The following is a 117731-nucleotide window of genomic DNA, read 5'->3' on the forward strand; positions in this document are numbered from 1 at the left end:
TGTTGTATTGGAGAACCATCTGTCTTCTTAAACCCTCGGTTCTTCCATACAGCTCCAAACAAGTGGCACACATTATGCGCATACGCGGAATCAGTATATATTGTCACTCGCTTGCCTTCGGCTAGCAGACATGCTTCAGTCAGCCCCACAAGTTCAGCAAGCTGAGCAGATGCAGGCTGTGGTATAACTTCAGCCTTTTCTACTACAAACCCTGCTCCTTGTGCTCTTACCACTGCGTAGCCAGCACTCAATTTATCTCCCACCCGATAGCAGGACCCATCAGTCCAGTACTCCAAATCTGACTCACGCAGCGGGAGGGCTTGCAGATCTGATCTAAGCCTGGAATATTTTTCTGCTTCTTGTACACAGTTATGGGGTTCGCCATCTTCTAGAGTTGGCAAAGTTTCAGCTGGGTTCACTGTAGCACATCTCACTAGAGTAACATCTTCCTGCTCTAGGAGTCTATAGTAATCTCTGAGTCTAGGCATAGTTAATGTGTATTTACCATAATTCAAGAGATTTCTAAGGCTATGATGGGTAAGGATTGTTACTGGGTAACCCATAGTGACAGATGAAGCTTTATCGTACATCAAATAGACCCCTACCATTGTACGATAACACCACGGTAGCCCTAGCTCTACTTCTGAATATGCGGTGGAATAATAAGAAATGGGTTGGGGGCTTGTCCCAATACCTGTTGGCTGACAAAGAACTGCACATGCATATTTACCTCCGGTTGAAGTAGATACATACAACAAAAAATTATTTGTGTAGTCAGGAAGTGCTAACGCTGGAGCCTCCTGCAGTCTCTGTTTAATCGTTTCAAATGACAAAAGGCCATCCTGCGTCCAGGTAAGATTACAATGAAGCTGAGCATTGCCAGTGTCTTTAATCATAGCTCTCAAAGGCCCTGTTAAACTAGCATAATCTTCTACCCATGCTGAGGAATAACCAGCAATACCAAGAAATGTCATCAACTCTCTGACAGTCCTAGGCTTTGGGGCCTTACGGATGGCTTCTACCTGGTTGCTGGAGATGCTTCTGTGTCCCTGCATTATTGTCTGACCCAAATAAACTACCTTCTCTTGACAATACTGTAGCTTTTTCTGAGAGGCCTTATGTCCCTTCTCAGCCAGTATCTGTAGCAATTTAATTGAGTCCTTGTGACACGTTTCCTCATCTGGTGAACAAATAATAATATCATCCACGTATTGAACAACAGTACTTTTCAATACCTGATCTATCCCTGTCAAATCATCCTTCAATACTTTGTTGAAAATATGAGGACTATGTTTAAACCCTTGTGGCAATCTTCTGTATTCATAACTCTGACCATTGTACGTAAACCCAAACAATCCCTGACTTTCAGCACTGAGTGGGACACTGAAAAATGCACCACACAAATCTAAAACTGTAAAATGTGTTGCATCAGGCGGAATTTGAGCTAATAAAGTATGTGGATCCGGTACGTCTGCCGGAAAATCCGCTGCTATGTCATTTACTGCTCTTAAATCATGCACCAAACGATAAGAATTATCAGGTTTCCGCAAAGGTAGCAACGGTGTATTACTCTGTGGATTTTGAGTTATTTTCAAAACATCGGCTTTTAAAAGTCCCTCAATTTGTGATCCAATCCCTCTTATTGCCTCTTCTTTCAGTGGATATTGATTTCTCCACGGGGGTTTAACTCCTGGTCTAAGTTCCACTTTCACTGGTTGTGCTGACTTCACAAGTCCTATATCCGTGCTATGTTGAGACCACAGACTTTCTGGGACTTGCTTCAACATCTCCTCTCTCATGGGGTCTGAGTCTATTTTGACATTACAAATTGACTCATGTGTCAGCCGCACGGTTTGTGGCTGTCCCAAACCTTGAGCAGAGATCATGATCTTAATAAATCGTTGATCTTCACTCTTCCATATGGTTAAATTCTCTGTTAACGGCACAAAAACGGCTTTCCCTGCTTCTGCCATCATCTCTCCTACATGCTTCTGATCATACTCCTCAGCTACCAACAAAGTCACATGTGGAACACTGTTCTTAATATCAAATTCCTTTTCCAAATAATCATCCACGTGCACCTTCATAGCTGCTCCTTGTGGTCCTAAAATGATACAGCTCGAACTGAGTTGAACTTGGTATGGCTGACTCCTCAACCATTCATCTGGGCTTGTTTGAGCAGTATTCTTAAAATACTTAAGCGTGCAATGTAGTGGATACTCGGGAGTTTGCACATTGGGCATATTTGCCATAATAAATTTTTCCCACAATTTAGCAGGCTCCAAAAATTCAGCACTAAGACTTCCAACCCAGAATACAGAGGAAGCTTCAGTTTCCTTAGTCATCAACAATTCGCAAGCAGTGTCATTTGGCACTTCCACCCGACAGCCGTCAGGTGTGCATTTTATAGTACAATTCAATCTACACAAAGCATCTCTTCCCAAAAGTGCAATAGGTGTATGTTCTGACACTAATATAGGTATTGTAGTTTTCAGATTTTTATAGCAGAGCTCGATTGGTTCCGTGAGAGGAATCAGCTGTTTTATTCCCTCAAACCCGATTGTCCGAATCAATTGACCAGACATGGGGAGATGTGTAGCATCTTCAGGCCGAATACAGGTGAAAGCAGCTCCGCTATCTGCCATTACTTCTAATGGTTTATTGTTTACTTTCACCACTATTGTTGGATCTATCTCCGGCCCCGATGCTACCAGCTGACATCCCCCGCTCGGATCCTCTGGGCACCCCTAAAAACCTGGTTCTGGGCCCCTAAACGGGTTCACCAGTCGTCCAGATGGCCTAAACTGGCCCCTGAAATTTCCTCTGAAATTTCCTCTGGAATTTTCTCCTTGTCTATTGCACTCACGGGCGAAATGACCAATCTGTCCACAATTGTAACATGCTTCCTGTGGCTGTTGGAAGTTTGAATTAAATCTTCCTCCTCTACCTCTCCCAAAAGTTCCGCGACCTCGACCTCTCCAGGTCTGAAATTGACCTGGAGCCGGCTGTGGATAAGAAATCGCTGGACCTGCTGATGGTGGCTGCGGTAATTGATACTGAAACTGATATGGCTGAGATTGTGCCTGATCCACCGGGGGCGGAGCCTGCACAATCACAGCCTGCTTTTTCTCTTTCTTTTTACTATCCACCAACTGTATCTGATTAAGCTTCCTAAGGGTCTCTAGGTCCTGCTGTTTCTGATCAAATTCTTTTTTACGATATAATTCCACCTGATGAGCTATGTTATCTATATATGTCCCCTTTACAGCATTCCTAAGACCGACCACTTCGGCTAACTTACTCCTTACTGGTTGGGGCAGTCCCTTCTCTATTTTAGCTCTTAAAATAGACTGCTCCATCTGGTTCAAATCTGGATCATTTCCTGTGATGCTTCTCCACACCTGATGAGCTCTTGACACATAGGCCCTCGGATTCTCTTCCTGACCTAGCGGCTCAATAAAAATGTTATCGGGATGTACATTCGTTGGAAATATATCCCTCAAAGCTCTCCACACACGACCTCTGTTTGCAGAAAACAATTCTGAATCATTAACAGCGGTTCCCACATAACGATTAAGTCCTGCCCTCTGTAGGACTTCCTCCATGCCTTGAACCCCAAGAAGACTGGCTAATAATCTCTTAATGTCTCCTATAGCCATTTGTGTCCCCACCATAATCTCTTCCAGCTTTGAAATCCAAGGGTATGCTCCACTCTGTAGAGTAGGCAACTTTTCAAGTATGTCAGACATATCTGTATTCTGCCAAGGCTTATATTCTAGATTTTGTCCTCTTATTAGTACTGGGCACAGTGCATCACAATCCTTTACTTTAGAGCGTAAAGAGTAATGCTTCTCTGTTTTCCGAGACTCTCTCTCCTGTGACCCTTTCTGCTTTGAATATGACCTCTCCAACTCCCTAGGGGTGAACAGATGCGAAAGCCGTCGACTCATGCTTCCTTCCATCTCTGTTGAGGCACTATCTTGGCGCTCCTCTAATCCCGGGCTAAATTTCTTAGAATAAAATTCTCTCAAACCACTCTTATTCTCCAAATCCTCATCACTATCTCCTTCCTCACTATCTGTAGAGCTATCGTTCCTTACCAACTCTCTATCCCTCATTCTATCTCCTTGTTTTTCTGCCTTGGATAATATACGCCTGACAGCAGGATGATATCCACCTAATGCTCCGCCTTCACTCTGATCACCATCATCCATAACCTTTGTCCTTCTAACCCTCAGATTCCCCTTGTTTCCCAAACGTGTTGCTTTTCCCTTACTTTTGGTACTTGGATACATTTCTATAGTCATATCTGCCTGCCCTGTTTCTATTATCCGATCATTATCGTCTCTGATAGTGTAACCACCTTCCTGGTTAATTACTGGGAGCTGAGGATAAATGTCCTCAAACTTTACCTGTTTCTCATATGGTGGGGGATCCTTTGCTAAATCCACATGAGAGAAAGGTGCGTTAATCTTTGCCATCAACTTTTCTGTCTCTTTCCCACTTTTTGCTATGGTCTCCACACCCTTATTTCTCTCATCATTAACAGCCTTTGACCGCTTCTGTCCCTCATTTTCAAATAACTTAAGAATACCCAGCTCTATCTGTCTTTTATCATTTCGCTTTTTCCCTCTCTTACCGGTTTTCTGCTCCGCTTTATACGTTGATATAAGCACATGCATTGTCTGGATCACCTCGGGGTTAAAGGTCCCCTCTTTGGGCCATGGTCGTTCAATATCAGGCCATCGCTTATGCCATTTCTCCATCATCTTTACGATGCCCTTAATTAAAGGATTATACTTCTGTACCACATCTACAGGAGTAATTATTTTCGACATTATTACAACTTTCTGTACTTTTGTACGCATAAATTGATACCAACTGCCAAATTAAATACTACTTAAATTTAACTTCAACGAAAAACCCACAGATAAATTGTAAAACTTACGACAACAACGCTTGACCGAGTACAAATCAAATAATTCACTAGTTAAATACCACGACTGGTCAGTCCGTTGCCAAGTCTCCTTTTTCTTTCTCAAGTAGAGAGATCAAACGGCACAGTAAAAATTTATATTTTTTAATACGCTTACATATGTTCACATACACATCCAAATACTTAAAATTTTGTGGATAAAACAGCACTAGCCTCAGTCAAACAGGAGCCATGCGTTGATCATGTTGCTCCGGTCGTGGGCCTCTATTCATGTGTCGTTCTGGACAGCAGTTCCACGTACCACAAATCACACAGAGAAAACAGACAGGGCCTTAGTACCACATGCTCCACACACACACACACACAACATTCATTAACAGCCAGGATTTTATACTCTACAGATTGCTTATCTCCTTTTAACCTCTAAACATCATTATTGCTTAAACTTTGATTTATTTTACTTTAATAATCACCCCAACTTTTCATCAATCAGTATTACTCACAAACAATACATATACATATACAATAATCACTTTTATTATAATAGTTGCTCATACACGCACACACACACACACCCTCATTAATTTCTCTACTTGAAAATGTCCTTTTTGGGAATTATATTATTCATTCAGGACAGGGGAGTGTTTTGTCTCACTGTAGGGATATCTTTATTCATTCAGTATTAAGGGGCTTTGACTTCGTATTTAGGTCCTCTTTAGAGGCTCATAAAGTTATTTAGCCATAAAATATTTTCCCAAAAAGGCTCATTGTTTTTATCTTGTCTTTTGTTATTTAACAGAAAAAGGTCTTCCGAAGGAAGCTCATAAGTTTTAACAGATTCAGTCCTCTCATGTAATGAGGCTCATTGTTTTATTCTTAATAGAAGATAAATATTATCCTTATAGTTACTAGAAACTAACCCTTGTTTTCCACCTTAACTCTCCTATGTATTTATTCATATATATATATCACACATCTCAGCACATATTGCAATCAGTCACGCACACACACATTTTCCAGAGAGTGAGAGAGAGAGAGAAAGAGAGAGAAAAGGGAGGGGGTCCCGCCGGCCCGCAGCGGAGCGCAGACCCTCACACGCAGAGAGACAAAAAAGCAGAGGAAGAGGGGGGGGTTTCGCCCACAGCGGAGGAAGAGGGACTTCACTCGTAGCTGAGCGCACACACGCAAACACAAACACACACTTAGTTCCGCGCGCACAGAAAGGGAGAGACACCCCTTATCTTCTCTTATTATTATTTATTTATTTTATTTATTATTATTATTTTTTTTTTTTCAAAGCGCACACACGTTTTCCTCAACACACACACACAAATTCCACATACACTATAGTCGACTCAGTCATACAAACTTATAGCATGCTATTTTGCCGCACCTTTATTCTTTTTTCTCTTTATTTCCTTCCTTTATTAAATTTATGCTACCTCTTTGATATGCAGAAATTCAAATGACAGTTGCATCATCACCTAGCTCGTCAGCTAATTAGTCAGAGTGGGAACTTCAATTGAATTTTAATTCTGCATCATCCAGTTCCCAGAACTGACCTGAAATCCACCTAGTGAATGTCCAGGTTTTGTGGCCTGACTTAAATGTCACCTCCCTGAGGGTTTTTGTCCAAATCTTGCGGCTTCCTCTTTAAACCTTATTCTTACTTTTCCCTTTTTATTTCAACCTTTATATTCCTGTTTTCCTTTATTTCCTCAACTTTTTACCATATTTAACACTTTCTCAGAGTCATTCACCTTTTACTTTTTACTTTAGCTTCAACTCTTATTTTCTTCACTTCTCTCTTTATTCCTGTTCCTTTTTTTTTTTCCTCTTGAACTTTTTACTTCACTTCTTTTCTATTGTAATTCAACGTTTAATTTTCCTTAAAGCATTATTACAGTCAAATCCCCCCTTTTGCGCTGCCCAGCAGTGCAAAAATTTTTAGAACGGAGAGCCACCCAAACCGACAATCACAACACAACACTCAACAACCCAATAACCCACACACACAGGCCTTTAACGGTGCGACCCAACAGCAGATAAACGGAACCCCAAACGCTCACCGTTTCAGCCGGCCGGACAGATCAGGGAGCAGTCGTCGGAGCGGATCCGCGAAGCTGAGGAGGCCGCAAACCGCCCAGGATTCGTGACGCCAGGAAATGTTGTGTATTTCGTCGTCTTGATGGAGTGTAGCTGTCGGTTGGAAGGAATCTCCGTAGACGCAGTTATTTCGTGTAAACAATGATTTTTATTCAGCACAGAAATATAGCATCTTTACAGGCCTTCCGGTCAAGCCTGGAGTCAGCACGCTCTGATTCAAAGTCTGACTCCCGATCCATGGCTGCACACTCATTATATATTCTGATCATTCTCTGGGTCCGCCTCTTGATGCATAACAGATGTATATGAGCCTACTGTGCAATAATGTTTATCTTAAAGAGAAACCTGTCTTTGTCCAGATTTAATATATCTCAAATGTACCAGCGCTAACTTTCCCAGACCATTCATCTTAACATACAGTGAGAACGGGTCAGAGGTCTTTTCCCAAGAGGATGTGCATCCTGGATCATATTCTATACTTCGGCTTATGCTGATTTAAAGACGACCATCCGTTTCATTTTCCCAGTCACGGCTCATAAGATAAGCACTATGGGCCTTTCATACATTTGGCTTAAAGGAAAACATCTGGCCAGATGGTTCAGTAATTAACTTTGGCCGTTTCAGGACACCATTTGTAGAATTGTATGAGTTAAGGCTTTTAGATATTACACATTTAAGATACTATACGTTTAAGACACTACAATTGCTATCAAATGCGGTGATTGTTCCAATCATTGACATATTAGTTTTATTTTATTTTTGCTCGTTTGCAGTTTGTCTTTACACTTTAATTAGCTTCACTTTCTTTTATGTGACTCACGTTGTCTTTTCACGATCCTTCTTTTCCTGTTTCATGTCCAATAAAGTCTTGTTGTAGTTACAGATCCAGACCTCGTCGCCAATTTTGTTGTGTATGCTGACAGAAGAATAATACGCAGCAGAACGGTTGAGTCGTATTAACTCACATGGTCTTTACTCAGAACTGCCATTACTAATACAGCGCTACATAAGTCACCACTAGAGGGCAGGCTTATCACAGAATGCTGATACCTATAGTACATATATTACAAACATATTTTCACTTTGAGAAACTCGTCTTGCTCTTGCCTCGACTCGCCATTACTGCCGCACAGACCTGAATAAACAGAGACACAGTTCCCCTTTTGAGTCTGGTTCCTCTCAAGTTTTCTTCCTCATGACATCTAAGGGAGTTTTTCCTTGCCACAGTCGCCATGGGTGCTCATCAAGGGTAAATACCCACCATTTACCTTAACTGTTAAATTCTGTAAAGCTGCTTTGAGACAATGTCTGTTGTGAAAAGCGCTATAGAAATAAACTTGACTTGACAAATAAAAATGAATTGAATTTAACTGAAATACTGTATGTCCTCATGTCTTGCTTTGTTACAAACTGTCAAATATCAACGGTGTCAAATATGCATGGTTTGACAGGGCAATTACTAAGATTTGTCAAAGAATTTTATGCCAAATCATAAATCCTTTGTTAGAAAGCCTTAAAAAAAAAGAATCATGATTTGTCGTTGAGCAGCTCGATAATTGGGAGCAGTTTTAAGCTGTGAGGTATACTCTCATGGGTTAAATTAAACAAAAAGTATTAGAGTTCTTTACAGTTCTTTACAGTGTTTTCTGCATATCAGACATTCAACCATGTAAAAACTCAATTCAGGGCAATAGTATTCCACTAAACAGCAATTTACCACTTCCAGTTTCACTGAATTAGCCATAAAAAAATTTTTTTAATTTTTTACACATACAATATATATTAAATAATCAACACAAACTTTGACATGCTAGTGAGCTGGGACACACTAAACATTAACCATAAGAAGCTTAGAGGGAGCCCAGCTGTTTTTGAGAATTTCCACTTTGATAATATAGCTTCTGGTTAGTTGAACATATTGAACGAGCCCTTTCAGAGGGTGGTGCGTTCAGCTGACCAGAGCCAGGAAGATTGTGAAGGACCTCAGCCATCCCAACAATGGACTCTTCTCTTTATTGCGTTCAGGGAAACGCTTCCGCTCCCTTAAAGCAAACACAGAGAGAATGATGAGGAGCTTCTTCCCGCAGGCCATTCGGTGTTTAAACCAGGAAACACCCAGGATCTAAAAGCTGGTCCACTCTCTCCATCATCACACATCTTCTCTGTACATACCTCACCTCTCGCACCAGGTCACTTTAAACTCAGGTCTTGCACAGCAAAGTGCACTTTATATTTATTTATTTTATACCACACCGTTCTGCACACGGACACTTTATGGTCACTCTATACCGCACATGGACACTTACGGACCCTTACACCACACCATACCGCACACGGACACTTTATGGACACTTTACACCACACCATACTGCACACGGACACTTGATGGACAACCCACCACTAAAATTGTCTATTGGTTACACTTTGGTACACATTGTTTACTGTTTCACTGTCTACTGCCATAAGGATTTTCTTTGTATATACATTTTTCTCTTTGCTTACATACATATCTTTATATATCCTTTATACCTTATATTTTATTTCATATAGTTTTTATACTTTATTTATCTGCTTTTTTTCTTTCTCCCCACCCTATTCCCCTCTTGCCGGACCGTCGTATAAAGCATTTCACTGCATGTCGTACCCTGTATGTATGTGATGAATAAAATTTGATTTGATTTGATTTGATTTTGATTTGAATTATATCTAATACACTGTGGATATTTTGTTTTGCTTTCGTTGGGTTTTGAAAGTTTGCTTGAAATAACACCTCCTTGTAATTTTTATTATAGGATGTACACACACACACACACACACACACACACACACACACACACACACACACACACACACACACACACACACACACACAAACACAGGTGTCAGTAAATTAGAATGTCATGAAAAAGTTTATTTATTTTAGTAATTCAAAAGACTGAAACTCGTATATTATATAGATTCATCACACACAGATTGATATATTTTAAGTGTTTATTTCTTTTAATTTTGATCATTATGGCTTACAGCTAATCTTCTTCTTCGTCTTCTTCTTCTTGTTCTTCTTCTTCTTTCGGCTGCTCCCATTAGGGGTCACCACAGCGGATCATCCGCCTCCATACCCACCTCTACATCTGCCCAACCCAACCACCTGCATGTGTTTTCCTCACCACATCCATAAACCTCCTCCTTGGTCATCCACTTTTCCTCCCTCCTGGTGGCTCCCTCCTCAGCATTCTCCTACCGATATACCCCATGTCCCTCCTCTGCACATGTCCAAACCATTTTAATCGCACCCCCCTCACCTTGTCTCCAAATGTCCTACATGCGCTGTCCCTTTAATGAACTAATTTCTGATCTTGTCCATCCTCGTCACTCCCAACGAAAACCTTCAGCTCTGCTACCTCCAGCTCCACCTCCTGTCTTTTAGTCAATGCCACTGTCTCTAAACCATACAACATTGCAGGTCTCACCACAGTCCTATACACTTCCCCTTTCACTCTTGCAAATAACCGTTTATCACAAATCACTCCTGCCACTCTTATCCACCCACTCCCCCCTGCCTGCACTCTCTTCTTCACTTCTCTAACACACTCTCCAGTACCTAAACTGCTCCACCTTCATCACCTCTTCTCCCGGCAACCACACCACTCCACTGCCCTCCCTTCCATTCACACATATGTACTCTGTTTTCATTCCCCTTCTCTTAAACACGTACCTCCTCCTCTCCAGGTTCTTATCATCATTATCCGGTATGAATTTCTGACTTGTGATCTGCATATTTGATTTGGCACATTTTATGCTGGATGCTCTTCTTAAGCAACCCTCCCCATTTATCCAGGCTTGGGACCGGCACTAAAATTGCACTGGCTTGTGCAACCCTATGAAAACTCAAAATTCAGTATTTAAAAAAATTTGAATATTGTGAAAAGTTTCAATATTGGAGACTTGTGGTGTCACACTAATTAAATCCAAACACCTGCAAAGGTTTCCTGAGCCTTTAAATGGTGTCTCAGTCTGGTTCAGGCTACACAATCATGGGGGAAGACTGCTGACTTGACAGTTGTCCAGAAGACCATCATTGACACCCTGCACATGGAGGGTAAAACACAAAAGGTTATTGCTGAAGAAGCTGGCTGTTCACAGAATGCTGTATCCAAGCCAATTAATGAAAAGTTGAATGCAAGGAAAAAATGTGGTAGAAAAAGGAGAAATAAAGCCCATTTTAGATTTTGGGGGAGATTCACAAAGAGTGGACTGCAGCTGTTGTCAGTGCTTCAAAAGTCACCCCGCACCACTGTCACAATTCTTGTGTCAAGCCACTCTTGAACCAGTGACAACGTCAGAGGTGTCTTACCTGGAAAAAGGGCAAAAAATACTGGACTGTTGCCAAAGTCATCTTTTAGATAAATAAAAAAAAACAACATTTGCATTTCATTTGGAAATCAAGGTCCCAGAGTTTGGAGGAAGAGAGGAGAGGCACAGAATCCAAGTTGCTTGAGGTCCAGTGTAAAGTTTGCACAGTTAGTGCTGTCATGTCTTCCCTCACCACATCCATGAACCTCCTTCTTGGCCTTCCTCTTTTCCTCCTTCCTGGTGGTTCCATCCTTAGCATTCTCCTACCAATATAACTCATGTCCCTTCTCTGCACATGTCCAACCATCTCAATCTCGCCTCCCTCACCTTGTCTCCAAAACGTCCAACATGCGCTGTCCCTCTAATAAACTAATTTCTAATCTTGTCCATCCTCGTCACTCCCAACGAAAACCTTAACATCTTCAGCTCTGCTACCTCCAGCTCCACCTCCTGTCTTTTACTCAATGCCACTGTCTCTAATCCATACAACATTGCAGGTCTCACCACAGTCCTATAACTTTCCCTTTCATTCTTGCAGATACCCTTCTATCACAAATCACTCCTGTCACTCTTCTCCACCCACCCAACCCTGCCTGGACTCTTTTCTTTACTTCCCTAACACACTCTCCATTACTTTGCACTGTTGACCCTAGGTACCTTAACTCCACCACCTTCTCAACCTCTTCTCCCTGCAACCGCACCATTCCACTGCCCTCCCTCTCATTTACGCACATGTACTCTGTCTTACTCCTACTGACTTTCATTCGCCTTCTCTCCAACGTGTACCTCCACCTCTCTAGGCTCTTCTCAACCTGCTCACTACTTTCACCACAAATCACAATATCATCCGCAAACATCATAGTCCATGAAGACTCCTGTCTGACCTCGTCCTTCAACCTATCCATCACCACTGCAAACAGGAAAGGGCTCAGGGCCGATCCTTGATGCAATCCAACCTTCACCTTGAACCAGTCTGTCGTTCCTACTGCACACTTTACTGCTGTCACACTGTCCTCATACATGTCCTGCACCACCCTCACATACTTCTCTGACACACCTGACTTCCTCATACAATACCACAACCCCTCTCTTGGCACCCTGTCGTACGCGTTCTCTAAATCCACAAATACACAATGCAATTCCTTCTGTCCTTCTCTATACTTCTCTATCAACATTCTCAAAGCAAATAAGGCATCTGTGGTGCTCTTCCTCGGCATAAAACCATACTGTTGATCCCAGATGGTCACCTCTTCTCTCAGCCTGGCTTCCACTACTCTTTCCCATAACTTCATGGTGTGACTGATCAACTTAATTTCCCTGTAGTTACTGCAGGTCTGTACATCTCCCTTATGCTTAAAGGTTGGTACCAGCACACTCCTTCTCCATTTCTCAGGCATCCTCTCACCTTCCAGAATCTTGTTAAACAATCTGGTTAAAAACTCCACTGCCATCTCTCCTAAACATCTCCATGCTTCTACCAGTGTGTCATCTGGTTCAACCGACTTTCCACTCTTCATCCTCTGAATTGCTGCTCTCACTTCCTCCTTACTAATCCTATCCACTTCCTGCTTTACTAACTCCACATCATCCAACCTTCTCTCTCTCATTTTCCTCGTTCATCAGCTGTTCAAAATACTCTCTCCACCTTCTCAACACACATACACATTGTCTGGCCAATCGGTACAAATCCTATTCTCCTTCCTTAGTGTTCAACTTCTCATACAGCTCCTCATATGCCTTTTCCTTGGCTTTCGCCACATCCCTCTTCACCTGCTGCCGCATCTCCTTGTACCTCTGCCTACTTTTCTCATCACCCTGTCGATCCCACTTCTGTTTTGTTAACCTCTTTCCCCTTATGCTCTCCTGCACTTCCTCATTTCACCACCATGTCTCCTTGTCTTCCTTTCTATTTCCTGATGTCACACCATGTACTTTTCTAGCTGCCTCCCTCATCACTCCTGCAGTAGTTTTCCAATCATCCAGCATCTCTTCACCACCAGTGAGCCCCTGTCTGAGCTCTTCCCTGAATCTCACACTACAGTCTTACTCGATTAGTTTCCACCATTTTATTCTTCTGTCAGTCCTCACACTCCTCCTCTTCTTCTTTGCCTCCGAAACCATCCTACAGACCACCATCCGATGCTGTCTAGCTACACTATCCCCTGCCAACACCTTACAGTCTCCAATCGCCTTCAGGTTGCATCTCCTACATAGAACATAATCCACCTGTGTGCACCTTCCTCCACTCTTAAACGTCACCCTGTGATCCTCCTTCTTTTTAAAATAAGTATTCACTACTGCCATTTCAATTCTTTTAGCAAAATCTACCACCATCTGCCCTTCCACATTCCTCTCCTTAAAACCATACCTACCCATCACCTCCTCATCACCGCTGTTCCCTTCACCTACATGCCCATTAAAGTCTGCCCCAATCACCAATCGTTCATTTCTAGGTACACCATCTACCACTTAATCTAATTCACTCCAGAATTTTTCCTTCTCCTCTATCTCACAGCCGACTTGTGGAGCATAGGCACTGATGACATTTATCATCATCCCTTTAACTTCCAGCTTCACGTTCATCACCCTATCAGAAACTCTCTTCACCTTCACTACACTCTTACTGTACTCTTCCTTCAGAATTAGCCCTACACCATTTCTCTTTCCATCCACACCATAATAGAACAGCTTAAACCCACCTCCAATGTTCCTGGCCTTATAAGGAGACCTTTCCACTTGGTCTCCTGAACACACAACATATCTACCTTTCTCCTCTCCATCATATCAGCTACCTCTCTCCCTTTACCAGTCATAGTGCCAACATTTAAAGTACCAACCCTAACCTATACTCTCCTACACTTTTCCTTTCCCTGCCGTCTCTGTAGGTGTCTTCCTCTCCTTCTCCTCCTTCAGCCAACAGTAGCCCAATTTCCACCGGTACCGTTGGCTAACGATACCCATGGTGGTCCTTGTTAACCCAGGCCTCGACCGATCCGGTATGAAATTCTCAATCATGACCTGTATATATGATTTGGCACGTTTTACGCTGGATGCCCTTCCTAACGCAACCCTCCCTATTTATCCGGGCTTGGGACCGGCACTAAGAGTGCACTGGCTTGTGCCTCCCTAATGGCTGGGTTCCTGTCAGAACTTCAGCCTGAGCGATGTTTATCCTTACCACTAGAGGATGCTGTTGCCACATGTTCCTTTCAAGTTACTGTAGAAATACCTGCAAAAGTCTACATAGCATAAAGTGGGTGAAAAAGAGTATACTACATAGAGTTTTGTGTATACATAGAGAAGTGAAAATTTTATTGACTCCACAGAATTCCAGCCATATGTCAATTTGATCAAGAGTGCAAAAAACCTCTCCTGTCTAAATCAGGGGTGGGCAAACTTTTTGGCTCAGGGGCCACACTGGGTTTTATAATTTGACAAACAGGACAGGCCAGGCCAGTAGCAGATATAAATCACATGTGAAACCATTACCTCAAAAGTAAAAAAAAAACCTTTTACTTCAGTGAAAACATTTTTAGTTGTCCACTTTTATTTTCTTTGCTCCAGTCCTTGTTAAATTAAAGTAAGGTTAAATCTAATGGCAAATATGAATAATGAATATCTGTGTGTAGAGACTATAGACTCTACTTTAGCAAAGGTTGGTAGTGTTTGGAATGAGCTTTCGAGTGAAATGAACTGAAGCACTAGTCTTCCACCCGATGAAAAGTTGAAATTGGATTCTTTGCCATAAGGATGCATTTCCTTTATTAAATACCTCTTGTATTATTCAAAGTTATGTACTTTTACATGTCCATTTATCACAGATAAACGATGTTGAGGTGTGCAGTGATGGTGATCAAATGCAAACTGTAATCCTGAGTCAGTGTAGCAGACTGTTTACATTAACTACAGTCCAAAGCTAAATAAAATACAGCCCATCACACCACTGTCAACAAATCCAAGACCACTAAGGTCGAGCAAAACAAATAAAGAGACAAAACCCTGATCAGAGGCCAATAACAGGTAATTTACCACTGTGTCTGTGCTATGATGAGGCCTAAATCCTGAGTGATACATTTCAGAAATGTTATTCCTGAGTAGGTGTGAGCATAACTTCTGTGCTACAACCTTTAATATTGACCTATAGTTATATGTTCTTTATTTTCTTTTTTATATATTTTTTAAAAAAATCAGATTTTTAGCAATGTAAAGGTCATTAAAAACACAAGTAAAAACATAATTTCAAGATTCAGTAGTAAAGATAATCTTTTATTGTGATAATTTAAAGCCATAAAACTTCAGGATTTGTTTTGCACTTTAAAAACCTGTTTTTTTAAGTGTACAATTCATATATAAATGTCTTCACTGAACATTTGCAATTCCCCCAATTTCCTCAGTAATTTAGATTAACAATTTTCAGTGCTAAATATGTACTTTTACATCACCACACTATATGCAAAAAATGTGAGATTTCGTTCACAAAACAAATTTTGTGACAATACAGTGCATCCGGAAAGTATTCACAGCGCTTACATTTTTCCACATTTTGTTATGTCACAGCCTTATTCCAAAATGGATTAAATTAATTATTTTCCTTAAAGTTCTACAAACAATATCACATTATGACAACATAAAAGAAGTTTGTAATCTTTGTGATTTATTAAAAATAAAAAAACAAAAAAACAAATCACCTACATTAGTATTCACAGCCGTTGCCATAAAGAATTGAACTATAACCTGATTAGAATCCCTCGTGGTAAATTCAGTTGATTGGACATAATTTGGAAAGGCACACACCTGTCTTTATACTGTAAGGTCCCACAGTTAACAGTGCATGTCAGAGCACAAACCAAGCTATGAAGTCCAAAGAATTGTCTGTAGACCCCCGAGACAGGATTGTATTGACATTGCCATGACAGACACAGATAATCATCAGCTATGCATGGAGAGGGCACCTGTGACTTATTGGGGCCAATTCAATTATATCTGTCTTTTTTCTGCTTGCCAAACAGTCTAGCTGAGTAATTAAAACACAGAGTGCCAGTTATGTTGTTTATTAAAGTATGCTGAAAAGTATGTATTTAATATGTTTTTAAAATATTAAATACATTTTCAATTGATTTTTTTCAGTGCACATTGTGCAAAATGTTTTTTAGTCATTACACATTAGCAAAATATATTTTGAATTCATTTTGTTCATTTTAATACGTTGTTGTAACTTTGTTTCTTTTACAGGGAGGTGGCCATAAATCAATGTTGGTTGACAATCCCAAGCTGTTCACACGCTACTATGAAGACATAAAAACCTTGTATGAGGCATTCCAGAGGGGCCTGCACATAACTGGTGTGCATTTGTATTCAACGATTACATTTGTAGACCATAATACATCAAAAAATGGTAGTTAAACTGAATTTACAATTAAACTCTTAACAGGGAACAAAGTATAGACAAGATAAGTGTTCTTGTTATTTATATATATATATATATATATATATATATATATATATATATATATATATATATATATATATATATATATATATATATATATATATCCTTAGTTGATGGACCATGCTTAGGTTCTCGGCTCCCAAATCAACCTTATCGAGAGGTGAGTGTGGAAATAGCTAATTATATTTCACTTAAGTGTGGCCTTTTCTAATTGTAGCTTATATAAGTTGTATCTTTTTTATTAAATAATAAAATAGAAAAGATATTTGGTAGACAAAAGAATGGAAAAAAAATCTTACAAAGACTTGGTTACACAAATGTGCACAACCCATAATTGATACTTAAATCTGATGCATTTCTCATATTTTGTGATTTTTTTTCATTTATTTAATTTTGTGACTTTATTTGATTTTGTGAATCAATTGTAGCATCACATTTTAAAACCAACCTCTCTGGTGAAAAAAAATATTTTCTATTTTTCAAATATATGAACAAAAATAAATATTCCAAAGCCATGTAAGCCATTAATCTATATCTGTATTTGTATCTGTATTCGAATCATCTTAAAAATGCCTCAGAAGACAGCTGAAGTTCAACTGCTATAAATTGTCATGCCAGTTTTGATGCATCTGCATCAATAGGCCCCATAAGCCATGCATTTGCAACAAATATTGTTTTCTTGTTTTCTCGGGATCACAGCTTAATTGTCTTGTGATCTTAACATAACAAGAGTTGTTTTCCCATGATCTAGACACAGTGGTGGGCGGTCAAGGTCAGCAAAGCCTTCTCTGCTGGCCTAAACACTATCAGAAAGACTGACCTACATTTACAACTTAAATTCTAATATTTGTTCCATGAGTGCACTGACTGGGACATGTTTAGAGAGGCTGCAACCTACGGCGATTCTATCAACTTGGAGAAGTACACATCATCAGTGACCAGCTACATCAGCAAGTGCGTTGATGATGTGACCATCTCCAAGACCATCACTACACGCTCCAACCAGAAACCGTGGATGACTGCAAATGTGCGTTCGCTGCTGAAACAAAGAGACTCTGCCTTCAGATCAGGGGACAAGGCGGCCTTAAAAACAGCAAGGGCCAAACTGTCTCGTGCCATCAGAGAGGCGAAGCGCGCACACGCAAAGAAAATCCACAACCACTTCCAGGACAGTGGAGACACCCGGCGCATGTGGCAGGGCATCCAGGCGATCACGAATTACAAGACCACATCACCTGCTTGTGACCGTGACCCCTCCCTCCCAGATGTGCTGAACGACTACTACGCCCGGTTCGAGGTGCAGAACAACGTGGTGGTGAGGAAGACCATCCCTCCTTCCACTGACCAGGTGCTCTGTCTAACCACAGCTGAAGTGAGGAAAACTCTATGCAGAGTTAACCCACGGAGGTCTGCTGGACCAGACAACATTCCTGGCAGAGTGCTCAGGGAATGCGCAGCTAGCAGATGTCCTCACTGACATCTTCAACATCTCCCTGAGCAGCAACGTTGTTCCCACGTGCCTCAAGACAACAACCATTGTTCCCGCGCCGAAGAAGTCTTCTGTCTCCTGCCTCAATGACTATCGTCCCGTCGCGCTCACACTCCATCGTGATGAAGTGCTTCGAGAGGCTCTTCATGAGGCACATTAAGACACAGCTTCCACCCTCCCTGGACCCCATGCAGTTTGCGTATCGTCCAAACCGTTCCACGGACGATGCTATCTCCACAACCCTCCATCTGGCCCTCACCCACCTGGATAACAAGGACTCGTATGTACGAATGCTGTTCATTGACTTCAGCTCAGCATTCAACACAATCATTCCTCAGCACCTGATCGAGAAGTTGAACCTTCTGGGCCTGAACACCTCCCTCTGTAACTGGATCCTGGACTTCCTGACTGGGAGACCTCAGTCAGTCAGGATCGAGAACAGCATCTCCAGCACCACCACACTGAGCACTGGGGCCCCCAGGGCTGTGTGCTCAGCCCACTGCTGTTCACTCTGCTGACTCACGACTGTGTAGCAATGCACAGCTCGAACCACATCATCAAGTTCGCTGATGACACGACCGTGGTGGGTCTAATCAGCAAGAACGACGAGTCAGCATACAGAGAGGAGGTACAACGGTTAACTGCCTGGTGTGGAGCAAACAACCTGTCTCTGAACGTGGACAAAACAAAAGAGATGGTTGTGGACTTCAGGAGAGCACAGAGCGACCAATCTCCACTGATTATTGATAAATGCTCAGTGGAGATCGTCAAAAGCACCAAATTCCTTGGTGTTCATCTGGCAGACAACCTCACCTGGTCACTCAACACCAGCTCAATCACCAAGAAAGCCCAGCAGCGTCTCTACTTTCTGAGAAGGCTGAGGAAAACCCACCTCCCTCCCCCCATCCTGTGCATGTTCTACAGAGGGACCATTGAGAGCATCCTGAGCAGCTGCATCACTGCCTGGTTTGGGAACTGCACCGTCTCGGACCGCAAGTCCCTACAGAGGATAGTGAGGACAGCTGAAAAGATCATCGGAATCTCTCTCCCCTCTATCATGGACATTTAGACTACACGCTGCATCCGCAAAGCACACAGCATTGTGGACGATCACACACACAGTTTCTTTCCACAAGCCATCAGGCTACTTAACACACAGAAATGAACGGAACTCTCACACACACACACACACACACTCAAATGTGTGTAACAAACTGTAAAATTTTTCCTGGACTTAACACTTAACACACACTCATCACTCATCTCAATTCATTTCACCACAATTCATTTATTTATTATTCTCAACTGTACCACACTCTCAACTGCTGTTTTTTACACATTTATCATTTATCACTGTATTATACTGTTTACATGCTGTTTTTTTGCACCTTCGACTGCTGCTGTATTTTTGCACTACATTGTTATGTTTATACTCACTTCTGGGATATAGTTTTTAGTTTGTATAGTTTTTACAGTCTTCTTGTACAGTACTGTATAATCAAGTATACAGTAGGTTTACTGGTCGGCGCTATATTGGGTTTTGTGTCTTGTCTTGTGTCGTCTGTCTGCACTGTTTGCACTAGGTTGCACTCGATGCACTTTATGTAACTTGTGTTGTAGCTCTATGTTGTTTTGTTTGTTGTTGTTTAGTGTAGCACCAGGGTTCTGGAGGAACGTTGTTTAGTTTTTACTGTGTACTGTGTACCACTGTGTATAGTAGAAATGACAATAAAAGCCACTTGACTTGACTTGACTTGAAATTGTATTAATTTATTCCCAACAGTGTGTTCTATTCATTTCGTAGCGTTTCTCTTGGCTGCACTGCTTTCAGTACGTGTATGTAGTTAGATTTTTGGCCAATCAGATTTCAGCCTTTATGTGCTGCCATGTCAATCTAATCTGCCCAGGGCTTTCAACGTCTGTACTGCTGGCCTTTTTACCATATATAATATTAGCAGTGGGTCTGTTTCTTTAACCAATCAGATGTCAAATTTAAGTTAATCTTAATCGCACATTTTTATCTATTCTGAATGTAACTGAAATTAATACTTTTTTATACTCTAATCAACATGGGCATGGACAAATATAGAAACCAATTCTTTTTTTTTAATTATGGTGTTTTAAATTAGGTAAATCATCAAGACACCAAACAGAACATGTTTCCACATGGACAGTTTTGATTGCCTGTTTGTGTGCATCATGGTGGTTTTTGAGACTTGGTGCATCAGTAAAACAAATGTTTAGTTATGACAAATAATTTTCTGGTGGAGTTTATAAATCTCATATCTGAGTAAAGAACCAGTGGTGAACAGTAACAAAGTAAATGTAACTCATGTATCTGTACTTCACTCAAGTATTTCCATTTGGGGAGACTTTTATTTTCACTTCACTACATTTTAAATATCTTACTTTTTACTGAACTACATTTCGTGAAATCAGTCGTTCCTTTTTATTAATGAGCGGATAAAAACGTAATTGTTCAATCACACAGCAAGCCAGCAATCAGGTTAAAGCTCTGTTTTACAACTGTTTTGATTGGCTCTTAGCAGTGGTGGATTTACGCGACATGGGTAACCGACCAGAGCGTCACGGGGCGTCCCAAAATATCTATCATCATTTTTATATATTTCTTTTTTTTTTTTACCGTTCATTTGCACGGCCATGTCAATTATTGTATCATGTCATGGTCAATAAACCTGGCCGGGACTCTCACAGAGTAGAAGTTCCTTCACGCATACACATATAAAGGAGAATTGGGGTAGGGTGACGTCACGTCAGTGTCACGCGGGGATCAAGAGACGGAAACCAGAGTAACACTTAAGACAGGGATGGGCAAACTTTTTGACTCACAGGCCACAATGGATTCTAAAATTTGAGAGGGGCCGGGTCATTCATACATATATATATACACATATACATACATATATATACACATATACATACATATATATACACATATACATACATATATATACACATATACATACATATAGGATTGTGTGTGTGTATATATATATGTATATATATATATATATATATATATATATATATATATATATATATATATATATATATATATACATATATATATACATATATATATATGTTGGTAATACACTAAGACGTCATGGTTTGAAATCATGCATGGCACGGAAGGTTCCCCTGCTTAAACCAGCACATGTCCAGGCACGTCTTTTATACACAATCCTGGAGTTTGCCAAAAGGCACCTAAAGGACTAGCAGACCATGAGGAACAAAGATTGAACTCTTTGGCCTGAATGCCAAGCATCATGTCTGGAGGAAACCCTGCACCGTTCATCACCTGGCCAATACTAAGCCTACAGTGAAGCATGGTGGTGGCAGCATCATGCCGTGGGAAGGTTTTTCAGCGGCAGGAACTGAAAGACTAGTCAGGAAAGAGGGAAGGATGAATGCAGCAATTTACAGAGACATGCTTGATGAAAACCTGCTTCATAGTGATCTGGACCTCAGACTGGGGTGACCGTTCTTCTTCAACAGGACAACGACCCTAAGCACACAGCCAAGATAACAAAGAAGTGGCTACGGGTCGACTCTCTGAATGTACTTGAGAGACCGATTGAACATCTCTGGAGAGATCTACAAATAGCTGTGCACAGATGCTCCGCATCCAACCTGATGGAGCTTTAGAGGTTCGCAAAGAAGAATGGGAAAATCTGCAAAAACAAACAAACAAAAAACAAACAAAAAAATAGGTGAGTCAAGCTTGTAGCATCTTAATCAAAAAGACTTGAGGCTATAACTGGTGCCAAATGCTTTTTTCCCCCAAGTATTTGTTTTTAATAAATTTGCAAAGATTTCAGAGTAATTTCTTTCACATTGTCGTTATAGGGTATAGTTTGTAGAATTTTTGTGGAAAATAATGAATTTTATCCTATTTGGAATAACTGCAAAATAACAAAATGTAGAAAAGGTGTAGCGCTGTGCATACTTTCCAGAAGCACTGTAAACACAAAGCAAGTTAGACACAACCAGACTTACACTCCACAGGTTTGCAATGATTACAGCTAAATAATATAGTGGGGAGCTTAAGCCTCATAGTATTTATCTGGATAAAGCAGTTATCAGAGCCTTTTCTGATATTTTTCAATTTTGGTCTGATCAAAGTGTAATAAATAACTCACGTCAGAGGTGTGCCATAAGTAAAGAGGTTTATTCAACTATAAACAATAGGAATGTAAAGCAAATTTGTTGAAAAAAGAAAATTTCCTTCCCAGTTGTAACCGATTAAAAGGCATTAATTAAGTGTGCTGCGAAATCTTTATTTAAAAAGAAAATTATAACTTAATATATTACATATAGATATTATATGGCTGGTTATCTAATAAATAATTATAATTATTTTGAAATTATTACGACAAATTCAAAAACTGAGTTACTCAAGTCTGATTTCTAAAAAAAAAAAGTAAGATAAAACGAGTTTCATTACGATAACGCATAAAAATGTTAAACATTAACTTACCTCCGGCGTTATTAATCTTGTTAAAACCTTTGTTTGTGTGTATCTCTAAAACGCTGAACATGAAACGTGGGTATTTTTTTTACTTGTTGATACCTTCAAAGAAAAATAAAGTGTTTAATAATATGTTACACCGATGTAAATGGCGAAGAATATATACGCAGCCTGTTAGTCAGCCGAATACACCGAAAAAAATTTATCACGCGACTCGCGCGTAATTTCAAACCAGGCGCTTGGTAAATGAAGTCCGCTAGTTTTGTGGTTTACTTCCCAGCGATTCTCCGATAGGCCTTCAAACAACTACATCTCCCAGAATTCCTGTTTGCACTCAGTAGTGATTGTCGCGTGTGTGTGAGGGGGTCGTGTACTCTGTCTAACGGGGCTGTCAAATGGATATTGTTGCTTCGCAACTTAATTCCTCACCGCATTGACTAAGCCAGAAAAAGAAATGAGAATGGGGTCTCGGATCAAGTAAGCGAACTGACATTTAATGTTATCTGTCTGAAATGACTGAGGGTTACACAATGCAGATCTAGACCCTCGCAGGCCTGAATTTACTTGTTCCGAAAGGGTGCAATTGTTATTGTTATTTTTGCCAGGTTTACGTGTTTTAATTATTCCAATATGTGTGATATGTATGGGCATTGTCCCTGTTTGTGTCTCAAACGACTCGAACACAGTAATCTTGTGTGTATAATATTGTTCACGCCCTTGTGATCGTATCCACCTTGGTCATGTTGGATCTATATTGGACAGTAACTGCATATTCGAGATATTCGAGATTCATCCTTTCCTACAAAACTTTTTTTTTTATCACGTGTATTACTAGTCTATTATATTTGGGAGTGGACAGGCAACCCGTTCCTTATATACCGCGATTACGCAATGTTTTCAGAAACACTGGACACCAGATCTTTATATTAAATGTCAGTTAGGAACAGTCTAAAAAGTGCATGACTGGCCACTGTTTAAGATCTGTATCTGGGCGAGAAGTGTCAAACGTTTATTAGGCTGTCACATAACATGTCACATAAAAATTGGACAAATAAATCAATCAGCAGCCTCTCTTAAATGCTTTTAGATAAGAGGGAAACAGTTTGTTGTCAAAAAACAAAAACAAAAATGTACCTATGAAAGTAACTTAGTTGCTATGGGGTGGGCTGGTGGATGGGGTGAGCATGTTTCCCCCTATTCAACATGGTCCTTTCTTACCACTTGGACACTGCTTTTTCAGCATACGTGGTTAATGCTTGGTTTTGTACTTACATTTTTCAAGTACCTTGAGGAGGGAACCTGGTCAAAAATTAAGATCAGTTGTGTGCAGTTAAAATTCATTAATCAGTTGGGTCTTAAATTAAGTCATTAGTTTACTCAAAATCTTTAGTACAAACTGCTGCTATTAAACTCTTTTCAACATTATATACAGCCATCATGCTCACATTACACTGTCTTTATAACAATTGTGTGGAAAAAACCCTTTAAAGTGCGTGTGCATGTGTGTGTGTGTCTATACAGTACTGTCCAAATGTTTTAGGCAGGTGTGAAAAATGTAAAGTAAGAATGCTTTAAAATAGAAGTGTTAAAATAAAAAATAAAAAAAAAGCTTTTAATCATTAAAAAAAAAAAGTAAAATAAATGAACAGAAAAGAAATCCAATTCAAATTAATATTTGTTGTGGCCACCCTTTGCCTCCAAAACAGCATCAATTCTACTAGGTACACTTCTAGGTAAAATATTTGAAGGAATTCGGCAGGAAGTTTGTTCCAAACATCTTAGAGATCTAACCACAGATCATCTATGGATGTACAGTGGGGGAAATAATTATTTGTTCCCTTGCCGATTTGTTGAGTTTACCCCCTAACAAAGAAATTAACAATCTAGAATTTTTATGGTAGGTTTATTTTAACAGAGAGAGACAGAATAAAAAAAAATCTACCAAAAAAGCTGCAAAGAAAGGTTATAAATTAATTTGCATTTGATTGAGTGAAATAAGTATTTGATCCTGTACCAACCAGCAAGAATTTTGACTCCCACAGACCCAGGCATGAGCACTTTAAGCTGTTATTAGTCTGTGTCCTGAATGAACTATAAACAAACTTATTTACTTCCCCCCATTTAGAAATAAGTTTGAAACTTTTTAATTAATTTACCAGTGCAGCAATAACTTAGATGTAGTATATGTGTTCATGTTTTTTTGGTTGCCGATTTATCTGGGACGTTGGTTCTGTAGCAGTACAGCCTGTGATTAACGACTTTCTAACTATTGGAGAAAAGAGAGAAAGTGAGAACACGTTGTGATATTGAAGAATTTCTTGCCAAAAAGTCTCCTTGAGGATATTTTAAATAATAATAATATAATAATAAAAATAATAATAATAATAATAATGATTAGGGCTGCAACTAACGAGAATTTTGAAATTGATTAATTGGATGATTGTGTTTCTCTCTCTCTCTCTCTCTCTCTCTCTCTCTTTTTGATTACTTGATTAATCAAATAAATATATTTTTAATTAGATGTTTTGCTTATTATAACTATATAAAGTTCTTATTCCGGGTATTTATGTATAAAAGTGTACTTAAAGTCACATAGTGAGTTTAACTATCATTAATTGAGACATTTAAAAGCTTATAGTGGCTGCTTGTTGAGGAGTGCATGGGGGATTTCTCATTTGAACAAATTCCCCCATGCAATTATTTATTTTTTGTATAAAAAAAAAAATAAATAAAAATTCAATATAAAAGGTGATTTGTGTAATTCAACATTTGTATTGTATTTTGCAGATGGCAAGTTGACAACCATGCTAAAAGAAAATCTATATAAAATATAATACAACATTGTTTTTGACAATTTGTGTTTAAACAAATATACAGATATTTTGTTCATTTGTGAAGATATACAAATATGGAATATATAATAAATGTAATTTTGTATAATAATTAAATGATATATAGATAAAAAAAAAAACCATTAAAAACAAGCTTTGAACGTAGTAAAACCGCAGTAAATCACGTCTGAAAACAGATCAATGAACTGCGGTAGTAGACAATTGCTATAAAAGAAGAATGGAACGGAGAAACGCAGCAAACTAACAGAAAACAACAACAGTGACAAAAAATGTAATCGTTTACTGCTGCTGTTATTTGCTGCATTTAGATTTAGTGTTTGTTCATACTGCTTTAATTGAATCCATCACTATGTCATGAGCGAGCTGATTGTGCAACTTGATGCTCGCTATTCATCGCAGAACAGATCCAGTGCGACTGTCCCGAAGTTAGCAAACAATAGCATTCAATAAACTACACCATATACACATGACGAGGATTATACAGTTTTTGCTTACTGTGCTGATGTTTCGCCTTCATCCATGACACCAGTTTGTTTTTTTCTCTTGTGCTCGTGCATTTCTGTGCACACAATTCCATACCACACAAGCTCTGCTTTTCATGACTTTCAGGTAAAGTTTCCTTTATTGCGTTTAATATAAAATGCTGCCATGCCTTGGATGATTGGGATTGCACATTTTTTCCTGCTGTCGGTTTACTCTGTACTCAAGTGATTTTTTCAAGCGGCTGTGTTATATTACCATCATACTAACCCATAAGTTGAGCAGCCCAACTAATCAATAACAGCTAGAGGAAACTTCTGGGTGGATATAAGATTTCAAAGGCATATATCCTTTTCTAGCTGAGCTACCACTAAAATTGTTGGATCCAATCATTAAGGTCTTTGGATGTACACCCATCAGTTCTCCTAATCTTTGTCCCTTTTTTATGGCAGAGGAAACCTGAAATAAAAGGTGATTCAGTCCTTGAATAAAGAGGTTACAGTGCCATCTTCTGAGTTATGCTCATGGATTAACCTGTTGGAGAATGGCTGAGTTCTGTGAAATACCAGAACACAGAGAACATAGGTCAAAAGTTTCTTGTTGTTTCCCTGGGCTCCTAAGAATATATATATATATATATATATATATATATATATATATATATATATATATATATATATATATATATATATATATATATATATGTATATATATATAATGGCGATCAAAATTAGAGATTAATTTATAAACAATTGAACAATTCTGAAATAATGTTATCTTCACTGCTCAACAGTTGAAGGAGTTTTTGTCCTGTCTATACCATGCTACCAGAACACCTTTTCCACAAAATGACTAAGGCATTAAAAAAAAAAAACTTTTAATTTGCAGAAAAAACACTGATCAAAATTAGAGAACACTTTCAGATACCTCCCAGTTATTGGTGTTAATCTGGCACCTGGTGCTAATTTCCTTGAATATCTGTCAACCCCTATTTAACTGGCAGCCTAACTTCCAGTTTCACCGACTCTGCAAGATGGTGGGCCGTTCTAAAGTGACTGAAAGCCTCCGGCAGCAGGTTGTCCAGATGAAGGCCAAAGGGATGACCCTATCAGCCATAGCAAGACAAGTTGGTCGTTCCAAATCTTTATTATATTGAATCTTTACAACATCACAAACTCATTCAAGTCCGCCAAGAAGGCTGGTCGCCCACGGAAGACAAATACACGGAAGACACGGAGGACAGGATACTGCGGAGGATCTCAATGAGCAATCGTTTCCACACTGCAGCTGGAATCAGCCTGCAGTGTTCATGCAGGACAATGCTCTATGACACACAGCAAAACGGGTAAAGCAGTTCCTTGAAACTGAAAACATTGAAATAATGACATGGCCTGCCCAGAGTCCTGATCTCAACAAAATAGAGAACCTCTGGAAAATCCTTGGCAACAAAGTTATGGCCAAGAAACCCACTACAGTCACCGAACTGTGGAGGAGACTGGAAGAAGAGTGGACCAAAATCACACCAGAGCAGTGTGAGAGACTAGTTCTGTTCTGTGGCCGCAGATGTGCTGAAGTCATTCAGAGCAGAGGCCTGTACACTTCCTACTAATTGCTGACTGTTGTAACCGTCAGAAAATTTTGTTGTAATCTTTTTCCATGCTACAGTCATTGTTGTTCTTTAATTTTGATCAGTGTGTTTTCTGCAATATAATGTTTTTTTTTTAAATGCCTTAGTTAATTTGTGAAAAAGGTGTTCTGGTAGCATGGTATAGACAGGGCAAAAACTCCTTCAACTGTTAAGCAGTGAAGACATTATTTCAGAATTGTTCAATTGTTTATAAATTGTTCTCTAATTTTGATCGCCTGTATATATATATATATATATATATATATATATATATATATATATATATATATATATATATATATATATATATATATATATATATATACAGTGAGGAAAATAAGTATTTGAACACCCTGCTATTTTGCAAGTTCTCCCACTTAGAAAGCATGGAGGGGTCTGAAATTGTCATCGTAGGTGCATGTCCACTGTGAAAGACATAATCTAAAAAAATAAATCCCGAAATCACAATATATGATTTTTAAACGATTTATTTGTATGATACAGCTGCAAATAAGTATTTGAACACCTGAGAACGTCAATGTTAATATTTGGTACACTAGCCTTTGTTTGCAATTACAGAGGTCAAACGTTTCCTGTAGTTTTTCACCAGGTTTGCACACACTGCAGGGGGGATTTTGGCCCACTCCTCCACACAGATCTTCTCTAGATCAGTCAGGTTTCTGGCCTGTCGCTGAGAAACACGGAGTTTGAGCTCCCTCCAAAGATTCTCTATTGGGTTTAGGTCTGGAGACTGGATAGACCACGCCAGAACCTTGATATGCTTCTTACAGAGCCACTCCTTGGTTATCCTGGCTGTGTGCTTCGGGTCATTGTCATGTTGGAAGACCCAGCCTCGACCCATCTTCAATGCTCTAACTGAGGGAAGGAGGTTCTCCTTAATACAGTGCAGTCGCCCTGTCCCATGTGCAAAAAAACACCCCCAAAGCATGATGCTACCACCCCCATGCTTCACAGTAGGGATGGTGTTCTTGAGAAGGTACTCATCATTCTTCTTCCTTCAAACACGTTTAGTGGAATTCTGACCCAAAGTTCTATTTTGGTCTCATCTGACCACATGACTTTCTCCCATGACTCCTCTGGATCATCCAAATGGTCATTGGCAAACTTAAGACGTGCCTGGACATGTGCTGGTTTAAGCAGGGGAACCTTTCGTGCCATGCATGATTTCAAACCATGACGTCTTAGTGTATTACCAACAGTAACCTTGGAAACGGTGGTCTCAGCTCTTTTCAGGTCATTGACCAGCTCCTCCCGTGTAGTTCTGGCTTGAGACCCCACGAGGTGAGATCTTGCATGGAGCCCCAGTCCGAGGGAGATTGACAGTCATGTTTAGCTTCTTCCATTTTCTAATGATTGCTTCAACAGTGGACCTTTTTTCACCAAGCTGCTTGGCAATTTCCCCGTAGCCCTTTCCAGCCTTGTGGAGATGTACAATTTTGTCTCTAGTGTCTTTGGACAGCTCTTTGGTCTTGGCCATGTTAGTAGTTGGATTCTTACTGATTGTATGGGATGGACAGGTGTCTTTATGCAGCTAACGACCTCAAACAGGTGCATCTAAACTAGGATAATAAAAGTAGTGGAGGTGGACATTTTAAAGGCAGACTAACAGGTCTTTGAGGTTCAGAATTCTAGCTGATAGACAGGTGTTCAAATACTTATTTGCAGCTTTATCATACAAATAAATAGTTTAAAAATCATATATTGTGATTTCATATATTGTGATTCACCTACGATGACAATTTCGGACCCCTCCATGATTTCTAAATGGGAGAACTTGCAAAATAGCAGGGTGTTCAAATACTTATTTTCCTGTTAGTCTGCCTTTTAAAAAGTCCACTTATTTTTCTCACTCTGTGTGTGTGTGTGTGTGTGTGTGTGTGTGTGTGTGTGTGTGTGTGTGTGTGTGTGTGTGTGTGTGTGTGTATGTATATGTATGTATGTGTGTGTGTGTGTGTGTGTGTGTGTATATATATATATATATATATACACACACACACACACACACACACACACACACACACACACACATACATACATATACATATACATATACAAAAGGTGTTTTTTTTTATGTGGAGTTATTAGCAGACTCTCAGCGCTGCCAAAAGATTGGTGCTTGACTGGATCTGCACAACTGTGATTGGTTACTTTTTGAGGCAGCAGTTGCCCTGACCGTATAGCACCGCGACTGTGCGACTAGACACATGGCAAACATCAGAGATTCTGATTCTGACATACATCAGTGATTGTAACGTAACGCATGTTATTGTTGGAATTTAGAATAATTATTTCAGATGTTAAATATAGGTTCCCTGGTGGTCCAGTGGTTAGGATGCGGCGCGCACACCTCTGCGGCCCGGGTTCGATTCCCGGTTCAGGGAACCAACCCCAGCCATTCTTGTGCACTAAGAGTGCACAAGCCAGTGCACTCTTAGTGCCGGTCCCAAGCCCGGATAAAAGGGGAGGGTTGCATTAGGAAGGGCATCCAGTGTAAAAACATGTGCAAAATCAAACATGCGGATCATGAATACGGATGATCTGCTGTGGCAACCCCTAATGGGAGAAGCTGAAAGAAAGTGTATTTCAGATGTTAAATATGGTCTCAAAAATCTTTAGGGAAGTCTGCATATTTGAGTCTGGAAAAATATGGAATTCTGACATTAAAAATGTGTAGTAACCCTGAATAATTTGCTATCTATGTTTAGAAACCTTGTTAATATCCTACTTTTTATGTTAACCTTTGACACTTGTGTATTTCAGGGACAAGCCTAAGAAGATCTTTGAGGCTTACCTAGAGGTCAAATATTCTGAGAGAAAAGGTAAATTCTACCTTTCCAACATCACCTCATACAAATACTCAATTTAGTTATATTCAATGCAGTTTGATTTGTATAATGCTTTTAACAATTAGCAATTAGGTTTAAAACCTTTAACAAGGATTGTTAAATTTTGTCATCATAATTTTTGTTATGACCTGGTTGTCATTTATTGCCACAGATTATCTTCTAGTACACTACCATAGTTTGTGACAACTGTGTTTTCAGTAGGTCTTGATATTTCACTGGTTTGTTGTTATATTTTTCAAACCTACTTTGCTTCTATCATAGAGGATAGATGCAATCTCTGAATACTGCCAAAGATTGGAGCCCAATTTGAGTGTTTAAACTTTCTAGAACTTCACATATCAAAAACATGCACATAGTCTTTCATGAACATGTAGGATTACATATCTTATGCAGTCTAAACACAAACTAATCCAAAACTCCTGCAGCACTCTAACAAATTGTATATAAAACAGAAGTCAGCAAATAAACAAGCAGTAAAGGAAGACAGCAACATGAACTTTCCAAAAAGTAACGCATGTAAAGCGCACTGTTAACAGTTGCAACATAGCCCTCCCTATAGTCTGTTAGAATTAAAAAGTAATTATTATATTAAACTTGTAACTAAAATTTAGCCAGGCATATATTCAGCCGATTCACTGTTAAATATGGTCCTCTCTACTAGTGATTCCACGGGTTGTCCTCACAGCCTAATGTTTACATTCCCACACCCTATACTAGCTCTGACCATGCATAACAGCAATTATGGTTCCAGTTGCTGCTCCCTAGGCAGATTCACAACAGAAAGTTGTGGTATCCCTGGCCAGGTTACCTACCTTTTGGCTCTTGGAACAGTGAGCAGACTAATGACTGTTTTAACAGTTCAGGAAGTGCCTAAACACTGAAACCCTTGATGAAGACTAGATGGTTCCAGGGTGAAGCAGCTCAAATGTATGAAAGTGAAGATTCATGTATCTCAGGTATATGAACAATGACTCTTTTACATCATGGCCTGCACCTCTGGGCAAAAAGGGCATCTGTGAGGTGATATTCCACAAGGGGTATTTCTTCTTCATAGGCACTGCACTGGCTTCCAGGCAAAGTAGATAATGACTTTCTTGGGGAAAGTGTGGTAATTGATTGTTCTAAATGAGACTCAGAAAGTGATGTCAAGGCCATGCTTAGAAACAGCTGAGTTCAGGTTCATCTCATTCCACTGTTACCTTTTGATGGTCTCTTTGAAGCAACATCTGCAAGTAAACATTTTTTTTTTGTTATTTACATTTGGGTCTTTTAAAGGATTGAGCTTTTTATTAGTCTGCATTTATTAGAAAGGCACAGCACATTGGACAAAATCTTTTGAGAGTAGTTCATATAGCATTCATTTATATTATTATATTATTATTACAAATTATACTGTTTACCTGAGATGACAAAATTCCAAAATTATGCATTCAGCAGCTTTAAAATCAAAAGATCTAGTTTTCGTATAGCTCCAATGCCAAGTTAAATTTTGTATTTAATTTTTTTTACATGAATGACAATTATGAAAAATGGCAAAAATTATTTGTTTAAAAAAAAGTTAAATGTGAACATTATTTAGAGATGTGGGAGGTGCACCTATATGCCATATTTGAAGTGTATATAACAGTCTGTTTCCAGTCAACAGTCATCATTGAAATATAATAACTTTAGTGATAATGTGTTAGTATTCTTTTCACTTATTATTATTAATATTGTTAGGGGTTCAAGCATGAAATTCTGAAACCCTATTGTTATTGTAGAGATTTACTATTATTATTATTATTATTGGTGGTGGTCTAGTGTTCGATTTGGCCCGTTTTTACGTTAGATGGCCCTTCCTAACGCAACCCCTTCCCATTTATCCGGGCTTGGGACCAGCACTAAGTGCACTGGCTTGTCTAGTGGTTAGGATTCGATTTCACTGCCGCGGCCCGAGTTCGATTCCCAGTCAGGAAACCGAACTCGGGCCGCGGCAGTGAAATCGAATCCTAACCACTAGACCACCAGGGAACCCAATTATAATTATTATTATTAACTAAACCGTAAGGCCTAGAAAGTTGAAACTTGGCCAGATTGTAGAGCTCAATTTGGGGAGAGGGTGACAGTCAGATGCTTGGAATTGTTGGGTATTTGTTCTATCAAGTTGTCTTTTTCCGTAAAATTAATTAATGTTAAAAACATACTTTTGCGAACTAGTCCTAGGTTTTTCGTGCCATCGGAACAAAACCAGCAATGTTCAGTGGACCGGGATTGTTAATAATTATCAAAAGATTTCGAACTTTCAACTCCGCATTGCAAAGGCTCCCTAAAATGTTCAAAGTAGGTGGATCACTTTGACATAAATGGCTATAACTCATGAATAGAATGAGATATCTTTATCAAACTTGGTGGACATGTCTATGAGCTCAATCCTTGGTCAAATAAAGAAATTACATAGCTTTGCCACTTAGTGGTGCTAAACAAAAAACAAAATTACTATAACTATGCAAACGTCTATCCGATCGACTTGATAGTTGGCATGCAGTGTCTCTGTCCAATGTGCCATGAGGTTTTATAAGGATATTCATATACAGAAACGCCATCTGCCAGTAACATGTGAGCGCCTGTTAGACAATGTTATCAGAGGCGTATTACAATGAAACTCGGTGGGAATGTGCCTAATGTCTTTTTCATTTTGACCTTCAGTACCTCAGTTGCTATATTGATTATTATTATTATTATTATTATTATTATTATTATTATTATTATTATTATTATTATTATTATTATTATTATTATGTTGTTTAGGGCCAGAGGTGTGTTGGTTTTTTCCTTTGGACTATACTGACCAGGTCTGTATATTATCATTATGCTTTACTCTCCTCTTGTGTGTGCTTTATATATATATATATATATATATATATATATATATATATATATATATATATATATATATATATATATATATATATATGTATATATATGTGTGTGTGTGTATGTGGGTATATATATACATACATGCATACATACATATACACACAGTGTGGCATAAAAGTATTTAGTCAGCCACCAATTGTGCAAGTTCTCTCATTTAAAAAGATGAGAGAGGCCTGTAATTTTCATCATAGGTACACTTCAACTATGAGAGACAAAATTATCCAGAAAATCACATTGTCTGATTTTTAAATAATTTATTTGCAAATTATGGTGGAAAATAAGTATTTGGTCACCTACAAAAAACCACCATGGCTATTTTGCAAGTTCTCCCACTTAGAAATCATGGAGGGGTCTGAAATTGTCATCGTAGGTACATGTTCACTGTGAGAGACATAATCTAAAAAAAAAAATCCAGAAATCACAATGTATGATTTTTAAACTATTTATTTGTATGATACAGCTGCAAATAAGTATTTGAACACCTGTCTATCAGCTAGAATTCTGACCCTCAAAGACCTGTTAGTCTGCCTTTAAAATGTCCACCTCCACTACATTTGTTATCCTGAATTAGATGCACCTGTTTGAGGTCGTTAGCTGCATAAAGACACCTGTCCACCCCATACAATCAGTAAGAATCCAACTACTAACATGGCCAAGACCAAAGAGCTGTCCAAAGACACTAGAGACAAAATTGTAAACCTCCACAAGGCTGGAAAGGGCTACGGGGAAATTGCCAAGCAGCTTGGTGAAAAAAGGTCCACTGTTGGAGCAATCATTAGAAAATGGAAGAAGCTAAACATGACTGTCAATCTCCCTCAGACTGGGGCTCCATGCAAGATCTCACCTCGTGGGGTCTCAATGATCCTAAGGAATGTGAGAAATCAGCCCAAAACTACACAGAAGGAGCTCGTCAATGACCTGAAAAGAGCTGGGACCACTGTTTCCAAGGTTATTGTTGGTAATACACGACGTCATGGTTTGAAATCATGCATGGCACGGAAGGTTCCCCTGTTTTAACAAGCACATGTCCAGGCACGTCTTAAGTTTGCCAATGACCATTTGGATGATCCAGAGGAGTCATGGGAGAAAGTCATGTGGTCAGATGAGACCAAAATAGAACTTTTGGGTCATAATTCCACTAAAGGTGTTTGGAGGAAGAAGAATGATGGGTACCATCCCAAGAACACCATCCCTACTGTGAAGCATGGGGGTGGTAGCATCATGCTTTGGGGGTGTTTTTCTGCACATGGGACAGGGCGACTGCACTGTATTAAGGAGAGGATGACCGGGGCCATGTATTGCGAGATTTTGGGGAACAACCGCCTTCCCTCAGTTAGAGCATTGAAGATGGGTCGAGGCTGGGTCTTCCAACATGACAATGACCCGAAGCACACAGCCATGATAACCAAGGAGTGGCTCTGTAAGAAGCATATCAAGGTTCTGGCGTGGCCTAGCCAGTCTCCAGACCTAAACCCAATAGAGAATCTTTGGAGGGAGCTCAAACTCCGTGTTTCTCAGCGACAGGCCAGAAACCTGAATGATCTAGAGAAGATCTGTATGGAGGAGTGGGCCAAAATCCCTCCTGCAGTGTGTGCAAACCTGGTGAAAAACTACAGGAAACGTTTGACCTCTGTAATTGCAAACAAAGGCTACTGTACCAAATATTAACATTGACTTTCTCAGGTGTTCAAATACTTATTTGCAGCTGTATCATACAAATAAATAGTTACAAAATCATACATTGTAATTTCTAGATTTTTTTTTTAGATTATGTCTCTCAGAGTGGACATGCACCTACGATGACAATTTCAGACCCCTCCATGATTTCTAAGTGGGAGAACTTGCAAAATAGCAGGGTGTTCAAATACTTATTTTCCTCACTGTATGTATATATATATATATATATATATATATATATATATATATATATATATATATATATATATATATATATATATATATATATATATATATATATACAGTACAGACCAAAAGTTTGGACACACCTTCTTATTCAAAGAGTTTTCTTTATTTTCATGACTATGAAAATTGTAGATTCACATTGAAGGCATCAAAACTATGAATTAACACATGTGGAATTATATATGGAATTATATACATAAAAAAAAAGTGTGAAACAACTGAAAAATGTCATATTTTAGGTTCTTCAAAGTAGCTACCTTTTGCTTTGATTACTCTTTGCACACTCTTGGCATTCTCTTGATGAGCTTCAAGAGGTAGTCACCTGAAATGGTCTTCCAACAGTCTTGAAGGAGTTCCCCGAGAGATGCTTGGCACTTGTTGGCCTTTTTGCCTTCACTCTGCGGTCCAGCTCACCCCTAAACCATCTCGATTGGGTTCAGGTCCGGTGACTGTGGAGGCCAGGTCATCTGGCGCAGCACCCCATCACTCTCCTTCTTGGTCAAATAGCCCTTGATGCCTTCAGTGTGACTCTACAATTTTCATAGTCATGAAAATAAAGAAAACTCTTTGAATGAGAAGGTGTGTCCAAACTTTTGGTCTGTACTGTGTATATATATATATATATATATATATATATATATATATATATATATATATATATATATATATATATATATATATATATATATATATATATATATATTTATACATACATACAGCCAGATAATATAGCAGTGTATTATTTTATAAATATGTGTATATGTTTTTATGTACTGTAATTTCCGGACTATTAAGCGCACCCAAATATAAGCCGCACCCACTGAATTTTACAAAGATTTTTATTTTGAACATAAATACGCCGCACCTGTCTATAAGCCCTTGGTGCCTACATTGAAACTAATGAACTTTACACAGGCTTTAATGAAAGACAGTGTCTGCTACATGGTTTGTATATAAACAGTAGCCTACCAAGAAAGTCATTGTTCACTGTCTTCCTCCATTCTTTCACAACAATTTCTCTCTGGAGTTTTTCTTTTGGCATCGTCATGCATTTAAAAATCACCATCGGTGGAAGCTTTACTCCCGATGCCGTGCAGCTCAGAACACAGGTGAAGTGCCTTTTTTTATGCCCGGTTGTTTTCAGCGTGATGAATGATTCGCATTTCCTGTTGACAGTCCGAGTGAGCGGCAGGTCAAACGTCAGAGGAACCGCATCCATATTTATAATGTGGTGCGGCCCGATTCTGTGGAAGCGCATCTGATTTAATATAAAGAGTTTCATTGGTTCACCTGAACCCGTTCGGTAATTTTATTGGTCTAATGTTATGGGGCTCAGTTTTTTGGCTTGAAGATTGTGAAACCGGGAAAACCCCAAGAAAAATCCATAAATTAACCGCTTCATTGTTTAAACCGCGGGGTTCAAAGAGTGGGAAAAAAATATGTGGCTTATAGTCCGGGAAATACGGTATATGATTTGAAGGATTCAGTGTACATGCAATTGTATAAAGTTGCTGCTAATATTTAAGTAGTAGTAAATTTTTGTAATGTATCTGGCAACAATTTTTACTTAATACTGGAAAGTAGAAAATTATTTTTTCCTTTCTTTTCCCCTCAGGAAACATTGCAGACAGTGCCTAAGTTTTGTTTCCCTTTTAGTATGGACAGGTATACAACCACATGCATTCAGGCACACATGCATACTTTTTTCTCAAGTCTGTCTTTAGATACAGATATTCAGACCCATTCTCTCTCAGTCTGGCAGTGAAACAAGTGGGGCAAAACTTCACATTTGTCTTGACTGATATTGAAAGTAAGCAGCGTTTTGGTTTCTGCCAGCTATCAGATGTATCTCTGAGTTGCTACTGCTTCCTCAGGTGAGACTCAGTTATCTATTGTGATTTTGGTATGTTTAAGCAATGTTGCAAATGTTTGTATGTGTTGATTTCTGCATACAGTTATCTGCCATGGTTTGAAGTGTTCTACAAATTGCTGGATATGCTGGCTAACTACAGTAATAAAGGACAAGTAAGTAAAATCACTGTGGTGTGGGTGTTTGGGGGTGTGGTGTAACCATTTATCTTAGTTTATAGTCACTTTTAACCTGACATTTTAATAAAATAAAATGGATAATGTATCCAGCAAAAGATTTCTAACACAAACATCTGTGTATAAATTGGGTGGCATTGTGCCTATAGCTTTTTGGAGAAATGGTTGTTGATCCTGAAAAAATGCAATCACTATGTTATAAGATGAAAAAAATTTAATTACCCCAGTGCACAAGTTTGATCAATTGTCATTTATGGTATTCGGTGTAATACCATAAATGACTGCTGTGTAAACACAGAATGCACTGATTTGCAAAATCTCATAAACCAATATTTCACAATATAATATTCACAATAGAACACAATGGTATTTACAATAGAACATAAGGAAATGTACAGTTTTAAGGAAGAAATCTGGTCATTTTCAATTTTATGGCTATAACATGTCTCAAAAGGTTAGAACAAGGGCATGTTCAACACTGTTGTAGCATTTTCTCTTCTTTTAACAAGTGTCCGTGTACATCTGGGAACTGAGCAAAATGTTTTTAAATGGTGGAAGGTCTAGCCTGCAGGCAGCACATGGACTCTTATACTATGAAGCCATGCTGTTGTTTTGGATTCAGTATGTGGTGCCTGAAAAGAATGTTGTCTGGGTGAAAGCATATGGGATCTGATTTCTTGGTGCCTTTCCCGTTGTGCAAGCTACCCTTTCCATAAGCATTAATGCATTCCTCCATACTATCAGAAATGCAGGCTTTTATAATTAAATGCTAATAACAAACCAGTGTGTCCCTTTCTTTTTTTTTTTTTTTTGCCTGAAGAATGTGGTGTTCATGGTTTACAATAAGGATTTACACATTTTTATTTGTCTGACCACAGAATAGTTTTTCACTTTGCCTCAGTCAATTTTAAATGAGGTTTGGCGCAGAAAAGACAGCAGCATTTCTGGATCATGTTCGCATATGGCTTCTTTTTGGCATGATAGTGCTGTAACCTGTATTTGTGGATGCCAAGGCAAGCTATGTTTACAGACAGTGGTTTCTGGATGTGTTTCTGAACCTCTGAAGTGATTTCCATTGAAGAGTCATATCTGTTTTTAATGCAGTGCTGCCTGAGGGCCTGAAGATTACTAGCATCCAATATTTCTTTTTGCCTTTGTCCTTTTTGCACAGATATTTTTCCAGATTCTTGGAATCTAAAGAAATTTTCACAATTTCATGTTGAGGAACATGATTCTTAGATTGTTCTACAAATTTGTTTTGCAGATTGGTGAACCTCTGTCCGTCTTTACTTATGAGAAACTCTGCCCTTCTAAGATACACTTTTTATACTCAATCATGTTACTGACCTGTTGCCAATTAACCTAATTATTTGCAACCTGTTCCTTCAGCTGTTTCTTTCTAGTAACACTTCCATTTTTATTTGCCCTGTCCCAATTTTTTTGAGGCATGTTGCAGCCATCAAATACAAAATTACTTTGGTTTTTTTTTTATGTTATGTTTCCTCGCTTTAAACATTTGATATGTTTTCCATGTTATGTTATGTCTGTCCATAAATCCATGAATATGGATTTATAAGATTTGCAAATTATTGCATTTTGTTTTTATTTAAATTTGACCCAGCATCCCAACTTTTTGGAAATTGCGGTTATAAAGTAATTGGGAGAAGCTCCTGCAACAGATATCACATTTACAAAGTAATTTTTTATCCTTTGACCAAGACAAAACAGGCTTTTCTCTAGGAATGGATACAATTGTTATCACTATTATGTTTGTGTACTTTGCATCTGTATTTTCTTTTTACCTGATACAGGAGAATTTAAAGAAGGAGATGTTGGAATCGCTACATGCCTGTACTATTCCTGAACCTGGAATGCCTGTATACCTGAATATGGTAATAATTAAAATGTATTAAACATGCAGACAAAAGATATACTTAATTGAATAGTCTCTCACAAAACAAATATTGACATCAATCTAAAGCCACCTTCACACATTTATGGATACTCTTTAAACATATCTTTTGCTGTTTTGTCCCTTCTTTCTACATGAAAAAAAATAAACGTTTAAAATTAAGTTTTAAAATCTGTCTGTTTTTGCTACAGCACGAACTTGCACAAATGGGTGTGTTATGAAAGTAATAGGACTCTGATAATTATAAATGCTGATTAAACTGGTACTTTGTACTGTAAAATGCATCTTTGTTTTTCAAAACAATTGGTTTTAGATCCTCATACAAAATGTAATATAAGACAAGGAGTCTTATACACACAAATATAGTACCACCACCATTTGACTGTTATGTGGAATGCTGAACATTGCCTACAGGAAATCATCATACACCTTTGAAATAGTTACTTTATTCTTCATACAGCCTGAATTTACCTCCTGGATGAGTCTGCAGTTGTGCTCTTGGAAGGCAGATGTATCTTCTAAGAATTTTCACTATTCCAAGTTTTCTCCATTTGTAGCAAAGGTTCACAGGTCTACCAGAGTTTTTAAACACTTAAGACAAAAATTTAAAAATAAAAGAAATCACTGTCCCATGTTCATATTCCACTGCAAATATCATATAATTAATGGCAAATATCATACTGATGGTGCAGTGATAACGTTTGGAAAATGAATAGATCTGCAAATGTCTTGTAGAGCACAGCGAATGTAGAGGACTAAAATAATACCAACTCCCAACGAATAATATGCTTGATTTCTCATCCTTCTTTAGTAAAGAAACTATGTGTGGTTTGAATAATCGAAAAAGGGAGAGAATGCATCACTCTCATTAAACCCCTGATACGTATCTCTTGATGATTCTGTCTTCTGCTTCTCATACTGAGGCTGATACAAAAACACCGGGTCTCTCTCCACTGCCCCAAGCACACACTCTGCTGTATCTGCAAAATAAATAAGACATAATATCTCCACATCATCTACTTCCAACTGATTCATCTACAGAACATTGTCACAAAAGGCTTTATCTGTCATTATGTAGACAGCATTGAAAAATAAAGCCATAGTATTTTAATTCTTCAAAATATTCACTTAAATACATTTTAAGTTATCCTTTTGGACCACAGAATAGTCAATAAAAATATTTTAAAGTACGACGAAGCAGACATGCTAATGTAGCTTATGAGTTTGCTAAAAAAATTATATACATCCTTTTCTGTTTTCTCTCAATCCTTAGAATGCCTGTTTCACTGTGCCTGATTTGAGAGAGTTGCCAACCATCCCTGAAAATGTGAGTTACTTTGAACACTATTTTTACAATGTTACTGGACAGTTGTATGTTTTCTAAAGATTGCAATGCCTCTCGGTTGTAATTACAATCCTGCACAATTTTTACTTGTGTGTTAAGTTTAGCACGTTACCATTTTCTTTTCAGTAACTGCAACTGATTTTTTTATTTATTTCAGATAAACCTGACAGAGTATTTTGTATCAGTCGATGTAAACAACATGCTCCATTTGTATGCAAGCATGCTGTATGAACGAAGAGTCCTAATCAGCTCTAGCAATCTGAGCACTGTGAGTGTAACTTTTCCCTTCATTGTGTTATGTTTGTATTTAATCTACACTGAAACACGTTAGCACCTAAAAAAAATTATAACTGCAAATTAACCCAAAATTACAGGATAAAAGTTAAATATGCTGTTCCAAAATATATTTCTAATTTTGATGCTGATAATGTTATTATGTTGGTATTCTTTTGATAAGATAACACAAATACTGGGAGAATAAAAAGAAAAAATTATATTTAGCAAAAAATGTAGAGTCATCTTTGATTAGAAGCAATAGAAGTGTAGTCACAGACAAACTTTGTGAGTTTGTGGGCATTCCACAGTGTGGGTGCCATGGCATTGATGAAAGCCCAGTGTGGGGCACCGTAAACTGTAAGGGTCTGGGGGTGTAAGCATAGAGAGGCTCTGAAAAAAAGAATAAATAGTAAATGATAGTAAAGGGATTATTTACTGTTGTCTACTTTGGAGTTCTGGATAACGAGTTAATGACTGTATACACATGAATGTTTTTGATTCTACACTGTGTTTTATGATTGTACTGTGCTGTACCTTATTTTTCTGAATTGTCAAAACATAAAAGAAAAAAAATTTGAAATCTGTCATAATTAAAAAATTACTTAGCCAATTTGAATGAAAAAGAGCCTTGTTTTTTTTTTTTTTTTTGTCTCTTAGTTAACAGCATGTGTTCATGGTGCGGCTGCCATGTTGTATCCAATGTACTGGCAGCATGTTTACATCCCAGTGCTGCCACAGCATCTCCTAGACTACTGCTGGTAAGAACATGTGTATGGACACAGATACCACAATGCCATAATATACATTGATTAGAATGATTCTTTACAGCTGATGGGATACAAAACAGAGCAATCCAGTGACCGATACTTGTTAGAAAGATGGCATATGTACTTGTAATCACGCTTCATTTGTAAAAACAAATTTAATTATTAAAAACAATTTGGATTTTAATAAGGACACTTTGTTTAGGCTAAAAACATATTGGAACAATGTTAACGTTATTTGTGTAATATTTGAATTTGTAATCCTTCATTTGTAGGTATGAGAGAAATGCTTAATAACTGCTTTGCATCATTTTGAGTTGTTCCACTTTATCCTGTTTTGTCGCTGTATGTCTCATGCTACTTGGAAAAAAAAAACTGCACTTTATATGACATTTCAATTGGATAAAAAATTACAAATTAGATTAGTGGTTAATATTAGATAATTAGATATTCGATTGTATCACTTTAAACCATAAAAATATAATCAAAAGCCAATACATTGCTAAACAATAAATTTGTGTTTTTTTAAATATATAATAAAGATAAATATGATATGATAATATGAAATAATAATACAAATATTATATATATACACAGAAAAATAAGTATTTAAACACCCTGCTATTTTGCAAGTTCTCCCACTTAGAAATCATGGAGGGGTCTGAAATTGTCATCGTAGGTGCATGTCCACTGTGAGAGACATAATCTAAAAAAAAAATATCCAGAAATCACAATGTATGATTTTGTAACTATTTATTTGTAGGATACAGCTGCAAATAAGTATTTGAACACCTGAGAAAGTCAATGTTAATATTTGGTACACTAGCCTTTGTTTGCAATTACAGAGGTCAAACGTTTCCTGTAGTTTTTCACCAGGTTTGCACACACTGCAGGAGGGATTTTGGCCCACTCCTCCACACAGATCTTCTCTAGATCAGTCAGGTTTCTGGCCTGTCGCTGAGAAACACGGAGTTTGAGCTCCCTCCAAAGATTCTCTATTGGGTTTAGGTCTGGAGACTGGCTAGGCCACGCCAGAACCTTGATATGCTTCTTACAGAGCCACTCCTTGGTTATCCTGGCTGTGTGCTTTGGGTCATTGTCATGTTGGAAGACCCAGCCTCGACCCATCTTCAATGCTCTAACTGAGGGAAGGCGGTTGTTCCCCAAAATCTCGCAATACATGGCCCCGGTCATCCTCTCCTTAATACAGTGCAGTCGCCCCGTCCCATGTGCAGAAAAACACCCCCAAAGCATGATGCTACCACCCCCATGCTTCACAGGGATGGTGTTCTTGGGATGGTACTCATCATTCTTCTTCCTCCAAACACGTTTAGTGGAATTATGACCCAAAAGTTCTATTTTGGTCTCATCTGACCACATGACTTTCTCCCATGACTCCTCTGGATCATCCAAATGGTCATTGGCAAACTTAAGACGTGCCTGGACATGTGCTGGTTTAAACAGGGAAACCTTCCGTGCCATGCATGATTTCAAACCATGACGTCTTAGTGTATTACCAACAGTAACCTTGGAAACGGTGGTCCCAGCTCTTTTCAGGTCATTGACGAGCTCCTCCCGTGTAGTTCTGGGCTGATTTCTCACCTTCCTTAGAATCATTGAGACCCCACGAGGTGAGATCTTGCATGGAGCCCCAGTCCGAGGGAGATTGACAGTCATGTTTAGCTTCTTCCATTTTCTAATGATTGCTCCAACAGTGGACCTTTTTTCACCAAGCTGCTTGTCAATTTCCCCGTAGCCCTTTCCAGCCTTGTGGAGGTGTACAATTTTGTCTCTAGTGCCTTTGACAGCTCTTTGGTCTTGGCCATGTTAGTAGTTGGATTCTTACTGATTGTATGGGGTGGACAGGTGTCTTTATGCAACTAACAACCTCAAACAGGTGCATCTAATTTAGGATAATAAATGTAGTGGAGGTGGACATTTTAAAGGCAGACTAAACGGTCTTTGAGGGTCAGAATTGTAGCTGATAGACAGGTGTTCAAATACTTATTTGCAGCTGTATCATACAAATAAATAGTTTAAAAATCATACATTGTGATTTCTGGATTTTTTTTTTTAGATTATGTCTCTCACAGTGGACATGCACCTACGATGACAATTTCAGACCCCTCCATGATTTCTAAGTGGGAGAACTTGCAAAATAGCAGGGTGTTCAAATATTTATTTTTCTCACTGTATATATATATATATATATATATATATATATATATATATATATATATATATATAATAAAAATAAAAATGTGTTGGCAATTTGTTGGCAGGCTACCCATTTTTGGTGAACAAAAGCAGTGGAATGGCTAGTCTTAAATTTTCTTAAATTAACCTAAATGTTTAGTTGCATGTCAAATTATACCATTTGGCAGACACCCTTGTCCAGAGAAACTTACAATTGTCTTATAAATAAAACTTTAGGTTACTTTTGTAACCCTGGTTCTATGATAACAGGAGTGAGGTATCTTACTGGGGGAATAAATTCGGGCGTGACCAATCCTGGAAGCACCAATTACACCACGTCTGTTGGTTGACGGACCAATCACGACAGTGAGGTGGTATTCCAGCCTCACTCATGTGTGATAACAATAACACAGGCTCTCCACTATTTACAGTATAGAGCAGATATATGTGAAAAATACTCTCTCTGTACAATATTAATTTTTCTTTTTACACACTTGGGACAGAATGAGCCAATGAAGGCTCTGTAGCATCCAGCCAATAAAATATGTCAAAAGTGTGTGCCAAAACCCAGCTCCCAGCACAAATGTCTTGAATTGAACCACCCTTAAACAACGGCCACAAGGTGGCCAACCCTCAGGTACTATGAGCCCTCTGACCCTCTGGAGGACTAAAACCCCATTATAATAACTTCCACTAACCGGTGGGACAGGTGCTGACAGGAAACAGGTTTACCCTAATAAGAATTAGCCCATGAAACAAATAGTTGATTACGCCTTCTCAATCCCTTTGTCCTGTTCACATAGTGATGCAGCACATGGACAGGGCACAAACAATTAAGCCACTCTTCTAACGATGAGCAAAAGGGCAGCGGATGAAAAGCCAGTAAATCTACCTGTCTACAGGTGAAAGCTGACTTGCTTATTTTAGGCATAAATGCTAAATTAGTCTTTAGAGTTACTCACGAGAAATCCATAGCAAAGCGCATACAAGAGTTATGAAGTAACAAAGCATGCAGTTTGTAAGTGGAGGATTGCTTTTTTCACACGTTTGTGCCCTCGGCTCACTGCCTGGATGCACTGGGAAATGCTTTTGGCAAAAAGTGTAAACTTACGTCCTCTCTCTTGTATAACCCCATGGGTGAAGAGGGGAAAAACATGTGGGGCACTGGGTGAACTGATGCCCAGAGTCCAACAGGAAAACCTCCTTCCTTCCATTTTTCTTGAATCACACCTGATGCTTCTTTGCTGGATGGGATAAGACTCCTGTGCTGTGTAGAGGAGTTCTACAGAGACTCCACAAGTGCTGTAGCCCCTCATTGATGACCCAAAACCAGACCACAGGTTAGGTGATGCTTAGCTGCTGTTGCTGCAAATGATACCTTGCCTATGGGCTAGGGATGTTTTTGGTGAACCTCCGCCTGCATTGACTGCTGAGGTGGGGTGTGTGTGTGTGTGTGTGTGTGTGTGTGTGTGTGTGTGTGTGTGTGTGTGTGTGTGTGTGTGTGTGTGTGTGTGTGTGTGTGTTTTTGTCCCCTTACTGTCCCCCCTGAAAGCAGAGGCAAAGCCTGGACACACAGGTTTGGGGGGGCTTGAGCAATATGCATCCTGGGAAGGCAGGTTTCAAAAGCTTTCCCATCCTTCTTGCGCAAGTTGAACAGCTGAAGCATATTTGTTATTCAGTGCTGAAAAGAGCCTTTGGCTCCACTGGAGCATCAAGAATCTCTGCCTCTCTGATAAGCCTGTCAGACCCAACCACAGGGCTCTCTCACCCACCACAGCCAGGCCAATGCTGGACTGCTGCTCTCGACGAGTGCAGGTGGAGATCTGCAATGACACACCCCTCTTCCCACAATGCTGAGTCGGGTGACCCAGCATCAGTCTGCCTCCTCATCTCCTCCATTAATTTATCTTGGTACGCTGAGAAGTGTGGCATTTAGTGGTCTGACATCTCAACCTTGTCCATCTCTGCGGGTGGCGCAGAAAGACTTGAGTCTTCTTTACTTGCGGCCTCTCATTCAGCACTTCAAAACCCTTAACGGGAACTGAGAGCAGTGCGGGCAGCAATTAGCGATTAGCTAGATTAGGGTTAGCTCCCAAACACGCTATGTACACGGGGTGAGAGTCTTTAGAAGATATCATAAACCCGCACGCACATGGACGAGAGTGATCTTTCCCCTTCGCCGTGCCACTGGATGGGAATAGCAGTCGCCATAGCAGAGATGCGCACACCGGGAGATTAATGAAATCACCACAATGTGCCGCCACTCGATATCAGGTCTTACAGAAATTATTCTTTTTTACCCCTCTTATTGAGTGTGAATAATTGAGATAAAGAAGCTGTAACTGCTTGAGAAATGTAAAGACAGCAGAAGGAAACTATACACATTAACAGTGAATATTTAAAAAAGCAGTTGTGCTCGGCAGCATACCCTAAAAATCAACTCGTCCATAAACAGTTTAGTGGCCACTCATTTATCTGCTGAGAATAGCTTCCAATAGGATCTTAACGTGGAAAGTGAACGAGGTAGGGAAAATCAGCAGTGATGTATATGAGGGAGTCGAGACTCTCGCATCACTGTTGTGATAGGTCTGTCAACTGAGAGACGTTGTCAGGGATTCACCCTGCCACGCCCCCCTCTGTAGCTGTCAGGGATTCACCCTGCCACGCCCCCGTCTGTAGCTGTCAGAGATTCACCCTGCCACGCCCCCCTCGATAGCAGTCACGCTGCTTCCCAAGATTACCGACAGCTGTGGCTCATGAAAGATCAGACTACATAAACTCACGTTCTTGAGTCACAGGCTGTCGGTCGTTATATTTTCAAGCTGGACAATTGCGTGGCTGCTCGACCGCCGGCTGTATATGCAAATTCCACTTCCGACTTGGATTACTCATTGCCGAAGGCTTTATGGATTATGCTTGGGACATTCGAACTCATAGCGGACAACGCGTATCGAGCGGATGTCTTTGTTTGTTGTTTTCAACGGCTTATGAGTGTTTTTGTGTTGTACGGTTGTTGAAATAAAAGGACAATGATCGGACTATATCGGCTTGCGCGTCTGCAGCCTGACAGAACGACCGACCTATACCGAACGCGGATTCGCCATTCCGCGATTCCGACCGCAACGGATCGGCAGCTGAACCCGGCTTCGGATTTCCTCCGGAAGCTCAGTGCCGCTTCTCGCGGTTCAGATCCACAGAAGCCGGATCATGAGAGGGCGGCTGCGCCACGCCCCTCAGAGAGCGCGAGGGGATTACCGGCTCGTTACTCGGGGGAAAAAGACGAATTGGGCGGATTTCTGCAAGGCATCGGCGAGTATGTGGCTGTTAACATTTCCCGGTTTCCTTCCGAACGAGCCAAGATTGCCCTCTGTATTTCCCTCCTGTCTGGAGAAGTTCTTGCCAAAGCCAGCTCACTATTGAGCGCCAAAGGGGGCAAATTCGGCTCACTCGCCGAATTCAGCGGGCTGCTTCTGGGGAAGTTGGGGATAGAGGTGGTGGATCTCCACTACAGTCCCCTTGAGGAGGAAGGTGCTCCATTCCAAGGTTCTCAAGAGCACGCGGCTCCGTGCCGGATCTCCCATGAGCCTGCAGCTCAGCCCCAATGTTTTGATGAGAGGGCTGCTTCATCTCAGGGTCTCTACCAGCGTGCTGCTGTGTTCCGGGGTTCTCGTGGACGCACCACACCATCTCCGAGCGTCGGCGAGCACACCATGCCGTCACAGAGCTTTTACAGGCGTGCCGCTCTGTTCCGAGGTTCCCGTGGGCGTGCCACGCCGCCACAGTGTCTCCAGGAGCGTGCTTTCCCGCCACAGAGTCTTCACGAGAGCGCCGCGCCGCCACGGAGTCTTCACGAGAGCGCCGCGCCGCCACGGAGTCTTCACGAGAGCGCCGTGCCGCCACGGAGTCTTCACGAGAGCGCCGCGCCGCCACGGAGTCTCCAGGAGCATGCTTTCCCGCCACAGAGTCGTCACGAGAGCGCCGCGCCGCCACAGAGTCTCCAGGAGCATGCTTTCCCGCCACAGAGTCGTCACGAGAGCGCCGCGCCGACACCTCCGGTCACAGAAGGCGAAGTGACTCCTCCGAGTCCCTCTCCAGACGACGCCCCATCCCAGAGCCCCTTCCAAGGCGACATCTCACCCACGGAAAGCTCGGCTCCGCCCCAGGACCTCCATGAGAGCTCCGCCCAGCCCCAAGGCCCCTCCAGAGAGCTCCGCCCAGCTCCAGGTCCCTCCAGAGAGCTCCGCCCAGCTCCAGGCTCCTCCCGAGAGCTCCGCCCAGCTCCAGGCTCCTCCCGAGAGCTCCGCCCAGCTCCAGGCTCCTCCCGAGAGCTCGTCTCCGCTCCAGGCTCCTCCCGAGAGCTCGTCTCCGCTCCAGGCTCCTCCCGAGAGCTCGTCTCCGCCTCCGAGCGACCCCACGAGCTCGTCTTCGCTTCAGTGTCCCAAAGAGAGCTCCACTGATGTCGTGGACCTCCAGGCGAGCCCTTCTCCGCTCGTGGATCTCCAGGCAGGCTTCACCTCATTTCCAGGCTGCTCAGTAGGCTCGGATCTGCTCCTAAGGGTCCCAAGGAGCGCCCCTATGCCCAGGGGTTTCCCTGTGCACTCACCCCGGCTCCAGGACTGCGAAAGGGAGGTTGAACCGCTGCCCCCGGGTTCCACCGACGGCGACGGCTCACCCCACAGTCCCGCAGAAGGCGACGGCTCGTCTCCAGCGCCCGCAGAAGGCGACGGCTCGTCTCCAGCGCCCGCAGAAGGCGACGGCTCGTCTCCAGCGCCCGCAGAAGGCGACGTTTCGCCCCCGGGCTCGACAGAAGGCAACGTCTCGCCCCCGGGCTCGACAGAAGGCGACGTCTCGCCCCCGGGCTCCACAGAAGGCGACGTCTCGCCCCCGGGTCCTCTTCAGGGCGAAGGATCGCATCCAGGCTCCACGCAGGGCGAAGGATCGCATCCAAGCTCCACGCAGGGCGAAGGATCGCATCCAAGCTCCACAGAGGGCGACGTCTCGCCCCCAGGTCCTCTTCAGGACGACGGATCGCCCACAGGATCCCCGCATGACGACGTCGGTCCTCCAGGTCCCTCTGACGGCGACGTCGGTCCTCCAGGTCCCTCTGACGGCGACGGCGGTCCTCCAGGTCCCTCTGACGGCGACGGCGGTCCTCCAGGTCCCTCTGACGGCGACGGCGGTCCTCCAGGTCCCTCTGACGGCGACGTCGGTCCTCCAGGTCCCTCAGAGGGTGGTACGACGTTCCTAGTCTCCGCCCGGGACGTCCTCCACTCCCCGGTCATTGTCATGGTTGGCGTCCAGTTCCGGTTCCCCGCCATGGAGATCGCTCCGGCTCCAATCCCCGCCAGGAGCTTTACTCAGCCTCCCATCAGCACCGAGGGCGTGGCTCCGTTCCGGATCCTCCTGCAAGGTGTTGTTCCATTCCGGCTCTCCGCAGAGAATGCTCACCAGGCCTCCGTTGCTCCCAGGCGTCTAAGGAGGCCTTCCTCGGAGTGCCCTGGCCCGCCTGGCATAGGTGGGTTTTGGGGCGTCAGGTGTCGCCCCTGGAGGGGGGGGTACTGTCAGGGATTCACCCTGCCACGCCCCCCTCTGTAGCTGTCAGGGATTCACCCTGCCACGCCCCCGTCTGTAGCTGTCAGAGATTCACCCTGCCACGCCCCCCTCGATAGCAGTCACGCTGCTTCCCAAGATTACCGACAGCTGTGGCTCATGAAAGATCAGACTACATAAACTCACGTTCTTGAGTCACAGGCTGTCGGTCGTTATATTGTCAAGCTGGACAATTGCGTGGCTGCTCGACCGCCGGCTGTATATGCAAATTCCACTTCCGACTTGGATTACTCATTGCCGAAGGCTTTATGGATTATGCTTGGGACATTCGAACTCATAGCGGACAACGCGTATCGAGCGGATGTCTTTGTTTGTTGTTTTCAACGGCTTATGAGTGTTTTTGTGTTGTACGGTTGTTGAAATAAAAGGACAATGATCGGACTATATCGGCTTCCGCGTCTGCAGCCTGACAGACGTGGTGTAATTGGTGCTTCCAGGATTGGTCACACCTGAGGCGATTTCTATAGTGAGATACCAAAACGAGTAGTTGAGGGTTAGGGGGCTTTGCACAAGGGCCCCATGAGCTACCACTTCCCACAATAACTGCAGAAAGCAACTGATCAAATTAAATAAGCTTTTTAAAGCTTGTACCACAGTTAGTTTTTTTTCCAGTTGAAAAGGTCTCATAGGGCACCATTTAGCAACAATAAAAACCTGTTCTATGTTTATATATTTATATTAATACATAAAAATATTGATATAGTCGAACCCACTTATCTCAACCTCGGTTAACTCGCCAACCCTATTAAGTCGACGTTTTTGAAGTGGAACCGCCAAATTCTCGCTTTGTCTTAGCATTTTCTCATCGGTTATGTCGATTCTTTTATGTCGCCGAACCCTAATATCTCGAGCACGGGGGGGGGGGGGGGGAATTTGCCACTTAACGTTGTTTATCTCGATCGGTGCTGTGCAGCCGCAGAAAAGCTCGCGGAAGTGGCGGAGAAATCAAGCCTTACAGATGCTACAGGTGTAGGTTACGTTTCAGAGCTGTGTGTCAGAGTGAAATTACTCGAGAATTCAATTTGGACACTGGTTAGCTTGTTGTAAAAACGAACTACAAAACGAACTACACCCCGCACGTTTTTAGTGATTTTGTGAGCAATCTGTGTGTTTGCAATGTTGGAGAATATAATAAAGGTTTGTATCGCGAATAGACGGTGGTTTGTATTGTATACTGGTAAATCTCTGCTGTTAGTTGGTGCACATATGCCTTTTGTTGTTAAATGTTATGCGATGAACAGGAGGCGAAAGCCGAAGTGAAAGCAAAACAGTTTATTGCAACACAGGGCAAAGCCAAACACAAACATTAGTGTTTGGCTTTGCCCTGAAAGTAAGGTATTCCGGTGGTCCACTAAGTCCCAAACTGAAAAGAGGCAGTCTGTGTATATAATCCATGGGTGCGCTTGGTAGAAGCGCGGCGCTGAACTGCACACGGCAGAGCGTGGGATGAGCAGCAAAGGCATAGAATTACCAACTGCAGAATCGGGGGAATCCTGGATGCGATTTGGGATGAAAAGCGCAGCCGTTGAGAGAGTGTGGAGTCCGAGTGGGAAGGCACGTACCAGGATACGCATGAGCGATAACAAAGACCGCCGTAAACCAACATATACCAACAATAACGGACAGTGAGAGTGTGGAAGTGAGGGGTTTAAATAGGAGCTGGTGATGAGTGCTAAACGAGTCCCAGGTGTGCGCGATTGAAGCCGGGAGCTGCAGAGAAAGCGGAGGTTTAACAGCCTCCGAAGGGGGCGTGGCAGGTGGTTTCCTGACAGTTAACAAACATGTATGTAAATTTTTATAGCATGCCTTCATTAAACAAATTGCAGCAACGCTGTTGTGTAAAAAAAATTAAAAAAACACGTGCATGTACATTCTCATTTATTAACGCACATCATGTACATAAAGAAATTTCAAGCACGTTAATATATTGTTTATCTCGATCATCGGTTATCTCGACGCTTTTTGGCGTCCCCTAGGCAGGCGACATAACCGGGTTCAACTGTATATTAAAATGTTTTTTTTTTTTTTTCAATATTAGATGTAAATATCAGCCAATTAAAGCTGTAAATATGGTCTTATAACTTCATACTCGTATTTTGATAATTTGATCACAAATGCAAAAAACAATAAAGAGACTTGTCCTTGCCATTTATTTACTTTTAAATGGTACTGTATGTCTGCAATTAATCAGTTAATTGACCAAAAACAAACACAAAAGATTTTTCTTTGACTTTTTAGACTATTTTAAAAATAATTTATAGCTGCAGCCTTACTGTCAACCTAAACATTGGTTAATCTAGAGAAAGATAAGGTATGTGCTTTTTTTTATTTTTTTATTTTTATATATATATATATATATTAAGCTATGTAACTATTATTGAGAATTAAAAAAATGTTGTTTACTTAGACTGTAGTAGTTTTGCAGGGATCTTCTGTACAGCCAGCGTACTTTGAATGCATGCAAGCATAAGGATAAAGGTTTACTTTTTCTCTCTTTACGCTAGTGCTCCTATGCCATACCTGATAGGAGTCCACTCCAGTCTGATGGAGGTAAGAAAATCCTTAAAACAACCATCTGCTAGTTTTAAATCCTTAAACCCTACATATAGTATAATCTGAGAACTAACAGTGCTTGGGGCTGGTAATGGAGCTCAGTAAGATGCTATATAAATGAAATGTACACCTTTAAACATCACAGCTAACAATTTATAACTGCATTTCCTGCAATAAATACACTGTGCTTAATGCCACAGATGAGAATAATCAGGAGTTACCTGAATATTTAATCCACCTCTTCACCATCCACAGTTGACACTTTTTTGGTATTTTCATGCTTTCCATAATTTAAAAAATTCATAAAACTTGGCACGCATATCAGAAATGCTGGTAAATAAGACCTTGCAAGGCTTGGGGCAAGTTGTTGGTCTGGTGCTCTGTAGCACCCCTATTTGACACTTTGTTTTCATTATAAGAATCCAGATTCATTTACATGCATAAAATTTGGTTTTGGCTTCTTAAGACATTAATTTTACACTTACATTGATTAACTCATCCTAGCAAATAGACAGTCATTTTGTTTTTGGTAGCTTCCAAAATTGTAAAACCCATGCAACTGCCAACTCGAAGGGAGGATTTTAAAACAAAACTTTCCTGTATTGGCAATCAATTGAACTATTACATTGAACAAAGATAGTGTGATAGATTTTTGTTATACATATACATTGTGGCAGGATTTTAAATGTATGCTCAGTGGCAGGGAATTAATAGTGTGAATTTTTAATTCTTCAACTCTCAAAGGAACTTATTAAAAACACTTCTTTGCTACTCTTATTGAATGCTTCCGGATATTGCATCACATAGTCTACAAGAATTAATACAAATTGATAGCATCATGCTGACCCATGAGATCTTCTGAAGAATAGGGGCCTGCTATCTCAGTATTTACTCCCTGTCCTGTTCACACAGCATTACCTAGAAGCATATCACCTGCCAAACCAATTAAAATCTTTCAATGAGCTAACTACTAGGGTCCACCCAGTCTTAAATCTAGTACTAATTACCACGTTTATCCTATACTTTTGTCCCATATATGTGATTGTAAAAGGTGTACAGAGTCATGAATACAGTACACTGTAGGTTCACCTCCCAACACCTCTCCAAAGCCTTTTTTAAATAAGGCTTTAGTGGATTAAAGTCTGCTCACTTCCTAAATGAACCAAGATGAGATCTGTATCCCATTAAGAATCTGTCACTCCAAACTTTAGTCAACAAACAAGTCATTCATTGTCATTCCAACCTATATACAGTACAATACACAGTGAAGCAAAACAATGTTCCCCAGGACCAAGGTGCTACATAAAACAACATAAAATAAGAGTAATTTAAAACAAAGAAATTCTGTGACACTGCAGCACTGACCAGTTTCCAGACTTTTGCTAATCAACTGTGCATATAATAATAAAAAATACTGTACATGGAAGCACTGAATTCAAATGTTTTAGCACAAATAATTTAGCAGTCTGGATGTGCTTTGGAACCTTTTCCCAGATGGCAAGAGAGTGAAGAGTGGGTTGTTAGCGGTGTGTGAGATCACCCACAATGCTGGTGTCTTTGCAGATGCAGCGTGTTGTGTAAAGGTCCATGAAGGGTAATAAAGGGTAGAGCGACACCGATGGTTTTCTCATCGGTCCTTACTATCCACTGTAGGTACTTGTGATCTGAAAAAGTGAAATTCCCAAATCAGGCTGTGATGCAGCTGTTCAGTATGCTCTCGATGGTCCCCAGTAGAACGTTGTGAGGATGTGTGGTGGGAGCTGGGACTTCCTCAACTTTTTAAGAAGTAAAGATGCTATTGGGCTTTCTTTGTTATAGAGCTGGTGTTAAAGGTCCAGGTGAGGTTCTTCACCAGGTAAACACCAAGGAATTTGGTGTTCTTGATAATCTCCATGAAGGAGATTTGATCTTCAGCAGGGAGTGATTACTACGTGTCCTCCTGAAGTCAACAACCATCTCTTTCAGAGACAAGCTGTTGGCTTTGCACTAGTTATATAATTATATATAGAGGCAATAGCCTCTGAACTTCATCTCTATACGCTGACTCCTCATTCTTGCTTATGAGACCAACCATGGTCATGCCTTCAGAAAACCTGATGATGTGATTCAAGGTGTGCATTGCTGCACATTCATGAGGCATCAGTGTGAACAGCAGGGGATTAACCACACACAGCCCAGGGAGAGTCTCAGTGCTCAGTGTGATTGTGCTGAAGGTGCTGCTCTCGATCTGGACTGGCTGAGGTCTTTCAGACAAAAAGTCAACAAACCAGTTGCAGGGGGAGGTGTTCAGGCCCAACAAGCTCAGCGTTCTAGTCGGATGCTAAGGAATGCCAGTGTCAACATTCAAATATGAAAAAGCTGGGGAAAATTTGCTATATTAGGCAAAAGCAGTCCCAAACATTGCACAAAGCTGGTGGGAACCCTAAAAGAGTTAGGCAGAAATAGTGGTTATACCAAGTATTAGTCAGAAAAGCGTGAGTGCTTATGAAAGCAAAATTTTTTGCATTTTTTTTTTTTAAAGATCTACTGACAAAGATCAGACATTTGTTAAATCTTTTTAAATGATAGGATTTAACCACCTGCTAAAAACAATATAACAAAAGCTCCATATTATGTTGGACAAAATAGAGTGCAAGCATGATAATAAAATCCCAAGGCAATTTTATTTTAACCAATTTTAATTGGTGAATAACCTACCCCAATCTAAGTATAAGGTAAACAGAACTAAGAGTTTAAAATGTAAACTAAGCCGGCAGTTTAGCTAACTCTTACCTTTACTCGTACTTGAGGTCATTAAAAAAATGTAAAACTGCATATTTGATGTGTTAAACTTATTTTATATATATGTGCTCATATTGGTGTTTGCAGAAGGTGAGAGTAATGGCTCTGGATGATGTTGTAATTATAAATGTGGATACCAACACACTAGAGAGTCCATTTGATGATCTACAGAACCTCCCTAATGATGTGGTAAGAGCATATGTGCACAGTTTCTTTTCAGGAACTTCTAATAATTTTAATTAAAATCTGTTGCATAAACTGTGCACTGATTTTGTGCATGTGTTCTGTAGGTGTCTGCTCTAAAGAATCGTCTAAAAAAAGGTTCCTCTACAACCGGTGATGGGGCAGCGCGAGCTTTTTTAAAATCACAGGCAGCTTTATTTGGCAGCTACAGAAGCGCTCTACGTATAGAACCGGTGAAACACACACAGCAACATCTATGCTGTCACTTATCTTAGAGCTGTTGTGAAAAGACTTTGACAATGTTAATTTTTAGTCACGCTGATCAAATAGAGATTGTGCATGCTTGTTCACTCTTGGACAAAAAATGGACCAAGCCCCAAATATAAAAATGTTAAATAAATGGCCTTGACAACAAATCATTAGAAAGAAATTTATCAAGAATTAAACATGTAAAATAAAAAAGGGACAATATGTTATTTTTCAATATAAACTATTTGTCAATCGCTCAACTATTTAAAGCCATTAGCAGTGAATTGATTAAGGACTTCTATTGTTTAAAGAGCAGTCCAAGACTAACCCCAAGGTTAACATGTAACATGTAAGAAGTTTATGTATCTACTGTATATGTTTGTGTCTGTATACTTTAAGTTTGTGTCTTACTATCAAGTTTCCATGCATGTGACTTTATTTATTTCTGCTTTCAGGATGAACCAATTACATTCAATGAAGATGCATTTATAACACACAGATCCAATACAATGAGACAGTTTCTCCAAAATGCAACACAGCTTCAACTGTTCAAACAAGTATGCAGATATATTATATACAGTTCAATATACTATGCATATTTTTTATGTAAAATTATATCTATTGACATAAATGCTTAGTTTATAGATGGACGTTTGGAACTGCTGAACTCTGGTGAAGGCTTCAATGATGTGTTTGAGGAGGAAATTAATATGGGAGAATATGCTGGTGAGGATATTTAAAAATATACATTTTGTGTCTGTGTAACAGCCCACAAGGTCCATAATTCATATATTTTCCATGTTTTGTGCAAAATACTGTTTATTCTTAAAAGAATAACCATGTAAATCCTACCTCGTGCCTAGGGCTAGCAATGCTTTTTTGTGTTATTGTGGTATTTTTCTTAATATTCATATCTGTATGTGTATTTAGATCATGCACAACCCATAGTGAGCATGGCCTGAAACAGATTTTTAGCATTATTATTATTGCTTTGTTGTTATTGTTGTTGTTGTTATTATTATTATTATTATTATAAATGAATCCATGCACAGGAAAACATTTGAGAAAATGACCCCAATTATGTGTGTCCACCTAAATCACCTATGTGTAAAGGTTGCTTGCAGTGACGGATCTAAGAGTTGTCTAGGGAGATCTCAAGATTTAACTTGGGGGACATGTTTCCGGGGATGGACAGCTTACCTTTGCTAGAATTAATTTTCAGCCTGTGATGGTTAGAATCTCAGCTGTCTTGAAAGCAGTTATTACATGGAGTCATGTAATTTCTGGTGGCTAATTAATGCACAAGAAAAGAGGAACAAGGAAAAATATTCTGTATTTTATCATGAAACGGATTGCAGCAAGCAGGGAGCAGAGTAACATGACTTTTTTTTATTGTTAAACTGGTGTTCTCAGTATCTAACTAATTCTGTGAATTTAAGTCTGGTAATGAACCTGTATGTTCAAAATTCAGTATTTACTCTATTTAATATGTCCACGCATACTAATATATACAGTGCCTTGCGAAAGTATTCGGCCCCCTTGAACTTTGCGACCTTTTGCCACATTTCAGGCTTCAAACATTAAGATATGAAACTGTAATATTTTGTGAAGAATAAACAACAAGTGCGACACAATCATGAAGTGGACGAAATTTATTGAATATTTCAAACTTTTTTAACAAATAAAAAAACAAAAAAATTGGGCGTGCAAAATTATTCAGCCCCTTTACTTTCAGTGCAGCAAACTCTCTCCAGAAGTTCAGTAAGGATCTTTGAATGATCCAATGTTGACCTAAATGACTAATGATGATAAATAGAATCCACCTGTGTTTAATCAAGTCTCCGTATAAATGCACCTGCACTGTGATAGTCTCAGAGGTCCGTTTAAAGCGCAGAGAGCATCATGAAGAACAAGGAACACACCAGGCAGGTCCGAGATACTGTTGTGGAGAAGTTTAAAGCCGGATTTGGATACAAAAAGATTTCCCAAGCTTTAAACATCCCAAGGAGCACTGTGCAAGCGATAATATTGAAATGGAAGGAGTATCAGACCACTGCAAATCTACCAAGATCTGGCCGTCCCTCTAAACTTTCAGCTCATACAAGGAGAAGACTGATCAGAGATGCAGCCAAGAGGCCCATGATCACTCTGGATGAACTGAAGAGATCTACAGCTGTGGTGGGAGACTCTGTCCATAGGACAACAATCAGTTGTATACTGCACAAATCTGGCCTTTATAGAAGAGTGGCAAGAAGAAAGCCATTTCTTAAAGATATCCATAAAAAGTGTCGTTTAAAGTTTGCCACAAGCCACCTGGGAGACACACCAAACATGTGGAAGAAGGTGCTCAACAATGCAAAATGTTATGTTTGGCGTAAAAGCAACACAGCTCATCACCCTGAACACACCATCCCCACTGTCAAACATGGTGGTGGCAGCATCATGGTTTGGGCCTGCTTTTCTTCAGCAGGGACAGGGAAGATGGTTAAAATTGATGGGAAGATGGATGGAGCCAAATACAGGACCATTCTGGAAGAAAACCTGATGAAGTCTGCAAAAGACCTGAGACTGGGACGGAGATTTGTCTTCCAACAAGACAATGATCCAAAACATAAAGCAAAATCTACAATGAAATGGTTTACAAATAAACATATCCAGGTGTTAGAATGGCCAAGTCAAAGTCCAGACCTGAATCCAATCGAGAATCTGTGGAAAGAACTGAAAACTGCTGTTCACAAATGCTCTCCATCCAACCTCACTGAGCTCGAGCAAAATTTCAGTCTCTCGATGTGCAAAACTGATAGAGACACACCCCAAGCGACTTACAGCTGTAATCGCAGCAAAAGGTGGCGCTACAAAGTATTAACTTAAGGCGGCTGAATAATTTTGCACGCCCAATTTTTCAGTTTTTTTATTTGTTGAAAAAGTTTGAAATATCCAATAAATTTCGTTCCACTTCATGATTGTGTCCCACTTGTTGTTGATTCTTCACAAAAATTACAGTTTTATATCTTTATGTTTGAAGCCTGAAATGTGGCAAAAGGTCGCAAAGTTCAAGGGGGCGAATACTTTCACAAGGCTATATATATATATATATATATATATATATATATATATATATATATATATATATATATATATATATATATATATATATATTAGTTGTTTTTTTCTTCTTGTTTTACACAGGTAGTGATAAAGTATACCATCAGTGGCTTCTGACATTTAAGGTGGGTTTTCAGGTTCTTGCATGTCTGTTTTCTGTATGAGCATGATGATAATCTTTCTATTTTCCTTCACAGAAAGGTGGCGGGGCCATCTTTAACACTGTGAAGACAAAAGCAAATCCTGCTATGAAAACTGTCTACAAGTTTGTAAGTTTTGTATTTTATAGAATTTCATTTCTTACAATACTATTTAATTTCACAATTTAATATAATGTCAATAAACTATACGAATATTAAACAAAAAGATCTTGTCCATGATTTTCATTTTTAAATATTTGGGTGTTTGTATCAGCAATTTTATTTTAATCTATCAAACAACTGAAGGACACAGTAATATTTCAGTAGTGAAATGAGGTTTATGCACCTGTCTAATTTTGTTTTGATGCATATTGCGCATTTTCTGTTAATCCAATAAACCTCATTTCACTACTGAAATATTACTGTGTCCTTCAGTTATTTGATAGATCAAAATAAAATTGCTGATCCAAACACGTAAATATTTATTAATGAAAATCATGGACATTGTCAGGGGTTCCTAAACTTTTGCATACAACTGTATCTATAGGCCTGAAAAAGTATTTAGAATCATAATGATTTAATTATATGTTTATGTAATGTGTATAATCTTTGGTTGCTGGAAAAGTTCTGCATAGTTCTGCATCTATGGACAGAATATTACCTCCGCTCAGTTATAAGTCTCAGTTCAGGTTATGTTATAGCAAGTTTTGCCAGATCTCTAGTTTATCTAGAGATCTGGCAAAAGATAGCCCCATGCTATTGTGTTTTAAAGATAGCCCCATACTATTGTGTTTTATATTCAGACTGCTAGCAGTGGTACAGTAATTCAACCTTAGCAACTCAATCCTATTGATCAAATTGTTCATTCAGATTTCAGATTCACATTTTGTGACTTTCTGAATTTCATCAGTGTAGGCTAGCTTTGGGAAAATGGTTACGAATTAGGATACAATTGTATTTTTTTATTTATGTATGTCTATGAAGTAGTTTTCAACAGCATAATAATAAAGCCCTTATTAAGTTGTACACATTCGTGTATAGAGGATTATGCTATGTGTAAAAATGCTATACATGAAGAGCACCTAATTCTTGTTTTAGTCTAGTTCTAGGCTTTTTCCCTCTCTCTTCTTGCTGAAATTGCAGCAGCTGAACGAACCACATGTATAGATCATCCAAGCTGACATAAATGATTCAGCAGATCATTTATTCACGCAGTTTGGTCTTTTCATTTATTTAGTTCATTCCAAACAATTACCTGTTACTGATTAATTACAAACCTACACTGAAAGATCCGACTTGAAATTTGTTGTTTAATAAATATTATTGAACAAATGACAAATACAGCTATTGTATTATATATCTGCTAATTTTGAAACATAAGCACAACTTACAATAAATGTCAGTGCTTAGTTGGTTTTGATCCATATTTCTGTGGCTTACTGTCTTTTGCAGGCAAAGGACCATGCCAAAATGGGCATCAAAGAAGTGAGGAGTCGTCTTAAGCAAAAGGTAAACTTACATGTTTTGACATACTATGGTGTCTGAAATGTTGGGAACCATTAGAATTTTCTAAATATTTTTTGGCATAAATAAGATAAAAAAAAATTATACTTGGTAATTTATTTATTGAGAAAATATGGTCAATATTGCATATCTGCAAGTGGCAAACATTTCTTTCAGTATTTCATTCAATTGAAGACAGGACTTTGGCCATTCTAAAGCATTCTAAAACTTTGTACCTCTTTAACCGTTCATTCGTAAAAATTGTGCGCTTGGGGTGGATGTCTTGCCGCATGACCCATTTCCTTTTTAGATTTAGTTCATGGATAGATGTCCTGACATTTTTCTTCAGAATTTGCGGGTATAATTCTAACTTCGTTGTTCCATCAATAATGGCAAGCCATCCTGGCCCGTATGCAGCAAAACAGCCTCGAACTATGATACTACCACCACCATGTTACACAGATGGGACAGGCTTCTTATAGTGGAGTGCAGTGTTTAAATTTTCAGAACTGTGTCTATCTCTTTTTTTTTTTTTTTATCTCCTTTGTTTGTGCCATGATGCACGATTACAAACATGTCTTACAGACTTTAATAGACCCTTGTAAAACAAGGGACTCTCTGACACCTGATTGTCATTTGATTGAAAATATATGGACTTTAATTTAATTTAATCATCTTCTGCTAATCCTAGTGGTTCACATATTTTTGCCACTTGATTTGTCTCAATAAATAAAAGACCAAGTATGAAATTTTTATCTCATTTGTTTGGTTAGGTTCACTTTGTCTACTTTTGGCAGTTTGATTATAAAATCTGATGCTTTGACTTTCAAGCCAAACTGTACACATACATACCAAAATATCTTAGCCTGGTATGACCTTTTTCAGGAGATGACTGAGAACAGCCAGTCCACCAGCAGAGATAAATCTACCTCCACCCATTCAGTGTCTACACAGAGAAAGGATGCACATGTCTGGGAACAGAGACAACCAGTTACAGTGCACTTTGGACAGGTATGCAGGACATTCTGTTGACAACAATTGAGTGTGTTACCTTTTAGTTATTTTTTAATTGGAATCTGGTGTGTAAGGGTGAGGAGGATGACTCGGGCAGAAAAGAGAATTTTAGCAGATCTCCAGGCTATTAACATTAACATGAACAAGGAACTCTACAGAACAAAGAACCTCAACTGAAACGATATTTTATTAAAAAAAATTATAATAAATAAATAAATAAAAACAGGCTAAGGTTTTGTTGTTTTGTATGTTCCTTTCTTTTATAATGAAGTTAATATCTGTAGCCTTCCTGTGGGCTCACCACCTGCAGGAGGGACCGTGAGGGACGGTGCTGTGAGGATTGGGCAGCAGTCGAAGGCGGGGGTCTGCTTAGACTGCTGCCCCCGCGACCCGAATTACGGATAAGCGGGAGAGAATGAATGAATGAATGAATATCTGTAGCACTCAATGATTCTCCTCTGTCTTGCACTTTAGAAATTTTGCCTCGGTGTGCTCTAATAGTCTACCACACATGAACCACGCGAGAGTTCGTGTCCGACCTTGTGCCTGTAAATCATTATTTTATTTGCCATTGTTGCTTTTGTGCAGTAGATAAATAACATAGTATTTGTTTGTATTTATTTATTTTTAAAAATATATACTTTTAAGACCATTTTGCATGAGTCCAGCAAATGAATTTTTTTTTTTTAAGGCAAACATGAACAATTAGTGTATGAACTATTGGGTAATTATAATAAAAAGTTTCTATCAATGTCTTTGTTTAACAACTATTTGAAACCAGCTAAGGTGATAAACAGAATTAGCCATTTGAGATGATAAATATTTTTGTGTTTAAAAGCTACTATCCATATACTTATACTATGAGCACAGAGATTTCCGAATGAGGACCGGTGAAGTAGCTGCTGGAGTTTACTTGCAAAAAAAAGTTGATCATGATTTGGTGTTTTTTTCTTTCTCTATTATAATTTAGTTAATGGATAATAAATGTATTTTATTATTTTATAAAAATATGGAACTATAATTTGACAGTAGAACGTGGCATAATTAATTAAACATGCATTGATTTTCTTTTTAAAAAATTTAGGAAGGCTAAAAATTTTAACCAAATATTGTGTGTAATTAAAACTAAATATTTGGACAAAAATGGAGTCCTAAAAATTGCACGACACAACCAAAAGTTTTAGACACCTGACCAGCATACTTATATATGGCACCAACAAAACTGTTGTCCACTTTTTTTCACAGCATTCTTTGGACTTTCAAAGATGTTTCTTGTTTCTGAAATTCACAAACCACCATATCTAGTGCCAACAACCTCAGCACTTACAACCAATTCACAAACTTCACACGTTGTCCCCATTCTGATGTTTGATTTTAACTGGATTTTTGACCTGTATCTGTATGATTTTATGCACTGTGTTGCCGCCACATTTTGGCTGATTAGATAAAAAAAATATATATTAAAATGCAGGTTTACAGATGAAAAAACATCTTGAGAGTCCAAGGGCAATATGAAAATTTGCAGTATCTTCACAGAAATGTAATTCAGGTAGCAATTTTCAGTTATTAAGCTGCAGAGGAAAATTGCCTCAAATCGTAAAGATTTACTCACATGTTTTTGGATTTAGCCACAGGCTAGAAGCTTTAGATAGGATTAAAATTAAGTATACAGCTAACTTCTACCACTGGGTTTAATCTTAAGTTTCAGATTACAATTTAGTAATAATCAAAGTGCTATAGGAGCAAATAAAGGACTACATCAGTCATGCCATGCATGAGCATAATTTGTCAAATTACCGTATTTTTCGGACTATAAGCCGCTACTTTTTTCTCACGTTTTGAACCCCGTGGCTTAAACAACGAAGCGGATAATTTATGAATTTTTCCTGGGTTTTTCCCGGTTTCAGAAACTTCAAGTTAAAAAACTGAACCCCATAACATTAGACCAATGAAATTTCTGAACGGAAAAGAAAAAACTGCTGCACCGCTTCGGGAGAAAAAAACTTCCATCAGGTGATTTTTAAACACACGACGATGCCAAAAGATAAACTCCTGAGAGAAATTGTTGTGAAAGGAAGGAGGAAGACAGTGAACAATGACTTTCTTGGTCGGCTACTGTTAAGATACAAGCCGTTGTAACGCGTTGAATCTGGGTCATGGGAGAGCTTGCTAACTCCAGTTGCAACAGAAATCATATAAGCACAGACAGGTTTCCAAAACTGGTGTTTTTTTATTTTTCTTGGCAACAGCCTTACGGGTTAGACAAAGAAACTTAGAAATGAGCATCAGACAACAATAAGGACATAATCCTCAGTCTTACACACACGCAGTAATATCGGTAGAATGCAGTGCCAGGCTATTCCCAAAATAGAAAAGGAAGCGCAACATATTTCACCCGTTACACCGTGTGTAACGTGTCTTTCGTTAATGCCTGTGTAAAGTATATAAGTGAAGACGGCTTATAGACAGGTGCGGCTTATTTATGTTCGAAATAAAAATATTTGAAAAATTCAGTGGGTGCGGATTATATATGGGTGCACTTTATAGTCAGGAAATTACGGTAATCACAATTCATACAATTATCTTTTCAATCCAGGAGGTTAGATTTTTTTAAAAGCAATAGTGCTGCTGGCTTCTCTACTTCAATATTTTATTCATGTGTTTGATTTCCATTATGTATGTTTGTCAGAGAAAACCATCAAAGGTATAAATATACTATCATAGTGGTATAATCACAACACCTTACCAATCCTTCTCTATGATATTTTCATTTAGAGATCTTTTTAAACTGAATGTAGGCTTTTTAATTTTAGCTTGAAGGTAGTACTTTTAAAGATTTAGACAAGTTTATGGAAGCAATCACCTATTTTTGTGCCTGTGGCACATATAGGTCTTACTTCTGCAGGTCTGGCTTATTCTGTTGGACAGATGTTATTTACCATCATGTTATTAATTTATTACTACCATATGAAGTTAAAATGATCCTGTACTATGTTCGATACCCTGACTGTGTGTGTGTGTGTGTGTGTGTGTGTGTGTGTGTGTGTGTGTGTGTGTGTGTGTGTGTGTGTGTGTGTGTGTGTGTGTGTGTGTGTACGCATGGGGGTGTAGTCTTTCCATCCATGGCCGCTAGCAGTAAAGAGACCACACAGCAACCTGGAACTCGAAGGCAGTCATGAACAGTAAGACAATGACATACATTTACATTACACGTAAAAGTGTAACATACTGTTAGACTCACCTTTGTGCATATTGCCCCTTTCAGCCAAAAATCAATGAACAATTTTGTGACACTTGTAATATTTTAAACCAGTGACACACAGGACACAGACGGTGGGGGAGGGTATACAATGGAGATCTCTCTCTTTATGACTTTATGGACATTATGGCTGTTGACAGTAACAAGATACATCAAGATAGTTATGTCAATTGGTTAGCTGGTATTTTCTAAATGTTTTATTCTTGTGTATTCTTATTTGTTCATTGAGGACCTGTTCTCTGCACTTATGGTATGCATGGAATTATTGTTAATACTACCACTTTCCACAAGAAATTTCTGTGCCTTGTGAATGGGACCAGTGTTGCATGGACATCTTCAGTATCACTTTCAAAAATGTAATAATTGCCAAGATTTAAGTGGATTTTATTTATGCATTAAATGCTAATTCAAACAGTGCTGTACTCAACAGCAGGGGTTCTGAAACCTTTTACGGGCCTCCTTTAACTGTTTAAGAAACAATCAAACAAATAAATAAAAAAAATGAGCAGGGTTTTACTGTATAAACACATACACAACATTTCAATAATTTGATTATAGTATTTAGGCTAGGTATTGGGGCTTGTTTATCCTTAGATTTCTTTTTGAAAATTAAAATGGTCATTAGAATCCAGTTGACCTTAATTATATGTATCTGATAATGGTGGGTTGTTGTAAGTTGTCAGTCACTGACAGGCAAAAAGCTATTTATTTAAAGCTAGATATTTGTTTATACATGATGCTGCAGTTGTGCTAAGCTTTTGCTGTCTCCAGAACAATAATAACATTATGTTGAGTGCACAAAAAAAAAGGATCATCGAAAAAACTTACGTCGAAATCACAAAAATGGGTATTGTGATCACATGAAAATGAGAAAGGACGAATAGTAAAAATAATAAATGATGGCTTCTGTACTACAATTGCATGAATTATTTGTTCAGTTTAGTATATGAACCAATATAAGGTAATATAAGGTGCAGAGAACAAAAATCTGTGGCAATAAGGAAGGGAGTAAAATCAACTGTCTCGCATCCCACAGTGTATTTTATTTTGAAAATTGGTGATTAAAATGTTAAATATGTCAATGTGAAATAACTATAAATGGAAAGCATATATGTTTTATTGCACAGTAATTAATCTGGCACAATATTTTGTCATTAAATTAATCTCTTTTACATTCTCTTTACATTTTTTCTTGGATAGGTGTGTTATAGTACACTTCGATGTTTTCACAGCTAACACCTTTTTTTTCTTTTTTTGTGTGCCTGTACACTGTCTTTCCTTCTGTCTGTCTGTCTTCTCAATGACTAGCTTTATGCGCCCTTCACGTCACTACACTGTGTTTCTATGTGAGGACTCCTCTGGTGATGAACTGTCACAGGACGATGACTTCATCTCTGCTTTTCCTGATCACTTCCTTGTCTCCACACCCTTTGAATGGTCTATTGTTTAATCTGCCTTTGAACCATTCACAACCTGACCACTATTCTCTACCAGTAATTAACCTAATAAAATTTAGAATTGATCATAATGATATGTTAATTTCAAATGTGTATGTGAATCTTGGGAAAAAATACTAGACACTGATTAATACAAAACAATCTACACCATCAGTTTTAATTAGATAGGTCTTTCAAAATATATTCTGGAGTTTGTGGAAAAACATAAATATTAAATGACTATGTAATATAACAGTTAGGACGACCATAAATGTCTGAGATTGGTCAGTTGCATGGCTAATGTAGTTATTACATGTTGTTGTTGTTTGTTTGTTTGTCTGTGTGTCAGGTCTCAATCTTATCAATCTCTGAAGGACACAGAACTTGAGGAAAAGAAGGAGGAAGTTGGGAGTGTGTGTTTCCAGAATAACACAGCCATGCATGGGCCAATACATACTAAGTTATCCGAGCTGAGTCTTTTAGATGACTCCTTCAGCAGCCAGCAGGAGAAGCCAACATATGCCTTACATACTATAAACAGCACACACACAGTGTTTGACTCAGGACAGAGCCTAGAGGAGCTAAGTTCGGGCTGCAAGCCAATTGAACAGCATGGCAACTTTCGCTATCAGGTGCCTTTTACATTGTAATATTCAATTAATTCACTTAACATGTGCTTCTCTTTTCTACATGTTTTATTAAATGCGTTTATATATTGCATGTTAATGTTCATACACTGAGTTTTTGGTGTTTGTGTGTCTGTAGCAAATGGAGCTACCTGATGATGAAAATATTCAGGCTTTTCTGGACCTGAAGCACACCAGTCACAACAACCATTGGAGCCAGACGTTACCAGACAGTGTAGCCTTTTCCAGCCAAGACTTGTCTTCCTTTAATATGCCATTGTCTGTATTACCACGGGAACCCTCCACTCCCAGAAAGGAAAAAGCTTTCCCTGGAACAGACATGATTGGGGAAAGGAGTATAACAATTCCTCGCCCACAAGCACAGAAAAAAATACCAGAACCAGGAGCTGTGCTTTCTCCAACAGTAACTTTGCTGCAAGGCTTGAGACAGCATGAAAAAGAGCTGGCAGAAAGTGTAAAAGGGCAGGTGCTTCACCTGACAGACAGTACATCCCCCCTAACACAGTCTCAGCCACCCAGCAAAGTTTCAGGGTCTGACCTGCTTCACTTGCTAGATCCTCTAAATAGAAGCGAACAGCCCTCTGAACCATCACTACCCCCACGGTCTTCTTTGACTCCATTTCAAGGGCAGCCCCCTTTTAATCCCTTCACACAGGTCCCTCAATACATTTTCCAAAAATACTATAACCCCATGCCTCAGGGCCACCATGACAATGCCTTTAGCACTGCCTACTTGTCACCACAAACTACTGCCTATTTCCATACCTCACCTGTCTTGATGTTTAGTCAGGCTTCCTCTATGAGTGGAGCCAAAATTAATGGGGTATTTCCAACTGACAGAGCCTCACCAGCCTCCAGCAGTAGCACCTCTCTTTATAGTCTGATTGACTCTCCAACCCCATCCTGTCTATCCCAGGCTCTACCACCCACCCACCTGGCAGACAGACCTACTGACCCCTTCAGTGACCTTCTCACCATGGAATCATCCTCCACGGTTTTAACCACACAAACAAAAAGGAAAATGGAAGACTTGCATAGAAAATGGGAGACTTTTGACTAATCTACCTGACATGTGTCCTAGCTACTAGATCTATGGTATTTAAACAGACAATGTATATCTCAGCCTGGTTATACTTACAGTAGAGGTTAAGCTAGCACAGTTAGGCAGGAACCAGGTGTTTGACTTTATCAGCCACATCTTCCAGCCAGTATTCCAATGATGTTACTTGTTAATGTTTGGGTTATTTTGTTTGTTTATTTGGCTTCTGAACAATGCCACAAACGTTTATAAATCCACACTAGTTTTGAATGATTGCATGAATAGTTATTTGAAACAAGTGATTACACACTATAGATTAAACAGCTAAAACACAAAACATGACTCCAATATGTTTACCCCTAAACACTGTTTATTAATGATTTTCTGTTCAAAATGTTCATTTCAATCTTCCTATTTGACATTCACTATTTTTATATCCCTGCTTTTCTTATGCACAAAGCTATATAATGCTCTAATATCTCTCCCCTAAACCTAATGCATTGCTGTTAATTTATTGGAGATCATCTGAATGCAAGTGCAAATGTTCAAGAGAGCAGAGTGCAAATTAGACCAGATTAGACTTAGTTAGTCATTATAGTCCCTGTCACATATAATAATAAATATTACAGGGCCATATTCAGACTTAGTAACTTGAATCAGCTGATGTCAATATTTATGGACATGATTACATGCTTGTGTGCAGGATGTAGGTTATTTTGCTAGTCTATTTTGTGTTGTTGATTAATAAAATATTACCAATAATTTTGTTATAACAATGCTGCAGATGCTGTTTTAAATCCGTACTAAGTGTATGTAACTTAATTATATTAAGTCGCTAGGTTATGTCGGTGACTTTAATAGTATGATGCAACTAAAAAGGCTGCCAGTCAGTGCCGGACAATCACATTAGACTATGGTGTTGCTGTTTACCGTGTATTAATTATTTTTTAACTTAATTTAAATAATCTCAAAATATAGAGTGAGATCTTTACTGTAAAATGAATTAATGCAGGGTATAGGGCAACACCATATGCTAATTTCATTATGTTGCTTATAGCCACATTCATTTGTTAAACATTAGAGAAATACTCACGCAGTGGATTTTGATTGGGGTCACTGACATGGCTGGGGTGGTCATTTTCCGACACAGTGAAATCGCCTAGGTAATGCTAGTCATGTATTTTAACAGTACCCTTTTCCCTTACTGTTTATTTCCTCACTGAATGGATTCAGCTAGTGAAGGCACAAAATTGCACTTTTAGAAACCAGAACAACGCAAATTAAAATCTAATGTTTAATGATAGTTAAGAAGTCCTCAGACTTAACTGTGGACTTCACTATCATGTAGATGAGTAGCAGAGAGAATTAATTTAAATGATTTTCTTTGCCCTATATAGTAGGAGTGTAACGGTACACAAAATTCACAAATTAAAGTCACAAATTTAAATACATGATTAGCGGCTAATGCTAGCATTTTGGATACGTGTACCGTTACACCCCTACAATATAGGCTCAATTGTGGACGAGAAATGTTGATTTCTGATACATTGCTTATCTTAGGACCAAATTTTTATGGATAATATTAATGTAATGTGTGTATATATATATATATATATATATATATATATATATATATATATATATATATATATATATATATATATATATATATACATACATATATATACATACATATATACAGTGAGGAAAATAAGTATTTGAACACCCTGCTATTTTGCAAGTTCTCCCACTTAGAAATCATGGAGGGGTCTGAAATTGTCATCGTAGGTGCATGTCCACTGTGAGAGACATAATCTAAAAAAAAAAATCCAGAAATCACAATATATGATTTTTAAACTATTTATTTGTATGATACAGCTGCAAAAAAGTATTTGAACACCTGTCTATCAGCTAGAATTCTGACCCTCAAAGACCTGTTAGTCTGCCTTTAAAATGTCCACCCCCACTACATTTATTATCCTAAATTAGATGCACCTGTTTGAGGTCGTTAGCTGCATAAAGACACCTGTCCACCCCATACAATCAGTAAGAATCCAACTACTAACATGGCCAAGACCAAAGAGCTGTCCAAAGACACTAAAGACAGAATTGTACACCTCCACAAGGCTGGAAAGGGCTACGGGGAAATTGCCAAGCAGCTTGGTGAAAAAAGGTCCACTGTTGGAGCAATCATTCGAAAATGGAAGAAGCTAAACATGACTGTCAATCTCCCTCGGACTGGGGCTCCATGCAAGATCTCACCTCGTGGGGTCTCAATGATCCTAAGGAAGGTGAGAAATCAGCCCAGAACTACATGGGAGGAGCTGGTCGATGACCTAAAAAGAGCTGGGACCACCGTTTCCAAAGTTACTGTTGGTAATACACTAAGACGTCATGGTTTGAAATCATGCATGGCAAGGAAGGTTCCCCTGCTTAAACCAGCACATGTCCAGGCACGTCTTAAGTTTGCCAGTGACCATTTGGATGATCCAGAGGAGTCATAAGAGAAAGTCATGTGGTCAGATAAGACCAAATTATAACTTTTGGGTCATAATTTCACTAAACGTGTTTGGAGGAAGAAGAATGATGAGTACCATCCCAAGAACACCATCCCTACTGTGAAGCATGGGGGTGGTAGCATCATGCTTTGGGGGTGTTTTTCTGCACATGGGACAGGGCGACTGCACTGTATTAAGGAGAGGATGACCGGGGCCATGTATTGCGAGATTTTGAGGAACAACCTCCTTCCCTCAGTTAGAGCATTGAAGATGGGTCGAGGCTGGGTCTTCCAACATGACAATGACCCAAAGCACACAGCCAGGATAACCAAGGAGTGGCTCTGTAAGAAGCATCTCAAGGTCCTGGCGTGGCCTAGCCAGTCTCCAGACCTAAACCCAATAGAGAATCTTTGGAGGGAGCTCAAACTCCTTGTTTCTTAGTGACAGGCCAGAAACCTGACTGATCTAGAGAAGATCTGTGTGGAGGAGTGGGCCAAAATCCCTCCTGCAGTGTGTGCAAACCTGGTGAAAAACTACAGGAAACGTTTGACCTCTGTAATTGCAAACAAAGGCTGCTGTTCCAAATATTAACATTGACTTTCTCAGGTGTTCAAATACTTATTTGCAGCTGTATCATACAAATAAATAGTTAAAAAATCATACATTTTGATTTCTGGATTTTTTTTTTTAGATTATGTCTCTCACAGTGGACATGCACCTACGATGACAATTTCAGACCCCTCCATGATTTCTAAGTGGGAGAACTTGCAAAATAGCAGGGTGTTCGAATACTTATTTTCCTCACTGTATATATATATATATATATATATATATATATATATATATATATATATATATATATATATATATACATACATATATATACATACATATATATACACACATACATATATATACACACATACATATATATACACACATACATATATATATATATATATATATATATATATATATATATATATATATATATATATATATATATATATATATATATATATATATATATATACATACACACACACATTTTATATATATATATATATATATATATATATATATATATATATATATATATATATATATATATACACACATACATATATATATATATACACATACATATATATATATACACATACATACAGTGCAGGAAGTATTCACAACGCTTTCCATTTATTTAATGCTGCAGCCTTATTCTAAAATGGATTAAATTCATTATTTTCTTTTAATTCCTACAAACAATGCACCATAATGATAATGTAAGTGTGTTTGAAATCTCTGCAAATGTATTGAAAATAAAAAACCAAAAAAAATATTAAATAATAATAATTAATTCATTAACTATAGAAATGAAACTTGGATATATTTAAGAGTAGTTTATGTGCAGCTTGTATAGCAGTATAGATTTTCTATCCTCTGAAAATAACTCCTCATACAGCAATTATTGTCTAAATAACAAAATTGTGTACACTCTAAGTAAATGTGTCCAAAGTGTCAATATTTTCTGCGAGGACCATTGTTATTAATATATGAAACGATTCCTTAAGTATTTTTAATACAAAAAAATCATCAAAGCAAATAATTTGCTTTGTATATTTCCATTTAACTATACATGGAGCATTGTGTTTCCCCACAGACCATTAATACTGATGCACCACCCGCAAAACACTGGAGGGTGCTGGACAGGTAAAAACGGTCCAGAATGAAAAATAGAGGAACAGGGATAAAACGGTGAGGTGTGACAAGTTTCAGGCCAAAGAAAATGACTATGTTTCCATATTTTGGGATCATTTCAAACTAAAACGAAGAAAACACTGTACAGTGCATTTACCTTTTTACAGTAATTTGGAATTGATTTTTTTTATATTTTTATGTTTTGATGTAATATGGCAATTAAATGCATTAAAAGGGTTTAGTTTTCACAGATATTCTTGTATGCAATTTCAGCAATAAACATTTTATATTTTCTGAAAAGGAAACAAATTACTTGAAGTACTTATCCACTTACTTGAATAATCGATGGTATAATCATCAGAACTCAATTACTAGTGTAATCGATAGCTGTGTGTGTTTACAAGACTGTATATTTAAACAGTCTGGAAATTCCAGTGATAACTTTGAGAGCCTTCTTTTTGGCTAGTCAAAATTAGAAGTTAATTGACAATTTATAGCCAGTTCTGTTTTTGCACTTTATACCATGGAAAAATGCTAACAAAAAAAGGACTTCCTCAACTAATTAGGAGCAATTTCAAAACAACAGAAGATACCACAAGGATCTGTACCAGCAATTGTATTAAATGCAAATTCTTTGAAATAACAACAAAGGAACAGGTGAAGGATTGGGACATCAATTAACAATTATGTCCTACATTGCCATAGCCTGAAAAGCTTTATTGCAAATAAGAACCCCCCTACTCCAATTATGTAGGGAAAAGGACAGAATCATTAAGAGGGAAGATTTTGTAGATATACTCAAACAAACCTCAAGACATTGTCGAAACGGGGTCTTCCAACAGTTTAATGATCCTAACCATACCAATAAAGATAGAGGTTTAAAGACAACATATTGAAAGTGTTGGTCTCTACTCCACTGGTAGCATGAATCTTTATCCTAGGTGCATGTGTAATTTCAGCTTCAACTATATCAGCTGTTAAGGATTGCTTCAAACCTTTGACCAAAGTTTTGTTAAAGGGTTAAACTGCTGTGTAACTCAGGTATTTAAGGGTATGAAGGAAGACAGTAGAAGACAGGAATTTTATCTAAACATGTGTATGTGTAATACTACCATCATGATGTAGCGCTTTGAGCATCTAGTCAAGAGGCACATTCACTCTGCTCTGCCCACCTCACTGGACCCACTCCAATTTGCATACTGTTCTAATCGCTCCACCGATGACGATCTCCTACACCCTGCACTCTCTCCTCTCACATCTGTACACAAAGGACACATATGTCAGAATGCTGTTCATTGACTTCAGCTCAGCATTCAATACAATCATCCCTCAGCAACTGGTGGGTAAAATTGAACACTCCACTCTGCTACTACTCTGCAGCAGAACATCAGGCACCATGACATTAAACACAGGTGCCCCCCCAAGGCTGTGTGCTAAGCCCACTGCAGTTCACATTGCTCATCCAAAAGTCAGAATCCAACCCCATCGTCAAGTTTGCTGACGACACGACAGTAGTGGGCCTCATCAGCAATAACACACCATACACAGTGGAGGTGGAACACCTGGTGAACTGGTGTCACAACAACAACATATCCCTTAATGTAGACAAAACAAAGGTTGACTTCAGGAAAGCGTCAGGTGTCCACCCTCCCCTGCTCATAAAAGGCTCAGTCAGTAGGAGAGAGTCAGTAGTACCAGGTTTCTAGGTATACACATCTCTGATGACCTCACCGGGACTACCAACACCAACTCCACTGTGATGAAGGCACAACATCATCTTCACTTCCTGAGGAGATTGAAGAGAGCCAGCCTCCAACCACCCATACTTACCAACATCTACAGAGGAACTGTAGAGAGCATACTGGCCAGCTAAATCACTGTGTGGTTCGGAAACACCCTGATGCTACCCATGACCTTGCTCCCTCCTCCTTAACTGTGCTCTATGGGTATGACTGGACATATCATGAACATTAACGCACACTCGCATTCAGCCACTTTACTGTGCACTAAAATGCTCATTGGACACTGTAGCACATCTGCAGACATCTGCACTCAGGGACTTTTTACTAAAGACATCCACCCATTCTGTTAAACATTACATGCTGGATATTGCACACACTTGAACATTGTGTACACTTGTACATTCTGGACATTACACACTAGACATTTCACACAGTTGCACGCGGTCACTTTGACTGCGCATTCGCACGTTACTGAACTCTGTTATTGCACTACCTACATTCCAACCTCATATCTAGCACATCTACAGTACCTCATATGTATCACACATTAACTCTGCTATGTCCTAAATTTACTCTTTATTTATTTATGTTTAATGTTACCCTTGCTGTTTCACTTTGTCATCTTGGTCCGTAGTAACGGCATTTCGTTTTTTTGTATACTGTGTAGGTGGAAGAATGACAATAAAACTTTAGTTGAGTTTATTTTTTAATGTTGTAACTGAGCTCTAAGTGAGACAAGCAATGCACCATTATGCTACCTCACATATCCTTAGTCCATGGCAGATCTGTGAATGTAATCTAAAGAAGTGATAAAGATAAAAAAAAAAATAAAAAAAAAAAGAAGAAACTGCAACTTGCAACTTACTTTTGCAAAAAACACTTTATCTCAATAATTACTCCAGATATACTGCAATTCCAGTCATAGTACTAAACAATTTAGCATCTTATTTGCAGGTTTTTTTTTTTTTTTTTTGCTGCCCAACAGAGTTTACTGAAGTTGAAAAACAATGGAAAAAACAAAACAAACAAAATTGTAATATTAATGGTATATAAATCAATTTACTGGTTTAGCGGGAAACTGAAATTTGTAGGTTAGCTTCAGTCTTTGGAAAAAAGCTTCCTTCTCACATTCACCAGTGAAGTCAAAAAATCTGGCTGTCTCTGAAGAAGGCACTTTGGCATTTCTTCTCAAGTCATTATTACTGACCTTAATCATTGGTATGGACTGCATGCTGATGACATCACTGAAGGTCACCTTTCTGCATTTTATGGGCTTGTGTTTTCCTGTAAGAGGCTAAGAAAAAGTATTGCACTTGTTAAAAAAGACTACATATAATCTCATCAAAATAAAGTAAGTAATTGCTTAATTTATTGCTGTGAACTGGATTAAAGTGTGGGATAGAGAAAACAAACTTCTGGTACTAATGCTAACTGTTGGACCTTTTTAGCTACAAGCATTTGTTACCATTATCTTATTCCTTTTTTTTTTTAGGTTTGTACTGGTGCCAGAGCATTTAATTGCAGTGTATACAATTTTAGATATGGTTGTACAGCTGGAGTGCATCCTATGCTGTTCACACAATTTTGATTTAAATACCGTTAAATTAAGGAATGTGCGGCAAGACATTCTTTTACCCTTTTGTTGAATATGTAGTAGATTGTTTAAATACTCAAGGTGCTTTCTCTATTGCACACTTTTGCTCCATAACTTGCACTAAAGAGTGTGCATGGAAGAAAAATAAATGTAAACCTATATAACAGTATCAGAGATAACAGGACTGATATTCCAGTTTTAGTCTTTTTGTCTTAACATCCCTATAGCCAAGGGTAAAAATGTTTAGTATAATGATTTTTCCAGAATTTAATTAACTTTTATTCTGGTTAAATTTTTAATTCATTCATTCATTCATCATTCATTTTCTCCCGCTTATCCGTAATTCGGGTCGCGGGGGCAGCAGTCTAAGCAGGCCCCTGCCTTCGACTACTGCCCAATCCTCAAAGCACCGTCCCTCTCAAAGCACCGTCCCGTTAAATTTTTAATAATAAATAAAAACAGGCTAAGGTTTTGTTGTTTTGTATGTTCCTTTCTTTTATAATAAAGTTAATATCTGTAGCACTCAATGATTCTCCTCTGTCTTGCACTTTAGAAATTTTGCCTCGGTGTGCTCTAATAGTCTACCACACATGAACCACGCGAGAGTTCGTGTCCGACCTTGTGCCTGTAAATCATTATTTTATTTGCCATTGTTGCTTTTGTGCAGTAGATAAATAACATATTATTTGTTTGTATTCATTTATTTATGTATCCATACCACAGACAGGTTTCCAAAACTCGTGTTTTTTTATTTTTCTTGGCAACAGCCTTACGGGTTAGACAAAGAAACTTAGAAATGAGCATCAGACAACAATAAGGACATAATCCTCAGTCTTACACACACGCAGTAATATCGGTAGAATGCAGTGCCAGGCTATTCCCAAAATAGAAAAGGAAGCGCAACATATTTCACCCGTTACACCGTGTGTAACGTGTCTTTCGTTAAAGCCTGTGTAAAGTATATAAGTGAAGACGGCTTATAGACAGGTGCGGCTTATTTATGTTCGAAATAAAAATATTTGTAAAATTCAGTGGGTGCGGCTTATATATGGGTGCACTTTATAGTCAGGAAATTACGGTAATCACAATTCATACGTCCCGGCTGGCCTGGGAACGCCTTGGTGTCCCCCCGGAAGAGCTGGAAGAAGTGTCTAGGGAGAGGGAAGTCTGGGCATCTTTGCTTAGACCGCTGCCCCCGCGACCCGGCATCGGATAAGCGGGAGAAGATGGATGGATGGACAATTCATACAATTATCTTTTCAATCCAGGAGGTTAGATTTTTTTAAAAGCAATAGTGCTGCTGGCTTCTCTACTTCAATATTTTATTCATGTGTTTGATTTCCATTATGTATGTTTGTCAGAGAAAACCATCAAAGGTATAAATATACTATCATAGTGGTATAATCACAACACCTTACCAATCCTTCTCTATGATATTTTCATTTAGAGATCTTTTTAAACTGAATGTAGGCTTTTTAATTTTAGCTTGAAGGTAGTACTTTTAAAGATTTAGACAAGTTTATGGAAGCAATCACCTATTTTTGTGCCTGTGGCACATATAGGTCTTACTTCTGCAGGTCTGGTTTATTCTGTTGGACAGATGTTATTTACCATCATGTTATTAATTTATTAATACCATATGAAGTTAAAATGATCTTGTACTATGTTTGATACCCTGACTGTGTGTGTGTGTGTGTGTGTGTGTGTGTGTGTGTGTGTGTGTGTGTGTGTGTGTGTGTGTGTGTGTGTACGCATTGGGGTGTAGTCTTTCCATCCATGGCCGCTAGCAGTAAAGAGACCACACAGCAACCTGGAACTCGAAGGCAGTCATGAACAGTAAGACAATGACATACATTTACATTACACGTAAAAGTGTAACATACTGTTAGACTCACCTTTGTGCATATTGCCCCTTTCAGCCAAAAATCAATGAACAATTTTGTGACACTTGTAATATTTTAAACCAGTGACACACAGGACACAGACGGTGGGGGAGGGTATACAATGGAGATCTCTCTCTTTATGACTTTATGGACATTATGGCTGTTGACAGTAACAAGATACATCAAGATAGTTATGTCAATTGGTTAGCTGGTATTTTCTAAATGTTTTATTCTTGTGTATTCTTATTTGTTCATTGAGGACCTGTTCTCTGCACTTATGGTATGCATGGAATTATTGTTAATACTACCACTTTCCACAAGAAATTTCTGTGCCTTGTGAATGGGACCAGTGTTGCATGGACATCTTCAGTATCACTTTCAAAAATGTAATAATTGCCAAGATTTAAGTGGATTTTATTTATGCATTAAATGCTAATTCAAACAGTGCTGTACTCAACAGCAGGGGTTCTGAAACCTTTTACGGGCCTCCTTTAACTGTTTAAGAAACAATCAAACAAATAAATAAAAAAAATGAGCAGGGTTTTACTGTATAAACACATACACAACATTTCAATAATTTGATTATAGTATTTAGGCTAGGTATTGGGGCTTGTTTATCCTTAGATTTCTTTTTGAAAATTAAAATGGTCATTAGAATCCAGTTGACCTTAATTATATGTATCTGATAATGGTGGGTTGTTGTAAGTTGTCAGTCACTGACAGGCAAAAAGCTATTTATTTAAAGCTAGATATTTGTTTATACATGATGCTGCAGTTGTGCTAAGCTTTTGCTGTCTCCAGAACAATAATAACATTATGTTGAGTGCACAAAAAAAAAGGATCATCGAAAAAACTTACGTCGAAATCACAAAAATGGGTATTGTGATCACATGAAAATGAGAAAGGACGAATAGTAAAAATAATAAATGATGGCTTCTGTACTACAATTGCATGAATTATTTGTTCAGTTTAGTATATGAACCAATATAAGGTAATATAAGGTGCAGAGAACAAAAATCTGTGGCAATAAGGAAGGGAGTAAAATCAACTGTCTCGCATCCCACAGTGTATTTTATTTTGAAAATTGGTGATTAAAATGTTAAATATGTCAATGTGAAATAACTATAAATGGAAAGCATATATGTTTTATTGCACAGTAATTAATCTGGCACAATATTTTGTCATTAAATTAATCTCTTTTACATTCTCTTTACATTTTTTCTTGGATAGGTGTGTTATAGTACACTTCGATGTTTTCACAGCTAACACCTTTTTTTTCTTTTTTTGTGTGCCTGTACACTGTCTTTCCTTCTGTCTGTCTGTCTTCTCAATGACTAGCTTTATGCGCCCTTCACGTCACTACACTGTGTTTCTATGTGAGGACTCCTCTGGTGATGAACTGTCACAGGACGATGACTTCATCTCTGCTTTTCCTGATCACTTCCTTGTCTCCACACCCTTTGAATGGTCTATTGTTTAATCTGCCTTTGAACCATTCACAACCTGACCACTATTCTCTACCAGTAATTAACCTAATAAAATTTAGAATTGATCATAATGATATGTTAATTTCAAATGTGTATGTGAATCTTGGGAAAAAATACTAGACACTGATTAATACAAAACAATCTACACCATCAGTTTTAATTAGATAGGTCTTTCAAAATATATTCTGGAGTTTGTGGAAAAACATAAATATTAAATGACTATGTAATATAACAGTTAGGACGACCATAAATGTCTGAGATTGGTCAGTTGCATGGCTAATGTAGTTATTACATGTTGTTGTTGTTTGTTTGTTTGTCTGTGTGTCAGGTCTCAATCTTATCAATCTCTGAAGGACACAGAACTTGAGGAAAAGAAGGAGGAAGTTGGGAGTGTGTGTTTCCAGAATAACACAGCCATGCATGGGCCAATACATACTAAGTTATCCGAGCTGAGTCTTTTAGATGACTCCTTCAGCAGCCAGCAGGAGAAGCCAACATATGCCTTACATACTATAAACAGCACACACACAGTGTTTGACTCAGGACAGAGCCTAGAGGAGCTAAGTTCGGGCTGCAAGCCAATTGAACAGCATGGCAACTTTCGCTATCAGGTGCCTTTTACATTGTAATATTCAATTAATTCACTTAACATGTGCTTCTCTTTTCTACATGTTTTATTAAATGCGTTTATATATTGCATGTTAATGTTCATACACTGAGTTTTTGGTGTTTGTGTGTCTGTAGCAAATGGAGCTACCTGATGATGAAAATATTCAGGCTTTTCTGGACCTGAAGCACACCAGTCACAACAACCATTGGAGCCAGACGTTACCAGACAGTGTAGCCTTTTCCAGCCAAGACTTGTCTTCCTTTAATATGCCATTGTCTGTATTACCACGGGAACCCTCCACTCCCAGAAAGGAAAAAGCTTTCCCTGGAACAGACATGATTGGGGAAAGGAGTATAACAATTCCTCGCCCACAAGCACAGAAAAAAATACCAGAACCAGGAGCTGTGCTTTCTCCAACAGTAACTTTGCTGCAAGGCTTGAGACAGCATGAAAAAGAGCTGGCAGAAAGTGTAAAAGGGCAGGTGCTTCACCTGACAGACAGTACATCCCCCCTAACACAGTCTCAGCCACCCAGCAAAGTTTCAGGGTCTGACCTGCTTCACTTGCTAGATCCTCTAAATAGAAGCGAACAGCCCTCTGAACCATCACTACCCCCACGGTCTTCTTTGACTCCATTTCAAGGGCAGCCCCCTTTTAATCCCTTCACACAGGTCCCTCAATACATTTTCCAAAAATACTATAACCCCATGCCTCAGGGCCACCATGACAATGCCTTTAGCACTGCCTACTTGTCACCACAAACTACTGCCTATTTCCATACCTCACCTGTCTTGATGTTTAGTCAGGCTTCCTCTATGAGTGGAGCCAAAATTAATGGGGTATTTCCAACTGACAGAGCCTCACCAGCCTCCAGCAGTAGCACCTCTCTTTATAGTCTGATTGACTCTCCAACCCCATCCTGTCTATCCCAGGCTCTACCACCCACCCACCTGGCAGACAGACCTACTGACCCCTTCAGTGACCTTCTCACCATGGAATCATCCTCCACGGTTTTAACCACACAAACAAAAAGGAAAATGGAAGACTTGCATAGAAAATGGGAGACTTTTGACTAATCTACCTGACATGTGTCCTAGCTACTAGATCTATGGTATTTAAACAGACAATGTATATCTCAGCCTGGTTATACTTACAGTAGAGGTTAAGCTAGCACAGTTAGGCAGGAACCAGGTGTTTGACTTTATCAGCCACATCTTCCAGCCAGTATTCCAATGATGTTACTTGTTAATGTTTGGGTTATTTTGTTTGTTTATTTGGCTTCTGAACAATGCCACAAACGTTTATAAATCCACACTAGTTTTGAATGATTGCATGAATAGTTATATATACACACACACACACACACACACACACTATATATATATATATATATATATATATATATATATATATATATATATATATGTATATATATATATATATATATATATATATATATATATATATATATATATATACATATACAGTGGGTACGGAAAGTATTCAGACCCCCTTAAATTTTTCACTCTTTTTTATTTTGCAGCCATTTGCTAAAATCATTTAAGTTCATTTCTTTTCCTCATTAATGTACACATAGCACCCTATATTGACAGAAAAACACAGAATTGTTGACACTGTTGCAGATTTATTAAAAAAGAAAAACTAAAATATCACATGGTCCTAAGTATTCAGACCCTTTGCTCAGTATTTGGTAGAAAGCACCCTTTTGATCTAATACAGCCAGGAGTCTTTTTGGGAAAGATGCAACAAATTTTTCACACCTGGATTCAGGGATCCTCTGCCATTCCTCCTTGCAGGTCCTCTCCAGTTCTGTCAGGTTGGACGGTAAACGTTGGTGGACAGCTATTTTTAGTTCTCTCCAGAGATGCTCAATTGGGTTTAAGTCAGGGCTCTGGCTGGGCCATTCAAGAACAGTCACAGAGTTGTTGTGAAGCCACTCCATCATTATTTTAGCTGTGTGCTTAGGTTCATTGTCTTGTTGGAAGGTAAACCTTCAGCCCAGTCTGAGGTCCAAAGCACTCTGGAGAAGGTTTTCGTCCAGGATATCCCTGTGCTTGGCCGCATTCATCTTTCCCTTGATTGCAACCAGTCGTCCTGTCCCTGCAGCTGAAAAACACCCCCACAGCATGATGCTGCCACCACCATGCTTTGTTGTTGAGACTGTACTGGACAGGTGATGAGCAGTGCCTGGTTTTCTCCACACATACCGCTTAGAATTAAGGCCAAAAAGTTCTATCTTGGTCTCATCAGACCAGAGAATCTTATTTCTCACCATCTTGGAGAACTCCATGCGGGTTTTCATGTGTCCTGCACTGAGGAGAGGCTTCTGTCAGGCCACTCTGCTATAAAGCCCCACTGGTGAAGGGCTGCAGTAATGGTTGACTTTTTACAACTTTCTCCCATCTCCCGACTGCATCTCTGGAGCTCAGCCACAGTGATCTTTGGGTTCTTCTTTACCTCTCTCACCAAGGCTCTTCTCCCCCGATAGCTCAGTTTGGCCGGTCGGCCAGCTCTAGGAATGGTTCTCGTCGTCCCAAACGTCTTCCATTTGAGAATTATGGGGGCCACTGTGCTCTTAGGAACCTTAAGTGCAGCAGAAATTTTTTTGGAACCTTGGCCAGATCTGTGCCTTGCCACAAATCTGTCTCTGAGCTCTTCAGGCAGTTCCTTTGACCTTAATGATTCTCATTTGCTCTGACATGCATTGTGATCTGTAAGGTCTTATATAAACAGGTGTGTGGCTTTCCTAATCAAGTCCAATCAGTATAATAAAAAATTTCTGGACTCAAATGAAGGTGTAGAACCATCTCAAGGATGATCAGAAGAAATGGAGAGCACCTGAGTTAAATATATGAGTGTCACAGCAAAGGGTCTGAATACTTAGGACCATGTGATATTTCAGTTTTTCTTTTTTAATAAATCTGCAAAAAGGTCAACAATTCTGTGTTTTTCTGTCAGTATGGGGTGCTATGTGTACATTCATGAGGAAAAGAAATGAACTTAAATGATTTTAGCAAATGGCTGCAATATAACAAAAAGTGAAAAATTTAAGGGGGTCTGAATACTTTCCGTACCCACTGTATATACACATACATATATATATACACATACATATATATATACACATACATACAGTGCAGGAAGTATTCACAACGCTTTCCATTTATTTAATGCTGCAGCCTTATTCTAAAATGGATTAAATTCATTATTTTCTTTAAATTCCTACAAACAATGCACCATAATGATAATGTAAGTGTGTTTGAAATCTTTGCAAATGTATTGAAAATAAAAAACCAAAAAAAATATTAAATAATAATAATTAATTCATTAACTATAGAAATTAAACTTGGATATATTTAAGAGTAGTTGATGTGCAGCTTGTATAGCAGTATAGATTTTCTATCCTCTGAAAATAACTCCTCATACAGCAATTATTGTCCAAATAACAAAATTGTGTACACTCTAAGTAAATGTGTCCAAAGTGTCAATATTTTCTGCGAGGACCATTGTTATTAATATATGAAACAATTCCTTAAGTATTTTTAATACAAAAAAATCATCAAAGCAAATTATTTGCTTTGTATATTTCCATTTAACTATACATGGAGCATTGTGTTTCCCCACAGACCATTAATACTGATGCACCACCCGCAAAACACTGGAGGGTGCTGGACAGGTAAAAACGGTCCAGAATGAAAAATAGAGGAACAGGGATAAAACGGTGAGGTGTGACAAGTTTCAGGCCAAAGAAAATGACTATGTTTCCATATTTTGGGATCATTTCAAACTAAAACGAAGAAAACACTGTACAGTGCATTTACCTTTTTACAGTAATTTGGAATTGATTTTTTTTATATTTTTATGTTTTGATGTAATATGGCAATTAAATGCATTAAAAGGGTTTAGTTTTCACAGATATTCTTGTATGCAATTTCAGCAATAAACATTTTATATTTTCTGAAAAGGAAACAAATTACTTGAAGTACTTATCCACTTACTTGAATAATCGATGGTATAATCATCAGAACTCAATTACTAGTGTAATCGATAGCTGTGTGTGTTTACAAGACTGTATATTTAAACAGTCTGGAAATTCCAGTGATAACTTTGAGAGCCTTCTTTTTGGCTAGTCAAAATTAGGAGTTAATTGACAATTTATAGCCAGTTCTGTTTTTGCACTTTATACCATGGAAAAATGCTAACAAAAAAAGGACTTCCTCAACTAATTAGGAGCAATTTCAAAACAACAGAAGATACCACAAGGATCTGTACCAGCAATTGTATTAAATGCAAATTCTTTGAAATAACAACAAAGGAACAGGTGAAGGATTGGGGCATCAATTAACAATTATGTCCTACATTGCCATAGCCTGAAAAGCTTTATTGCAAATAAGAACCCCCCTACTCCAATTATGTAGGGAAAAGGACAGAATCATTAAGAGGGAAGATTTTGTAGATATACTCAAACAAACCTCAAGACATTGTCGAAACGGGGTCTTCCAACAGTTTAATGATCCTAACCATACCAATAAAGATAGAGGTTTAAAGACAACATATTGAAAGTGTTGGTCTCTACTCCACTGGTAGCATGAATCTTTATCCTAGGTGCATGTGTAATTTCAGCTTCAACTATATCAGCTGTTAAGGATTGCTTCAAACCTTTGACCAAAGTTTTGTTAAAGGGTTAAACTGCTGTGTAACTCAGGTATTTAAGGGTATGAAGGAAGACAGTAGAAGACAGGAATTTTATCTAAACATGTGTATGTACATATAAAACTTACAGACTGACTGACTGACAGACTGACAGACAGACAGACAGACAGACAGACAGACAGACTGACTGACTGACTGACTGACTGACTGACTGACTGACTGACTGACTGACAGACAGACAGACAGACAGACAGACAGACAGACAGACAGACAGACAGACAGACAGACAGACAGACAGACAGACAGACAGACAGATAGATAGATAGATAGATAGATAGATAGATAGATAGATAGATAGATAGATCGAATCTCAACTCAAATATCAACTTTGCCACAAGTGGAGACAGCATACTGGACTTCTTTTACACAAACACTGTAATAACCAGAAGCCAAGTTGGGGGTAGAAGGATCTCTAAGTTTAGCAAGGGCTCCGCTTTCCAAAGCAATCAAGAAAGCAAAACACCAGCTTTCCAAATCCATCAAGAAAGCAAAACACCAGTATGCACAGAATATTAACAATCACTTTTGGGATACTAATACCCCAGACAAATGTGGCAGGGCATTCAGGCCCTAACTGACTACAAAACCACATCACATGCTAACCACAGTGACCCTCATTTCCCTGACATGTTAAACGGCTTTTACGCAGGGTTTGAAACTCTGAACATCACACGAGTATGTCCACACCCACCCCTGAGGAGCAGGTGCTCTGCCTGGCCACAGCTGACGTGAGAACACTATCTAGAGTCAACCCACGGAAAGCTGCAGGTCCAGATAACATACCAGGAAGAGTGCACAGGGACAATGCTGACCAGCTAGAAGGTGTCCTCACAGACATCTTCAACATCTCCCTGAGCCAGGCTGTGGTCCCTGCAAGATGCAAAAAGACCGGTATCGTTCTGGTACCGAAGAAGTCAACAGTGAGGTGTCTTAATGATTACCATCCAGTAACACTGACTTCCATCATGATGTAGCGCTTTGAGCATCTAGTCAAGAGGCACATTCACTCTGCTCTGCCCACCTCACTGGACCCACTCCAATTTGCATACTGTTCTAATCGCTCCACCGATGACGATCTCCTACACCCTGCACTCTCTCCTCTCACATCTGTACACAAAGGACACATATGTCAGAATGCTGTTCATTGACTTCAGCTCAGCATTCAATACAATCATCCCTCAGCAACTGGTGGGTAAAATTGAACACTCCACTCTGCTACTACTCTGCAGCAGAACATCAGGCACCATGACATTGAACACAGGTGCCCCCCCAAGGCTGTGTGCTAAGCCCACTGCAGTTCACATTGCTCATCCAAAAGACAGAATCCAACCCCATCGTCAAGTTTGCTGACGACACGACAGTAGTGGGCCTCATCAGCAATAACACACCATACACAGAGGAGGTGGAACACCTGGTGAACTGGTGTCACAACAACAACCTATCCCTTAATGTAGACAAAACAAAGGTTGACTTCAGGAAAGCGTCAGGTGTCCACCCTCCCCTGCTCATAAAAGGCTCAGTCAGTAGGAGAGAGTCAGTAGTACCAGGTTTCTAGGTATACACATCTCTGATGACCTCACCGGGACTACCAACACCAACTTCACTGTGATGAAGGCACAACATCATCTTCACTTCCTGAGGAGATTGAAGAGAGCCAGCCTCCAACCACCCATACTTACCAACATCTACAGAGGAACTGTAGAGAGCATACTGGCCAGCTAAATCACTGTGTGGTTCGGAAACACCCTGATGCTACCCATGACCTTGCTCCCTCCTCCTTAACTGTGCTCTATGGGTATGACTGGACATATCATGAACATTAACGCATACTCTCATTCAGCCACTTTACTCTGCACTAAAATGCTCATTGGACACTGTAGCACATCTGCAGACATCTGCACTCAGGGACTTTTTACTAAAGACATCCACCCATTCTGTTAAACATTACATGCTGGATATTGCACACACTTGAACATTGTGTACACTTGTACATTCTGGACATTACACACTAGACATTGCACACAGTTGCACGCGGTCACTTTGACTGCGCATTCGCACGTTACTGAACTCTGTTATTGCACTACCTACATTCCAACCTCATATCTAGCACATCTACAGTACCTCATATGTATCACACATTAACTCTGCTATGTCCTAAATTTACTCTTTATTTATTTATGTTTAATGTTACCCTTGCTGTTTCACTTTGTCATCTTGGTCCGTAGTAACGGCATTTCATTTTTTTGTATACTGTGTAGGTGGAAGAATGACAATAAAACTTTAGTTGAGTTTATTATTTAATGTTGTAACTGAGCTCTAAGTGAGACAAGCAATGCACCATTATGCTACCTCACATATCCTTAGTCCATGGCAGATCTGTGAATGTAATCTAAAGAAGTGATAAAGATAAAAAAATAAATAAAAAAAAAGAAGAAACTGCAACTTGCAACTTACTTTTGCAAAAAACACTTTATCTCAATAATTACTCCAGATATACTGCAATTCCAGTCATAGTACTAAACAATTTAGCATCTTATTTGCAGGTTTTTTTTTTTTTTTTTTTGCTGCCCAACAGAGTTTACTGAAGTTGAAAAACAATGGAAAAAACAAAACAAACAAAATTGTAATATTAATGGTATATAAATCAATTTACTGGTTTAGCGGGAAACTGAAATTTGTAGGTTAGCTTCAGTCTTTGGAAAAAAGCTTCCTTCTCACATTCACCAGTGAAGTCAAAAAATCTGGCTGTCTCTGAAGAAGGCACTTTGGCATTTCTTCTCAAGTCATTATTACTGACCTTAATCATTGATATGGACTGCATGCTGATTACATCACTGAAGGTCACCTTTCTGCATTTTATGGGCTTGTGTTTTCCTGTAAGAGGCTAAGAAAAAGTATTGCACTTGTTAAAAAAGACTACATATAATCTCATCAAAATAAAGTAAGTAATTGCTTAATTTATTGCTGTGAACTGGATTAAAGTGTGGGATAGAGAAAACAAACTTCTGGTACTAATGCTAACTGTTGGACCTTTTTAGCTACAAGCATTTGTTACCATTATCTTATTCCTTTTTTTTTTTAGGTTTGTACTGGTGCCAGAGCATTTAATTGCAGTGTATACAATTTTAGATATGGTTGTACAGCTGGAGTGCATCCTATGCTGTTCACACAATTTTGATTTAAATACCTTTAAATTAAGGAATGTGCGGCAAGACATTCTTTTACCCTTTTGTTGAATATGTAGTAGATTGTTTAAATACTCAAGGTGCTTTCTCTATTGCACACTTTTGCTCCATCACTTGCACTAAAGAGTGTGCATGGAAGAAAAATAAATGTAAACCTATATAACAGTATCAGAGATAACAGGACTGATATTCCAGTTTTAGTCTTTTTGTCTTAACATCCCTATAGCCAAGGGTAAAAATGTTTAGTATAATGATTTTTCCAGAATTAAAAAAAAACTTTCTTTTCGGCTTCTCCCGTTAGGGGTCGCCACAGCGGATCCTCCGCACGTTTGATTTGGCACATGTTTTACGCTGGATGCCCTTCCTAATGCAACCCTCCCCAATTTATCCGGGCTTGGGACCGGCACTAAGAGTGGCTGGGGTTGGTTCCCTGACCGGGAATCGAACCCGGGTCGCAGCGGTGGGAGCGCTGCATCTTAACCACTAGACCACCAGGGGGATTTTTCCAGAATTTAATTTACTTTTATTCTGGTTAAATTTTTACTTTACTCACTTTTAAATCCCTATACTTAATATGTTGCCTTGAAGTTGAAATACACAATTTTCTAGAATTTCTTTGTAGAGTATGCTGCAGCATTAAAATCGATGCAAAGAGGTTTACCTCCAGAGTCCCTGCAAGATGTGTTTTATCAAAGTAGGTGTAGAAGAACTGAAATGGCTGCATGGAATATTAGACTTAATCCCAGTGAACTACCTTTGGGATAAATTAAAATGCTGACTGTGTCATGCCTTCTTGCCAGACATTAGTGTCCAACCTCTTGTGCTCGGAGGCTGCTACAGCAGCACAGGAGAAACAATTTAATATTAAATGATGAAGATTTTGGAATATTTGGGATTAAATAGAGAATTTTTGGGACCGTCGAGAATTTTTTAGTGTGGTCTACACAGTTGCCATCTGGGCCAGATCAGATTTACTGACTTACGTTTTAATATATTTTTTGTTTATGATTATGTATTATATTTCTTCCAATAGTAATAAAATCTTCATTTTATAGCATTTCTCTGGAGTAAACTGCTCTTCATTTCTCCAGGAAAACCAGAAAAAAATGCACAAAATGCACAGAAAACCCAGGTTCAATGTGGGGTTAATATAGATGCTTCTGCTAGAGATGATGTATGTGGGCAGTGACGCTCTGGCTGCAGTAAAAGGAGACTTGGTCAATTGTGTTCACTGGGTTTCTTGCTTTAGTAATGGCATTCATTCTTGCTGCATGAAATACCTGCCTGAGATGCAGCACTCTGTTTTACTGTGTTTCTGTATAATATTGATTGTTTCTATATCCATGATTTCACAATGATAGTATTAAGAGGTGGATTAATTCAGGTAGGACACCACTGAAGGCATATGCATTTGCATGACCTTCAACTGGGACTACCTGTTTCTTGAACAGTAAGGATTAAAATAAAAAGCATTTTATTACCTTTTTTTTTACAACAGAAGAAACTGCCACAACTCTCTTAGTTACAGGAGTACATTCTTCAATTGCTGTGGTTTTGCTTTTACTTTCTGCAAGCAGTAAAAGTTCAGAATGAATGTGGATTTACTGCAATATAAGCAATTTTGCTTCATTGTGAAATTTATATATATATATAAAAAAAAATAATAATCGAACCTAAGGTATTCTTTAGAGATGTTGAATATTCACATGGCCTAACCAAAGGTGAGGAACTACAAACAAATTAAACACAATTTTTTTTAAAGGTTAGGTCATACAACATGGAGCTTGTTACTTTTTTAAGTAGCTATGTAGCAAGGACTGAGAGAAATGTGTTGGCATTACGTTTTTGTATATATATATATATATATATATATATATATATATATATATATATATATATATATATATATATATATATATATAAAGTTTAATGACATTTTTTATTTTCCAGTTGGGACAAAGATTTACATATATGTACATATACAGTGGGTACGGAAAGTATTCAGACCCCCTTAAATTTTTCACTTTTTGTTATATTGCAGCCATTTGCTAAAATCATTTAAGTTCATTTCTTTGCCTCATGAATGTAGACATAGCACCCCATACTGACAGAAAAACACAGAATTGTTGACCTTTTTGCAGATTTATTAAAAAAGAAAAACTGAAATATCACTTGGTCCTAAGTATTCAGACCCTTTGCTGTGACACTCATATATTTAACTCAGGTGCTCTCCATTTCTTCTGATCATCCTTGAGATGGTTCTACACCTTCATTTGAGTCCAGAAATTTTTGATTATACTGATTGGACTTGATTAGGAAAGCCACACACCTGTTTATATAAGACCTTTCAGATCACAATGCATGTCAGAGCAAATGAGAATCATTAAGGTCAAAGGAACTGCCTGAAGAGCTCAGAGACAGAATTGTGGCAAGGCACAGATCTGGCCAAGCTTCCAAAAAAATTTTTGCTGCACTTAAGGTTCCTAAGAGCACAGTGGCCTCCATAATCCTCAAATGGAAGACGTTTGGGACGACCAGAACCATTCCTAGAGCTGGCCGACCGGCCAAACTGAGCTATCGGGGGAGAAGAGCCTTGGTGAGAGAGGTAAAGAAGAACCCAAAGATCACTGTGGCTGAGCTCCAGAGATGCAGTCGGGAGATGGGAGAAAGTTGTAGAAAGTCAACCATCACTGCAGCCCTTCACCAGTGGGGCTTTATAGCAGAGTGGCCCGACGGAAGCCTCTCCTCAGTGCAGGACACATGAAAACCCGCATGGAGTTCTCCAAGATGGTGAGAAATAAGATTCTCTGGTCTGATGAGACCAAGATAGAACTTTTTGGCCTTAATTCTAAGCGGTATGTGTGGAGAAAACCAGGCACTGCTCATCACCTGTCCAGTACAGTCTCAACAATGAAGCATGGTGGTGGCAGCATCATGCTGTGGGGGTGTTTTTCAGCTGCAGGGACAGGACGACTGGTTGCAATCAAGGAAAAGATGAATGCGGCCAAGCACAGGGATATCCTGGACGAAAACCTTCTCAAGAGTGCTTTGGACCTCAGACTGGGCTGAAGGTTTACCTTCCAACAAGACAATGACCCTAAGCACACAGCTAAAATAACGATGGAGTGGCTTCACAACAACTCTGTGACTGTTCTTGAATGGCCCAGCCAGAGCAATGACTTAAACCCAATTGAGCATCTCTGGGGAGACCTAAAAATAGCTGTCCACCAACGTTTACCGTCCAACCTGACAGAACTGGAGAGGATCTGCAAGGAGGAATGGCAGAGGATCCCTGAATCCAGGTGTGAAAAACTTGTTGCATCCTTCCCAAAAAGACTCCTGGTTGTATTAGATCAAAAGGGGGCTTCTACTAAATACTGAGCAAAGGGTCTGAATACTTAGGACCATGTGATATTTCAGTTTTTCTTTTTTAATAAATCTGCAACAGTGTCAACAATTCTGTGTTTTTCTGTCAATATAGGGTGCTATGTGTACATTAATGAGGAAAAGAAATGAACTTAAATGATTTTAGCAAATGGCTGCAAAATAAAAAAGAGTGAAAAATTTAAGGGGGTCTGAATACTTTCCGTACCCACTGTATGTATTCACTATTGTATGTAGTCACTATATGTATTTACACATTTCATAATAATCCTCAGACAACTTTGTGAAGCGAGCTAAAAGATTGTTAAGCCTACTAAAGCTTTAGAAATTTACTAAGCAGTGAGGCTGATTAGTAATTAGTGCATCTGGGTAAGAAGAAAAACAGAAGAACCAATGCACTCATCACACATAGTGCCTACCCGTACAGTTGGTCAGGTCTAGATTCCGAATATAATGAATTAATATAATAAATATATTTTTTTCCGTCAACGAAAAAACACTTACCTTGTTGTTTGTTTGTAGTCAAACCATTTGTTATTTAATTAATTTGATTGAATTGAATTTTATGATCACATAAAATAATCAGATTACAACTGTGTTACTGTAACAAGTGAAAATGTTGATCTAGCCATATCTTGTGAATAAGCTTTGCTGATATGTATGCAAAATACCTTACCTAAGAGGTGACACAGCTTGAGGTGGGGACAGAAAAAAAGGTTCTTTTGCAGGTTGTCCATCAATTACAGGTGACAGCTCTAGGACAACATCAAATAAAGTTTTCTCTATTAAAATTACAATTATATTTCCTATATATATTCCTACTCTATTATCTATATATTCAGTTAGATGTAAGGTCAAATGTGCAAGTCATGTTGGTCAAATTTGCTCAAATCTGTCACATTTTATGCAACCCTCAGTTCTCATCTTCCTATACATGAGGAATGCAACCAAATATGAAGATGCACTGCCTGGTCAAACAAAAACCATTGACCAAAAACACTAACTGTCCAATGCATTATTAAAACTGTAAACATAGTGGTTAGCCATTATTTTCCAAGAACAAATGTGGTCAGGGAAAAATTTTAATGAACATTACACATTTGGCGAAATCAAATAATAAAAAAACAACTCATAGCTATATTTAAATAGTGAAATTAAGAGCATTTCCACACACACAAGGTGAATAGAAGTCCAGATTTACCCTTGTAAAAGAAAAAGGCACATCAAAAGAAATCATAACTATTGCCTACCATTCAAGCCTGTGAGGGGCAGTGTAATGATCTGGGGTTGAATCTTTGGGATATAATGGAGTTTAGACTTTAGGCAGCTAATCAAATCATATCAAATCAAATTTTATTTGTCACATACACATACATACAGGGTACGACATGCAGTGAAATGCTTTTTACGACAGTCCGGCAAGAGGGAATAGGAAGGGGAGAAAAATAATAAAAGGAAAAAGAGGGCATATAAATAAAGTATAAAAAACTATATAAAAATATAAGAATAAATATGGGAAAAAAGGTGTATATACAAAATATGTTTGTGGCAGTAAACAATTTAAGGTTGTTTATGTAATTGTCCTTATAGTGTCCGTGTGCATTATGGTATGGTATAAAACATAAAGTGCACTGTGCTGCACCTTGTCCACAGTTTAAAGTGTTGTAGTGCGAAAAGAAAAGAAAAAAATGTGCAGAGAAAAAAAAACCTATCTGACCGTCCCATTATAAATAAAGGATATTGACGAGGAAGTAATGCAACTCTGTGTGGAAATAAATGTTCTGAATTTTTATACGCTTTTTTTTAATCATGCTATGGCAAAATACGGGCAGTAAGCAAAAGGGTTATTAGTTTGTGTAAAGCTGCTTTGAGACAATGACAGTCGCTACATAACTTTGTTCACCAAAACTGCCAGACACAGGACCAGTTTCTTTCCTCAAGCAATCAGCCTCATTAACAACTCACCATAAATATATTCCCTGATTCATATCATATCTATAAGTACTGCACTATCAGAACTGTCAGTCATCACATTATCTGTATATGTTACACACTATGGCTGCTGTCTATTGTACAAAGTTCTAAAGTAACTCTTTATCGTACCTGTCGCACAAAACGGTCATTTACACTACTGTGCACTCTCACACGTTATATCCCTATTTAATGCTTGTACTTTCTATATTGTCTCACATTATCTTTATTGTCTAGTATTGTCTGTTTTTGTCTTGTCTTGTCTGTTTTGTCTTGTATAGTCCAAGCTGAATGTATAGTTTTATTTATTTATGTACTTTGAGAGTCACTAACAGCTGGAACCAAATTCCTTGTGTGTGTGTGTCAACACATTTGGCCAATAAACCTGATTCTGATGTTCGTTGTTAAAAGCGCTATACAAATAAAAATTTATTGAATTGAAAATGCAGTCCAACAAAATATTAGAGGCCAGTGTGTGTATTATTCTAATTAAACAAGTAATGTATTCTAAACCAAACACAAACTGAGATATGAAACTGCATGGAATTCAACAGAAAATATAGAATAGAAAAGCAGCTGCAGAATTGGCTGGGAGAAAAAAGACTTGACAGTAGCTTGAAAGTAAAATCATACAGGCTCTGGACAAGGAAGATGCATTTTTCATTATTCTTCATGTGGTAGGGATAAGCTATAAATAGGGCTGCAACTAATGATTATTTTGATAAATTGATTAATCAGACGAATATTTTTTTTCGATTAATCGGTTAAAAACAAATTTATATATATATATATATATATATATATATATATATATATATATATATATATATATATATATAAAAATATAAATATAAATATAAAAAGCTGTTTTGCTTATTATAACTATATAGGATTTATGTACTGTATAAAGGTGTACTTTAAAAAAAAAATACAAAAGCCAGATACTGAGTTAAACTGTCTTTAATTTTAACATTTTAAAGCTTATAGTGGCTGCTTGTTGAGGAGTGCATCCTTTCTCCTTTAAACAAATTCACTCATGCTGGGTTGTTTCTTTCTGTAAAAAAAAAGATTTTTAAAAAATTTAAATAAAAAAAAATAAAACAAAAAGCATTTAAGTATGCAAGGTGTAAATTGTGTAAATCAACATTTGTATTGGTTTTAATGATAATTGCAGATGGCAAATTGATAACCATGCTTTAAAAATACAGTCATTTTGTTCACTTGTAAAGATATACGCATCTAGAATACAGTATAACTAATTTAATTGTGTATAATAATTAAACAATATATGCATAAATTATATATACAAACACTGAAAACAAGCAGTTGAAAGTAGTGAAGCCGCAGATCACATTTGAAAACATAAGTAACTGTTGTAGTAGACAAATTCCATAAATAGAGAATGAATGGAGAGCCGCTTAATTACAAAATAATTTTTTTTTTAAATGTAAAGAAAAATTTAATCGTTTACTTGTTATTTGCTGCTTTTAGAATTACTTTTTGTTCGCACCGTTTTAATTGAATCCATCACTCTGTCGTGAGCGAGCTGATTGCACAACCTGATGTTCTCGAGTCACAACAGAACAGATCCAGTGCGACTGTCCCGAAGTTACAAACAAACAGTTTACAAAATAGCACTTTATTTAAAACTACGCCATTTTCACATGATGATGATTATACAGTTTCTGCTCACCGTGATGATGTTTGACCTTCATCCGTGACACCAGTGTGTTTTCTTTTCCTGCTGCCGGCTGACCCTGTGCTCTTCACCATTTTCAGCGGCTGTGTTGTCTTACAATCATGATAAACCGTAACTTGAGCAGCCCAACTAACCGATAACGGCATTCGTTGACAACGAATTTCATTATCGATTATTATCGATTTTATTGATTAGTTGTCGCAACCCTACTATAAATAAATCCGACATGTGTGCAATTATACTGGCATTATAAAAAATATATATTTCTTAAAGGACCCAATTTTGACAATCACTGCAGATTCAGAATAGATTCTGGTTCTTCTGGAATGCAACAAGCCAAAAAATGTCAATCTGGTGTTAGATAGCTATTGTTAACAGCTTTAAATTAAATGTTTTAAATGATCTCCCAAAACAGAACACTTCCAATTTTAAATCTATATATTGCACAAAATAATAGTTATAATAAACATAACAGTTAGTGACATTGCATTACAGTAAGAGCAAAACATAATGGTTTTAAAAAATCTGAGAGCCTGCAATAAACATTGAAATCTACATATTTAAATTTAAGTAATTCCACACTGTATTAATATATACTTTTAATCTACATATAATACCTAGAATTGAGGAGAGGTTTGGAGGGTGCTGCATGTCAATATTTACAGCATCACTAAAACTGAGAAGTGTTGAATTCTTGTTATAGCAGTGCAGCATTTCCTCTTCACTGACCAAACCTGTTCCCTCATCTGAGTCAGACAGAAAGGCAGACATGCATTGCATTTTATTAAGTTCGAACTGTAGTTGAAAATAAACATAAAAATATATGGTTACTATACAATTCATATAACTGGAAATATACCATCAGTAATCAATACATAAGAACACTTACCATAAGTATCAGCTTTGCACAAAGTCTCAATGGAAGGTAGTAGGTCCCCTGCCTCCATGTCTGAATCCATACAATCCAGAAAGAAACTGGAAACACCAGAAGGCATGATCATGCCTAAATTGTAACAAGACTTTCATTATAGTAAGTGCTAGGCTCAGCAGCAAATAGTTATTCTTTAAAAAATATCTCAAAACCCTACTTGTGCAGTCTTGGCTGAGTTCTCTGGCACTGTGGGTCACTATGCCCTAAAAAACACAGGTATTACAAAAAGGAATACAACATATTTACTATTACACAAACATGCCTCCAAAGGTGATGTGGCTAAATTATTAGTACATGGCATATTTTTCTTAGAATAACAAATTCTGCTTTTACATACTGTGAATATACTATAAAATGTTACATTACAATTAACATAATGAATACCTCTATTACAAATTTCTTGAATTAAGAAATAGGATTTTAATTTGATCCCATGCTCCAGAGACTGTATTATATGACCAAATCATATAATATCTCATACACATAAAATCTTGGTTTTGACCAGAAAATGCCATACATCCAAATGCACACAAAACCAGTTGCTGAAACATTATATTTTGCAATTACTTTATGGATTTTGCAATGACTAAAATCATCAATCAAAATTTTAAATTAAACTGAATTTGTTCTGAATTTAACTAAACTGAACACAGAATGAGGTTCTAAGTGGCCTGAGAGATATTTCCAGAGTTTACAATCTATGATTAGTGTTTAGGCTAGAGAAACATTCATAGTAAACTATATAATCGGCAGTTTAACATCTATAAAAAAAAAATATATCTTTGGTAGCTAGCACACTACAAGTCAGCATGAGGGTATTAAAAACAAGACAGACAGAACTCTCCTGTAAGAGACAATTTACCCCATCCAGGATCCAAAGTGTCACTAAAAGATATCCAAAGCAAAGCAAACCAAAGCATTGTGAAGAAGACAACTCCAGCTGCAGCCTGGCAAGCAACACCTGACCTTACACTGATCCTGGGGACTCCTCCCTGTTATACCTCCATATAAAACCTCCTCTCCCCCGCAGGTAACAGTAACAGTGATTACTCAGTAATCTGAATTTTCAAATGAGCTGGAATTCATGAAGAAAGTAATTTCTCTGTGCTGTTATATATTTGTAACAAATAAGGGCTTCTTCTAACTGTATAATGGCTAGCCTGTTTTAACGCCCCTCGCTATTATCCCCCTGTTGTTGCTCAAATCGTTTTGAGTGTTTACACACCAATTAACATAAACTGTACCAATATTTACTCCATCCTGTTACTGTGAAAGTAAAAGTAACTTTAAGAGTTTTGTTTTGTTTATACAAAGCAAACAAAAGACAAAATTGTATTGTTTGTTTTTAAATTGTTTAGGATTTTTTTTTTTAAGGGTTGACTATAACCTTCATCAAATTATGTTTTAAAATATATGAAGCAACTACCAAGCATTTTTTTGTAGCCAGTTCTTTTTCTTTTCTACATCAACCGAGTGAATTAGCACCAACGATCTAAGTTAGGAAATAATTAGATTTCGAATAGAAAATCCCGAGTTCCCAGTTGTCACGAACGCCACATTATGCGCCGACTTGATTTTCAAGTTTTGGTTAGTCAGGCAATTTTTAGCTCGTCAGTAAACGAGGTAAAGACACTTACATTTACAGAAAGAGGTAAATTCACTGACATGGCAGAAGAATGATCAACAATACACCGTTACTGCAGCACAGTAAACATCCGCGTCTTTGCGCTGCAATTGTTGCACATGCGCACATTTTATTAAGCTTTAAAACGGTTACAAGGTTTCTCCTGCAGCGCACGTGTGCAATGTTCACAAGCGCTGTTAGTAGTAAGAATTGGCAATATCACTTAGTTTGCAGCATCATAAATAGTTAATGGGCAGGACATCTTTTCTGTTATATATATATATATATATATATATATATATATATATATATATATATATATATATATATATATATATATATGGTTAATCAAACAAAGCTAACAAAATGTACACGTCATGTACATCATATTTAAAATATTTATATCTGTCACACAGTAATTGCATTCCCTCTTCTTTAAAGGATTTTTTTGTATGAATGTTGACATTTCTTCTTTTTCAATTTTGTGAATTGTACCCTTCATCAACTGTTTCCAATTAGAGACTTGGAATGAAGAGTCTTGACAAATGCAGGAAAAAAAATCCTTCTACAGCTTCTTCTTCTTCTTCTTCTTCTTCTTCTTCTTCTTCTTCTTCTACTACATCTTTCTATATACTACTCTTTTATATATATATATATATATATATATATATATATATATATATATATATATATATATATATATATATATATATATATATATATATATATATATATAACTAGGAAACTAGGAAACATAACTTTATGGCCACTGTTACTTTGACAGCAGACTAAAACCACCCTGCAACAGCTGCAGTTTGGAGATTCTGTTTTCCTGCTTCTAACACATGAACTTTGAGGACAAAATGTTCACTTGCTGTTGCCTAATACAAACCCGATTCCAAAAAAGTTGGGACACTGTACAAATTGTGAATAAAAAAAAGGAATGCGATAATTTACAAATCTCATAAACTTATATTTTATTCACAATAGAATATAGATAACATATCAAATGTTGAAAGTGAGACATTTTGAAATGTCATGCCAAATATTGGCTCATTTTGGATTTCATGAGAGCTACACATTCCAAAAAAGTTGGGACAGATAGCAATAAGAGGCCAAAAAAGTTAAATGTACATATAAGGAACAGCTGGAGGACCAATTTTCAACTTATTAGGTCAATTGGCAACATGATTGGATATAAAAAGAGCCTCTCAGAGTGGCAGTGTCTCTCAGAAGTCAAGATGGTCAGAGGATTACCAATTCCCCCAATGCTGTGGCGAAAAATAGTGGAGCAATATCAAAAAGGAGTTTCTCAGAGAACAATTGCAAAGAGATTGAAGTTATCATCATCTACAGTGCATAATACCCAGATGTGGATGGGTTCCCTCTTGAGTCTGTTTCCTCTCAAGGTTTCTTCCTTATGCCATCTCGGGGAGTTTTTCCTTGCCACAGTCGCCACCGGCTTGCTCATCAGGGACAAACTTACTTATAAAGAACATATTCACTTTTAATCACCATATTATCTGTCTAAAGCTGCTTTGAGACAATGTTTATTGTTAAGCGCTATACAAATAAAAATGAATTGAATTGAATAATTACATCCAAAGATTCAGAGAATCTGGAACACTCTCTGAACAACGCGTAAGGGTCAAGGCCGGAAAACCATACTGGATGCCTGTGATCTTTGAGCCCTTAGACGGCACTGCATCACATACTGGAATGCTACTGGAATGAAAATCACAACATGGGCTCAGGAATACTTCCAGAAAACATTGTCGGTGAACACAATCCACCGTGCAATTCACGGTTGCTGGCTAAAACTCTAAAAAGAAGGTAAAAAAAATAAGCCATATCTAAACATGATCCAAAAGTCCAGGCGTTTTCTCTGGGCCAAGGCTCATTTAAAATGGACTGTTGGAAAGGTGGAAAATTGTTCTGTGGTCAGACGAATCTAAATTTTAAGTTATTTTTGGAAAACTGGGCTGCCATGTCATCAGGTCTAAAGAGGATAAGGACAACCCAAGTTGTTATCAGCGCTCAGTTCACAATTTGTACAGTGTCCCAATTTTTTTGGAATCAGGTTTGTATATCCCACCCACTAACAGGTGCCATGAAAAACAGATTATCACTGTTACTGTTATTCACCTAAAGAAGGTGACAGTTTGCATACCGAGCAAACAGATGCAGTCAACATGGGGCTGAACTACATTCTGCAACACCTTGACTGCCCAGGAACATATGCCCGGATTCTGTTTGTTGACTTCAGTTCAGCTTTCAATACAATAATTCCAGGAATTCTCCACTCCAAACTCCTAATCCTCACTATACCCCCTGCCATCTGTCAGTGGATCACCAGGCAGGAAACAACAGGTGAGACTGGAAGGTGTTACCTCCGGTATTCAGACAGTCAGCACTGGTGCTCCTCGGGGATGTGTCCTCACCCCACTACAATTCTCCCTCTATACGAACGACTACACATTAAGTGACCCAACTGTTAAACAACTGAAATTTGCAGATGATACCACGCTCATCGGACTCATCCAAGATGGCGATGAGTCTGCATATGAGCAGGAGGTGAAGCTGGTGCTATGGTGCAGTCAGAACAACCTAGAGCTAAACATACACAAAACTTTGGAGATGATAGTGGACTTTAGGAAACACCCTTCAACACTACTCCCCCTCACAATATCCAACATCCCTGTGTCATCTGTGGAGAACTTCAAGTTTCTGGGTACTACCATTTCCATAGACCTAAAATGGGATTCCAACATAAACTCAGCAGAGGATGTACTTTCTACTTCAAATAAGGAAGTACAATCTGCCACAGGAGCTGTTGATACAGTTCTAAACTGCAGTCTTTGAATCTGTCCTGTGCTCATCAATCACCATCTGGTTTGGAGCAGCAACAAAACAGGACAGAAACAGACTGCAGAAAACAGTTAAAACAGCAGAAAAAATAATTGGTGCTCCCCTGCCCACTCTCCAGGACCTGTACCATACAAGAACCAGAAAACGTATATGTTACACACACTATGGCTGCTATATATTGTACAAAGTTCTATAGTAAACTCTTTATCATACCATACTGTCATTTGCACTACCATGCACTCACACTTCATGTACATTACTGATCTGTCATAAATCTGTATCCCTATTTAATACTCATACTGTCTATATTGTTTCACATTGTCTGTATTGTCTTGTCTTGTCTTGAATAGTCCAAGCGGAATGTATAGTTTTTATTTATGTCTGTACTTTGAGAGTAACTAACAGCTGAAACCAAATTCCTTGTGTCAACACACTTGGCCAATAAACCTGATTCTAATTCTGATTCACCTGTAATAATTCACAATGTTAAAATGTCATTTTATATATATATATATATATATATATATATACACTAACATGGCCAAGACCACATGGCCAAGACCAAAGAGCTGTCCAAAGACACTAGAGACAAAATTGTACACCTCCACAAGGCTGGAAAGGGCTACGGGGAAATTGCCAAGCAGCTTGGTGAAAAAAGGTCCACTGTTGGAGCAATCATTAGAAAATGGAAGAAGCTAAACATGACTGTCAATCTCCCTCAGACTGGGGCTCCATGCAAGATCTCACCTCGTGGAGTATCAATGATCCTAAGGAAGGTGAGAAATCAGCCCAGAACTACACGGGAGGAGCTGGTCAATGACCTGAAAAGAGCTGGAACCACCGTTTCCAAGGTTACTGTTGGTAATACACTAAGACGTCATGGTTTGAAATCATGCATGGCACGGAAGGTTCCCCTGCTTAAACCAGCACATGTCTAGGCGACAGGCCAGAAACCTGACTGATCTAGAGAAGATCTGTGTGGAGGAGTGGGCCAAAATCCCTCCTATATATATATATATACAGTAAAACCCTGTTGTACTAGCATAGTTCGTTCTTGAAAATTGCTCGTAGGTCCATTTGCTCGTACGTTCGAACTGATTTTCCTCATAAGAATGAGTGTAAAAGTGATTTAATCCGTTCCGAGATCTCATTCGATCGCTTATTTCTGCACTTAAAAAGTATTTGTAGCCTATTTTAACAAACAAATACACCGCAAATTACCGTAATGTAAACATAATTTAACATTTATTCATGCGGTAGTGGTTGATTGCGAGTGTGAGACGCACCACGCTCAACTAATTACGTTACTTAGTTACTTTTTAAGGAAAGTAATGCGTTATATTACTTTTGCGTTACTTGTATCTCTTTCACGCCTTACAGGTGTAACAGGTGTAATATAAACAATTGCCATTAAGAAATCAGTTATATTAGGGCAATAGACATGTCTAAAACATTTAAAATGCTTAATAACTTCTGAGAACAATAAGATGATCGACTAAATTTTGACCACAAGGCTGAACACTTTCCAGTCGCACTTCTGTACACTGCTTTGCAATCTGCCTTCGCCGTCAGAAATGTAACTATCGTTCGTGTATATAAGGTTAAGGGTGTGGGCTGCACACCGGTTATGTGGAGGGAGAACATACCTTTCGCTGTCATCTCGTAAAACATCGTGCAATTCCGTAAATAAGACCTCGTCCTCGTCTACATCATTCTCTGCTTCATCATCAGCTTGAAACATTCTGAACGCGTTTACAAAGTTCGCGCTATTATCAGTGACCGTGGCAGTTTATCTTCCCACAAAGAGCAAACGAGCTGTTAATTTGCTTTATCTCCGCTGCGATGGCATCATGTGTCTCCCACGGAAAACTTTTATTCTGAGCAGTCAACAGATCTGCAGTGGTGGAAAGTCGGCAAAAGTTTTCTATATTTCTGTCTCCATTTCCATCTATATATATAAAGCTCAAATACCACTGACTGACTCACTCACTCATCACGAAATCTCAAAAACCACTGAACGGATTGCAATGAAATTTGGAACATACCTTCCTCTTGGGTCTTAGGTGCTCACTAAGAAAGGGTTTTGAAAAATTCGCCCTGGATCGCGCCTAACTCGCGAAAAACGCGATTTCTCACGCATTGTACATTCTTCGAAATAACATTACGGATCCTACTGAAACTTAGTACATTGTTTCTTATTAGATGTTAAATGCACGATACAAATTATTTGCAAAGTAGTTTGCCCTGTATCGGTACTACAAAGGGGTAGTACGTTATTTGTTGACGTTACGTTCTGATCTCTGATCATCCAGTCCTGCTCAGTGCTTACTGCTTATTGCCATATTGCTTGGCGTTCTGCCTTCCGTAGCGAAGCACGGGTACTTTCAGCTAGTATATGCATATATTCAACATTATATACACACACACACACACACACACACACACACACACACACCTGTAGTGCTGTGCCTTTTTTTTTTTTAAGTGGTATTTTTTGCAGTTGACAAGAGCTTTTCACCAACACATAATCTACACTTAACCATTATTCCTTTCTCCTTTTCCTTGACTATTTCAAAATAATAAGAATACTTCCATCACAGTAATGTAATTCTCTGGTTTGCCATCTCCGCTTCTGACCAGCTTCTGTTCCCGCGGCTCGCACGTATGAGTGCGCGATTCTACGTGACTACGTACATTTTAATTCAGTATTTATTTTTTATGCAAAATAATTTAACTGAAAAGTAACTCGCATTACTTTTTTTTTAAAGTAACTCAGATATTAATGTGTAAATGTATAAAGTAACGCGCTACTTTACTCGTTTACTCCAGAAAAGTAATATTATTACGTAACGCACGTTACTTGTTACCCCCAACACTGTATATGTATGTATGTGTGTATATATATATGTATGTATGTGTATGTGTGTATATATATATATATATATATATATATATATATATATATATATATATATATATATATATATATATATATATATATATATATATATATGTGTGTGTGTGGGGGGGGGTGTAATCACTCTCAGTAAGTAAATGTTTGGGGAATGATGGGAGTATGAAAAAAGCAGCATTTGAAGCTTTCGGTAGGCTGCTGCTGTGGATGCTCAGAGCATGTGTATCGAATATATCATAGTTAGCCCTACTATTTACTATATCAAACACTCCCCCTGGCAATTTACACCACCACAAGTTGACTTGGAGTTGCAGAAAAAAGTTGAATAAAGGAAAGGTCACTTCAAAATAATTAGTTGCTAAACAACACCTTGAACAAATATATCCATTATTACAAGGTTTCAAATGTTTCCAAGAATCCAATAACAGGATAATAGCAGCAGCAGTATATACTCCTAACATTTATTTCAGCTAAAGGAAAAGGATAACAAATACTATTTTATACCACAACTAATTGCCATTCCTGCAGTGGGTGGAGAATGCATAGCCAGAACGTGATAATATGCACAGACTCTCACTCAGCTTTACCAAGTTTCTCCAGTGGACAGTATACAGCAAGTAAAGATATAATATATGATATATTAGAATGTTTACTCAGAATCCACAAAACCCAGCCATTATGGATGCACAAGCCAGTGTACTCTTAGTGCCGGTCCCAAGCCCGGGTAAATGGGGAGGGTTGCGTTAGGAAGGGCATCCAGCGTAAAACATGTGCCAAATCAAATATGCGGATCACAAATGAGAATTTCATACCGGATCGGTTGAGGCCCGGGTTAACAACGACCGCCACAGGTATCGTTAGCCGACAGGGTACCGGTGGAAATTGGGCTACTGTTGGCCGAAGGAGGAGAAGGAGAGGAGGAAGACGTCTACAGAGACGGCAGGAAAAGGAGCAGTGTAGGAGACTGGAGGTTCAGGTTGGTACTTTAAATGTTGGTACTATGACGGGTAAAGGGAGAGAGGTAGCTGATATGATGGAGAGGAGAAAGGTAGATATGCTGTGTGTTCAGGAGACCAAGTGGAAAGGGAGTAAGGCCAGGAACATTGGAGGTGGGTTTAAACTGTTTTATCATGGTGTGGATGGAAAGAGAAATGGTGTAGGGGTGATTCTGAAGGAAGAGTACAGTAAGAGTGTAGTGGAGGTGAAGAGAGTTTCTGATAGGGTGATGATCGTGAAGGTGGAGGTTGAAGGGATGATGATAAATGTCATCAGTGCCTATGCTCCACAAGTTGGCTGTGAGATGGAGGAGAAGGAAAGATTCTGGAGTGAATTAGATGAAGTGGTAGATGGTGTACCTAGGAAAGAACGATTGGTGATTGGGGCAGACTTTAATGGGCATGTAGGTGAAGGGAACAGAGGTGATGAGGAGGTGATGGGTAGGTATGGTTTTAAGGAGAGGAATGTGAAAGGGCAGATGGTGGTAGATTTTGCTAAAAGGATGGAAATGGCAGTGGTGAACACGTATTTTAAGAAGAAGGAGGATCATAGGGTGACGTATAAGAGTGGAGGAAGGTGCACACAGGTGGATTATGTTCTGTGTAGGAGATGCAACCTGAAGGAGATTGGAGACTGTAAGGTGTTGGCGGGGGACAGTGTAGCTAGACAGCATCGGATGGTGGTCTGTAGGATGGTTTTGGAGGCGAAGAAGAAGAGGAGGAAAGTAAGGATTGAAAGAAGAATAAGATGGTGGAAACTGAAGGAGGAAGAGTGTAGTGTGAGGTTCAGGGAAGAGGTCAGACAGGGGCTTGGTGGTGGTGAAGAGGTGCCGGATGATTGGGCAACTACTGCAGGAGTGATGAGGGAGGCAGCTAGAAAAGTACTTGGAGTGACATCTGGAAATAGAAAGCAAGACAAGGAGACGTGGTGGTGGAATAAGGAAGTGCAGGAGAGCATTAGGGGAAAGAAGTTGGCAAAACAGAAGTGGGATCGACAGAGTGATGAGAAAAGTAGGCAGGAGTACAAGGAGATGCGGCAGCAGGTAAAAAGGGATGTGGCGAAAGCCAAGGAAAAGGCATATGAGGAGCTGTATAAGAGGTTGGACACTAAGGAAGGAGAAAAGGATTTATACCGATTGGCCAGGCAAAGGCACCGAGCTGGGAAGGATGTACTGCAAGTTAGAGCAATAAAGGATGGAGAGGGAAATGTGTTGACTAATGAGGAGAGTGTGTTGAGAAGATGGAGGGAGTATTTTGAGCAGCTGATAAATGAGGAAAATCAGAGAGAGAGAAGGTTGGAGGATGTGGAGTTGGTGAAGCAGGATGTAGATAGGATTAGTAAGGAGGAAGTGAGAGCAGCAATTAAGAGGATGAAGAATGGAAAGTCGGTTGGACCAGATGACATACCGGTAGAAGCGTGGAGATGTTTAGGAGAGATGGCAGTGGAGTTTTTAACCAGATTGTTTAACAGGATTCTGGAAGGTGAGAAGATGCCTGAGGAATGGAGAAGGAGTGTGCTGGTACCGATCTTTAAACATAAGGGAGATGTGCAGACCTGCAGTAACTACAGGGGAATTAAGTTGATCAGTCACACCATGAAGTTATGGGAAAGAGTAGTGGAAGCCAGGCTGAGAGAAGAGGTGACTATCTGTGAGCAACAGTATGGTTTCATGCCAAGGAAGAGCACCACAGATGCCTTATTTGCTTTGAGGATGTTGATGGAGAAGTATAGAGAAGGACAGAAGGAGCTGCATTGTGTATTTGTGGATTTAGAGAAAGCGTACGACAGGGTGCAGAGAGAGGAGTTGTGGTATTGTATGAGGAAGTCAGGTGTGTCAGAGAAGTATGTGAGGGTGGTGCAGGACATGTATGAGGACAGTGTGACGGCAGTGAAGTGTGCAGTAGGTACGACAGACTGGTTCAGGGTGAAGGTTGGACTGCATCAAGGATCGGCCCTGAGCCCTTTCCTGTTTGCAGTGGTGATGGACAGGTTGATGGACGAGGTCAGACAGGAGTCTCCCTGGACTATGATGTTTGCAGATGATTATTGTGATTTGTGGTGAGAGTAGAGAGCAGGTTGAGAAGAGCCTGGAGAGGTGGAGATATGCGCTTGAGAGAAGGGGAATGAAAGTCAGTAGGAGTAAGACAGAGTACATGTGTGTGAATGAGAGGGAGGGCAGTGGAGTGATGCGGTTGCAGGGAGAAGAGGTGGAGAAGGTGGAGGAGTTCAGGTACCTGGGGTCAACAGTGCAAAGTAATGGAGAGTGTGTTAGAGAAGTGAAGAAAAGAGTGCAGGCAGGGTGGAGTGGGTGGAGAAGAGTGACAGGAGTGATTTGTGATAGTAGGGTATCTGCAAGAATGAAAGGGAAAGTTTATAGGACTGTGGTGAGACCTGCGATGTTGTATGGATTAGAGACAGTGGCATTGAGTAAAAGACAGGAGGTGGAGCTGGAGGTAGCAGAGCTGAAGATGTTAAGGTTTTCGTTGGGAGTGACGAGGATGGACAAGATTAGAAATGAGTTTATTAGAGGGACAGCACATGTAGGATGTTTCGGTGACAAGGTGAGGGAGGCGAGATTGAGATGTTTTGGACATGTGCAGAGAAGGGACATGAATTATATTGGTAGAAAAATGCTGAAGATGGAGCCACCAGGTAGGAGGAAAAGAGGAAGGCCAAGGAGGAGGTTCATGGATGTGGTGAGGGAAGACATGCAGGTAGTTGGTGTGAAAGAGGCAGATGTAGAGGACAGGGTGGTATGGAGACGGATGATCCGCTGTGGCGACCCCTAATGGGAACAGCCGAAAGAAGAAGAAGAAGACTCAGAATCCACAACATGAATTTCAGTGTGACTTTGGTATGGGAGTGGGAGTGGAGGACAATGAGACTGTTGCCAAATAAGCTAAATAAGCGTTAAAACATACATATACTGATATCCAGGCTACACTAATGTAAAGCTGAAGTCAACCTAATCAAGGAAAGAAAATTTTATAATGGCATGGCACGGACAGTGGGCCAGAGAACAAAAGGTGTAGGAAGAAATTCACAGTTTACCATTCCATGATAAGTTACCTCTGTGACATCACAGTGTACCGTTCTATATCAAGAGCATAAAAGGCCAGATGACAGCAAGAATCACACCACACACGAACAATCTTTATTCCAGTAAAGTTTGAGTGTTCTGAATCCTATACCCTGTTTTTTACTGCCGTGCTAGGGTGAGTACAACCTCCTGATCAGTGTACACCAGATAGTGAAACTTCCTTACAATTGGTCCTTCGAACTAGATAGTAAACCTTTCTAACACAAGGGAAGACACCTATATAGAATAAAAAAAGCAAATTAACACAGAAAGGACAGTTTGCAAGGAGCGGATAGAGGACACAGTTATCACTCGATTTTGAATTGGGCATTCAAGTCAAGTCATTCAGTACATATAGGAAAACAAGAAACATGAAATGATTATAGTCAAGAGGAGACAGTGAAACATATACTCCTTTACCGTAAAGCATACAAAAATGGGAGATCTAATCTTGAAACTATACAGTATGAATGTGAACAAGATTAACATGACTGATTTACAAAATTTTCTGTAAAAAATATCCTTAAGTAAATCAGAGTTCTCCCCATTGATGCGTCACCCTCCTATTCAGTGGGTGGCGGTAATGCACCAAAACCTGGTCTGCTAACAGCCAATAACTGAAAAGAAGAAGAAGGAAGACAACGAGGGGATTTGCGGTTGTCACGGGCCTTCTCGACGTTCACAATTTGTTTTTGAATTCTATAGGGATATAGTCATATTAAGTACATGGTATGTATTTTAATTATAGGAATGGTATTTTTTGCGACAATAAGTCCTAATGGCAAATACCTAATTTTGTTTGCGTTTTGCTCAATTGTTTATTAATCGTTGCTAGGCCTTGATGCCCATAACAGCTACAAGCTAGCTTGTCGCTTATAGTCGATTCAGACCTGTTAGCTAGCCGCTACGCTACATGACAATATATGTTTGTAAATTCAATAAACCGTTGCTGTGGTATTGTATAAGTTAACTACCGTACATACTGTAGGAATATTCATTCTATTAGCATAAGATCTAGTGAGAACTAGCTAGCAAATGAAGCTCTTTCGAGAGCGCTATGATAGCAAGCATGTCTGTTTTACAATGTTGTTAAAATGGTGGCGACAACACAAACTAGTTCGTGAGCTGGTTAGCTAGCTAATATAATATGCTCTCAATGTTAGCTAAATAAGGGTTCTTAATGTTAAATAGCAGTATGTAATTGTTTCATTATTACTACTACACTGAGTTTTTTTTTATATATATATTGTTGTACAAAAGTATGTTTTATGTATAAGACAAGAATGGTCTGAAAAAGTCAGTTTGGATTATTTAGGACATTAGATAATCCATATCAGTCTGTCTTTAGTGCTACAATTGTAGGTTTTTTACAATTGTAGGATATATATATATATATATATATATATATATATATATATATATATATATATATATTAATTATTATTTTTTTTTTTTATAGATGCCAACAATTAAGCTGCAAAGCTCTGATGGAGAAATGTTTGAAGTGGATGTTGAAATCGCCAAGCAATCTGTAACTATAAAGACAATGCTTGAAGGTAAGTTACTTAAAATATTTTGCCATGCATGCCCCTGTTTGCTAATTTGTTATATAGATTTCATTTATACATTGTTTAATTATTTTAAAGTAACTGATAAGCCATAACAAAACATTAAAACCATTAAAAGTAAGTAGCATGGTACTGGTATCTCCATCCACACCCTTGTTAATGTTAAAGCAATTGTAAAGTGAGTAACATGTTACAGTGGTTCCTGTGTGTGTGTGTGTGTGTGTGTGTGGGTGGGTGGAAGCGAATATGTATAAATGTAAATGTACTGAGTATAAGGGGACCATAAAAATCACCACAAATCGATTTATTTTCCCTCCCATCGATTACTGATTGATGCAGAAGAAAAGCAGCAAAGCACTGTGTCCTTGCAGGTCTACATTACCAAAAATTTGAGATTGCTTTTCACGCGCATGCCACATTCGAATTTGACAGGTTTTTAGGGTCCCATATTTTAAAGAATATTTGTGTGCCAGTTTTTTAACTTGGTCTGACTTTGTCTAATAGATTTAGGCATGGATGATGAAGGGGACGATGATCCTGTTCCTCTTCCAAATGTGAATGCAGCCATCCTCAAAAAGGTTTGATATCCATCTATGCAGCATTGTTTTTCCTTATTATTACTACATAAGCTGATCACAATAAATATATGCCAGTTCAAACCAATATGATCGCAAACTAAATGTTTTTTTTTTCCTGTCCATATGCTGTAAAATGAAAATAACTTCCCTTGCTGCTTATTGTTTATATACTGTAGGTTTGTGATATTGTGTGTTAAATGGTATTGTCCTGTTTTGTCCTTTTGCTGACTGTCAGTATTAATTGATGTGGCAAAACATATGAAACACATTGTGTACATATGATGCTGTTTTATTTTTCAATTCAATTTTATTTGTATAGCGCTTTTAACAATGAACATTGTCTTTTTGACTTGTCTGTGGTTTGTCTGGTCTAGATTTAGCATGTTATTAGAATTTGCTGTTAAACTTGTTAATAAGATCAGGAATACAACAGAAATGAGGTTTGGATTAATATGCAAGCATTATATGTTAGCTAAGGTTATTATGAAATAGAAATTAAATTTGAACTATACCTGCATGTGTGTGGTGTTGAACAGCATTTGATATACTTGCTAAAAGCTTTCTGGCAAAGTAGCTCAGATACACAACACTGTTTAATTCTTATTCTAAACTTATTTATGTTTTTTCTATGGGACAATTTCACAGCATTTTTTTGGTAGATGGGAAGATGGAAGATAAAATGCATCACTGTTAAGGTGCCACTGTTGGGCAAAGCCCTTAACCCTGTCTTCTCAATAGGGGTCATATTGTGAAGCACAAGCTGCGTTTGTGCTTTGATTCTAGGTTCCCAACAAGCTTGGATTGGTGATGGACTGCAAAGCTCTGCAAAAATGATGTACTGGTATGTCTGCACCTCTTTTTGCAGAGCTTTGCAGTTGAGGGCAGTGCTGTTTCCATATCGGGCATTAAGGCAGCCATTCAGGATGCGCTCAGTTGTACAGGTTTACCTTCAGCCATCTGAGGAATAAAATATGTTTTTGTGAGCTTTTTTTTAACACTGGCTTAGTGATGTGAAGCTGTTGATGGTCATATGGGTGTGCTTCCTGTCCTGTCTCATAAAATGTACATTTATGGCATTTGGCCGACACAGAACGACTTACAATTAACTCATTTATACAACTTAAGCAGTTCAGAGTTAAGAGCCTTGGCCAAGGGTCTAGCAGTGGCAGCTTGCTGCAGGTATTTGAAATTGTGACCTTCTGATCAGAAGTCCAACACCTGAGCTACTCTTTCCCACAGTTTCCCACAACCTTCCTTGTTTTAAACGATGCTAAGCAAAGGGTTGTTTACATGGAACTAGTGTGTTGGGTTGTGGTTTTTTTTCTGTAGGCTTATCAATTGTAAATTCAACAGAGCTGTGTATGGCAATGCATTTGTAGGTCTATAAGGAGTAGGGCTGGGCGATAAATCGATTTTATCGATTAACTCGAATGTGTAGTTTACATCGATCTCTTTTAATAAAAATCGGTTTTCTCTTTAATGTCCGCCGACGCTCCCTTCTGGGCTCCCATAGTTTCGAACGAACTCAGCCGCCGCCCCCCTCCCCCCACGCGTTTGCCATAGACATACACAAACAACATGGCAGCGAGCAGAGAAGAACTCGTTCCCAAGAAAAGTTAAGACAGCCGCGTGTTGAAAATACACGGTTAAGCAGCCGCACTTTGTTTAGTGTTGCGTGTCCAATCGTACACTTACGGTGGTCGAAGCGACCAAAATACATGTAAAGGCGCTTCAGAACGGCGTTTCTGTTAAGAAACAGAAAAATCTGATCATTTAAATCACCATATTCAAACAGTCATTTTACTGTGGAGTCTTTAAGAAAAGTAAAGGCAAAATCACTCCAAGCATCACTGCATTTTTAACCATGTTCCACATTCAAACACTCTTTACACAAAAAATTTTTCTTTATAGGTTTGCTCAATCTTTCAAATTATTTTTATTTACAGTGTCCCTGTCTATTACTCTCTTAAATGTTCTCATTTTGGAGTTTTGGAGAAAAGTAAAGGCAAAATCACTTAAAACCTCAGGTGCATTTTCAATCATGTTCCACATTTAAACACTCATAAAACATTTTTCTTTGTAGGTTTGCTCATTTTATGTTATGTTATGTTCTATTTTCACAATTTACAAAGGCAGGGCTGCCAGCTTGTATTTTTGGCTTGTTGTTTCTAATTGCACTTTAACCCAAAGTGGGTTATAATCCCAGAAGGATAAATAAACTTTATTAAATAAAGTTAAAACTTAAAATAAATAAAAATTAAAATTGTCATATGCAGATTGATTTTTAGCGGGGGGGGAACCGATTTAAATCGCAAATCGGGGATTTTATTTTAATTTTTTTAAGGCCATATCGCCCAGCCCTAATAAGGAATACTAAAAAGGGTTGAGAACACAACCCTGCAGGGTCAGTGTGGAGGAGAATGTTCTGCCAATTTTAAATTCCAGGAACCCAGTGTTTGAGCTAAGAAGGCATAGTGTATTAAAGCTGTATTCCACAAACAACTTGGCCGTACTTGCTAAACGGCAGACACACTTTGCATTATATTGGAACTACTCGGACAATGCAGGCTGTGCCATGTCTTAGGATAATTTAGCCACTGATTGGGGTGCCAAGCAATAAATAGCACTCCCTGTCTTAGTGGTAATTCATAATCGCCAATGGTTACCGAGAACAATTTTTTTTTTTTTTGGACCGGTACCTAATTGGATCAATACAGGACTACTGATAAGCTTCAGGACAAACGATTCTGTTGTTGTCACTTTATCTTCGTATACGTCGGTGTTAATGGTGAATTAGGAGCTGCTGCTTGTCATTTTATATTCCTAAATGGCATGTGGCCGACATTGGCTCAACGTACGTTTGATATCTATGCGTCTGTGCGTTTGTGTGCCATCATAGGGCTGTCTCTAAATTTATAGTGAAGGATTTATTGCCCTTTACTGTGGTGAAATCAAGCTGGATCAGGTATTGTAGCTAATAGATAAGTTAGCCTAATTGCTAGAGATGCCAGAATTGCTTCTCTATGCACATGCTGTTCAAATATGTTGTGATGTGGTATGCTGAGGAAAGCTCTCTCTTTATCTCTCACTTTGTGCATTTTTCTGTTTGCTTAGCAGCATTTGTACACCCCACTATTAGTTCAGCAGTAATTAAATAACTTAAAATGTTCAGTATGTTTTACAGCTTGTCTTTTTGCACCAAATTATACAGTGTAGTATCATTAACGGCATTGATTAGTACCGGTATCGGTAAAATGTAAACTAGACCCATCCCTATTTATAGTAGTAAGTGGATAACATTCTCGCTAGTGTCTGTGAGCTGATAAATTAGATGGGTTTTTTTTCTGGCAGATCATTTACATTTACGCCCTTATCCAGAGTGACGTACAAAAGTTTATAAAAGATTATCACCAAGTATGATCAGATTTCTAGGGTTTTCAGTTGTTTCTGCAAAATGATAGTGCATGCATCTATTTGTGCCCAGTGAGCATGGTAGTCAAATAATTATCGGGTGTCTTCAAGCAAAAGAAATTGTATTGTTTATCTCTCTAGCTCACAGGACTGAAATTTATACTCTGCGTTTGTGTGTTTTTTTTATATATATACATAGGTAATTCAGTGGTGTACGCATCACAAAGATGACCCTCCACCCCCTGAGGATGATGAGAACAAAGAGAAGAGGACAGATGATATCCCTGTTTGGGATCAAGAGTTTCTCAAAGTGGACCAGGGCACACTTTTTGAACTCATCCTGGTTTGTTTTCATGCATTTTTAAAAGCTAAAGCTAATGCATAAATAGATTATTGTTTGGGTTTTCCATGGTGAATACAATAGTGTAGGGCTGCAGCTAATAATTATTTTGATAATCGATTTATCGGGCAATTATTATAATTGGAATTTTTTTCCCGGTTAATTGGATAGATTAACTTTTCACATGATGATTATACAGTTTCTGCTAACTGTGATGTTTCGTCTTCATCCATGACACCAGTGTGTTTTCTTTTCACATGCTTGTACATCACTGTGGTACTTCCAGACACCAGCTCCGCTTTAAATGCATAAAATGCTCCCATTACTTGAATTGCACTCTTTTCTTTTTTTCTGCTGCCAGTTGACCTGCACTCTGCCATTTTCACAAGCGGCTGTGTTGTTTTACCGTCACACTAATCTGTAACTTGAGCAGCCCGACTAATCGATGATGGCATTAGTTGACAACGAATTTCATTAACGATTATTATCGACCTTATTGATTAACTGTTGCACTTTCAATGAGCTTTAGCTTTAAAAAGGTTAATAGTTGTTGGTAATGAAGAAACTAGGAATGTAGGCTGCATTTTATTTTCATGTTTTTTTCTGCTCTATTAAAAAGTAAGCTTTGTTGGGACACTGCAAATTTATATTTTCCTTTTTCCCATGATTGTTGCCATGTCTGCAGAAAAAATGTCAATAGTAAACATTATGGTGGCATACGAGGATGGATTAAGAGTAGGATTAATTTGCATTTCTCTATAATGGGTTATTCTTTCGTTCTTTTCTTTACATGTATTTTGTCTCCCTTGTTTAGGCTGCAAATTATTTGGACATCAAAGGATTACTAGATGTCACCTGCAAAACAGTTGCCAATATGATTAAAGGAAAAACCCCAGAAGAAATCAGGAAGACATTTAATATCAAAAATGACTTCACAGAGGAAGAGGAAGCTCAGGTAAGGGAAATATTAGTCTTAACCTATTAAACTTTTTATTTGCCTATTTAGGCTGTGGGCGAGGCTATTAGAGCATCATTTTTATATGTCTAAAATATTGTTGGCAAAAAGAAGTGGTAGCATTTTTCTTAAAATGTACACAATCACAGTCTGTACAGGCAGTGACTACTTTAAAACTTAGTTTATTTATGCAGCACTTAATATAATATAATTTTTTATTTTGTGCAAACCTTTAAAGTACAACAGCCTGTTTTACAGGTTCCTTTTATTTTGTGTATGAGTACAAAGAGAAAGAAAAACATACATATTGAAGAAGACAGACATCACTTGTATAACCCTACCTTACCTGACTTGTTGAACATTCTAAATAAATAGGCATAGCGAGAAGATATATAATAGTACTGAGACATGCTAAGTAATAGGGTTTTCGCAAAGGCAATTGATAAAGGTCTCCTTTCATCATTCTTTAGCCATTTTGTAGCGTGGTGGTGTTTTTAATATAACTTTAAGATTGTTGAACTCGTCTGTCAGGTGACTGCGTTTTCTTTCACTAAAATCACTGTAACTGTAACTCATTCTCAGTTCTATGGCTTGTGTTGACATGCTAAGCACTCTTAAAATGCATGGTACATTCGGACTTGGTTTAGCTAATTGTCTGAGGTACTGCTTAGGATGTCCCACAGGGGATTTCATAACAAGTGATGATGAAACTTATGTGCAGTTGATTACAAAGAACAGAACACGGATTTGAAAGACTAGTGCTCGATGCAGTTGTGTCGTTTACTGCAAACATTGACTAATACACATTTTAAGTGATACAAGAGTGATCTGAGAGCTTCATAGTAGTTGGATAATGAAGCTACTTATTCCTTGTATCAAAATAAATTGAGTGCAGCTGCCATAATAAGTGAGTCATATGTTCTCACACAAAAAGTGATATGCCCATCATGCCTAATGCCCATTGTAAAAGCTTGTGGGAGCAGTGTTATGGGGTTTCTTTTTGTCAGGTCTATGTTTAGCAATGTTATGTGCCAAAACATGGTCAGCTCACTGCCTGAATATACCAAATGACCAGGTTATTTTCAATCAGTGTTTTTTTTCCCCTGATTGCGTAGGCATATTCCAAGATGACAATGCTGGGATTCACTGGGCCCAAACAACACCTTGACCCTATTGAAAATATTTGGAATGTGCTGGAGAAGAGCACATTAAGCAGAGTTCCTAATGTCTTATCATCAATATAAGATCTTGGCAAGAAATTTAATGCAGCTTTGGATGAATGTGATCTTGCATAAGCTTATTAAAACGATGCCATGACATGCATGCTGTGATCACAGCAAAAGGCAGTCCAAACCAATGTTGGTGTGTGACTTTTTTTTTGGGCAGGCAATACATTTCCTTTTGATATAGAGGTCAAAATGGAATACACAAACTTTTGTACTAAGTAATATTTGCCTCATTTTGTCCCTATCAAGTGTCTGTCATCTTAACATAACCTGTAGGGTAGAAGTTTTTGCTGGTCATATGTGATAATTCTACATGTCTGCTTTTTTAAAGTACAGCAATCACCTGTAAATGAAATTTTTTTTTATTGTAGTCTGTGTAAACCTAAATCTGCACTCTGTTTCACACAGGTACGCAAGGAGAACCAATGGTGTGAAGAGAAATAAAGTTCACCCCAACGATGTCACACTAAGGATTGTTCCCAAAAACACACATACTGGTTGCACTGCGCTATTCATACTTGCTGATATTTACCAGTAGAATTAGATCTCTTCTGTATTGATAGCATGATTTCCATTGCTTGTCTAGTGGAAAAAATATATATAATTTAAGTGGTATCAGTTTTTATTCTTTGTATATTCAGCAGAAATTAAGTTTCCTTACTTCTTACAAGTAGAAGCCCAATTACCCTCTATGGGAATAAAGTGTCATCAGGAAACTAACATTTTGACATTATTTTAAGTCAAAGGGTTGTTGTTTTTTGTTGTGTGTGTGTGTGTGGGGGATTTGGACTTCTATATATATGTTTCTTTTTCATGTCTAAAAAGGTAGAGAATGTGTGGCTAAAATTTTCAGCTTGACCTGTCGGCTGGAAGTATTTAAGTTAAATGTGTTCTCACAGAGCATGGATTTGTTGCCACTTGTACATTGTAAAAGATCAAATACCATTTCCTAGTTTTATTCCTAACACAAAGCATCAAATTATCTTTCAGTTCAAAAATTAAAACCAACAAAATGTGCTGGTGTGTGAATTTTGAAGATTTCTTAAAAGATTAAAAATTAAAAGATTAAAAGATTCTTTTAATTTACCTATTTTTTTTTTTTTTTTTTCTTCCAAATCAAAATGCTACACAGCATATCAAAACGCTGTTGTCCAAAATGTTGGTCAGTCTTGGCTCTTACTTTTTCTAAGGGGAGTTGTTATTGGAGAAGACTAGACTAGAGGTTGCTTTAAACATTCATTAATATTTAAATTATACTGGTGGTTGAACAGTGAAACTGAATCTCTGGCCAATAAGGTGCTGAAGGTTTTACATCTTTCTCGCTCGCTCTCATTTTATTATAAATTAGTATTGTGTTTTTTTTGTTTTTTTAACCTATTAATGGTATTGAATATAAGATTAGTTAATTAAAAAGAAATGCCCGTATACATGGACTGGACTTATGTTAGTGCTATTCAACACCTTTTTTTTTTTTTTTTTTTTTTGCTGTATTAATAGAAATTAATTATAATGTGCTTTGAGCCTGCCTTTTTGTTTGTTTTCCTTTTGTCTCACTAAATGAAAATCAGCTAGGTAATTTATGGGTAATTTACTTTTATCGACTTATCTGACATTAGCAAATTGTTAGTAAACGTTAATAAATAAAACAATGTTTCTAATCATACATCTAAAGTTGCAACAAAATTGAATTTAAAACAGAAAAGTTAGTTTTACTGTAATCATCACAAAGCCCTCAACTCCAATTCTAATATTGACAAAACCCCCAAAAAAATTTTGAGCAAGAAAACCTGTTAGTTTAGTTAATCGGGGCAATTGTGGACAAAGTATTGTGAGAAGATTGTGTAAACCTTTGGATTTAAATTTAAAATAATAGTCAATAAAATTGATTATCTGGACAAGTTGACACATATATGTGGCATATATTAAACAGCAAATGTCTAAAAACGTATATTAGACAGCAAATCACCAGTACACTCAGCTGATGTGCTGTAAACAGGAGGGAAAAAGAGCAAACATAAGGATCTGAGTGACATTGACAAGGCCAGACTGGGTAAGAATATCTCTAAAATGGGATTTCACTGGTATGCAGTGAATAAGCCACTTTTGAAAGTACTAAAGTATCAGAAGTGGTCCAAGAAAGGACAACCTTGGCTGCATCACGGTTACCCAGACACTACGACGGCACGACGCTTCACATACCAGCTCAGAAGTTCGGACTCATTGCGCATCAGGTAGATAGCAAAATGCAAGAAGGCACAAAGGAAATCAGAATGTTAAACAGGTAAAGAAAAACAGCTGATTGCCCGGTTAATTTATGTTTCCTGTTTTGTGTTATGATACTGAAACCAGCCTAATATGAAGCTGTTTTAAAATCATCATCTTTGGGGTCGCCACAGCGGATCATCCGTATCCATACCCCCCTGTCCTGTTCACCCCAACTACCTGCATGTCTTTCCTCACCACATCCAAAAACCTCCTCCTTGGTCTTCCTCTTTTCCTCCTTTCTGGTGGCTCCATCCTCAGCATTCTCTTACTGATACACCCCATGTCCTTCCTCTGCACATGTCCAAACCATCTCAATTAAATAATATTTTTGGCTTCACTGTTTCTCCACATTTTGAAGCAGCAAAGTGGTTCATAACATACCTATGTTCGGACATGGTTAACAGAACAGTCTTTTATGCAGATCTAGTCCACCAAGACCAAAACTATTTACACACCATTCCTGTAAATAAACTGTTGTTGTCTTGAACTCAAAGGTTGTCATTGTTGTCATCACAATTTTTAAATTGTTTGTTATGTGACAACCAATGAAATTCAAGTGAAAACTTTTAATGTTGTAGGGAAATAAGAGATATAGCAATAACCTAGATGCACAAGTGTGCATATTACTGTGTTTAGAATTAACCAATCAAATTTGTCTCCCTAAACAAGGGAGACAAAATACATGTAAAGAAAAGAACGAAAGAATAACCCATTATAGAGATCAATTGATTTGAATTGTCAATGAGTGATTCTCATGAACCACAAATAATGAATGTTGGTTTCTTTTAACCTGTAAATTTATTGACTGCAAAGATTTTGGAGATTTAATTGTTTTAAAGTATAAGGTTTAAGACTGCAATATGGAGAGCTACAAATTCCAATCTATTTTGCCACAAAAAAAAGGATTTCAGAAGATTTAAACTAAGGATGAACTAAATTGGTA

General features: G+C 38.6%; 4 protein-coding genes across 8 annotated transcripts; 3 read left to right on the plus strand and 1 right to left on the minus strand.

Moving 5' to 3' along the window:
* Nucleotides 1-23143: 23143 nt before the first annotated feature.
* On the plus strand, nucleotides 23144-68321 carry dennd1a (DENN/MADD domain containing 1A). Of its 2 annotated transcripts, XM_083565058.1 has the most exons (23): nucleotides 23144-23302; nucleotides 30566-30624; nucleotides 33439-33482; nucleotides 37106-37155; nucleotides 37245-37364; nucleotides 37446-37515; nucleotides 39348-39428; nucleotides 40722-40775; nucleotides 40951-41061; nucleotides 41727-41827; nucleotides 52144-52189; nucleotides 55061-55162; nucleotides 55264-55389; nucleotides 55861-55962; nucleotides 56044-56131; nucleotides 58595-58635; nucleotides 58708-58779; nucleotides 60103-60159; nucleotides 61039-61164; nucleotides 64279-64349; nucleotides 65735-65863; nucleotides 66212-66494; nucleotides 66628-68321. In XM_083565058.1, exons 1-23 carry the CDS (start codon nucleotides 23280-23282, stop codon nucleotides 67567-67569), a joined length of 2898 nt encoding a protein of 965 aa, XP_083421184.1. In that variant the 5' UTR covers nucleotides 23144-23279; the 3' UTR covers nucleotides 67570-68321. The 2 variants fall into 2 exon arrangements, with proteins under 2 accessions (XP_083421184.1, XP_083421185.1); XM_083565059.1 differs by lacking the exon at nucleotides 65735-65863.
* Nucleotides 68322-74317: 5996 nt separating this feature from the next.
* On the minus strand, nucleotides 74318-106578 carry LOC310739360 (uncharacterized protein). Of its 4 annotated transcripts, none has more exons than XM_083565279.1 (8): nucleotides 96602-96762; nucleotides 95122-95167; nucleotides 94923-95036; nucleotides 94651-94779; nucleotides 91040-91118; nucleotides 88653-88708; nucleotides 88461-88546; nucleotides 74318-74780 (listed from the first exon to the last, which is right to left on the minus strand). In XM_083565279.1, the coding sequence occupies exons 1-8, from the start codon at nucleotides 96629-96631 to the stop codon at nucleotides 74541-74543; spliced, it is 780 nt and encodes a 259-aa protein (XP_083421405.1). In that variant the 5' UTR covers nucleotides 96632-96762; the 3' UTR covers nucleotides 74318-74540. The 4 variants fall into 4 exon arrangements, 2 of the variants coding, with proteins under 2 accessions (XP_083421405.1, XP_083421404.1); XR_014537360.1 differs by lacking the exons at nucleotides 74318-74780; nucleotides 96602-96762 and adding exons at nucleotides 86269-86678; nucleotides 106436-106578; XM_083565278.1 differs by lacking the exon at nucleotides 74318-74780 and adding an exon at nucleotides 86269-86678 and having other exon boundaries at nucleotides 96602-96758.
* LOC310739335 (DENN domain-containing protein 1A-like) lies at nucleotides 76846-80398 on the plus strand. The gene is made up of 4 exons (XM_083565207.1): nucleotides 76846-76916; nucleotides 78302-78430; nucleotides 78779-79061; nucleotides 79195-80398. Exons 2-4 carry the CDS (start codon nucleotides 78306-78308, stop codon nucleotides 80134-80136), a joined length of 1350 nt encoding a protein of 449 aa, XP_083421333.1. The 5' UTR covers nucleotides 76846-76916; nucleotides 78302-78305; the 3' UTR covers nucleotides 80137-80398.
* A 438-nt stretch (nucleotides 106579-107016) lies between the features above and the next one.
* Nucleotides 107017-115540, plus strand: skp1 (S-phase kinase-associated protein 1). The gene is made up of 6 exons (XM_083563810.1): nucleotides 107017-107174; nucleotides 107905-108001; nucleotides 108518-108591; nucleotides 112202-112345; nucleotides 113157-113297; nucleotides 114932-115540. The coding sequence occupies exons 1-6, from the start codon at nucleotides 107172-107174 to the stop codon at nucleotides 114965-114967; spliced, it is 495 nt and encodes a 164-aa protein (XP_083419936.1). The 5' UTR covers nucleotides 107017-107171; the 3' UTR covers nucleotides 114968-115540.
* Nucleotides 115541-117731: the final 2191 nt, after the last annotated feature.

This window comes from Silurus aristotelis, assembly GCF_946808225.1.
Source record: "Silurus aristotelis genome assembly, chromosome: 16".
In the NCBI taxonomy this organism is placed as follows: domain Eukaryota; kingdom Metazoa; phylum Chordata; class Actinopteri; order Siluriformes; family Siluridae; genus Silurus; species Silurus aristotelis.

What these genes read in the sequence shown, in the direction of transcription:
- skp1 (XM_083563810.1), top strand. An exon ending in TATAAAGACAATGCTTGAAG is followed by an intron (nt 108,002 to 108,517) that starts GTAAGTTACTTA and finishes TTTGTCTAATAG; the next exon opens with ATTTAGGCATGGATGATGAA. An exon ending in CAGAGGAAGAGGAAGCTCAG is followed by an intron (nt 113,298 to 114,931) that starts GTAAGGGAAATA and finishes TGTTTCACACAG; the next exon opens with GTACGCAAGGAGAACCAATG.
- LOC310739335 (XM_083565207.1), top strand. Translation starts at nt 78,306, where the DNA reads ATGCGCCCTTCACGTCACTACACTGTGTTTCTATGTGAGGACTCCTCT. An exon ending in GTCTCCACACCCTTTGAATG is followed by an intron (nt 78,431 to 78,778) that starts GTCTATTGTTTA and finishes TCTGTGTGTCAG; the next exon opens with GTCTCAATCTTATCAATCTC. An exon ending in ATGGCAACTTTCGCTATCAG is followed by an intron (nt 79,062 to 79,194) that starts GTGCCTTTTACA and finishes GTGTGTCTGTAG; the next exon opens with CAAATGGAGCTACCTGATGA.
- LOC310739360 (XM_083565279.1), bottom strand. Translation starts at nt 96,631, where the DNA reads ATGTCAGTGAATTTACCTCTTTCTGTAAAT. An exon ending in GTGCAAAGCTGATACTTATG is followed by an intron (nt 94,780 to 94,922) that starts GTAAGTGTTCTT and finishes TGTCTGACTCAG; the next exon opens with ATGAGGGAACAGGTTTGGTC. An exon ending in AAACCTCTCCTCAATTCTAG is followed by an intron (nt 91,119 to 94,650) that starts GTATTATATGTA and finishes ATGTTGTCCTAG; the next exon opens with AGCTGTCACCTGTAATTGAT.
- dennd1a (XM_083565058.1), top strand. Translation starts at nt 23,280, where the DNA reads ATGAGAATGGGGTCTCGGATCAA. An exon ending in AGAATGGGGTCTCGGATCAA is followed by an intron (nt 23,303 to 30,565) that starts GTAAGCGAACTG and finishes TGTGTATTTCAG; the next exon opens with GGACAAGCCTAAGAAGATCT. An exon ending in TTCCCTTTTAGTATGGACAG is followed by an intron (nt 37,156 to 37,244) that starts GTATACAACCAC and finishes ATTCTCTCTCAG; the next exon opens with TCTGGCAGTGAAACAAGTGG.